The 144179-nt window shown below is 40.0% G+C and overlaps 1 protein-coding gene across 5 annotated transcripts; it reads right to left on the bottom strand.

Moving 5' to 3' along the window:
- Window positions 1-50593: 50593 nt before the first annotated feature.
- On the bottom strand, window positions 50594-130403 carry KIT (KIT proto-oncogene, receptor tyrosine kinase; the record flags this gene model as incomplete). Of its 5 annotated transcripts, none has more annotated exons than XM_081060557.1 (21): window positions 50594-52841; window positions 53974-54079; window positions 54424-54523; window positions 54638-54749; window positions 58518-58640; window positions 59711-59838; window positions 60372-60460; window positions 62321-62471; window positions 63688-63798; window positions 63888-63992; window positions 64264-64390; window positions 64489-64595; window positions 65947-66128; window positions 67793-67907; window positions 81247-81362; window positions 83436-83625; window positions 87494-87665; window positions 91739-91875; window positions 92982-93263; window positions 96122-96391; window positions 130214-130403. In XM_081060557.1, 21 exons carry the CDS (start codon window positions 130278-130280, stop codon window positions 52713-52715), a joined length of 2919 nt encoding a protein of 972 aa, XP_080916683.1. In that variant the 3' UTR covers window positions 50594-52712. The 5 variants fall into 5 exon arrangements, with proteins under 5 accessions (XP_080916683.1, XP_080916681.1, XP_080916682.1 ...); XM_081060556.1 differs by having other exon boundaries at window positions 50595-52841; window positions 65935-66128; window positions 130214-130402; XM_081060555.1 differs by lacking the exon at window positions 130214-130403 and having other exon boundaries at window positions 96122-96473.
- Between the last annotated feature and the right edge of the window lie 13776 nt (window positions 130404-144179).

Here is a 144179-nt window from a genome sequence, read left to right as displayed (position 1 = left end):
AGTTGTCAGAAACTGTCCCCTGCTAATGTTTGAGCTGCCATCCTCTCTAGATCAGCACAGACTAGAGTAAATTGGAGCTAAGGAGCTCTCCTTGGCTCTTCTGGCTACCTCAGAGGAAAATAAATACTCAGTGCCCAATTAAAAATTCCCCCACAGAGGACCCTTCCCTTGCCCTGTCCTCCCCGAAGCCCACACTTTCGCTCAGTGCTGGGGTTTACCAACCCCTTCACTGCCAATCCCTGTTCTGACAGCTCCCTAAACGAATGGACTAAGAGAAATATGGAAGGAATGGAAGAAGAGAAATATTTTTCTTAAGTCAGTACTTTGTAGAAAGCAAAGTACTCTTTGGAAGAAAAACAGATTATTCCAGGTATTGTTATTTTTTATATAACAGTCTAACATGGGGTTACCTGATTGTCGCATTATCATTATAGAAATCAGATGGGATTACAGCCTGTTTACGGTCATCTGTGGAAACAGCAGAAACCCGAGGCTGCAGGACTGGAAAGGATGTTAAACATCATCCTCAATGCTGCTTAAACCCCTTTAACATTTTCCCAACCATCTGATGATCCAGCCTGTTTAAATATCTTCATTAATGGCCAACTCGTTATGTTCCAATGTGATCCGGGTCTAGACAACTGTGAGTGCCAGAAAATCCCTCCTTCCCTGTGCTTCCAAATCTGGGTTAGGAGCCCTTGTGTAGGTTCTTATGTCACCTGTGTGACCGTATCCTGATATTTACAACCCTTTGCCTTGTAAATGTTCATTAGCTCCTCGGGCTGTATCCCCTCCCTCTCCAGGCTGCAAACTCCTTGAGGACAAGCTCTGGGTCCCTCTTCAACATCACACCGTCCACATAGAGCAGAGAACACTCACTAGGCAACCAGGAACTATGCGAATAAACGCATGGTGTGCACAGGCTAGCATCGTTGTGCTGACCAGCTAAGGCTGGAGGACGGTATTAACGACAGCTGTTTAAACAATACGCAGCAAACGGGAGGAGCTATGTGCCTTCTACTTCTGGTGTCTCCGTTTTCCCATCGATACAAAAGAGGATTTAATTCCACTGTGCCCCACCAGGGCACTACTAGTCCTCCCCAGCGGGTGTCTGGAAATATGTGAGAGACTTTTTGGTGGTCACAAGGTTTTCACCTGAATGCTACTGGCCGGGGCCAGAGAAGCAAAATGTTCTACAATATCCACGACGGTCTAGCACAATGAAGAATTGCTCACCTCCACGAAACATCAATAGTGCCTGTGGTTCTCCAATGAGAACCACTGTGGATTGATTACAGACTGTGAATCAGGGGACTAGGAGTCTAGTCCTGACTCGGCCACCAACCAACTGTGTGATCTTGAGCATGGATTGACCTCTCTGTCAAAAAAAAAAAAAAGATCGACAGATCGATTTCCTCATCTGTCATACGGGGATAAAAAAATTGCCTGATGTTTTTACCTCTCAGGATAAAATCAAATAATCATGGTGAACGCCTGCCAAAAAATGTAGGATTTTTACGCACATGAAGCCTCTCTGTTGTTCCACAAGGTGGTCTAGCAATTGAGTTACATTTCTAGAAGTAGAAAGGGTTATTTACAAAGTGCTGCCAAGGAGTGGCACCTGTTAGGCCCCGGAGTGTGTACGCTGACCTTGACCTCATGACTGTCTCAATGGCACTGTGATGATGGGAAGGAAAGGTGAGAAGGGCAACAGGGACCAGAGGAGGCACACATGTGGAAGGAGGTGTGCTCCACCTCTGGCTGGAATTGCCTTCTTCTGGATTCTGCTCACAGCTCCTGCTGCCATCATAAAAGCCGGAAGTCAGATCACAACCCTCTCCTGCTTTAAGCCCCCAGTAGCTTCCCATTGTCCTGAGGACACTGTTTGTCATGGCTCAGCAGGCAAAGCTACCTTCCTCTGTGACCTCATCTGCAACCATCCCCTCCCTCTCTCTGTGCTCTCCAGCCACACTGGCTTCTGGCTGGGTTTTTTAAACTTTGGTATGTCTACAATTAGACCCAGCTAGCTCTTACCTTAGAGCCTTTACTCACTTGCTCTGCTAGTATTCTAACTCTGGATCTTTGCATGATTTGTCTCCATCCCATTATTCTAATCTTGACTCAATGTTTTCTCCTTCGGGAAACTTATCTAAAATAGCCTCCTCCAAAAATGGATGGACCTTGAGGGTACTAGGCTAAGTGAAATAAGTTAGAGGGAAAAAGACAAATACTGTATGATTTACTCATATGTGGAATATAAAACAAAAGCAAAACACACAAACTTATAGAGGCAGAAAACAGATTGGTAGTTACCAGAGAAGAAGGGGGTGGGAGGGAGGGCAAAATGGGTAAAGGGGGTCAATTGCATGGTGATGGATGGAAACTAGGCTTTTCGTGGTGAGTGTGATTCAGTGTATACAGATAACCAATTATAACACTGCATACCTGAAACTTATTTGTAAACCAATGTTACCTCAATAAAAAATAAATTTAAAAATATGATTAAGGAAAAAAATGAGTATATAAGAAAAATATTAAGACTTCTTTTGGAAAATTGATAAAATGCAAGTCATAAAGAGGAAGTTCAGGTGGGTAATAAAATTCAAAATGTTAACTCTAAATAATCTAATGAATTAAAAATGTTTAAAACAAAAAAAGAAATTAAAATATCTTCTCTAGCTCATGCCCCACACCTATCACTCTTTTCTTCTCAGCATTTGCTTGCTGCCTGAAGCTATTTATATATTTACTTATTTTCTCTCCCTTTAGCAGAATGTAGCTTCCAAAAGAGCAGAGACTTTATCTCCTTGTTCACCACTCTGATAACAATGTTTACAAGCAATGTTTGGCACATAGAAAAAAACCATATATTTGCTAAGTAAAGGGATGGGTGTATGGAAATATGGATGGCTGGCTGGATGGCTGGCTGGCTGGCTGGCTGGCTGGATGGATGGATGATGAATGGATGGATGGAGGGATGGATGGACAGACAGACAGATGGATTCTTCCAAATTTAGCACAGGCATCACCTCATTGTTTCTAGCTCCTCCAGGCCCTTAATTCTCCATGTTCACACACTAATCAGAGTTGTTCAACTCACACAAAATTCTCTATTTATCTATCTGTCTCCCACCCAGGCTGTGAGCCCTTCAAGAGCAGAGATCATGTCTCCTCCATATTTGTATCTTTATTGCCTTGTCCACAATCATTGAACCGAACTGAATTGCACTAAACAGTGACCATGGGCAACCCACATTTTCTTCTTTGCCATATGCAATGAGGTGAAAGGGATCATCTGCTTACCTCATAGTGAGCAAAGCCCACAGTCCCAGAAGTCTTTGGCAGGAAGTAGCAGACGTGGCCAGTGGACTCAAAGTTATTACAGTGGCAACCACCGAAAATTGACATTAGGAGATCTGTTATTTCTGGTGTTTGTTATAGGCTTTCTGGATTTCCTTTTTTATTTTGATTGACAGATATGTTCCTAAAGAAATGCATATAAATTAAGATTTTGCCCTTTTAGATGGAAAATTATTAAAAAATTCAAGTTCAGAATTAACTCTGAACGATTTAATCTTGCAGATTAAAAGATTGAAAAATAGTTTCAGTATTTATCTTGTGCCAGACACTATACTAGGTCTTTTGAAATGTGTTGCCTCACAACAGCCTCAAACATAAGTATTGAGTATGCCCAGAGGATAAGACTGGGTTTCAGAGTGGTTAAGTAACTTGTCCAAGGTCTCACAGCTGATATGTAGGAGGAACTAGGTTAGAATCCGTAACTGCTACAGGTAAGGTCTGTGTATCTTCTACAACATTGCCGGAACACAGCAGGAAATCGCTCCTAATTTACCTGCTTTGTTGGTTAGAATTCTTGTATATCAGGCTTTCTTAAAGAGAAGCTGTCCAGAATTCCACTGAAGCTCTCCATCTTCACAACTCAGCTCCTTTAACTGCTGTCAGAACAAGAACCAAGCCGACTAGGTCTGACATATGGGCATTTCTACTTGAGTGACAGATCGTTTGTGCAGCAAGTCCCTTTATCATAAAAATGAGGTACTTGGGAAGATCGAAAGCAATTTGGGTTGAAATCATTGTTGGCTTTGTGGGCCACGGTGAATCAGTGAATAGAAGAACATCTGCCCTCCTTAAAAATTGTACAAAGATGTCATCACTGAGCAAAAATCAAACTTCCACAAAATGGAATATTTTGACTACAAATCCCCATACAATGATTACATTGTCTGCAAGTTCTGGCCATACATTATTAATGCATTTTCAGAGAAAGGGTTTTAGTGAATGCAGGTTTTACGGATTTGACTTCAAGTGCAAATCCTTTCCAGATGTTTCAGGTTGAGTTTCTTCATTGGATGTGTTTTGGCAAGCGAGAGGTGGTGTGGCCGGCGGGACTTGAGAGATTAGCTCGAGTTTATTTTGTAATTCAGTTTTTGGTTTTGTTTTTGAATTCTTGTATTGATAAAATAAAGTGGACTTTAAATATAATATAAATGCCATATTCTCTTTAAGCTAACTCTGGACCCTTTGGTTATTCCTCGTTGGCTGCCCCTGTTTAGAATTCCCATGGTATTCAGAGTAACTAGTAAAACAGTAGGTGCCAAGAGATAAGCGTGGCTCACCTAGTTTATCACCCAGGCACACCTCATTGTAAAGAACATGTTTGTCCAGATCTTGGCTCTACCTCTTCTTTGTTGTGAGATGGAGGGCAAGTTGCTTAATCCCTCAGAGCCTCAGTTTTCTTAACTGTACAATGGGGATAATAGTGCCTACTTCAGAATGTCGTTACAAGGATAAATGAGATAATTTATGTGAAGGTGCCTGAAATGGCTCTGAGACCTTGGGGCCACCCCTTGCTTTGCCAATTATGAGATAGAAAGTAATGAGACATTACTTGTATTTGTCAAACTTTTTGACAAATTAGGTACGTGGGTTTCTGTTGGACTCATCCCATACCAATCACTGGAATGTGTATTTGTGTGTATGTCTACATCTGTGTGCTCCCAGGAGACAAAGATATTAAATTGTGATACCTGGAGCCCAGCTGCATACCGGTTAAGAGCATAAGTTCTGTAGACAGACTATTTTGGCTTATGTCCTTGCTCTGCCTTGTACTTGCTGTGTGGCCATGGGCAAGTTTCCTAATCTCTCTGTGCTACAGTTTCCTTGTCTATAGAAGGGGAGCGATAAGTTAGGGTTGTTGTGAAGATTAACTGAGCTAGTATATATTTAATACTTAGTATTAGCTATTATTATTTAACTCTGTATTCGCTATTGAGTTGGAAACAGAGTTCTCTTTGGCTTTTAAGCCCCCACGTCAATAGTTATGTTCTCCATTTCTAGGACCCAGAGGACGTGGCATTGGAGAAAACTGTGGCAATGAAAGTAACAAAGATTCCAGGGAGGTCTGTGCTCGGGCAGTGACCCGTGCTGAGCACATGCCCTGGGATGATAGAAGCCAAGAGCTTAGGCAGGGACAAGAGCAGGGAAGTAGCAGTGTTTAGAGCATCATCCAGGGCCCAGTGGCCTGTGGACATAGCGACATTGTCTGCCTCCTGCTGATGACATTCGTGTTGAAGGTAGGATTTGAGACTTGCAGTTTGGGAATGTTGTTGGCTTTCAGGGTCACCCCATATGGAAATGCAGTTTGGGCGGTGTGGAAGAACCCTGTAGCTTTTGTTTGGCCTAGTGGTTAGGCCCCTTCCTACAACATTGTATTGACTGTGCCAGCCAGTGTAGAGGGCCGAGTGTTCAAGGGGACACATTTCCCTGACAGCTGGAGGAGCAAAGCAACCAGACCCTTTGTGGTGATATGAGGCAAAGGCTTCCAGTACAATTAGCAAGTAACAACTAGGGCTTAAGACCAGAGAGAAGAGTAATTACATAAAGCTACCTCCCTCCCCGCCCCCCAAGGCTCTAATCTATACTTATAGATTTAGTGTAATTTAGACCATTAAATATGCAGAGTTCTGGGAACTGGGGGATTATTGTCAGGTTAAATGTATTATAGATGAAATGGAAAGAAGCATACTGCCAAGTTTGATTGCATGGACTTGAGTACAAGTCTTCTTTGGTTTGAAACCCATCTCTACTACTTCCTGACTGTGTGGTTTGGGGAAAGTTATTTAACCTCTCTTTGACTCAGTATCCTCATTGCTATGGGCAGAATTGTGTTTCCCCAAATTCATATGTTGACTCGAACCCCAAGTACCTCAGAATATGACTACATTTAGAGATAGGACCTTTCAAAAAGATGATTCAGTTAAAATGAATCCGTTACCATGGGCCATAATCGAATCTCACTGGTGTCCTTATATGAAGAAGAAACTGAGACACAAAAAGAGACAGTAGGGATATGTGGGCACAGAGGAAAGACCATGTGAAGAGGTAGCAAGAGAGTAGCTATGTGCAAGCCACTGAGAGACGCCTCAGAGGAAACCAAAACTAGTCTTGGGTTGCACACGCCAGAATTACGAGAAAATGTTGTTCAAGCCATCCAGTCTGTGGTATTTTGTTATGGCAATCCTAAAAAATCAATACACTCATCTATAATCTGAAAGTTGAAAATAGTACCCTACTGCACTGGGTTGTTGTGAAGGTTAAGTGAGATGTTCCATGTAAGGCACTTGTTACTTTGCCTGGACCACAGTTAACTCAATGAAGATTAGAATTATAGAAGGTGAACCTGCAACTTCTGCTATATCGTGCAGAAGCTGGGTGGGATGGGTTGGGGAGAGCTTTCCCAAAATACATAGGTGATGGCTCAAATAAAAGTGATTATTATGTGCGGCTCCTGTTTAGGATTAAATTTGGCTGCAAGCAATAGGAAAAGAACTCAAGAATACTTCAATAAGATAAAATGTATTTCTCTCTCCCCTGCCAATATCTGGAAGCAAAAAGTCCAGGGAAGTTATGGTACTCCATTATGTTAGGGACTTGAGCTCTTTCTATTTTGTTCAGTTGTCATGTGTGGATTTCATTCCCTAAGTCTCATTGTCCAAGATGGCTGCAGAAGCTCTCATTATTGTATCTCAATTCTACCCAGGGCAAAAGACAAAAGGATAAAGAAGTGCAAACCTTATTTTAAAGACACTTCCAGAAAAATATGCACACTTCTTCCACTTATATTTCTTTGGCCAGAACATAGTCCAATGGCCATAGCTGCCAAGGAAACTGAGAAATATAATCTTTATTCTAGACACCCAAGACCCAGCTAAAATCCAAGATTCTATTATCGAGGATAAAAGGGAGAAGAGATATTTGGTAATAACAATTGATCTGTGTCAAATGTGCAATGTGTGTACTTATAAAACAGTCACCATTATTATATAATTTTTTTCAGATGGGGAAACTGGGCCTCGGTTTCTTCTTCGAGGGCCCTTCAGCTAGGAAGTGGCTAGGGTTTGAGCTAACCTGCAGTCTTTCTCGTACACTGCAATCTCTCCTCTTAACAAGTAAATTGGACTGCTTCTCACACAATCAAAGATCCTCAAGGTGATGATGACAAGCTCCCCAAATCCCCACTGCCATCTGGCAGAAGACTATCAAGTTAGATTGCAGTTGCTTAAGCCAGACATGAAGACCATTTTCAATCTTGCCACAGTGACACGTGGAAATGGTTTTTGAAGAAAAGTATAAAGTGATCTTGTCATTCCCAGGAGATGCTTAGGGATAGGCAAGAGAAAACTGCCTGGGATGTTTTTGGGGGGACTCCTCCCCATGAAAAGCCCTCTGGTGGGTCCGATTTGAAATAAAGGGGTTTATGTACATAAAGAGAAAGAAACAATAATTGCTGTATCTGGTTAGCTTAAAGGAATCTAGGGAGAAAAGCAGTTGAAGGAGTAAATGTTCGACTGAAATAGGAAAAAAAAAAGAGCTTTCACCAAAATGTCAGTGGGGGGGGGGGGGAGTGCTGGGAAGTCAAGTCATTAAAAATTGAGCACTGGATAAAGCTGGCAGTAATTCTTAAAGGGGGGAACTACTGAGCTACTTTAAAAAAAAATTTCATTTCTTTTTTTATTCAGCTCATATTTAGGTGTCCACTACAAAAATTCTAATCTTACAGGCAACTAGGCTAAAGAGAAAACATTAAAGAAATCTCACTCCGATGAATTAGGCCAAGTATGAAGCTCAAGAAAGCCCAGGAGGCTGTGTGGGGTGTTGGGAGACAGTCTCAGAAAAAGAAACCTTTCTCAACCAAAAAGCGATCAATTCCCAAACCTATAGTGATGCGTTGGACTAAGGGAGGAAGGGTGGGGGTGGACAGCAACTGAATCCAGACACCATCAAGGTAGATGGAGAAGAAGGAACAACCTAAATCTTACCTGAACACTAAGATCTTTGCCAGATTTTTGTTTTAAGGGGTGCTTTAAAATGACCCTCACTTGAGTTTTCTTTTCTTGGTCCAGAAAAGAGAATGCTAGGATTCATGGAATGATGTTCCTTGAATGTCATGAGTCCTTCAAAAGGCCGCATGTGGGGGGTGAAGTAAGCACCTCTGATGTGGTCTGAAGGATGCAGAGCAGTCAATCCCCCACAGATCTGTCCCTGGCACTGTCCCAGTATTTGAATACCTACCTGTGCTAGACCTTCAGTGGGTTAACGTGTTGTTCACCCAAACATCTGTTGAAAGATAAATATTCCCTGGTAGGTAACCAACTAGCACAAGTCTATTTCTTTTTTTTTTTTTAATTGAGCTAACATTGGTTTATAACATTATATAAGTTCCAGGTGTGCAACGTTATAATTTGACATCTGAATATACTGAATTGTGCTCACCACCAAAAGTCTAGTTTCCATCTGTCACCATACATTTGGCTCTCTTTACCTATTTCACCCTCTCTTTACCCTGCTTCCTCCCTGGTAGCCACCAATCTGTTGTCTGCCTCTAAGTTTGTTTTAGCTTTGGGTTTGTATGTTTTGTTTTTATTTTTCCTTAGAGAAGACTAGAAAGACCTGAAGTTGGGTGAGTTGGCTTGATTGGAACATTACAAAGGAGTATGGGAAAAGGAGGGGAAGAAGAGAGGGTGGTTAAAGGAAGAAGCCCTGGGCACTTGCGATGGGAGGGATGGGGTGAGGATGGGATCAGAGGTATAAATGGGAAGATGTGGGGGCTCCTGAAGGTTTTCTGCTTCTCCCTCACAAGTGCTACCAGGGCTAGACCTGTTCTTATCTAAGGGCTCTTATTCTTCTTCAAGCCCACTGGTGAATTCACCTTGGAGTAGATTCCTGGAGACGAGACACCTCACTTTTTTTTAATTATTAAAATAATAAAATAACAGCACAATCATGAAGCATTGGTTCTTTACTTAGGAGAGAAGTTATAATCAAACTCCTCTGAGAAAATAATGAAAAGTATGCTTCCACTTCTCAAACAAATGCATTTTATGTACAGCCACACAAAGTATTATATTTTCCCACTTGATTTATGGACAACGTAAGAGCACATCCTTGGATCTCATACAAAACATGGTCTCCTGGTTTAAATGTTCTGATTTATTTTGTAATAACCTTAACACAAAGATTTTATTTTTGTACATTTCATCTGTTTTCCAAATGCATGAAAAATTATAACTGTGCAATTACAATATACATACAATTTATATGTTCTATTTTATAAAATCTAACATAATCTTGCAAACATTTTCCTATGTTACTATATAGTCATTAAATGTGAATGGATGCATAATGTTATATTGAACTGTTGCAGCATAACTTTCTCAACTGTTCCTCAATAATTAGGTGTTTAAAATGGCTTCTAATCTTATAGTACAGATAATGCTGCATTTGATATCTTTATACATTTATCTTGCTTCTGTTGAATGTTTCCTTTACACTGATTCCCAGGAGTGGTTTTACTGAATCAAAGAGTTAGAACACCTTTTATAACACTTGAAACATAATTTTTGCTACTGCCAACAATATATAAGTACCCCAATTTCACTACACCTTTGCATGTAATGGATATTATTATTGAGAAAACATTTTTATTATGTGGAATCCAGTCAAGATGGCAGACTAGGTAAATGTTGTGCTTACTTCCTCTCATGACCATATAAAAATTACAACTAAATCACAGAAAAACCATCACTGAGAATCTGAACTCTAGCTGAACAGAAGTTTCATAGATAAAAATACAAAGAAGAAACCATGTCGAGACTACTAGGAGGGGCAGAGATATGGAATGGGCCCCCAAACCTGTGTGTGGCGGTTGAGAACCAAGAGGGATATCTTGGCTGTGGAGGTTCTCCCGGGAGGAGCAAGAGACCCCAGCTCCACACACTAGGCCTACAGAAGAGCCCCTTTTATGAGGCCACTAGTGGCCATCTTTGAACCAAGCTGGAGAATCACTCAGCCACCTCTAGGGATGATACACCCAAAGGGCAGACTGGGCAGGCACCAGAGCTCTGCTAAAGTGAACCTGCTTTGTAGCCTCAGCCCCTGCACAACAGCTCCTCCACTGTAGTCATAGCCAGTCCTCACAACCAATCAGCCCAAGGATCTATCCCTCCCATTGATGTTCAAACAGCAACCAAAGCTCAAATACAACAGGACAGCACACAAACCACAGAAGGGGCACACCTGGAGTACCCAGCTCAGGTGAGCAAGGAGACTGCACCACTGAGCTCCACAGCACACCTACTACATAAGGCCTCTCTACTAAGACCAGGAGACATAGCAGCCCTACCTAATATATAGAAACAAACTCAGGGAGGCAGCCAAAATGGGGAGACAAAGAAACATGTCCCAAATAAAAAAAATAGAAGAAAGCTCCAGAAAAAGTACTAAACAAAGTAATTAGTCATCTACCAGACACAGATTTAAAATCCTGGTTATAAGGATGCTTAATGATCTCAGAGAGAACTTCAACAAAGAGAGAGGGAACATAAAAATGGAGATAGAAAACATAAAGAACAAGTCAGGGATAAAGAATAGATCTGGCAAGATGGCGGAGTAGATAAACACGGTGCCTGCGTCCTTCTGTGAACACACTAAAATTATAACTAAATTATAGAACAATCATCCTGGAGAACCATCTGAAGTCTAGCCGAACAGAAGTCCTATAACTAAAAATATAAATAAGCCATGTCAAGACTGATAGGAGGGGCAGAGACGCAAAATGAGCTCCAAACCTCCGTGTGGTAGTTGAGAATCAGGTGGGATATCTCAGCCATGGAGTTTCCCCTCCAGAAGAGCAAGAGACCCCAAAGCCCCCCACACCAGGCTCACCAGCCCAGAGTACTAGTGTCGGGAAGAGGAGCACCCACAACATCTGGCTGTGGAAAACAGTGCTGATTACAAGCATTTGGGTGGGACAGAGGCTGTGGGGAAACCCAGACACCCTCTTAAAAGATCCATCAAACACAGACTCACTCGCTCGCAGGCACTCACCTTGGGCTCCAGCAGAGGGACAGTGACTTGGGAGGCCTCAGAGACTTACGGGGCTGCAGACTGAAGTGTGTGGCTTTGCAGGTAGGACTGGAGGACAGTCTGCATTTTCCTGGTAAGGGGTTCTTCTTCCCTGCAGCCAGCAGGTGGATGCCATCTTGCTGGTATTGAGCCCGCCCCCCACAGGTCAAATCTGAATCTCATTGGCCTGGTGAGTTCCACAGCTCTGCCCAGATGACTCAGCACTTTCTCATGAGCAGCCAGCCCCAACCCACCTGCACTCTTTCTTAGCAAACTACAGTGATTCCCCGAAAATAACACCTAGCCAGACCATCAGCTCTAATGCATCTTTTGGAGCAAAAATTAATATGAGACCCAGTATTATGTTATATTATATTATATTATATTATATTATATTATATTATATTATATTATATTATATTATATTATATTATATTATATTATATATTATATGACCTGTCTTATATTATAGTAAAATAACACTGGGTCTTATATTATTTTTTGCTCCAAAAGACGCATTAGAGCTGTTGTCTAGCTAGGTCTTATTTTCAGAGAAACATGGTATCAGAGTCTGCAGAACCCAGTGGTGGTACCTGGCCTCGGTGTGCTCTGAGACTTTTGCTGAGTCGCTCCAGGCTCAGCACTGGCAGCAAACCAGAATTTACATTAACCTGATGACCACAATTCTTCCCACTCTAGTGACTTCCTGAAACTCACCCAACTTGTGTATGCATGAGGCTTTATCTGTGGCTGAACCTCAAGGGAGCTGGCAGGTAGCAGTAGACCTCCAGGTGTCCCAGATTTTTGAGAACTTACCCCAGGCTTCGTGCTGGTGGCAGTTGACCTCGGTTCACAATGAGGCCTCATCCAGGTGCCTGCAGGTTTAGCATAGGCAACAAATAACTACAGATTGTTTTATAGCTCCTACCAGGTAGTTTCCAGCCAGTCACGGGCAGTGGGTGACCTGGGCCTGCACCAGAGCCCCTCCCAAGAGGACCAACAACCAACATACTTGGAAGTTTGCTTTAGACCACAGCACATCACAACCCAATTATCCCCACAAGCAGCACACACAAAGGGTTGTCTCAACAGGCACCAGAGCCTGCTGGGGTGAATCTTGCTCCTGCACAACAGCCCTGAAGCTGTGGCCATGGCCAAACCTCACAGACAATCAGCCTGAGGGTCAATCCCACCCACTGATGTACCATAGCAATCAAGGCTCAAACTATAATGGGAGGGCACACACAATTGACACAAGGGACACTCCTGTAGCACCTGGCTCAGGTTACCAGTAAGACTGTGCCACTGAGCCCCACAGCACACCTACTACATAAGCCCACCAAGCCAAGACTGGGAGACATAGCAGATCTAATGCATATGAGACCTGACAGTTAAGTTCAAGAACTCACCCTAGAAAAAGCTACATACCTTATTGCTGAATATCACCACAGTTACCTTTGAAGAACTCCCCTTGGGGAGCTATGCACTGACGCCAATGCCTAGTTCACCCTTCAAAGCAATTCTGGAACTCTTTTTCTGGAATGGCCATCAGAGCTGTCATCCTATTACACTTAATGTCCTGAATGTCATCAAAATGTCTTCCTTTCAATATTTCCTTTATCTTTGGGTAAAGAAAGAAGTCATTGGGGGCCAGATCATGTGAGTAGAGAGGGTGTTCTAATACATTTATTTGTTTACTGGCTAAAAACTCCCTCATAGACAGTGCCATGTGAGTTGGTGCACTCTCATGATGCAAGAGCCATGAATTGTTGGCAAAAAGTTCAGGTCATTTTCATCCAAATTTTTCAAGCAGACTTTTCAGCACTTCCAAATGGTAAACTGGGTTAACTGTTTGTCCAGTAGGTTTGTCCAAATTCATAATGAATAATCCCTCTGATATCAAAACATGTTAGCAACATCATTTTGACTGTTGATTTGGACTGACAGAAGTTTTTTGGTCTTGGACAATTGGTTGACTTCCATTGTGCACTTTGATGCTTTGCTTCAGGGTCTAATTTCATCACCAGTGAAAACAGGGCCCAAAACATCATTTTGCCTCTCCAGAAGGTCTTGGCAACTTTGACTCTCCTTTGCTTTTGTTCATCAGTGAGTTCCTTTGGGACCATTTTTTGCACAAACGTTTCTCAAGCCAAGCTTTTTAGTTAAGATTTTCCTCTTTCTCTATCAATGTTTACTTGGTCTGGTATGCTTCTCACAGTCAGCAAATGATTTTGATGCACAATTTGATGAATTTTTGCAACGTTTTCATCAGTTCTGCTCATTAATTGCTGCCCTGATTTCTCTTCATCAGTGATGTGTTCTCTCCCCTCACAAAAACATTTAATCCATTTGCACACTGCCATTTTCTTCATGGCATTATCCCATAAACTTGGACTAACATATCCCTGATTTCACTTCCACTCTTGCCAAGTTTAACAAGAAATTTAATGTTTGTTCATTGCTCTAATTCAAGCTCAGACATTCTCGTGACAGCACACAAAATCACTCAACAACAATAATGAATGCCACTCAGCAAGACACTGCCACATCTTGACATGAACACAACTGAGAGACACTGATATACCAAAGTTATGAAACCTTACCGAGCTGTTTGTACAGTGCTGCCAATGTAAGCACATGGTAGGAAGTTCACAAACTTAATTGTCAGACCTCATAGATACAAACACAGACAGGCAGCCAAAATGAGGAAACAACGAAAAGCCTCCCAAATAAAAGAACAGGAGAAAAATCCAGAAAAAGAACTAAAAGAAATGGAGGAAAGCAACCTACCAGATACAGAGTTCAAAACAATGGTTATAAGGATGCTCAAGGAAGTTAATGACAACTTCAACAAAGAGATAGCAAGTATAAGAAGGGACATAGAAACTATTTTAAAAGAAAAGTCAGAAGCGAAGAACAATAACTGAAATGAGGAATATACTAGAAGGAATCACCAGCAGACTAGATGAATCAGAGGATCGAATCAGCAATTTGGAAGGCAAGGTAGTATAAAACATCCAATCAGAACAGCAAAAAGAAAAAAGAATCCAAAAAAAACACAAAAGATGCTAGTTTAGGGGCCTGTGGGATAACATAAAGCGTAACAATATTCACATCATAGGAACACTAGAAGGAGAAGAGAGAACGAGGCATTGAAAAACCTATATGAAGAAATAATGACTGAAAAATTCCCTAACCTGGTGAAGGAAATAAATATACAAGCCCAGGAAGTGCAGAGAGTCCCAAACAAGAGGAGGCCTACACCAAGATACATCACAATTAAAAAGCCAAAGTTTAAAGACCTAGAGAGAATCTTAAAAGCAGCAAGAAAAACAGCAGATACCTATAAGGGAGCTCCCATAATACTGTCAGCTGACTTCTCAATAGAAACTTTGCAAGCAAGAAGGGAGTGCAGGAAATATTCAACATGATGAGAAGCAAGGACCTACAACCAGATTTACTGTGCCCAGCAAAGCTATTATTTAGAATCAAAGGACAGCTTCCCAGATAAGGAAAAGGTGAAGAAGTTCATCACCACCATACCAGTATTACAGGAATATTAGAGGGACTTCTAGAAGAAGAAGAAGAAAGGAGGACGAGGAGGAGGAGGAGAAAAAAAAGACCAAAAATATAAATAATAAAATGGCAATAACTATGCTTCTATCAAGAATCACTTTAAATGTAAATGAATTAAAGACTCTAATCAAAAAATAGAGTGGCTGAATGGATAAGAAAATATATGCTGCCTATTAGACTCACTTCAGATCAAAAGATACACACAGACTAAAAGTAAAGGGATGCAAAAAGATATTTCATGGAAAAAAAAAATGGGGCAACAATACTTATACCAGATGAAATAGACTTTAAAACAAAGAGACAAAGAAGGACCCAGTAATTTTTCTGGATATTTATCTGAAGAATCCCAAAATACTACTTGGAAGGGATGTGTGCATCTATATGGTCAGTGTAGTATTGTTACAATGGCCAAGATGTGGAGGCAGCTTGGGTATCCATTGATGAAAGAATGGATAAGAGGAGGTGATGCATATATACAATGGAATATTGCTCAGCCATGGAAGGGAATGGGTTCTTGCCATCTGCTGCAGCATGGATGGATCTGCAGGGTATTTTGCTGAGTGGAGTATGTCAGACAGAGAAAGACAGATGCAATGTGATTTTGCTTATATGTGGAATCTAAAGAACAAAATAAACAAACTAAACAGAAACAAACTGATATAGAGAACATTTTGATGGTTGCCAGACAGGTGGGGCTTTGGAGTGGGTGAAAAATGGGAAGGGAATAAGAAGTACAAACTGATAGCTACCAAATAGTCATGGGGAAGTAAGGCAAAGTACGGGAAATATAGTCAGTAACATGTTGCTAACTATGTATAGTACCAGGTGGGTACTAGATTAGTCAGCGGGATCACTTCATAAATTATATATACCTTAAATTAATACAAAATACAAATTAATACAAAATAACATTGAATGTCAACTGTAACTGAAAAATATAAAAAGGAGGGAAAAAGGGGAATAAGAGGTTCAAATTCTAGGTATAAAACAAATAAGTCATGGGGATGTAAAGTACAGCATAGGGAATATAGTCAATAATATTGTTAGCATGGTATGGTGTCAGCTGGTTACTGGACTTATTATGGTGATCACATCTTTAAATATACAAATGTTGAATAACTACTGTGTACACATCAACCTAATATAATATTGTATGTTAGTTATATTTTAATAAAAATCTTTTAAAAATTTATATAGAAGGAATGTAAAAAATATAAAATATAAAATATAAAAAATATATGGTTATAAATGGTAAAAAAAAATTGTCATGGGGATATAAAGTATAGCATACGGAGTATAGTCAATAATATTGCAACAACTCTATGGTGTCAGATGGGTACTAGATATATTGGGGTGATCACTTCATAAGTTACATAAATATCTAACCACTATGTTGTACACTCGAAACTAATATAATATAGTATGTCAACTGTAATTGAAAAATTAAAAAAATATTTTAAAAAGACATTAAAGAAAGAAAAAACATTTTTTTCTAAGTTAATAGTTGTTATAGCATCAAGGGTGCAGCCTGATGTTGCATTACCAAGGGGTGAAGTAGAGAATGAGAAGAGTGTGTTGGGAGAGTGAGAAAGTCTGAGTCTATAATGGGACTGGTAACACTTCTCTACTTTTAAACAGCAGCTGGAACCAGGCAGGAGATGTGCACTAAGGAGGATGCACTGACTTAGGAAATAGTACTTTCCCATTGTCTGTCCAATCCTTTCTTAAACTTTCACTTTTAAATTCTACCCGTCAAAATGGAAACTGGGGTCTGGGGTTTGGACAGGACCAGTGAGGTAATACTGGGTAATACTGGGACAGGACCAGTGAGGTAATACTGGGTCAGGCTATTGTTTCATCATCTATTGGTGGTTTACCCCATGGGCATGTCGTTCTCTCAAAATAATTGCCTCGTGCTCTATAGCCATGCCATCCAACAGAAGCATAATGCAAGCCACACGTGTAACTTTCAATTTTCTAGTAGCCACATTTTTTAAAAAGTAAAAGGAAATAGGTAAAATCAATTTTAGGAATATATTTTCTTTAATCCATCATATCCAAAATACTATTACTTCAACATGTTATCAATACAAAAATGATTAATTAGGTATTTTACATTTCTTTTTTCATACTAAATCTTTGAAATCCAATGTATATCTTATGCTTACAGCACATCTCAATTCCAACCAGCCACATTTTAAGTGCTCACTTGCCCCATGGGTCCCCGCTACTGGATTGCACAGTGTACGAATAGTTCTATAGTCTCAGCCTATCAAAGGTGCCTAAGGGATGTACCTGTCAGTGTCTGAGCTACTGGGAAATCAGAACCACATTCTTTATCCGGAAAGAGCATTTCATTAAAAACATAAAATGCCTGGGTCACATGGCTGACGGCAGTTGGAGGGGAGACACTGGGAAACACTGGCCCTGTGCTATGATACATCAGAATAGACTCTCAGGCCCCACTTCAGACACACTGAAACAGGATCATTGGGTCGGGGGGTATGGAAATCTGTATTTCTGAAACAGATGTTTAATTACAGGTTTTATTTTAATAAGGAAATTGTGTCACATAGAGAATGAGTGACTCACTCATGTTCTCATAGCCAGGGTTCCGCAGCCCTGGAATGCTGATCTGACCCACCAGGCACCTTTCCACACCACCACGATCACTGCCAACTGTTCTTCCAGCACAGTTGCTGCCAACAAAAGAATTGTTGGTGAGTGACAGGTGCCCATATGCTTTAGGAACAGTCAAAATAATTTTCTGAGAAGATAAAACATATTTACCCAATGAACCCAAATCAGAGGAGGAAGAATGAATTTCTTCCTCTAATCTGCCTTTGTCTCAGGTTGAAATTGCTCTCTCGTCTAAACAGTTAAAGCTAATCATGTGATAAGATTAGGAGGCCAAAAATGACGCTGGTGGCCTACCTTTAAGAAAATATATAGCCCTAGTCCTTCTTGTTATCACTGTAGACATATACAGGTGAATACTTAGATGGGAAGGTTTGAAACAAATCTCTCTGACAAGTTTCAGTAACAGAAAGCAGCTAGTCAAATTGCCTCCTTTGGGCCAGGGCCATGTGGCAAAATGCTCTTCAGGCCCAAGTGTGATAATGAAACAAGAACAGCAAGAACAACAGGCCTGTAAACATCCTGACGACAATAGGGAACAAACAGCTGGACTGAGACTAAATCAGTTCAGGCAAATGTGCTCACACAAGTGCAAGATGAACGGACGCAGAGGAGGCCCCAGCTGCAGCACAGCTGCACTTGGGAGGCATGTGATAATGTGACTTGTAAATCATGCTTGAAAAATTCGTTCTACTGCGCTTGGACGTGAAGACAGTCACATGGCCCCCCAATCAGCTCACACACACGCTGCAGCCAAGAGGGAGGCAGAAATGCAACTGGGCTAATGAGAAGCATTAGCCCCACTTCTGGCTGGACATGGCTGTCTTTCAGGAAAGGAACTGCACAGGAAATGCACTATATTTGGAAATGACCCTAAATTTAGAGCTATTTGAATGATGGACTGGTTTGAGCAGACAGAGAGCTCGACTGAGAGATGCTTGAATGTCTTCTATAAGCATGTAAAGCATTTGTTGGGGTCTCTACCTTAGGGTGTAAAATGAAAGGTCACTCTGATCCCTTCTTTTGGTCTAACACTTTGGGTTTGCAAAGAGCCTTACGTTAACTTTCACTTCACAAATGAGTAAATGAGGCTCAGAGAAATTAAGTAAATATTGGATATGTGTGTATGCACACTGCATTTTATATGTATTTATATGATATTACATATATTTGTACATCTTATAATACTGTATATACATACTGACATATATGTCTGTGTATATATGGTAGTATAATCATTCAACAAATATTTATTGATCAGCTAATAGGTACTAAAAACTGTAGTTTTTTCATCAACAAGGGTCAGGGATACAGCGTGGCCCCAGCTCTTACGGCACTTACATTCAAATTAGGAAGAAAATATTAAATAAATAACCACCACATAAATATGTAGCTAGAGTCTCAAATAGTGCTACGAACAAAAAGCACAGGGGTCATGAGGATGTACAAGAGGGGTGTAGCCTGGCCCGAGGTGTCAGAACACTTCCCTGAGATGAGCAGATGTTAACTACAGTCTGTATGCTGTGTCTGCTGAGAATCTAGAAAAGATAAAAAACAAAAATACAAATAAAACACCAGTATTGGGGGTTTAACCAGGCACAGGTGAGGCAGGAGGTTCCCCTTGCAAAGTACCAATTTCAGAAAGTGAAATCATAACTCTCAGCCTAGATCAAAAGGTTAGAACTTCATGGAAGCCAAGGCTGAAGTCCAACCAATTTAATAAACACCAGAACGTGACAGGCTACAGAAAAGGAAATCTGAGCGCCGATGAGATCTCCAACTTGTTTTCCTGCCCTTGAAGGTAGCATAAAGTTAATAAACAAGAAGTGTAAGACTTACTTCTGTCTCTCAGAGCTCTCCCAGCTTTCATGTTTTCTTCTCTCTCTTCTCTCCTTCCCTTCATTTCTCTCCTCTGTCTGTTTCTCTCCTCTTTCCTCTATTCCCTTTATTTTTCACTTTTATAGATGAATATCAAGTATTCTATTAATCTTAACTATAAACACCCATTTTTCATGTTAAATGTTCTCACTTGTTTCTAGGTTCCAAAATTTTAAAATATATAGTACATGGCATGGCAAAACTATTACTATGTCACAAAAGCAAGCTTTTATTTATATTTATTCAAACCCACAATAAATGCAAAGGGTTGTTGGTGTCAGCTAGAATCAAATAGTTTTCTAGTATTCTACATTTCACGTCACACCAATTCTCATGTTTATCTATGGCTATATAAATTAGCCTTCAGTCTTTTTAAGCAATGGTAAAATCAACATAGCATTACAGCTACTTTCTCAACAACAAAGAGTTTAAAATTTTGCTGTACAGTACACATTCCTAAGTAAAGGAGAGACTCCTTGCCTTTGGTTGCTCAAATTCAGCAGTTTCCAAGAGGCAAGTCCATCAGCAATTTGGCAGAGGCAGGGGAAAAAAAAAACAACAACAGCCAGTGGAACCCAAGTGAAGTTTCAACACAGCGGTTGCCTTGGAACCGGTTTGGAGGTTAACTGACTCTTGTTTCTCCAGCATTTTCGTACGTAAGGAGATTTGTACTCCAATTCCAGTGGCATTCCAACTCCAATAAAACAGTGACAAGATGCCCTGGAGGGCTGAAGACAAGCCTGTGGGTGCAAGAAGGGTCAAAGCACATCATGGGAACAAGATGGGATTTCACATAGTTGGAGTGTTGACAGTTTTCCATTTGCCAACAGTGGGACAATTGTTCTTGTTGTTAAATAATTAAATAGGCAGTTTGTATTTATTTAACATACAGACTCTAGCCAATTCCTGCTGACAGCTACCAAAATAACTCCACATTTTCTAGCTCCCAATCACTCAGAAGACTGTTGCCTAACTGCTGGAGCATTGCAGCCACAGAGCGAAACTCTCCTCCAAGTCTCCCAACACTTTTCTTCATCACTTCAAACAATAAATCAATTCACAGCATGTGATCCCCAAACAACAGCCCGGTTATATTGGATGAGTCTCTGTTCTCTGAGGCACTTCCCACTACCAACGCTGAGCTGTCTCAAAGCTATGGTGTTTGGCTGTGGGTGGAAGAAAAACAGCACAGGTTTTCCTCATCTGCACTTGTCCAGTAAAGAACGTGAATGTTGACCTAATGATTTAAAAAAGGGAAAAGGGAGAAGCAGGTCAATAGGGGAGTCAGGGGCGTTGGGCGTCTGTGGAACTTTGGAACCCTCTGTGATAACGTGAAAGCCATGGCGGGTCCCCCGAAGTGGTCAACAGGGAGAGGGACAAAAAACTGATCTGCCAAAGACAGTATTCTCTTAATCTGTGGAGGGTGGAGCTAAGAGAGATACTGGGAATAGTTATATATTATTAAGGCTTCTACCCTATCACACGTACAAAACATGTTATCAGAGGACATATAGGCCAGACCCCTCTTGAGGTTTCCCGTACCTCACAGTGTTTGGGGGTAAGCAGTATGTGCTTGGAAGGGATCTTTAGTGGGAGCCTATGTGGGAGAAGGAAGCCCTGTGCCCTGTCCTGTTTGGTAGCCCATCAGCCAACAGCATAACAATGTATGGGTACCACCACACTTTATCATCTGCTTTCTGATGCTCCCAGTAAAATGAGCACTAATGGACCACCCTGGGGGAAGAAGCAACCAAAGGGATGAAGCAGGAGGGAAGACCCAGAGGGAAGAAAGACTCCTTCTCACCAATTTACCCTTGAGAAGTCTCTCTACTGTGCAACTTACCTTTTGAGTGATTCTATTGATGGTGAACACTCTGAAGGCCTTTTTGTTGTCAATATTAAAACTAAGCATCAGTGAGTCAAAATGGCTCCACTTTGAACTGTGCAACTTTAGCAGCACCCCAGAGGTGGGAATTAAGGTTAAGAAAACCGTTCTTACAAGTAAGAAAGAGGCAGCCTCTTAGGGTGACATAAACATTTCATCTGGAACATAATGTCGGAAGCAGGATGTCTCTCTCCCTATTATCTAGGTATTTTTAAACAGTTTAGACTCAGTTTCCTCATCTGTGAAATGGGTCTGCTCCACTTGTCTTTGTCACCATATTGTTCTGAGGATTGAAAAGGATCATGGAAATGGAAGTGCTCTGAGCTCTGCTATTTGTTGTTAGTCCTTCTCTGTCAATCAACCTCGAGGCACCAAAATGTTCATTTCTATCTCTTCTGCAGATAGGAAAATATGGATCCAGCCTCAGAAGCAGTTTGGTTTTTTTTTTATGTTTTTTTTTGAAGTTGTCACTCTGCACTTCATTTTCTCATTTGTAAAAGAAGGGAGTTTTCGTGTAAGGTTTCCAAGGTTTCTTCCCACCTTAAAAAAAAAAAAAAAAAAAGGCAAGCAGTCTATTCAAGACTGTCAGTTGTGGAATCTTGACCTACTTTGGAAAGAGAGGCAATGTTTCAGTAAACCTCAGCTTCATCTCTATTAGCTCAGCCTCCAAAGCAGATATTCTGGGCTTGGATGTCTCAGGAGCTGGGGCAGAGTCCTTGGCATGTTTCTAAAGCATAATCAAATGGGTGTGGATAACAGAGAAGTGTATCATATCTGCTCATTATCTGGGGCTATATTCCTAGGGGGCCAATTCAACTATTGACAGCCAAGAAACCTTTTGGTCCCAATCCCAAGTATACCATCAGAAACCTGCTCCTGGCATATCGCCTATGCCCCTGTAATCCTTTTAGTTCCCTGGACCGTGACTCAGGTAACTATTGCCAGGTGACAAGTTGCTCACTGTGGATTTTTTTAAAAAGAGTCCCTCACCTCTCTCTGCCCCATATTTCTTCCTTGCTCCCCTTCTTGCCCCACGCACTAGCACCCTCTACATTCTTCTCCGTCATCCCTTTTCTCTTCTATTCTTTTCTCTCCCTACCATGTTTCCTTCCTCAGCACCTCAGCTGATAATGGGTAGCTATTTTCCCTATTTCTAAGCTTCCATCAGGATCAACACAGCCAGCTTCACTTACATTTCCTTTCCCCTCTTCCTTCCCTTAATCCAAAGACAACTCAGAAGTTCCTATTCCAGTCCAATTCCAGTTCTTCCCCACAGAAGACAAGGGGATATGTCCAAACTGGGACTGAATGCAAGCAACAAGGAACGCCATGCCCGCAGTACACTGTATTCCAGTACAACACTCGGCAGATCATAAGACCAAATATAAGCCCTTAATAGATGGAATATTTTTTGTTTCCGGTGCAGACTTAGCCTCTGTCAGTTGAATCCCTTGACATCCATAATATAGAACTGGATAATGGGTAAAGGGGAACAAAAAGATCACAAGTTGGAGGTTATGGAAAAGAAGTCAGAGGGAAATCGAGTTAATCTAACTACTGAGAGACAAAAAGATAAATGAGATAAAGAAGCATTTTGTGGGGAGGGTGAACGTTAGTGAATGAGAACTGGAGGGCGATACGGGGTGAAGAGAACTGGGGAGAGAAAAAAGGAGATATGAAAAGTGTTACTGGCTTTTACATTGGATCCTCATAACGTTTTTTTAAAGAGATGAAACATAGAGGCTGGAGTCCATCTTGATTACTTTTGGCTGTTTGATTACAAATCTTTGAATATAAGTCTCTGTGGAAACAGAGCCACGTGGATCAAGGAGGCATACAGGTTACACACTGGAGTTAGGTAAGTATGAGAACTTCTGAGTTGTCTTTGGATTAAGCTCAGACCACTGAGGTTTGGAAAGGGTAGTAATCACAGGAATTTCCCCTACAGTACTCTCTCATCAGACAGATTTTTTAAAGGGCAATCTTTTCGGAAGAATTGGAAAGAGATAAATGGCAGTCCCGTGTATTTGATATTCGATGCGCCCTTCCTCCACTGAGAAGCTCATGCTTTAGTTCCAGGCTTACCTGAAGCCATTAGGAGACTATCAAAGATGTATAACTCTTGTGCTAGGCTGAAAGTAAGTAGATTTTAGGACTAGAAGAATTGTCTTTCTGTATAGTTGAAATGGCATTCAGAAATCCAATTAAAGTTTGGTTTTTAAAACAGAATCTTTAATTGTGTTTAATATTGCCAACTGTTCAGTTTGATAATGAAACAGGCTACTCTGAAGATGGCTTGTTGTCATTCGGGAAAGTCTAGTTCTGTAGGATAAACTTTCTTTTTGGAATAATAATATTTTATGGTTCTATAATTTCTTTCATCCAAGAATTTCAAAGCATTTTAAAATACTTTAAGGTGATGGGAAATGTAACGTTTCATAAGTTAAGCTACATATGTCAATATTTTGCCTAGGGACAGAAATTAATTACATCACGAAACTGATGTTGGTATCTAATTTTATTCCATTTACACTGGACAAGTGTCATTATTAATGATCGTGAGTTATTTAATGGAAGCAACATGCTTTTTCTGATAGGCATTATGTTACGTGCTCCCTATATATTATCTCATTTAATCTTCATACGAATCTAGTTCTACGTCAAATGTCATTCTGGTGTGATTCTTTGATAAAAGTACTACTTTTATCCTTTTTTCACAGATGGTGTAAGTTAGTTTAAGAGAGGTTAAGTAACCTGTCCATTGTCACATTGTTAGTAAAAATGATAGAGTAGTCCTTATTGGGGAAAGACCAGTTAGTGAAAGTTCTGGTGGTCAGTTTCCTTTTCAAACGTCATTTATATGACAGTTTATGCAGCCTCTTAGATCATGAAGAGATGGTCTTCTTAATCCTGGAACTGTGCAGCTGAAATCTTTGCCAATTCTTAAATGTGCCAAGGGAGCCATTGTCCCTTGACACCTAGTAAGTAGAAAAACCGCAAGGGTGATTTTAAAAATATAGCAAATGACAACCCTTCTCAACTGTCAGCTAGTTCTCTAGAATGACAACTATGGCACATTGTGTAGCCAAAAATTCCAGGATTTGAAAACACAGGGCTGTCATCTTTTCTTTGGATTGTTGCAGTATTCTCCTAACTGGTCTCCCTGCTTCTACTCTTGTCCCATGCAATCTAATATTGATTGAGCATTTAGAATGATCATCTTCATATGTAAAACCCAGATAACTTCCCTGCTTAAAATCCCCCAGTGGTTTCTCCACATTTAGAATAAAACCTGCGGCTAAATGCTCCACATGACCTGGCCAGCCTACAAGTCATGTAACCTCATCTTATGCCCCTCTCTTCCTGCCCCCTTCATTCTAGCCCTACTCACTCAGCCTTTTTCAGATCTTCAAACCCACCAAGTTTGTCCTGCCTAATGGTCTTATACATGCTGTCACCTCTTGCTGAAACCCCTGCTTCCCCTACTCTTCTCTCAATTCCTTCCCCTTATTTCTTAGGTCTCAAATGTTATAATTGGTCTTCAGTGATATACTCTCACACACACACACACACACACACACACACACACACATACACACACCCCACACACACACACAGAAAACACACACCACATCAAAATGATGTCCTTGCCACATTTTCTTCTAGCACCCTGTATTTTTCCTTCATAGCTCTTATCCATATTTATTATTTTTTATGCTTTTTTTAGTATGTCTTTGTCCAATGAGTGTCTCTCCAATTGGACCGTCAGCTCCACAGGGGAAAATTCCTTATGTCTTTGATCACCATCGTATTCCCAGTGCCTGAGACATTGCCTATGTTAGAACCAGTGAAGTATTTGAAAAGTCGAATGACTCTACATCAACCACCCAATTGCTATATGACCTTTGGAAATATATTCAACTTCTCTAAGTTCAGTGTTTTCCTCTGTTAAATGGAGTTCATGATAACTGTGTCACACAGTCTATATGGAGAAGATGTATGATAATGTACATAAAGTGCTTCATAAACCATTAATCCTTGTATTATAAGATTTCAAACTTTCAAAGCAAACCTTTCTGAAGCAAAGGGCACTTCTAGTCTACTAGACCAAGCTTGCAGAAGGAGCTGGCTTTGGACAACACATGGGCTATTTTCACAAGGCTTGTAACTGGGCTCCAGGGCATTCAGACGCTCAGAAAGGAGTGAAATAAGCTCAGCTTGTCCCCTTAGGAATGCAACGGTCCCTTGACTGAACCTACATGCTCATATTGCTTATTTAGGCTTCATAAACAGCCACCTCCTGTTGGTCTTTCGTCCTCTTTCCTAATTGACTTCTCCCCCAAAGCACAAAGCCAAAGGGAAACCCACGAGGGTATGCGTATCAACAGAGCACATACCCTTGGAGGATCAGAGTGGCTTGTGATTATTTTAAGGGATAAAAAAATGGAAAAGCTCTGCAGGCACCTAACACATACGGTTCTCGTTTATACTCAAGGAGACACCACTTTTTTAACTGTTTATAGATGTTTGGAAGGAAGGGCTGTGCCAGATGCAGACTAAAACTTTTCCCAGAGGTTATACTTAAAGCCTTCTTTGTTCTTATTGATCGGGATTGGAAAAAGCAGTAGTATCAGCAAGAATGTTAGGGGAAAACATAGAATGACTAAAGGGCATCTGCCAGAGGAAGGATCAGAGTAGATACAGGTCACTCTGGAGAACAAGGTCTAGGGTCTCTGTTTGCCTTTGACTTTTCTCACCAATGAGCAGGCTGACGATCTGGGTATCAGCATCTCCGGAACCTCCTGGATGTTCTCTAATCCCTCTCAGTACTTTGAGCTTTACAGGGTGCTTCAGAGCAGACTAGATCCATAGCTCTCCATTTTCCAGAGTTGACTCTGAAACAGAGACAATAATTCACATTGCAAGTGGCATTCCAAACACAATAGATTTGGGGTTTTTTTATCTGGTATTAAAGAGGTAGAGTGTAGTTTTCCAAGCTTGCAGAAGAGCCCCTGGGTCTACTGGACATTGGGAATCCACCACCGTGACCACTCCTGACACAAACCCCCATTGTTTCTTTCCTGGGTCACTACAACTGACTTCTAAGTAGACTCCCTGCCTCTAGTCTGGCCCCTGCTCCACCCGACCTCCAATCCACTGTCCACACTTCACCCAGTGACCTTTCTGAAACAAATCCAATCACATAACTCCTCTGCTGAAAGCACCTCTATTGTTGCCCGTTGCTCTTGAGATAAAGTCCACACCATAACATGGCCTATGAGGCCTGCCTCCCTTGCCAGCATCATCTCTTATATTCTTCCCTCCTCTCACCATGCACCTCTGTCCACCTCTAATTCTACCAGCAGGTCCCAAATGGACCAGGCTCTCTTGGGGACTCTGGGTCTTCACACATGCTATTTGTCCATGAACTATAAAGGCCACCCTCTCACTACTCTTTATTCAAAATATTTCCCTCCTACACTGTGCTAACAATGTGCTTGGTAATGAATAAGGCAAAAGTCATTCCAGTAGGGCAAACAGATGTGTAAACAAATAATTACAATGCAAATGTTGTAGAGGACAATAGGTACAAAATGATAGGAGCTCCAAGGAAGGGGACATTGAGTTGGCCAGGAAGGAGTCAAGGAAAACTTCATAAGGAAATAACAAAAGACGAACACCAATGATAATAGCATGTATTTATCGAACATTTACTTAGCTCCGGGCTAAGTACTTTGTGAACATTAACTTATCAAATTCACAAAAACATCCTATTAGATGGATGCTCTCAGGAGAAAGGAGAACATGATGGTTGAGCACATGAGCCAGTCCTGGATTCAAACCCTGTCTCTGTCACTTTTTACAGCTGTGGCCTTGGCCAAGTTATTTAACTACCAAGACATTTCTATCATCTTTAAAATAGAGATGATAATTTTTAAATAACTACATGTTTTTGGTGTATATTGAGAGAAAATTGTACAGAAGTAGCATGGTGCCTAGCACATAGCAAGTGTGCATTGAAAGTTGGCTATTACTAATATTCTTCTTTTTGGTTTACAGAGAGTTTAAGTTCCTTTCCCAAGGTCACACAGCTAGTAAATGCCAGAGCCAGGATTCAACCCAGAACTGTGAGACTCTAGAGCCCACATTCTCATCCAGGATATTTATCCTGACTCTGAAGGATGCAAACTTTCAGATGAGTAGTTGAAAATACTTCTCAAAGTAGGAATCATAAAAAACAAAGAAAAGGTGATGTTGATTTGGCACCAGCTCGGGAACAGATACTTGAAAGGAACTGAAATCTGAACAATGGTGCTCCCTGCCTAATAAAGAATGTGCTGAGGTTGATCCAGGTCAAGCGGGTGGTGCAGACCTGGTGAGAAAGCAGCAACAATTTACACTGTGCCCTGAGCAGGCTGAGGTAGCTGGGCGGCCTCCAGGAGTGTAGGACCAATTCTCTCCCTTCATCCCTCCACCCAGGCTGAGGCTGCTGGGGTCCTACCACCACTTTGGGCCTCTCCCAGCTATTCTGACTAGCTGTAATAAGAAATGGAGTGATGTATCAAACAGACAGCAGAGCTGCGGATCCATTCAGCAAACTTTAATTGCTCCAAAGGAGCAGTTATGCTGTGTCTACATAAAAGACCCTAATTATCTGTTATCCCAATAAAACACATTTCAAAGGGCCCACAAAGACCTATTAACCAAATGTATAATATGTAATTACATACCATCCACTGGGCAATCAATAAACGCTTTAAACCATTACTTGAAAGTGTATGCACTTCTATGGGAGATGGTTTTCCTGAGGCCTTTTATTTGTTTTTAAACTGAAATATACATAGAGAGTTGATCATGGGTATAAGCTACTCACTGCTATGGAACTCGCACATCAAGGTGGACTATCTCAACTTTGATGAGTTTACTGATACAGACAGTGATGCTGAGAACAGTCCCTAAATTGTACTAAAGGCAAAGGAATTGGGTTTTGAAAACTGAAATGAGCCTCCACTAATAACATGTTGGTCTTAATTCAAGAACTCGCAGCTTTCAGCGTGTGTCAACCACGTAACCAGAGCATGCAGTCGAGGCTAACTGATCCTGGCTCTTGGGCTGAGTGAGACCCCTGTAAGCTGGTTTCATTCATGTATTCATTCATTCAGCCAACAAATACTTGTATTGCGCTCTCGCCCTATGCCAGACACTTTACTCGTTGAGGAGGATTAGGTTGATAAGATCCCACTCCCATGGAGCTTATATTTGGAAGACGGCAAGAAATAAGTAAATGGATAAGGTAATTTCTGAGAATGGTAGGTAAGATAATTTCAGAGAATGGTGGTTGTTACTGAGAAACTAAAAAGGGATGATGGAATGGTGACTAACCAGTAGGAGGCTGGAGAGAGATGATTTAGATTGAATAGGAGGCCTCTGTGAAAATGTGATTTTTTTAAAGCTAAAATCTAATTGATGAGAAGGATCCAGTGACATAAAGATCAGCAGCGAGATTGCCATGCGTGAGAAACAAACAGAAGGTGCCAACGTGGCTGAAGCATAGTGACAAAGCAGTACAAGACAGTGCCGTACAGACAGGCAGGGATGAGCTCATCCGGGGACTTGGCATGGTAAAGACTTTGTATTTCACTCTAAGTGCAGTGGAAAACTGCGGGAGTGAGTATTCAGATAGCGGAATGACATGAAAACATATACATTTACATGGATAAAGGATTGTAGGAAAGCAAGAATAGACAGAGAGACAGGAGACTATTGCAATAATCCAGATGAGAACAAAATGTAAGTCAGAATACAGTGATAATAGTGGAGGTGGTGAGAAGTGGCTGGATTTGGAATCTATTTTGGCATCAGAGCCAACATGACTTATTTCTTATGAAAAATGAAGGGAAGTGGCATAATGGAGGCTAACTCCTGAGATTTTGACCTGAGCAAGTGGGTGGATGAGGGAGACAGTCACTGAACTGGGGGAAGATAGATGAGGACGTTTCAGGGGATGAAACTGTAGGAATCAACAGTTCTGTTTGGAAAACGAGTTGCACCTTCCTGTTGGATATCTAAATGAATATGCCAAATTGTGCTGCATGACTTAGAGCCCAAAGGAGAGGTTAGAGTTGGAGCTTTCACATATTGAAAATTACCCCCATTTTTAAAAAACAACTGAGACTTAGGAAGGTTAAAGGATTTACCTAAGGTTCTGTAGCTCTTAAATGTAATCTACAAAGGCCCCCAGGATGTGGTCCATTTCTGTCCCATCAGCCACATCCATGACTTCCTTGCCTGTGTTGTCAAACCTCCAGCCACACTTTCACTCCATTTCTCAAAGGTGCGGAGTTCTTACCTGCCTCAGGGCCTTATACACAGTCTATATTCTGCCCAGATGTTCTTCTCATTTTCCATCTAATTCACATCTAGCACAGTGTCACTTCTCAGGAAAACTTGCTCTGACCTCTTGTAATAGATCATGTGTCCCTGCAATGTGGATTCGTGGCTCCTTTTATGTTATATACCATGATAAAATCTGACTGTGTGAGATTATTTGATGAAATTCTGCTCATCCAGTAGAATATAAGCTTCATGAATGGTCTCTTACTGTTGTATACCAGGACACGGGTAATCAGAAAATATACATCGAAATTTGTCATTGATGAATAGTGGTAATCAATAAATATATGTTGAAATAAGGGACAAATTTTTAAAAATTAATTAATAACCAGATAGAGAGGATGGTTTTGTTACCTGGATAACGTTGGGAGAGTTATTTAGCTTTTCTTCATCTTCTACCAGATGTATACAATGAAAACATCTTCTTTACCTTTGGGGATATTAAAAGGCTAAGGATAAGGCTCATTTAAAAATAAGACTTATGTAAAGTACACGGTATTTTTAAATCCAGAAAAAATACCAAAACATCATTTAGGTAATAGTTAAAAACATCACTTTACAAAACTTTTTCTTAGAGTTGCCAACAAAGTCATTTCAACAAATTCCCAATTCTTTTCCCCTCTCATCCTTTGTTAACTCACTTTTAGGAAGTGAAAATACTTTTAGAAAATGCCCCAAGTGAGACAGGCCAGGAATGTCTCCAGTGATCTTCCAATAACTGCAGAATTAATCTCCAAGAAGAAGTTAGAAAAGCTGACTGCATTTTTCTCTCTTGTTGCCTTTTTCATTGATGGCCAAGAGACCTGGGACCCTATAAAGCCCTCAAAGGGCATCCTCGGGCCATGAGGAATAAAGGGCCATTTGCACAAGCCAGATGCGAGAAGTCCAATCACCCTGATGGAAAGACCATGTGCAAAGGGAGAGATCCTGGGACTAAATGGAGAGTGAGAGAAACCCAGCAATTCCAGCATCTCGGTGGAGCCTAATCTTCCTGCCATCCCCACCAAAGTACCAAAAATGTGAGCAAACCAAATCTAGAGATTTCAGTACATCACCCCCTGCCCCACAACTATAGGCATAGCACACACTGTATGTGAAGGAGAAAAACTGTCCAGTTCGCCCACAGAGTCACGAGAAACAATAAATTGCTATTGTTTTAACCCTCTGTAATGATTTGTTAGGCAGCAAGAGATAATAGAAATAGAAATTGCTACAGGAAATGGGATGCTTCCCTAACAAAAATCTAATACATGTGACACTGAAACCAAATAAGGCTGAATGGGCACTAAGAACATTTCTATTGTAGCTTGGAGAAAAGGGGATCTGTGTTGTATAGTTACAGAAAGTTTGGCAAAATGTTACCTGCTGTCATCGGGAAGACAAAAAGGGTAAATTCATTAGTAGTTGGCTAAGGAAATTTTGAGGCAGAACGCTAAAAGTGTCAACTTGTTTCATCTAGCTGTTTATGATAACATAAGAGCATTTAATTAAAGAAAGAACTGTTCAGTTTTCATGCATAATTTAGAGGAAATATAGAGACCTCAAAACAGTTTTTCCAGCCTGAAAAGGGTTCTGAGAAGTTAAGAAATGTTCTTAAGCAATGAATGATAAAACCCAGGTCATTTCCAGTTTAAAATGGCCTCGGGGTAAATTCAGATCAAGCACGTAGTAAGATTTTTTGCTAAGACTTTGGGGAAGATACAAGGTAGTGCATCATGGAGCCTTCCAGCTAGACAGACAGACTTGTATTCTTCAGGCACTCGGAAACAAAGGAAACAAAGGTATGTTTCCGAGTATGTCAGTGATAAGAAGAAGGAGATGTTTTAGAGAAATTCATCTGGTGGTAGAATGTAGGATGGAAATCCTAAGAAATGAGGAGACCAAATAAGAAATATCTACCTTAGTGTTAGGGATTCCTTCTCACAGAGAGCTGAATTTCATTTATAACCCGTGGAAGAACACAGAAGATTCAGCACCTATTATAGTGCCTAGTACCTAGTAGACATGCAAGAAACGTTTGTTAAATGGATTAATGTATGAGCAATTTAAAAATATTTCACAGTTTTAACTGTGAAGGATAAATGGAAATCAGCCAGATCTCATAAAGACAGCGTCAAATCAACTCATTGGGTTAAGGTAATACAATCCTATTCTAACTGCCTGCAGAAGCAAAAGCAAATCTCCAACATTTATAAAGCAAAATTGACATATCTAAAAGAGAAAACAGAAAAATCCAGCAATACATTGGGAGATTTTAACACATTCCTCTGTTATTGAAAAAATAAACAAACACAATTATTAATACAGATATAAAAGATTTGAACAACATTACTAATAAAACTGACCTAATTTATAAACATAGGTATAAATTGTCACGTCCCAATGATGAGAGTTGTGAGGAGCGAGGAGGGCGGCACAGGGTTAAGAAAAGATAATAGTCATGAATAGAGTTCAAGTGCAGAGGCCAAGGGACCAGCAGCCTCAAGGTCTGGGCTGTAGCACCTAATCTGGCCTGCGCTATAACTTTTATTAGTTCGGTGGGGAAGTAAAGGAGATAAAGCTTGTCAATCTCAAGATCTGTGAATCCTATACATCATAATAGGAAACCGATTTCAGTCAATCACCCTTGCCTGCAGACAGCTGGACCATAAGTCTCAACTTCCCCAAGGGACAAAACCTACATGCATATGAATAGACGGAGAGCACCTCATTGAATCACTTCCCTTGCAGGTTCTGGGAAGGAATGCAGCCACAGAGGCTGAGGCTTTCCTTAGCCTGAGGAAGGTGGGGGGCTGTGCCCACCTCTGTGAAACCCGTGGATTCTCCTGTTGGTCCCCACGCAACTGCGTCTGGCTTCAGTTGTTCCCTCCGTGAGGAATCTTACTCTCCATTGACTGTCCAGTCATCTTTCTGGGACCAAACAGGGAGGCATAAGGTGCAAACACAAATGTTTAACAAAGTCCCTGAAAGGATCCGTCTTACAGACTCTCCTTTCTTAGGGGGCAGGTAGAAATGGTTAAGCTGCTGCGTAGCAACAATAAATATATAAAAGAATAATGAATATAAATTGGCTTTATATATTTTTACATGCATATATATGTACATACATAAATATATGTACACTACACTGAATAACTGTAGGTTACATGTACTTTTCAAATGCACGTGGAATACTTATTTGAAATATCCAAATGCTGGACTACAAAGCAAATTTCAAAAATTTCTAAGATTGAAATCATATAGAGTATATTCTCTGACTACTGTAGAATTAAGCTAGCAATCAATAACAAAAATGTCCCCAAATGTTTGAAAATTAAATAAAGACTTGATTAGAAAAAGAAGAGCAAATTGAAACTCAAGAAGTTAGAAGGAAAGGAATAATAAAGACCAGAGCAAAAACTAATGAAATAATTAAAAGTGGAATCTTTGTAAAGACTGAAAAATTTGTAAACATCTTGATTATGAGATCAAGAAAAAACAAGAGTGTTCAAATAACCAATATCAAGAAAGAAAAAATGATTATCACTCTATATCTTACAGACATTGAAAATAGAATAATAGATATGATCAATGTTTTGTCACTAAATTAAAAAAAAATTTAGATGAACTAGACAAACAGCTAGAAAAAAACCTTTATCAAAACTGATTCTGGAGTGAACAGAAAATCTAAACAATCCTACATTTATCTTTTGAAATAATTGAATTCATAGTAAAAACATTTCTGCAAAGAAAACTCCGACCCAGATGGCTTCATCAGTGAATTCTTCCAAATATTTAAGTTATTTAAGGAAGAAACAACATCAATCTTATACAAACTCTTCCTGAAAATAGAAAAAGAGGAAACACTTCCGAATTTGTTTTATTAGACAAACAAAACTTTGATGGTAAATGCTAACAAGCACATGACAATGCAGACTAGCCTGTGTCATAAACATAGATGCAAAATACCAAGAAGATTATTAGCAAATTGAATATATGACAGATAATACATCAAGACCAAGCTGTGTTTATGACAAAAAGACAAAGTCGATTTAATGTTTGAAAATCAATAGATGAGATTCACCGCTTTAATAGAACAAAGGAAGAAATAATATAAATCATCTGAATAGAAACAGAGAAAGCATTTCACAAAATTTAACACCCATGAATAATAAAAACTCTTGCAAACTAGAAATAGAAGTACACTCCCTTAATCTGATGAGAGATATCTACAAAATCCTACAGAAAACTGTAGCTTGAGATCAGGAGCAAGATAAGAATGCACCTGTTATTACTTCTATTCAACATTATATTGGTGGTCCTGGCCAATATATTGGAATAAATGCAATAATGTAGTAAAAAGGAATAAAAGATAAAAGGATTGGAAGTCAAGAAATAAAACCAAACCATCAATATTTATAGATGATGTGATTTGTATCGATACTCAAGAAATCCATATATAAATTATTATAAATAAGTTAATTTAGTAAGATTGCTGAATATAAGATCAGCATAAAACATTATTTGTACTTTCACATACCAGCCACAATGAGCAAGTAAAATCTTTTTCAATTGTCATTTACAATAGCATCAAAACAATCAAATACCTGGGACTAGATCTAATAAAAGCTGTTCAAGGTATACATTTTGAAAACTATCAAATGTTACTGAGAGAAATTAAAGAAATCATAAATAAATTAAAGGACATGCCAATTTTCACGAACCAAAAGATCAATATTGTAAAGATATCAATCTCTTAAACTGATCTATATTTAATACAATGCCAATCAAAATCCCAGCAGATGATTCTGTTAAAAATTGACAAGGCAATTCTAAATTTCATGTAAAAATACAAAGGGTCAAGAACAGTCTTTTCCCTGCAAAAAAAAAATTATGAAGAAGTTAATACTTAGAGAACTTACATTACCAGATATCCAGACTTATTATAAAGCCCTGGAAAAAAAAAAAAAAGATGGTGTGATGTTTGTACAAAGATACAAAAATAAACCAAATAAACAACTGAGGACACAGAAATCAATCTACACACACGGCTATTTTATTGGCAACAAAAGTGGCAAAGTAGAGCGGTGGGGAAGGCGTGCTCTCTTCAATAAATGGAACCATGTCAACTGCATATCCATGTGGAAAAAAATGTTACTTGACTCTTACTTCCCATCACATACAAAAATCTGTTTCAGGTGGATTATAGCTTTAATGTGAATGGTAAAAGAGTAAAGATTCTAAAAGATAAAATATGAAAATATCTTCATGGTCATGAAAGAGGAAGCTATTTCTTAAACAGAAAACAAAGAGTAGCAATCATAAAGAAAACGATATATTCGCCTATATCGAAATCTCCATCGAGCAGCCAGGGAAACCTTCTAAAAATATAAATAATATCACATCACTTTCTGTATAAAAGTCCTCCAATGACTTCCCATTGCACTTAAATAAAAAACTAACTCTTGCCATGATAGAGTGGACATCTGTCATTTCTTCGGTTATCCAAAATCCTAACCCACGTTCTGTATTTGGGAAATTCCATGACTTTCGAGTTTTGATGAATTGTAGACTCTACTTTCCACTCAAGAATACATTGAATACTAACCTTCAGGCTTTTTTGTCCCTAAGAATTGGACAAGTGAACACTTAGCCAATTGGCTGTACATGTCCACTGTGATGGTTAATTTTATGTGTCAACTTGACTGGGTCACAGAGTGCCCAGATATTTGGTTAACCCTTATTCTGGTGTGTCTCAGAGTGTTTCTGAATGGGCTTAGCATTTGAATCTGTAGACTGAGTAAAGCTCTATTTGACTGTCTTCGAGCTGGGACATTGGTCTTCTCCTGACTTCAGACTTGGACTCAGACTGGAACTTACACCTTCGGCTCTCCTGGGTCTCCAGCTTGCCAACTGCAGATCTTGGGACTTCTCAGCCTCCACGATCATGTGACCCAATTCCTTATAGTGGAATATATATTGTAACTACACATATGCATACCTCCTACATCACATTGGTTCCGCTTCTCTGGAGACCCCTAATAAACTCATATACCCACAATTTGAGTCAAGCATTGGTGACTACAGGAAGTGTGTCCAGGGCGCGGGTCATAGCAGCACTGTTTGCTATCCAGGGGAAGTGTCCAGTGGGCAGTGCCAGCGTGGGTGGTAACACAAGCAGGTCCAGCTTCTGCCTCTTGCTCTAGTTGCTTCTCCACATCTGTCCTTGGCACTCCAGAGGGCTGCCTAAACTCCTTCCAATAATTTTTTTTTCTGATACAATCATCTAATCAGTCTCTGTGATGTACAAAGGGATTTGTACACGTGGCGTATAGGCCTTGCAAGTCCTGGTCACTGCCTTCTCCTCCAGTTTCATCATATCCCACCCTTCCCACTTGGTCCCTACACTCCACCCCTCAGGGCCTTTTCCTCCAAGCTCTTCTGCCTGGGGTCTTTGGCACCTGCCCTTCCCCAGGTCTTAACATGGCCCTCTCCGTCTTGTTACTGAAGATTTGGCCCAAAAGGCCCTTCTCAGGGAGAACTTTCCCAGCAGTGTGATGTAAAACAATCCCTTCCCCACCAAGATACTTTAATGAATTACCCTATTTTCTTTTCTTCATAACACTTGTAACTATCTAAAAGTATCTTGCTCGTGTTTTTTACTCATTTATGGTCTATCTCTCCCATTAGACGTTATCCCAGGAGGGCAGGGACTTATTCTGCCTTGTCAATGCTGCAAACCCAGAAGAACCCTGAAGGTGTCAGGCACACGGTGATGTACAGGAATTATTTGCAGAATAAGAAAAATGAGGGAGGTGCCCAAGCCAGACTTCTCCGAGGCCTCTGCCCCAGCTCCACTGCGTTAATCTCTGAGTGTAATAAATTCATGAATTCTCTCTTCCTGAGGATCCAGGCTTTAGCCCCCTCAGGGTTTCAGCAGGGTTGGTTCTGTCCATGTCACTTACTGCCATTTAAACCCTGAACACTACCAGGGTGTTGGGCAGTGAAAAGTTAGGCCAAAAGCCATGATCACCCCAAGCTATAAGTGTCATCCGGAGAGGCCTGGCTGTGTTGTCAGCCAACGGGACCCACTGGTGCTTTGCACTGAGAAGGAACAATAACAATAAAAAGATCTATTTCTTCATTCTGGTCTGTTTCTCAATCCTATGAATATGCTTCTTGCTGCAGGAAGGGGACACAAAGAAGAGGAAAGTCTGGTTTTTCAGGCTTTGGAGAAATATTTATAGGGCCAACTTGGTTGGGGTAAGAAGGGGGAGCAAGGATAGGGACACTGGGAAATAAGGAGGGATGGGAAAGAGCAGATCTCAGAGGGCTGATGAGAGACAGAGGGAAGGAAAGGGAGAGCAGAGAAGAGGAGAAAGAAGAGGAAAGGGAAAAGAGGACTGAGGGAGGGAAAGGAGAATGACCAGAAAGAGAAGGACAGAAAGGCAAGGAAAAGGAAGGATGGAGAAGAGAGTTTGAGACCAAGGAGAGGAAGGCAAGACAAGTGCATGGAACTGTGGCTTATGCACCACTTTCTTTTTTTCTTTTTAAATCCAATAAAAGCAAGTTCTCTCAGTGAGTTACTAAAAGGAACGCCAGTATGTTTAATCCGGATCCCACGCACTGCCTTTCCCTCTTTTCTCTACCCTGCAAACTCCTGTTCAATACCCAAGCTAATCAGCCAGCCCACTCAGTGCATTTACCACATCCCACACACTGTTTTAAGGGCCTTACCTGCATTACTTCTTCATCCTCACAGCAACTCTATGAAGTGAGGTCGGTACTATTAGCCCCATTCTTCAGATGAGGAAACTGAGACACAGAGAGCTTAAGTAACTTGCCAAAAGTCACACATTTCATAAAGGGATGGAGCTGGGGTTCAGTTCCAAGAAATTAGCTCTACAGTCCATCTTCTCAAATATGCCCTCATTCGATAAATACTTATGGGGAGCGGCTAGATTCCAGGCCTCACAAAGTCTCTTCCAACTCCTCAGGCAAAGCTACTTTTTCCCTCCTTTGCGCTCCCATGGCATTATGTACACTTCTGAGCCCAATGTAATAAATTGTGCAAATATGATCTCCCCCTCCCAGGAGTCCATAACTTCTTGAGAGCATTGTTTATGTCTTATTTGCCGCTGTATGCCTCACACTTGGTCCTGTGCCTCCTACAGAGCAGGTTCTCAGAAAATGTTCACTGGATAAAAGGAATTAAATGATTGATTGATTAATTAGTTAATATTATCTGCTGTGACTTTGGAGATAGTACCTCCGATTCTAGAATTGTAGGCTTCACTTGGCTAGTATGGAAAATGCCAAAGCAACAGTTTAGGCAGCCAAAACAGAAAGTGTATGATTGTCTGAAAGTGTATGATTGTCTGTTTGTGTTTTGATTCACCAAAAACAAGTTTAATTCATCAAACTTGTGCAGCCCATGGCAAGATTGGGGGTGGGCGGGGAGACAGCCATCACCAAAGCCAGTGTTAGAGGCACTGTACCAGCAACTCGTATTTCCCAGGATGCTGTGCACATCCCAGAAGGGTTCAGTCCTGATACTGCATCTCTGGGTTCGGAGCCCAGGGCTGGGACTGCAGCTATCCTTTGCTCACATCAAAGAGAGGGCCTAGTTAGGACAACATGCAACAGAAAGGTCATTGCCTTTTCTCAGCAGATTCAGCTGTGTTCACAGAATCATCAACCCTAGAGATCAACCAATCCAGTGGTTTTTAAGACTTTTTTTTTCTTGCTTTGAGTAGCAGAACTCTTTCCTTTAACAAGATATACAAACCAGATAAATGTCAAGTAGCTCGGGTTAAAGCGAGGGTGAGGACTCAAAGTTCCACCCACTCCCATTCTCGTGCTCACTATTTTAAAAGCCACTGATATATCATGACCATCTCATTTCAAAGGTGGTGAACCCAGCCCCACAGAGCTGAAATGACCTACGAGGTCACCAAGCTGCTGAGCAGCCTATAGGTGGGAACTGACAGATCTGAAGATGTTCCTCCACTCTATCCCTCTGCTTCTTTTCTAATAAATACATGTCCACCACAAACAATGAAGAAAATAGTATTTTTTAGTGTGTAGTTTTGGGGGCACTCTCGGAAGCCTACCGCTGAAATGCTGCTGCGTGTGAGGATCAGCCTACAGCCCGATTAGACAAATTGTGAAGCCTTGATTTACATTCTGTGTACTTGTATAACACTTGACAGGTTGAAAACTCTTTCAGATATGGCAGTATAATCTGTTGAGAGATTAATTCATGTGCCAGGCAAAAGTTGCCAGAAGACAGCGTCGCCTACTTTTTGTAGCCTTCATTTTCTAAAGGCTGGGTTCATGGAAAGCATTAGGCTACGTTTTCCCAGAGCCAGTGAGGACGCAAGTGGGGACGTATAGGGGAGGCTAGGGGGATATTTGGGGAGGCTCTCTGAGAGAATTATGGGTTTTGCATCTGTCCCTTGAATGATACATAAAATAACTTAAACCTTAAATATACCAGGGGTGCCAAAAAAATGTCTACAAGTGAACACTTTGGTCAGCGTTGCTCAAGCAGTAGTTGGCCGTAATCAGAAGCATTTGGAGGCTGATGGTAACCACTTTGAGCACCGCTTGTAATTGCAGAAGTCAAATGTGACTTGTATTCATCTTTTGTTATCGGTATACATTAAGTATTACAATTTTAATACAGTTTTCCTTTCTTAAAATGTGTATACATTTTTTGGCACCCTCTCTGTCTATAAGGCAAAATAAATAAGGGGGAAACAACAAGGCGGGCATGAGATTAGAACAAAGTGCATATCATCAAATTATCTTCATTTGCAAAGGGTAGACCACTAACTTGGTCCTAACCTTTCTAGGAGTGACTGCAAAGACGAAAAACAATTATTTGATTCACAAAATCCATTTAATTAAAACATGTCATGCAAAAGCACCACTCGTTCTGGGATCAGAAAGAGATTTCTCTTATGGGTCTTAAAAATGCTGTTAATGATAATAACACAGTAAAAGTGATCTGGGCGCAGTAACTCACTGGTTGATTTAAAAACAAAAAACAACACTGGTTAAAGTGGGGGGAATTATTTACAAAAACATCACGATACAGACATACCTTACACCTTTTATTTAAATTAATCCTATGAATAAACCTTCATTCCTCAATCTGTTAGTGTAGGGCCATGCCCTGTCTTTGATTCCAAATCCTCTGATCTGAGTAATGGTGCCATCTTTCTTCTAAAAATCACGTCTGCAATACATCATCTATGATTTGGAGTTAAATTGGAGTGTGACATGAAATAGTTTGTGAAGCATTTTGAGTGTGGACTTCTAGGATTTTTATAGCCATTCCCCCATTTTTCAAAATAGTTGTTATAGTCACATCTACTCTGACAGCAACTTTCTTGGCCACTCACTTTTATGAAGTCTTTCCACATATGTCCCTTGATTTTTATTGAAATAATTCCAGCCATACTTTTTGGAATATTTTAATATAAATACCAACATTTAAGATTATGATAACAAATTCAAGTGACATAAATATGTTTGGGAACAGTTGACTTTGGTAAGCCCACAACTTGGCTGGTATGAGCACAAGTGGGTGGGCAAAGTAGAGAATAACCTACTGGCCCAGACCATTCAGTGGGTCTGGACATCAGCCTTTATGACTCACAGAGAGCCTAGAGGGCTCTGGTTAAAATAAGAGCTGCTCCAGGAAGACCATGAATTGAGTACTGTGTTTCCAGAACTTAACATGGGCTATCTCATTTCATTCTACAAAACAGCCTATGAGCTAGAAGCTATTCTTTTTTCCCTTAGGGATATAGATTAGATATAGAGACAGAGATAGAGATAGAGATGATAGAGATAGAGATACGGAGAGACAGAGATAGAGATAGATAAGAACAATTAAGTTCGTGAACTTATCCTAGAAAAAGTGCTCCCCTTGGGAAGCTATGCACCGAACCCAGCACCTAGTCTACCCTTGAAAGCAATTTTGGAACTCTTTTTCTGTAATGGCCATCAGAGCTGTCATCATATTACCCTTAATGTCCTGAATGTCATTAAAATGTCTTCCTTTCAATATTTCCTTTATCTTTGGGTAAAAAACAGTCACTGGGGCCAAGGTGAGTAGGGAGGGTGTTCCAATACAATGATTTGTTTACTGGCTAAAAACTCCCTCACAGACAGTGCCGTGTAAGCTGGTGCATTGTCATGATGCAAGATCCATGAATTGCTGGCCAAAAGTTCAGGTCGTCTAACTTTTTCACACAGCCTTTTCAGCACTTCCAAATAGTAAACTTGGCTAACTGTTTGTCCATTTGATACAAATTCATAGTGAATAATCCCTCCAATATAAAAAAAAGTTAGCAACATCATTGCAACAAGTTTGCAAACTTAATTGTCAGACCTCATAGATACTGAAATATATATGTACATATACACACATACACACATATATGTATATGTGTAGACATATATTTACACATAGTTGGTACACAATATATTATATTAGCTCAGAGAGAAATTACATGACTCACCTAAAGCCTTATAGTTAATAGATGGCAGGATTGGAATTAAAACTCAAGTCTTCTCAACTCCAAACAAACACCAAACTTTAACCACAATATATATATTTTTTTTACAATTAATCGAAGGTGAAAGCTGATGGAATAGCCCAAAGTATAATTCAGCAAAAGCATTTCTGGGGTTATGGTACAATATAACCTGGTCTGTTCTGTGTACACAGCCTTCTTATGTTCCTGGATAGAACTTGGGTATCAAAGGGAAGAGAAGATGAACTGATTATTCTTTGGACAACTGTGCATAAGCATTGTTTCCATTAATTAGACTTTTGATGGATTCTGAATGTCTGGGAGCTGGAGGTTATACTGTCTGACAAGTAAACTGAGTGCAGCTATTTTCTTTGTCAGTTAAAAGCAAACTAATGCTTTACTAATCAGCCCAAACACGGGTAAGGACTGACATCCTCAGGGTTAGGGGACTTGTAATTATTGACAGCAGTTCAGGAAGAAAGTAATAATCTATTGTTATCTTCACAGTGAATATCTAACATAACCCTAGTGTAGTTTGGCTTTATTTTAATCATAGGCAACTGAACTGCAGAAATATGTGTGTGATTGGAAAATAACTCCTTTTCTTCCAATTTCCTTTAGACACCTAAGAAAAGCTAATAATCATTTTTAAAATACATTGCATAAAAATCAATTCCTTCTACCTTTGCAGGCTTATATTTACCAAAGAATATTATACTTTCAGATCTAACTAACCTATAATGAGCACATGTATGTTGCCTGAAACTGCTCTAAACCTTCTTAAATGCACCTTTATTTAATAAACTGACCAAAATCTATTATCACATACTTCCCCAACTTAACTTTTAACCCAAAGAAATACGTGCTTGTCACCCTCTATATTTGTTAGAAATGAACTGAAAATATAAGAGCTTAGACTTCCAATAGCCAACGTGACAGTGCTTATCTGAAAACATGAGGCTTTTTGTATGTCCATACTATGGGAAATCCTAAGTTTAATTTATGTGTGGTGATCTAGAGTGATAATGATGATAAAAAGCCTGAAAGTTAAAAATGTAAGTTTCAGAATATATAATGATCTCATTTCTTTAAATAGCAGTAATATATATATATATATATATATATATATATATATATATGTATGTATGTATACCGTGTTTCCCAAAAATAAGACTTAACTAGAAAATAAGCCCTAGCATGATTTTTCAGGATGACATCACCTGAACATAAGCCCTAATGCATCTTTCGGAACAAAAATTAATATAAGACCCGGTCTTATATTGGGGAAACAAAGTATATACATATATTTATATATATGTATGTATGTATGTATATATATATATATATATATGTATGTATATATGTATATATATATGGAACCATATCAAAGTCAACATTGATCTCCTAAGGGGGAGTAACAGTTGAACAAATCTTTTAAAAATAGTAGTATCTTACACACAAATTAAAAAGAAATTTGAAAACAAATTGGTGCTGGAGAAGTCTGGCAAACTTGCAGACAAGGAAGATGTACTTCCTTCCATATCTTCCTGTTGAGTCAAAACGGGAGTCTGTGTTTCAGTGGCTGGCTGGGGAATGCCCCTGAAGTGGACAAGCACAGGAAATCTTCCAGCTTGAGGAGATACCAGTCAAATACACCAAACCAACACAGGATGAATTTTAAGCTGCTAAACTGCAGGGCACTTTCAGTGGTTTCCCAAATGTGGTCTGTGAAGGACTAGAGAGTCTGGGGGTAGCTGTGGGAAACAGGGGTAATTGGAATTTCCATTTAACTTGGGATTCAGCATCAACACCACCAAAAAAAGATGAAAATTTCTGATTCCATTCAGAATGACTTTGGAGTCAAACACAATTTACCTTATCTCCCTGAATCTTAATTTCCTCATCCGCATAATGCAGATAAAGTCCTACCTCCTAGGGCTGTTGTGAGGATAAGACAAAAGAATGCAGTTAAGTGCTTAGCACTTAATAAGTGGTCACTTAAAAGAAAAAAGGGTCACCTAGGTGGTACATAAGTAGAGGCACAGATAGAGCAAGTGATGGGCTTGGAATGCCTTCCACTACACTGTGTCTTCAACTTTCCCAATCACCTTCAGACATTATTCAACTCAGAGACCTGAGTTGAATTGTCACCCACATATGCTCTGAGCCCGTATTCATCCTTGAAACTTCCTCTTTCTTGGTTTGAAAAAAAAAAAAGTATCTAATTTTGCAAGGTCAGGAATCTAAATCCTTATCAGTCTGGGAGGAAAGAAGGGAAATAGAGACCCACAAAGCTCATGTCTAGTAAACATCAGGGTGGAGAAGATCGCTTCTTGTTTCCTAGGCCAGGAAAAATATGAGGCCTTTAGTGAACCAGGCTGACTCAGGTAGTTTATCTTGATCACAACGAGATGACAAATACACGGAGAGAGTTTGACACAGTGGTTCAGACCCAAACTCTGAAACTAGATTCCCTAGATTTAAATCCTGCCTCAGCCCCTTACCTTGGCCAAGTTACTTGACCTCTCTAGGCCTTAAAATTATAACTATTTTTCATTCTTATGCCATAAAATAATAACTATTGCATATGGTTGTTTAGAGGATCAGATTAGTTAATGTATATAAAGCATTTAGAACATAATAAAAGCTATATAAGTTGCTATATGAGTTAGCTCATGTGCTGTACTCCCCATGCCCATGGCCAGGCAGACATAACTAATCAATGACAGCATTCTTTTTAACTGACTCGGTTTGAGATTTCTGTATCCTTCTCAACAAAGCCACTCCATTAATTGCTTATTGATTAACTCACCAAATGAAAATTATTTTCACACCATATTACTGTATAATGTTAACTGGAATATTTGGACATAAGCAGTAGAGAAAGTCAGTTCACCCAAACCAATTTTCTATACCAAACACCCCATAAGACTAAAATGTATCCTGATTAGAAGTAAATGATACAAATAAGAACTCCTAGACACAGACAATAGTTTAGCGGTTACCAGAGGGTAAGGGAGTGGGGGGAGGGAGATGAGGGTAAGGGGGAATCAAATATATGGTGATGGAAGGAGAACTGACTCTGGGTGGCGAACACACAATGGGATTTATAGATGATGTAATACAGAATTGTACACCTGAAATCTATGTAATTTCACTAAGAATTGTCACCCCAATCAATTTTTTAAAAAAAGAAGTAAATGATACCATATAAGGGAGATTTGGCACTCCGGCCAAGAGGCTTATTGTGTGACACAAATGTTTTCACCTGCCCTAGAATGCCTATTCACATCCTGAGATGAGCAGCCATAAAAACGTCCTTTTGCCTGTCCTCATTCTGCATTTGTTATAGAACAAGAGTGGCTGCTAAGCCACAGACCACAAAGAAAAAGGTCAGTCTCATAAAATACATAGTGGTCCTGCTGATGTGCTTGAAACAGCACGCACACTTCAAAGCCAACCATGGACGGAGACACATAGGTGAGCCACTAGAGAACATTAATTTCAACTAGGGGCGCTTACCCTGAGGACCCAGTCCTTGTGAAGTAGAACCCCTCATAGAAGAATTCATATCATACAAGCACAAGCTGCATTTAACCAATGAAAGTGGAATCAACAGTGAAGGAGACATATGGTTAACAGCTTGTTAACTTCTAACCAACAATAACAAGTGTTGAAGCAAAGGAAAAGTGGTATTTTCACCCACACTCTCACTGATCTGAAATTCTTGATTTGCCCCATCCCCCCCAATGCTTCTCTCTATACTTCAGACCCCAGCCTCTTCTGCAAACACATTTTGTTTTTCTCATGAGGCTCAAATGAACAAGACTGTTCTTTGAAACATAAAGGGAAACATGTTCTTGGAGGATATGGGGAAGTTCACAGGGTGCATAAGGGAGTGGGCAGATCATGAACCTGTGATATCACCAGATAATTCTGGAGGAGCCTCACATTAACTTTTCAATCACCACTCTCTCCGACATTTAGAGGAGTTGGTAATGAGCAGCTAAGTGGTTGATTTTTTTTACATTTTCTCGTACTTTTGAAGGTGAAATAAAATAGTTTAAAGATCATCCAAAGCCCAGAAAAGATAATAAAGGGCTTGCCTATATATTATACCAACTAGATTGGCGATGTTGTTATTTAAAGCACTAGCATTCAGGGGTTCAGCAAACGAGAGCTTGCCTCTCAAGTCTGCTGAACATAGCCATGAGGTTTAGGGCAAGACAGTGGGCCCCTCAAAATCTTTTCACCTTTAAATGGAGATAAATAATACCTACCTCCTAGTGTTATTATGAAGTAAAATAAGGTAATATGTGTAAAACAATCACTATAGATCCAGATATATAATAGACATTCAATAAATGGTGGCTATCATTATTGTATCACCATCGTCATCGTTATCAATGATAATCATCCAAACAAGGCAACCTATCAATTATCAGTTATTTATAATAGTTGCCCAAAACATCTAGAAAGAACGTAGAGACAATAACTGACTCAGTGAGTGCATATTATAAGAGAGAATCAAATATGTGGTGTCAACTTACAAGGCAAGAATAAATGGAAATCGATTCATTAATATTTGAATACCTATTAACTGTAAACAGGCATGAGAGAAACTTTGGGGAGGATAGCAGTGCTCTAAAACTGCATCATGGTTGCCAATTCTACAAATTTAATAAAATCACTGAATTATATATACTTAGAATGAGTAGATTTTACGGTATGTTAATTATACCTCAATAAAGGTGCTAAAATTCTCCATAGACAGGAGCTGAAGGGGGATTCAGATAACAGAAGAATAAAAATTACCTTATACGGTATGCAGCGTAGAAAAACAAAAAGAAGGGAAATATGAAAGGTAAATTAAGAGGCATGGAGGATAGAGTAAGAGGCTCTAAGATTGAACTGGAATCCCAGAAGAGAAACAGGATGGGCAGGGACAACTTAAAAAAGAGGGGAGAATTCCCCAGTATTGAAGAAAGACACGCATTCATAGATTCAAGAAGCACGAAGAATCACAAGTAAGATAAATAGAAACTCAAGCTTAGACATATCATAGTGAAACTACAAAGACCAATCAAAAGAGAAAATGTTAGACACAATAAAGAAAATAAAGATAAACTGTCTTCAAAAGAGTAGACTGGTTCTTTTCAATGCCACCAATGAAAAACCAGAAGAGTGGAAATAAATGTACTGAAAAATATAATTGACATCCTTGAGTTCTATATCCTGTGCAAGTATTTTTTCAAGAATGAAGGTAAAATAACAGCAAAAACTAAGATTTGCCACCTATAGACTTTCACTAAAATAAAGTTTCTCCTCCATTTTTTACAATCACTGAAACTCTGCATTTCTTCCACATGCTAGAGCATGAATATTCAATGATTAGTTAGGAACAGTCCCTAACTTCAAGAGGCCCAAAATCTAGATAAAGATTATCACAGGACACCCATTTAAATTTGAATTTCAGATAAACAATAAATATTTTTAGTATCCGTATATCCCAGATACTGCACAGGACATTTACCTGGGTGTCCTCTATTTTATCTGGCAACCCTAGTCTATACAAGGGAAAAAATGTCAGAGACAGCTGGAAATTGTCAGTTGGTGCTGTGTTTCCCTGAAAATAAGACCTAACCGGACCATCAGCTCTAATACGTCTTTTGGAGCAAACATTAATATAAGATCGGGTCTTATATTGTAAGTAGGTGACAGCCACATCCCAGGGATTAGAGGAGATAAACCAGAGCTTGGTGGGAGCATGCTCAGATGAAAGTAGATTATAATAAAGGACCCGACACCGGAATTCTGACCTTTAAAGGGGTAACGGAGGAACACTGAGAGAAGAGTAAGGAGGGCAGGCAAGGAGGGAAGTTGCAAGAAAGAGTGGTCCCACACTGCATAACGTTTCATTCTTTCAGCAAGTATTGAGTGTCTTCTACAGACCAGGTGGTGTTCTAGACAGTTTTAGATAATAGAATAATTGAAAAGAGTGCTCTAAAATTGGCACTTTGGAATTTTTGTGTTTATTTTGTTTGTTTTTCAGTTTTTTGGAGTTTTTAGAGAGCAAATTTCAGTACTCTAGTAAGGACCAGCTCACCTGCTACAATATAGGGCTTTTGAGACTCTTCTATTATAGATTAAGTTGTGTCCCACTAAATTCATCTGTTGAAGTCATAACTGTAAGCCCCAGGAATGTGAGCTTATTTGGACATAAGGTCATTGCAGATGTAAGATGAGGTCATACTAGAATAGGGTGACCAGAAAACCACCAGAGATGATCAGAAAACACCAGAAGCTAGGAGAGAAGCAAGGAAGATTCTGTCACAACCCTTAAAAGGAACCCACCCTGCCAACACCCTGATCTTGGACTTCTAGCTTCCAGAGCTCTGAGACAATAAATCTGTTTTTTAAGCCACTCATTTTGTGGTCCTTTGTTATGGCAGCCATAGCACATTTTGCTTTACAAATTCATTCAAAGGCTGCCTTTCTTCCCGAAAGCGCAGCTGGTCCAAAGACCCCTCCTGGGGCCGGGTGGGGGCATTTCCTCATGCAGTCCCTGGCCCTCAAGACCCTCTCCCGGGACCATGCATGGGGTAGGGGAGGTCTCCTCCGTCTTCTGTGTCTGTACTTCCAGCCTAGCTAGGGTCTTCTTGTAACTTGAGCGTCTCCCCCGCCTTCTGAATAAAGAAAGTAGTTTCTGCCACTTTCCCTTCCTCTCCACCCAAGTCCTTTTTCTCGACTTCTTGTTCCCACAAAGCAACTGTGCAGGCCTCGATAACCTGCCTAAAGGAAGGTTCCTAGTTCCCCTTTCTTTTCTCCCCAGAGCCTCACCCCTAGTGTGAAATGAAGCTGCTTCCTAGGTCTCATTCCGAGTGTTTTCTTCTATTTCCTGTCTTTTCTGGACCCATTTCCTCCCAGATGGCTTCCCCTTACTCCATGCTGATGGAATATTTAATTATTCATTCAAAGGGTATTAATTAACCATGCATGAAGCACTGTGCTGGCAGCCTCAGGAGCATCTGAGATGGAGAACACCTGGGCCTCAAGAAAATTGAAACTTGGTGATCACTTAAAGGCGATAGCTAAGTTTGTCCTGAGACTAACTCCAGTTGATTGCTCTGGGCTTCCTGCAGGTATAATCTTCTAAGTCATCTTGGCTCCATGGGACAGAGTGCTATGAAATGAGTGATGTCTGCATGGATGTGGAACTGGAGATGCCAGCATGGGAAGACCAGATCTTTGCCATCACTGAGGTACAGAGACTCAGCTCTGGGTTCAGCCTCTGGCTCCACGTCTCACTAGGTGAACTTAGGTGAGTCTTAACCTCTTGCAACCTCAGAGTGATTTAACCGCCGAGTGTCTAGATCATTAAATATTTTGACAAGTAAATGATAACTAATGAAAACAATGACCCTAGCACATTGATTTTAAGTCTGGGTATAATTGGGGTGAGGCAGAGATAAGATCAGAACCAAAATAATTACAGCACAAGGCAGACTAGATTGTAAGGGCAGTAAGAAGTATGCAGTGCCATGGAAATTCTGAGGCTGCTTCCAACTGAGGTTATTTCCCTGGTTTTGAAAGGTGGGAGCTTGTTGGGAGAGAACAGACATCTGAAGTTTGAAGACGGAATCAGAAGAGAGTGGGGCACATTCATGGGCCTGAAAGAGAAGCCCAGAAGGAAGGCTGGAATGAGAACAGAGAACCTTGAATTCCTAGCTAAGAAGTTGGCATCTTAATAAAGCACAGACATCTCAAGTCAAGTTTCACAGCAAACTAGTACAGTATATTTGCATTTAAGAGAAAGACAACAACTAGAAGCAAATTTTTGACTGTATAAATTCTATATGGGGTAAATTAAGTTATGCTGGTACAGGAAGCTCTTTCTTCCTAATAAGACTAATTAGCCATGACAAAAGTTACCATTTTTGAGCACCATTGATGTATTATGCATTCTAATAAGGTGGTCTTGACAGCTTCCTATTAGTGCATCAAACACTGTTATGGGGAACAGATTTCAAAAGCTTATCTGCCCATCGACAAACAGCAGCAAGTGGTAGACTCTCTGGCACCAATCTAGGGCTGGCACCAAGATCTAAACCCAGTTTGAGTCTGGACACCCATCACCCAATACTACACTTTGCTATTAAAAGCTGGGCCAGTGAGGGATATAGCTACAGACGAATAAGTTAGACTGCTTCTAACTTAAGATTTTACACCCATGGAAAAGTCCAAATGACATTGAAAACATTCAGAAAAGACTTTGCCTTGTGGTCAATTAGCATTCCTTCCTTCCTGTAATAAACTAATGGAAATGGCCTGACTGATATGTGGTTCTCTTTTTCAATGATGATCGATGCGTTCCTGGCCACACAATTCCCTCCTGTTTTTAAAAGGATTCCTCTTCATTACAAGTCACCTTTCACCCTTCCCTCTCCTTTCACGAGATACTTCTGTAGGTGTAGATGCCACATCAATAAAGGAAATCAAGACTGATGGTGTTCTGTGTGCCTAACGTATTCTTAACAAGATTACGTGGTTCAGAATGGTTCTTTGTTTCAACCAACAGAACTGTCAGACGCTGCAGGATCGTTTGGTCTAGACAGTACCTCCTGATCACAAAGGATGTTCCCGCCATAAGACAGTCCTGAACTAACAGGCGCAGGTCTCCTCTCCCCAAGCAAGCGATAGAACCTAACTCTGTTCCAGAAGCAAGTGACTAGAAGGATTGACAGGTGGAGCATGAGCATCTCACAATGAAATAACCACTCTTCAAAACCCAAGCCAACAAGAATACAAGGCACTTTCTTGGGACTCCTCATGTCAACCTTGAGAACTACTTTACTGTTTTTGTTCATTTTTTAGACAGTCTCTTTTAAGGAGAAAATATGCCAGTGACATTAGATCGAAGAACATGAACCTGCTGCTATTTGGCCATTATTTTGCCCATAAAAATGGTCATTTCGCACGAGTCAACCAAATAACAATCAAAGCAATATGTAGAATTCTCAAAATGTCTTCTATATTTATTTTTCAATTTAAATGAGGACCTCAAAGTTTAAGAATAAAATAAGAAAATACTGCACATACTAAGTTCTTAATCAATGTCTGTTGAACGTTCAAGTATATAAATCCTAGTAATCTGTGAGTCTTGCATGGGAGCTCTGCATACTAGGTACAAAACTTTCTAACATAAAGGTGAATGCACTTTAACACTTTAAAGTTTAATTTCACTAAAGTTGAAATAAACAAGAAATCCATTTGATTTATATATTTACATTTTTATTAGAATTCCTCAGAACTGTCAACAATTGGACAACATATCAGGAAAAAAAACACATGGAACACCAACATTCTTTAAACTTGAAACGCTTACATATTTACACATAAAGTTACTGTATATATAAAAAATATTTTCAAGGACTCATGGGCTTGGGGATATTCAAAAGACATTATTGCTACATTTCAATATTTACAAAAAAAGCCAAAAAATAATTTCAAACATTAAGCCACTGCAAAGAAACATCTGATATAAAAAAAAACTATAAAAATATAAACTTTCAAGAATATCCAAGACGAAACTCTCAGTGAAGTGCCCCCGAAGTACCTAGACACCTACAGTTAATAAGCACTTTCCTTACTATAACCGAAGTCAATGGAAACGCAAAGGAAATTTTCAGACAAAGTATGGCAAACAGCAACAATCTCTTACATTAACAACAAAACCTCAAAACAATTACCTTTGGAAAGGTGCGAGAGCTTAGAACTCCAGTGCAAATGGTTACTTCCAGATAAATGGCCACAGTTCTCTAAATATCATCTAAGGGACCTAGGAGGGGAAAACCGTGAAGGCAGCAAACCTGAATCTTGCAAGACAACACACAAACCTTGCCATGTACACATGGGCCTCATATTAATACTTGGGCAGTGATGGAGGAAAAAAATAGGTAAACTCTTAAAAATAATATCCAGGCTATAACCTAAAGGGTAAAATTTAAATATGTTTCAGTGGGGGAGTAGCATTAATCAGGTCTAAGGAACAGGTACAGTATGTTGAGTATAAATAAGAGAGTGCCGTAAGTGCAAGTGGATTGCAAATAAACAGATACTTAGGCACTCTGTTTCCTACATGCCTCTATGTAAGCTTTTGGGAAGCTTCTCAGGACAGCTATGTGAAGGGACATAGGCGCAATCTGATGATGAAAGCCAAGCTACTCCTTGGGCTCAGGACAAGAATACCCCCAAAATATTTGTCTACAAGCATACACACGCGCGTACACATACACACTTACATGGATACTGGCCCGGCGTCCAGGACATGCCTGCAAAGGGGGCTGAGTCTAAAATGTATTTCCTGCTACAGAAGAATCCAAACTAAGACAGCAAGGTTTACTCACACCTGCCAGAGTCATGCAGTAAATCTTTGTCAAATGGCATCAAATCCATTCAGCACAATGCCATTCTGAAGCTAGGAGGCTTGTTCTAGACAATCTATAGAGCAAGTTCATTGGCTACAAAAGGAGGTTTTGGTGAACATTGTGCTTCACAATTACGTTTTCTTCTTTTTAAAAAAAAAAAAAAAGAAAGAAAAGCAGTAACTGTGTCCTTTACATTTGTCTGGCTCTTCATCTATTCCTACACACAGCAGACATGAGCCAGAGTTGTATCCATAAACGACAACTCAGCTACTTGGACATGTACAATTAATAGATGAGTATATACAAATGCTGGCTGGGGAGGCCCTCTCTCAGTTCGGCTCCCTAACAGCAAACGCTGGTTAGAAAGCAGGTCAGTAGCACAAAGGCTCACGCACTGCAGCGGGTCTTCCTTCATGCTCGGAGAGCATTTCTTCATGGCCTACATCTCATTCCCAGCATGAAACACTAGATTGCTTAGGCCCAGATATTCACAGGCATCTGACCTTTGTCCTAATAATGTTCTCTTTTCCACATCAAGGGCTTAGGTGGCAGCTTCTAATCGTTTTGCACTGTCATATCATTATGGGCGGTTACGAGGGCCAAAGGGGATGGCTGCCATTTATTCAAATAAACTATCAACCGTACTTTGCAAACAGAAATTGGAGAAGCCTCAGAAAGAACTCAGGGCATCTAAGTTCATCCCTTTCTCCAAGTCAGACTTTTTCTTCCCCCCGTTAATGGGAGCTACTCTGCTATTGGGAATATATGCAGCTTGAACTCTGGCAAGCGGGTGGGGGCTGATGACAACTAACATTGGCTACTAAAGTGTGCTCATATGGAGAAATACAGACGGAGTTCACTACCCTGGAGTGGGATACAAGTCAAAACAGACAAAATAACCATAGAAACCAAAAGTATGGGGATCATTCTGTTGGGGAGACCCCCTCAGACACACGTTTTGCTTCAGACATCTTCGTGTACAAGCAGGGGCTGGGTGGACGAAGCACTGCTACCCACGGAATTGATCCGCACCGAATGGTCCACCACGGCGCTGTCCTGGTTGGGGCTCCAGTTTGCTAAATTGGAATAAATCTGAGGGAAACAAGTCCACAGTCAATACACCAGCACCCGCAATGAACAAACACAGTGACAAAGGGGCACAGCTGCAGCTTCAGAACCACAAGTCATTTGAGGAAGACTTTTAAAGAGAGAAGTTTTAAAGACCTTGGCAGCCCCAAACCAAATCATATTGAAAAAAAAAAAAATGCAAGTTTTGTTTTACCCCTCATTTTTCCCAAGGTCTGATGATGTAAGAAGTGATGGCAAAAAAAAAAAAGTTTTTCTGCTGGGATACTTCTAGGAACATACATTTATCTAGTCTATTAAAAAGGGTCACAAATCTCAGTAGCCAAAAACAACCCAAAAGCCAATGTAATCTGCTGAGACATCGGTGGCCCTTCCACAGCTCTTCCATTGAGAATCAACACTTGGGTGGAAAATGCTATTTAATTTGAAACACGCTTTAACACCCAGAAGAGCAAGCTTTAACTCAAAAGTATCAGTGGTATGTATACACTTAGAAGAGAAAGCTCCAAGCACGCAATCCAGGAAAAAAGCAGCTTAAAAAAATCTAAGTCAAAGTAAGGATCACGACCGTCCTTAAAAGCAGAAGAAATAACAGATTCGGGTTTTGAATTTCCCCCCTCCCCAAATCACTGGGAGGGCATCTCCCAACTTCAAACATTTCTTCCTTCTCTGTGGCTTGTGGGCATGACAGCTGTCTGCCATTTTCCGGCTATGCTTGTTTGAGCAGAAGGCTTATTTCACTGTAGTAACAAGCTTTCTTTTCTATGCTTTTTTTCTAGTTCACATCATCCCAACCCTCCAAAGGCTGAATGGCCCTGACATGTGAGAGAGAGCCCTGCCGACCCCAGGACCAGCATCTGGGGTGGGGGAGGAAACGTGGCAAATCCTTATGGAAACTTCTAAGTCCACACTTCTGAGTGTGAAGTCCTCCACTCTTTCCCCTTCTCGTCTCACATACTTCTCTGGCTCAAAACAGGGAGGTTGGACAAAAAGAACTTTCCTTTCCCACTCAAAGCCCAATTTGCAGCCTAAGCCAAGGAGAGAAAAGGTGGTGAGATCAGTCCTCACACCCAGACCTGAGGAGAAGACACATCTGGAACCAAGAGACGGGACCCTATGCCTGGCAGACTGTACTCACATGATTGGTGCTGTCTGAAATCTGCTTCTCAATAAGTTGCACGATCTGCTTAAATGTCGGTCTTTTTGGGGGATCAGCATCCCAGCAAGCCATCATTATATCATACCTGCAAAACAAGGGCCGTGTTCCATTACTCCTTAATGGCCTTCACCTGTCTTCAGATGTGTGCCACACAATCATTTCCAAAATAATTCCAGGGGTGGGCAACCGGACGTACTGAATGGCATGTGCATTAAATACTCTGAAATGCTGCTGAAATTAGATGGGTATTTGGTGACAAACGATTATAAAAATAAGCTACAAAAATGACATTTGACCAGGATTTCCCAGAAAGAAACCAAGTGACATTTCAAGTTGTGCTGTTTGAAAATCCTCAACATCTGGGTTTGTCTTTAAAAATAAAAATTAAAAGGGAATCATCATCTGAAGGAAAAATGTCTTAGCCCTTACATGTCAGCAGGTGCGTGCTCAGGGCTCAACATTCGGAAACCTTCCTTGATCATCTTGTAGAACTTAGAATCGACCGGCATTCCAGGGTAAGGGCTGCTTCCTGAGGCAAAAACAGTGTGCAAATCAGTTTTAATCGTAAGCAAACAGGGCACTGATAAAACCTTAAGAAGATGCCCTGAGTCTATTCAGGTGTCTTTAGCAAAGGTCGTTTTACCTAAAGAGAACAGCTCCCATAGGAAAATCCCATAGGACCAGACATCACTTTCAAATGTGTACACACAGTTGAAAATGCTTTCAGGGGCCATCCACTTCACAGGTAGCCGAGCCTGTAATGGAAGCACAACAGATTCAGTGATGTTAATTAAGAAGATCCACACGACTGAATAGGAAATATTACTAGAGACGTTACTCCTGCTGAGAGGTGGCGGTGAGGACTTGACTGCCATCTCACAAAGCCTTTAACAGTGGTACCTCGGTTTTCGAACATAATCTGTTCCAGAAGACCGTTTGAGTTCTGAAATGTTCGAAAACCGAGGCACGGTTTCCCCATAAAAAATAATGCAAAATGAATTAATCTGTTCCAGACCTTTAAAATCAACCCCTTAAACTGCTAATTTAGCATGAATTTTACTATCGAATGATAAAATATACAGCGTTCATAAACAGGTTTGTCAACGGAGACGTTTGAAAACCGAGGTACCATGGTATGTATTGTGACCGCAGATGACCCCAGCTACCTCTGAAATGGGTGGCTCACAAGTGTACTGTTTCCATTTTCAAGACAACAACATTGGATCAGTACAACATGGTGGTTAAAAGCACAGACATCAGAGACAGACAGACATGGGTTCTAATCCTGGCTCTACCACTGGCCTTGTTAGTTACCAGTGAGTATGTTTTCCCCTAATAGAAACGTGGCTCCCTACAATAAAGACAACATTTCCCAGCTCCTTTGCAGGTAGGTTTAGTCATGTGACTGAGTTTTGGACACTAAGCTGCACGTGTTGTATGACAGCTTTAGCAAAATCTTAAAATATAGCTGGCATGTGCCCTTTTCCCTTTTCCTTCTTGTCCTTTCCTCCATACTGCCTTGTGGATGTAGTGTCTGGCTACCTAGTGGCCATCCTGGACCATGAAGATGAGGGCTACACCCAGGGATGGTGAAAAATGGAAAGATGGAAATGTTTGTACTCACAATAAGTACTCACAAAGCCTCTATACCAGGGGTGTCAAAACTGCGGCCCGCGGGCCAACTGCAGTCCACAATCCATTGTTAGTTGGCCCGCAGCAAATTCTAAAAATATATTTAGTTCACTTAAAAAAACCAGGTGAGGCAATCCATACTTCACCTCGAGTGAGTGGCCCGGCTGTTTGTGTATTTTACCGCATATGGCCCTTGGTGAAAACCGTTGAAAAAAGTTTGGACACTCCTGCTCTATACCAACCTTGGCCTGCTACTCCTGTACTTCTATTTCTTTTATTTTGGGTTTTCTGTCAGATGCAGCCCAAAGTATCCCTTATTAATACATTGGGAAAATCACTTAAATGTGTGTAATTAAGTCTCTATATCTTCTTCTGTAAAACAAAAATAATACTTCAAATTTCACGTCTTCTTTTGTGGGTTAAATGAGGTAATGTGGGTAAAAGTGCTTACCCCAGCACTCTCTGACTCACTAACATCTGGAAATAAGCACTCAATAAATGGCAGTGCCTTATGATTATGACCATTCCAAGGAGGTAAGTGGTAGATTCAGGGCTTACATTCTACCGCTGAACTTCATATCCTGAACTGTTTCTTCTAAAATCAAGCCAAACTTTCCGTGCCTTTTCCTCCTAGAAATGGCCTGGATTCCTGGATCTTAATATACCATAGAAAACTAAATCAATCCTTCTCTTAATCCAGTTAGTATTGAAAACTGGGAAGACAATTTTTTATCGTCTTAAAGCTATTTTAGTCCTTGGGGGGGAAAGGGCTTCCATTATACCCACTGCCCCCGAGATTTGTGCTAACGCTCCTATACGGGCTCTTAACCTGAGATCTACAGGTGTTTTGAATTCAGGTGCCTATGAATTTGGAAGGGAAAAAATTACTATTCTTGTTTTCACTAACTTCTAAGTGAAGTTCAGTATTTCCTGACATTATGAATGAAGGCAGTGAAGCAGAATAGTGTGAGCAGTACCTGTGACTGCCCCAATAGTAATCACTGATGTCCTCATCATATTAGTGTTTACGTTCATCACCACTTTGAAATTTTAGTAGTTTTTAGACCCATAGCTAGAACATGTTATTCTGTGTAACAATGCGCATGTATGACATGTCACTAATTTATTTTTTAATATTTTGAAATCTGCATTTCAATTTAACTGCTTTTCTTGATTACCCTACGTATTTTATTTTGTGCATTTAAAATAGTGTTCTGACAAGAGATTCATACGCTTTGCCAGACTATAAAAGGGACCAGGGCACAAAAAATGACTAAGAACCCCTGTAAAATGGAAGAACTTTCAGAGAAACTGACACAACAAGATCTCAAATGACTATGACGTAAATTTGGGGGTGGTAACATGCTGTGTTCGTTTTCCTTGCTTTTAACTTGTCCCATAAATTCTCCTTACTCAGTAGCCTGGTCAAAATGACATCTGCGATTGGGTAGGTCAACAGACATGAGCTGGAGTTCACAATCTGGAAGCCTGGTAGGAACTGACCCATCCTTGTTAAGTCCAACTAAGGTCACTAACCAATAACAAGCTATTAAGGAACAGCAGCATAACCACTGTCATGATTATTTATATTTCAAATAAGACAATCTATAAGGAATTGTCAGAATATTAAGTGCTATATAAGTATTAGCCATAATGTGCCTGGCACTCTCCTAAGCATTTTATATAATGGATTTAATCCTCATAACAACTTTGTAAGGCAGCTGACAGTGTTATTCCCAAGAGGAGAAACATCAAGGTTCAGAGGTGTTGGGTAATACTTGCTAAATATTACATAGCCACTAAATGACGGAGCTAGATTTGAACTCGGTGAAACTGGGTCCAGAAGACACTAGCTTCCTTTTGTCACTAATAGAGGCATGGATAAAGAACCATCTTACATTCTTCTGTCCAATAGTGCACCAGAATGGACAGAATGTGGTTTTATGAATACTCCTAATGACAAAATCTAGCTTCAGAGGAGATTTATTAGAATTGCATACTTTCATCGGGAGGTAAACCCTGCAACATTTCTACAAACCCAAGTCAACTACAGCCTAACAAGAGATGCCATAATGATGAAGAAAATGTTACATCACAGGGGACACAGATACCTCCAGGAGCAAATCTGGACTGTAGAAATGGGTCTGGGAGAAATAAATGGAGAAAAAATATATATACACAGGACTACATGGGCTTCCCATATTAATGAGACAGTGCTCTGGAAATCATGGACTCTGGTTTCAGCCTCTACTGACCTATGTCATCTGAGACAAACATCACTGAAATACACTGAGCCTTAGTTTCTCCAACTCTTAAAATGTGAAGACACTGCATTCTAATGTCAAGGGTTTGTTCTGACGACACAGTGAAAATTGGCAATGAAATAAAGCGCTTTGAAATAAAATCACAGTTCTGTAAACCAACTATTACTTATGAACCTATTTAATAAGCTGTCTATTGATTATAAGATCCAATGTTCTACATACCTAATTCTAACACTATCTTAGATTTTAATCTTTTTCACATGGCATATCAATGTCGAAATAAAAGTCTCCTGTTGTGACCTTCAGGTCCACATTTGTTTCATTGGAGCAAAATCGAGTTCATTGCTATTTTCAAGCTATAATGAAAATCAAGGCTATTTCTGTTCCTTTCACATGCCCCGTAATTACACAATTAGAATTAGGAATTCTATTATCGGAATGTTAGTTGTAGTAATGTTCAGCGTACCACACAAATTTTGCTGAAGTACACTTAATTTGACTGCTGAAACGCATATCTCAAAGGTAGGATTTGCATTATGAAAATCATTAAAAAAAAAAAAACAATTCTTATAAAAACTTGAAAATAAAATCCTTCACTGGACCATCAAGCAAAGAGTGGGTACTCACGTTTCCTTTGACCACATAATTAGAATCATTCTTGATGTCTCTGGCTAGACCAAAATCACAAATCTTCGTGATTCGACCATGAGTAAGGAGGATATTTCTGGCTGCCAAGTCTCTGTGAATACACTATTACGAGAGAGGGGGAGAAAATAAGGCCATTTAAATTTATTTTAAACTTTCAAAGGGGGGAAACTATGTTTAATACTAGAGTGCTGCTTATGTTACACAAACCCAATACTTTTGCTTTACATTTAAACTATTCGGTGCACCAAAAATAAATATCTAAATTATGCCTTGAATGATGCTCAAATTTTTGTTTCACATCGTTAGGACCATAATTACTATAATCACTTTCAAAAACAACTTGAATAAATGCTTTTTATCACTTCTTAGGACCGCTTTCATTCATAGGAAAATACATTATAAATAGTCGTATCGTATTTTTTTTTTTTACAGCAAAAACTCATTTTGCATGCTTCTCTGTGAATGTCCTTTTATAGAGTTTCTAAAATGTCTTTGCAACTTCAATTTGCCATCGCCAAGAACAAAGGGAAGAGGCTCCTTTACTTCAGCCATTCTGTATCCTCTCTTAGTGTGGTAATTGTTTGGAAATGTCACCAATGACACTTACGGGTTGGATCTGTAACCTTATCCCTATTCTGTTTGTCCCATTTCCTAGGGAATGCCTCTCACTCTTCCAGAGACCATGCTCCTTGTTTTGGCTTCTTCATTCTCTTCCCATCCCTACCCTTTCCCCAAATGTTTATTATTCTCTCTGATCCTTTATTCCGCCAACACTTCATAAACCCTACATGCAATGATTAGTAGTCTAACTTCAATCAAACCCAAATACATGTTTCACCAAGCACTGAAACTATATGAGCCACCCTCTCCTTTGGCTGATAAATTATCTGTTTTCTAAGAGCAGTTCCTATATATCCTGAAAGCCAAAGGTTTAAATGAATTCATTCCATGTAAAAAAAATTCACAGAAAAAATTCATAGAGAGACGTGCACTTTAAAGCTTATAAACGAGAATAGGAATTCCAAAGAGACAGCAGTTGGAACATGAAGAAACTCTATTTCCTCTGCTTTTGGTTACCACACTTCAAAATGACATTCTGCATTCTGTCTATGGTTCTACATTGCTCCATTCAGAAGGGGAAAAAGACTCTTCTGAGACTCCCTCCCACTTACATTCTTTGAGGCGAGGAAGGCCATGCCCTTTGCCACCTGGTAAGAAAAGCTTAACAAGTCTTCCAGGTCTAGAGCCAACTCGTCATCTTCCATGATGGCAGGAGTCACATCCCTTTCTATGTATGAGCCTATTAGGAGGAGAAAGATTTTCTTAGCAATGAAACCCTTAAAGATGAGGAAAATAAACGACCGTGACAACAATAACACCAAAGGCTGGTAAGGATGAATGAACTGATGTGAACTTGCAGGCACAGGACTTCCCCAAATGAATGTTGGCCACAGGCAGGTGTTGAACCACAAAGTTAATATTCTCCATCCTGGGCTAGATGACAAAATCTCTAAGGGAGAATGATGGTGGATTAATACAAAACTCTCCTCTTTTTGGATATGCAAAATATGTAATTAATATAGTTTGACAGGCAAAATACATATTTGATATGCATGTGTTTTCATAGAGGCAGGAAGAAGCTAAGCTACAATTACACATGCTGTAACCCCAACTACCCTCTTGCAACTCTTAACTGCCATTAACCACTACCGGCAGTTATTGGACCCTTTTGTAAAGGACAACCCGTCACTACCAGGAATGGTATCATCTTCCATAGTGGTATGAGAAATCCTCTGTAAATAAAGTTGGTTTCATTACTTGAGAGGTACCCACCTATTCTCGCAGATCTCCTTTTGTCTGCCTTAGTTGGTACAACATAAGAAACTCCGGGTTTCATGTCCATGTACTCATTAGTACTGTCACTGTTGGGAGAGAAGAAACATCCATCAAATCACGATTGACTAAAATGGGAATTGGGGCGAGTACCCACGGGGGTAGGTTCTATCTTCCCATCCCTTTTTTACATAATAGGCTGATTTTATTCGAAGAAAGTATTGCCAAGTTTGAATGAAGAAAACCTTTTCCAGTAAGAGCTGAGTTTCTAACATTCAATATCAGGGTCCAATCCCTAGGAATTAGATGGCCTTTTTGGTGTTCCCATAGACAGAACTCAGGTTAAAAATTTCCCATTTCTTGACACCAGAGGTTTAATTGGAAACAGCCAAAAGGTATTATCCCATACTACTTCAAACGCTCTAAATTATCCCCAAGAGACAAGATGAAAGAGACAAAGAACGAGAGCTTCTAAAACGTGTCAGGGGGGAGAAGACAGAGATCGTTAACATATAGCGACTGATGGAAGAAGGTTTAAAAAAAACACACAAGTTTGGTTCAGATAAACACCAATAATTTGGATGATTTTCTGAACCATCTGGACCTCTTGAATCTGCAACATTTGGCTGGAGAGTCTTCAAGATTTCTAGTACTTCCTGCTTCTGATTAGCATAGAAACACCATGACAACAATCTCCTTCAGAGTGTGCGGATGGTTCCAATCCCATATGGGATTCCAAAGCACAAAGAACACCACACAGGACCGAACAATTTAGGCCATTATTTCAGAAAGTTAAAAAATATATGTGGGGCCAAAAGCAAAGTGGCTCATTTATTCATATAAAGAGCATACGCTCTGGAGAAACTAACAAACGATGGTCGGTACTGTGTTTTACCACCGCTTGACACTACTCAAGTTTACAGGATTAAGAAAAATTTTAAAAGCTCCCCCTGGGGATTAAAACTTTAGCCAGAGGTACAGACAAGGGCTTTAAGAGGTAACTGCCCATCAGCAATATTTACTGAGATCCCCTTGAAGGCCTGGAGTTAAGAGATTAGAAGCCTGGCCATCTCAAAATGTAGGGGATGTAGTGAATAAAAAGAAAAGGAAAACCTCACCACACACCTGCAGAAATATCAAGTATAAGGGACTGGGCGCGAGGAACATGATTTCTGTTGAACTGGGTGAATCTAGGAACTCTTCTTTAGTGGTAGATCTTAATAGCATTTGGAAACAACAAGCAAGGCCATGGCAGAGAAAAATTCTACTCTGGTTGCAAACTATACTGATTCTCCTCAAAGGAACTTGAAACTCTTTACACATCATTTAAATCCTGAATGATTATCAACGATGAAGGAGATGAAAATAAGGGGCAGAATTTCCTTAAATGTGCTACAGTAATTGTGCCTTTTTATAGCATAATGAGTTTTTTAAAGGGTAAGGTATATAGAAATAATTCAGAGGTAGATGGTGAGAAACCTACAAGAAGAGTTGTGTTAAGGCTTTCTACCATTCTCTTAAAGGTTTTAAAGGAATTTACTGTGACCACTTGACAGGCTTTTGCATTTTCCCTATAAACAGTGTCTCACTGTAAAGACGCATATAGTACTAAGCTTCACAGTATAAATGGAATGACACGCAAGAGCAGAACCATGACAACACAGGTATAGAGTTCATTCAGTTGAACAGAACAAAAGCTTAGGGGGGAAATAAAATCAAAGATGCATTTAAAAATTCAACCAAAAATCTAAGTTTAACACTACCTGAGTCTTTAAAAATACTCTTTGAACTTTCTAAACTGTTAATCACATTTAAATGATTTAATAATTCTGATTTTGCACCTCAAAATACCTCAGTTCATTTTTTTGAAAGAATCAGCCTTGATTGCAAAGCCTTAGGACCCCAGAACTGCCTGTCAACAGCTGACTATTTATGTAAATCAGTCTTACCATGAAGTCTCCTTTGAATGAAGAAGGTTCTTATAAAGGGCCGCTTCTGCGTGATCTTCCTGCTTTGAGCAAATAAATGAGTCACGTTTTCTCCTCAAAAAATTCAAAAGATCACCATAGCAACAATATTCTGTAATGACCAGGGTGGGCCCTACAAGCATATAAGAAAAGGTTAGAAAAAAGGTGAGATTTATAGACAATTCCTGTCTCCCATAAAAATACCCAAGGGTGATCCCAGCTGTTAACATTCAGTTTCAAAGGATAAGCCTACTGAGTACCAATACAATCCTATCTATTAGCATTGCTTATCAAAAAGCAGCATTACATGGATAAAACTAAATAAGCAAGCCCTTTTACCTCAATTTTTGAGTGATTAGGGGCCAGGCACGACTGCTGGTTATACTATTATCAAACTTCCTACATGAATAATTTGATTCACTTCTGCTTACATACTACCCTCTAGGTAACGTTATTGTACAAATGATGGCACACCCTACGGGATAATAGGAAAACCAACCACACGGAACCACCAGCTGAGACAAGACTAGAGAGTGAGTGAAAACCCGAAATGATGGAACATCACCTGTGTTTATGAAAAGGTGTCACCAGTGTTCTGAGTACTACTACTCAAAAATGGTCGTGGTGTTGTAGATGCCTACAACTGCAGCTCCGAAGTTAACAGGCAGCTAATTAACTTGGGCAGAAATTTCTCATGAACAATTCATGATGTGGTGAAGCGACATTCATGGGGACTGTTTTAAGAAATTATATAAAGTTGTCAACTTGACTGTGGAGCTCTCCAGATCTCAAGTTAACAGCTCCTTTCACACAGCTTTGTTCCTTCAGACCAAAACGCTTTGTGGAAACAGCACAGAAATCGTTGATGGGGAGGCGCGATTGCTCCTTCAAAAACTGGAGATTTATTTTTAACAAACATGAAGTGTTTGCCTCATGTGGTGTATATTTGAGAGCTAGTTTTAATGGTGGTATACAAGTGATCATTAACCCTTTAGTGACTAAATATGATCCAGCAAAATATAAAGCTTGCAAGATAAAAAAAAAAAAGTTTTCTAGATGAGCTGAGACATTCTCGAGATATTCCAGAAGTCAATGTTGTTGTTGTGACATATGGGACAATCACCAAGGTCTGTCCTAGGCTGTCCCATCCCATGATGAGAAAACTAAAACATACACTCCTAAGAACAATAGTTTGAGGTGGGGGTCGGGGGGGGGCCTCTAGCAAGAGGTCACGATAACCTGGGTAAAAATCTTGCAAGCAGTCTGTAATCAAGCATCGTCAAGATCATATCAAAATCTCCCCTCTTGATAATTTGACCTAATAAAAGGCAAGCTGGTCGTGGCTTTACCTCCAACGGTGCAAGCTCCGAGAAGATTCACAATATTCATATGATTACCAAGGTAGCTCAAGACTTTGAGTTCAGACATTAGGGCTTCTCGTTCCGTTAAATGAGCACTTGCTAAAATGAAAAACATCTTATTTTAGACAAGACAAACCAACCAGCCTGGCAACCCGATGTGAGCACAGGCAGTAGTGGCGGAAACTTACGTTTGAGCATCTTCACAGCCACAGTCATGGCTGCATCCGACTTAATTAGGCCGTAAGCAGTGGCCTCCACAACTTTCCCGAAGGCACCGGCACCCAAAGTTTTCCCTTTAGAAAGGAAGACAACGAAGTGGTCAGTGAGGGGACCAAAGGACCATCTGTGTAATTTCAGAATCAACAAAGGAATTAAGGACAAATCTGTGCAGGTTCATTTCCCTATAATGGGCTTTATGCCGAGTCTATCAAAGGGGGCGACACTTCACAGAACACACTTAATTGCTACAGGTGGAACGAAACAAAGGAAGCTATTCGAGTTCTCTAAAATCATTGCTATGTGTACACCAAAAGGTTCTTTGGAAAGCCCCGGTTTCATACTGACCAAAACTCAGCCTGTTTCTGGGAAACTCCCATTTGTGATCATAAGGAAGTTGCGTTGGGTCTATGTAAACATAATTGTTTCCATTTATCTCTTCAACAACTTTCCATTGTACTTCATACATGGGTTTCTGGTGGAGGTAGAAAGGGAACGATATATCATCTTTTAATGATCAATATTTCAACCATTAGAGCAAGCACTCAGGGTAGAGAGCAAATAAATGGTTACCTGTAAATATTTGTAAGTGAGAATCATCACGATGATGCACATCATACCGGCTGCAATCACAAAACCAATCAGCAAAGGCGTGAACAGGGTGTGGGCATGGATTTTTTCTAAAATGGAAGAGGAACGTGGAATTATAACCTGTCAGCAGGGTCAGCTCCTCACCACAATCACCTAAGCCCAACTCGCCCGCCGCCCATCGTACAGCCCACAGCAGGATTCAAAGCTATGTCCATCTCAGTTCCTTGCCTTGGTTATTATCTTACTCGTATTATTCAAAGAAATCTTTTTAAATAACTTTAAACCAGACTCCTATGGGAGAGAAGTTGAGATTTCTATAGCACAAGAATCATTTTATGCTGTTTGTCAATGAAAAGCAACATCTGAATGAACTTTGTACTTCAACCAAATTCCTGACTTGGGACAACTTTAAGAAGTTTCCTTTATGGATGGTTTCTATTTTTGTCTTTATGCTCTCCTGTATTTTCCAAATTTTCTACATTGAGCATGAATTTCTTCCACGACCGAGAAAAACATTTTTAAAGTGCTCTTTTTATTGCCCTGTCTGAAGAAAAAAAAAATCTATGATGAACAATGTAAGAGTCTTCCCCTCATTACTCAAAAACTGAAAATATACCACTTTTTAGCACTCATCTGTGCCAACTCAGGAAAACAAAAACTGAGCCTTAAGAATGTAGGTGCCCAGTTTCTTTGTCTTCTGACTTTATACCAATTCATCAATGTGTCCACAGGATCATTTAACATAGGAGAACTAGTCACTCATGAATCAAATTTTAAAGATGTTAAAGAAATAGCTCACTAACATGACTTCATAAAAAGCAGTGTTAACTTTCTGATATAATGTCTGGCTGTGTGTTAAAATAACTCATTTTAAATAACTGAAATTTTAAATGCAATTTAAATTTTTAAATTGTCCTAATTCTGTTTGTTTGGATATAAAGTAATATAGTCCCTTCCCCCCTCCCCATTTTCCTTCTCTACTTACTTACTTATTTATTTATCTATCTATTTTAAGGAGGGCGCAGCTCACAGTGTCCCAAGCAGGGAACAAACCGGCAACCCTGGTGCTACCAGCACCACGCTCCAACCAACTGAGCTAACCAGCCACCCCATCTACCCCTTTTTTAATAGAAACAATTGGAAATACACAATTCATTTTATATATAAATATATATACACACACACACACGCATGCACATATACATACATACATGCACATATACATGCAAAATATATAGAGTACATGGTCAAAATTACTGCATACATTTTATTAACAAACTAGTACAGAATTAAATTTAGTGAGTTTCAATGACAGTGCAGTGCAATTACCAGAAATGATATGGCCAATGATGGAATGGACTTAAAATCATGATTGATATGGTAGCAGAGCCTAAACATCCCCTTAAATTGGATTAAAAAGAAATATACCTTTGCTGTTACCTTTAATTGCAAAGTTAAAAAAGGCAGAACTGTTGCCCACATCGTTGTAAGCCCTACACTCAACCGTGCCATTGAACTTGAAAGAATCGTAATCGATGGAACTTTGAACCACTAGTTTTCCAAATGGCGACACAGATGACTTTTGTATCTGCCTATCCACCGGCCCAACAGGAACGGAACATCTAGGGGGAAAAGAACAACAGTCCAGACTTACTCCAGGAAAACCCCTCAAACAACCTGGGTTTAGCAAACTTCTCAAACTAAGTTAGGGGTTCATAATTGGAAATTTCATTTTACAACCCAGAGTGTCTGATGACAAATGAGCACTTCTATGGCATAGTGAACAGGGAGAGCATTGTGGAAGAGAAGAAAGAGGGAGATGAGGTTTTCAAGTGAGATATGGATTTGTTCCTGACTCATACAACTATTCCGTTGACTTGTGACAAGCTACTTAAACTGTCCAAGGCTCAGTTGCTACAGCTATAAAATTGGGATGGTAATACCCATCTTGGAGAGTTATTTATTACCTAGAAATTACTTAAGTATCCTGACACACAGTAGACCTGATAAACTAATTGTGAAAGGGTGTATGAAGGGTTGAAAAGGAAAAGCATAGAAGAGGAAAGCATTAAAGTCTCAACAAAGATGACCACAGGCAAAGATAACCCCCAAAACCAGAGCAGGGAGGACCCTGTGACTCAGGTTCTATGGAAGGAGGGACAGATTGCCCCACCAGGTTGCACTCCAGGTGGCAAAGACCATGAGAGCCAGATCCTGATGACCCCATTTTAAATGAGCCTTGCCCCCCCACACACATATGGCTAGCAGTTTTCTATTCCTTATTGCTTTGTTTTCCTCCTTAACACTCAATACCTGTCTACGCTAGTTGTTTATTTCATCTTTTCTCCATCTCCACCCATTGAAATATAAACTCACAAAGCTGGGACTCAGGTGTGTTTTGTTCACTAGACCAGTGTCCGGCATACAGTTGGCACTCCATAAACATTTGTTAAATGGTTGACTGTAAGTACTGGAGTTGCTTCCACTGTGGGCATACATTCCAGGGGTCTCGTCCCTCCCTACTATTCCCAAAAGAAAACATTCCACTAAAACTCAGCTGAAAACAACCATCCTATGTAATCTCTTCCAACTTGTTGTGATAAAAAGGTCTATTCAATGAAAAATAAAATTTCTACTATTATCCTGACGTGTCCGTTGTGATGTTACACAGGGCTTTTAAAGCTTGAGCATAAAATACCATTTGATGGATAAAAAGAGCAACGTTGACCCCATTTTCGTCTTCAGGTAATATAAAAGGACAATTTAAAGCTTAAGTGTGGATTCTGAGGGAGAGGAAGCACAATGCCACGGGCTGGGCACCTAATCAAAACCATTTTAAAACACATAGCTTACAGATGCCATATATATATTGTAACTGCACCATCATTACTTTTTGGTAACTTGGCAATTAACTCCTGAGGTAATTTTTTTCATGATAACTACAGCCACGTTTCCTACACACATTGCCTCCTGTGTATAGAATGGAAATCTAATTACTCTGTCCTGGAAAATTGCTTTATCTACCTGCGGGCTAGAAATTGCATGATAAATCCAAAAAGATAACCACCAAAATAGAGAAGTCATTCAGTAATCATTTTTCAGCAAACAAAATTAATGTCTACCAAGAAAAATATAGCAATTATGCCCTCTAAAAAGCCGATTGGATAGAAAAAAAAATAATAATCAAAACAGAGCTTTAAAAAAAATCTGAAAACATATTTGAATTCAACTGAGTTGCTTTCCTTCCCTTCTGCATGTTAAGTGGTCCCGAGAATAATCATCTCACCTCTGCTCAATTCCTGGACAAAAATACCAATCTATTGTGGGCTCTGGGAATGCTGCAGCCACACATTGGAGCATGCCATTCATGAGCCTCTCACGAATCAGGATTTCTGGTTTTGCTGCAGGAAAAGAGAAGTGGCCACATGTGAGACTGCTGGAAAACCTCACCAAGATTCACTCGACTCTTTTAGAAGCCTCAGAAGGGCTGAAGACGACCCTAAGGGAATATGTTAGTCATGGGGAGAATCTGAACCAGTGAGTGGAAGGTACAGGGAGGGGAAAGAGAGGGACAGGCCAGGAAAGGCTTTCATAGTCAGAGCTGCCCCACCCCGGTGCAAACCGTCCACCCTGCAAATGGGGGGGTCTCTGAGAACTCCCTGTTCCAGGGATGGCAGAAGCAGAGGTTGCAGGACCACCTGGAAGGGTTTCTGTTTCCAGTGAGCAGGAATCTGAAAGACCACTTCTAACGAAGGCACTAGCATTCCAAACTGTTTTAAAGGTGGAAATTCTGTTGAAGGGATTCCTGACATCAGGATCTCAAGTTATTGTACGGACTGGAATGGATGAAGTTAGGAGTAGTTCCAGGAGAGGAGAAGTTAGGAGTAGTTACAGGAGAGGAGAAGCCCCTCGCTCTCAGGAATTCCCTTTTGTTTGGAGCGGGGTGTGAAGGAGTGGTACAAATAAATAGCTGACCTACTCTATTTACAGAAAAGCCAAAACGTAAGAGTAAAATACAACGTGGGGTTTTAACTCCAAATTTTTATTTCAAATGCAAAATACAGACAGCAAATTCGAAGAGAAAACCAGCCTGAGAGTTTTATTCATACATATATCTAAACCTGAGTACAATCACTGAAAAATCCTATCAGCAGGAATGCTCTAATTTGACATTTCTGTGTAACTACAATAATCAATGGATATTCAATCAAGTGCACCCGAAAGCACAGCAAATTCTTGAGATTATCTCTAAAGTGGAAGGAAGATGAACTTATGCTCAGTTGTTCTATTCATAACAGATTTGAAGGATTTGAATCCTTTGAGAACGAGTAAGCTAAACTAAATATCTGATGGCAAGGACAAGTAACGTCCCCCTGTATCCTTGACCTAGCATGGAGTGCCGTGCCTGACTACAGAACTCGGGAAGCCCCGTGTGTGCAGACAGACCTGCACACCGGCTCAGACACTCCAGTTTTCTGCCCTCCATCAAGTTTCCTCATGTAACAGGGAATAACAATAGTACCCATTTCATAGGGATGTTGTGACAATTAAATGAGATGGGGTACAAGAATGAGTCACAGAAATGAATGATAAACTAAGAACGATGAACACAAATGAAACAATAAATGTAATAATTATTGTTAATGATTCAGTTATTCTTTTCTAGTCAGAGTACCCACCCTCCTTGGTTAATCAAGTTTGCTGCCAATTAAGTTTACTGCATTTGCCACTCTAAATATTCTCTTCCATGATCTCAAAATTGCTTCACTAAGATAGTGTGAAATTGTGTATGTGTTTTAATCTGATACATTGGGAATTTGACATTAATCATGTTGCAACTGATGGGAAAACTATATGGGGTGAGGAGGAAAGACTGACAGATCAAAAGCTTATATCCTCAAAGGAAGGTAAGTAACACAGATCAAAATGACATCTTTGTAGAACAACCTCTCAGCACCTCACCTCCTTGCAGGCAAAATGGCTTGGCAGGGATCAGAGTGCCCACATGCATGGCACACCCACCTGTCACTCAACCTGGCCCTGCTGATGGGCTGGCCATTTGGCTACGACACACAAAAGAGTGACACTCCAAAGCAATCTCAAGGTAGGGGTATCCTTGAGAGTTTGGATCCAATGCCAACTTTCACAAATAGAGCAAGAAAACGAGCCATCATCTTGCGAAAGCATCCATCTGGCAAGTTTCATTTAATTATCACGGGCAACTGTGTGATCGGACTGGAAAGTAGGACATAACACAAAAAAACAGTGGAACTTTAGGAGAGTGCTATTGGCTGGCAACTGCAGGCGCCATAAGGCAGGTCTCTTGACTCAATTCAAGGGTCACCTTCTTTTCCAAGCCATCCTCAACTCTCCAAGCCAAGGTGGTTGACCTCTCCTCCCTATTCCCGAAGCGCTCACACAATGACCTGGTCCGCCTCCTCCATCTGACTGTATTTTCTCAAGGCAGGAACCACACCTCACTGGTTGTACCTCTGACCCCTAACAGAATCTGACCTGTGGTGGACACACAACTGTTGAATGATTAAATCCTCCCCAACCCCCAAGGAACAAGTCCCCCAGATTCCAAAGGAATGTGATTAGAATCACAAAAAGGAAGCTGGAAGAACAGCCCAATAGTGACCTTCCTGTGTTGGGGCACGGTTGGCACTATTTCGCGATAGTGGGCCATAAGATAAACCCACACATAAACCTGGCCGTGTGAATTTTTTTTCAAATACTGAGAACAATGGTGATGGGAAGATCTACACGTACACAGCACAGGACTCAAATGAGAATTGAGTTCATGAAACAGATTTCCTCACACCAACATTCCTTTTGTCACTCATTTTCCCAATGGCACATAAATTTTAGTGGAATCGACTCTATAGCAAAAACAGGGCTTAAAGGATACCTTCACATGGTAATGATGGTTTTCTCTGGGTAACCGGGTTATGGATAGTTTCTATTTCATTCTCAAAAGAAAGTCAAAACTTTTAAAAAAACAATTTTGTTCACGTTGAACATACAGTTAATAATGAACCTATAAAACATATTTTAATTTAAAAAATTGGAACAGCTCAAAATTACATAATCAGTCACATTTAGCTTTGGTTACAAGTGCTCCACGATCCAAGCCTTCCAGCGTGACACCTGGTAGCAGTTATACAAGGGCCTGGACTGGCAAGGGGTGCGATCTGGCTGGCCTATTTGCTCCCACGTGCTGGTTAATTAGGCAGATTTTTCAGTTACTATCCCAGTCACAACGTGAGGTTAATGGAGCAGTTTTTGTCCTATTGGGCCAACCAAGCTCAGAGTCCTCAAACTTGGGTGTATTCGAAGCACTAAGAGGTCAAAATGCAGATTCCTGGGCCCCAGCCCCAGAGATTTAGCAAACTGAGGATCTGACCCAGCAATGCATTTTTTAAAAATACCTTCAAGGGATGCTGGCCAGGCTGAGACTAGGGTGAGACAAGAAAAGCACTTAGAGTGCAGAATTTAAGAAGGCATTCACCCTCAAGGTCTTGCAAATACAGGGTTGGCACCGTAAGTGAGCACCTCCTTAAATTTTACTCTCTGAGCGTCTCTCTTTGCTTACCCTAATCCCAGCCCTGTCCCTCATGTTGGTGATGAGAGATCTCATTCTGAAAAGGCTGTTACACGAGTACAGTTTGGGCTGTATATGGCGAGTTGCACTACAAAAATGTTTAATGCATAAAGAATGAGCTACGTATAAATCTGATTCCTAAAAATGAAAATCTGAGCTTCTCTGCATTTTGTTAAGTGCCTCACAGCACTGTGTGAGGCATTAAATAAATCTACATTTTGCTTTTAAAGATACATAACCCTCCGCAATTCTTCAGGTTAAAACTGAGCTATGGTTTCTTTGCTATTCCACAATCATGAGAATACCAAATGAAACATTCCCTAATTCCTCACAAGTTGGAGGTTTAGATAAGCCTGAGAGGTGTATAAGTTACATATTTCCTGAGAAGATAAAAATAGTCCCTTTCTCCTTTCAAAGCATTATGGATCGGAGTCATTCTGGGGTCTCCAACAACATTGATTAGCTTGTAGGCAGATTTCAGAGCGCTTATAATTCTACTGAAACTGTATTGCTCGGGCAATTAAAAGTCCAAACCATTTGCTAATTTACCCCCCAGATATGTGATCTTGAAAAATATTCATTTTCACCACCATCAGGTCCACACAGAAGGCAAAAACAAAATGAATTTTAAAGAACACAATACAGATAACAAAGAGCTGGAGGGTAGGGGTTGGGGCAGGACAGTTATGCAAGTAACGGGGTGGGGGGGGAGCAGTTTTTAGTATAGCTCCTTTCACCCCTAACCACCTCCCCCAATTCCTGCTATAAACATATGCACATTGGCCCACACTCTGTAATCAGCAAAGAACAGACTTAAGTCTCCAAATAATAAAAGACTAAACAAAGAGGAATCATAACGATGAATTTTTTTTTTATTGAGGTATAATTGACATATAACATTATACTAGTTTCTGGTGTACAGCATAATGATTTGATATTCGTATATATTGTGAAACGATCGCCACAGTAAGTCTAGTGAACATCTATCACCACACATAGTTACAAACCTTTTGTCCTGTGATGACAACTTTTAAGATCTACTTTCTTAGCAACTTTCAAATATGCAGTACAGTATTAACTATAGTCACTATGCTGTAGATTACATCCCCATGACTTATTTATTTTAGATCTGGAAGTGTATCTTTTGTCCCCCTTCACCCATCTGGCCCACCCTTCATCCCCCACCTCTGGCAACCACCAGTCTGTTCTCTGTACCTGTGAGTTCAATTTTCATTTTCAGATTCCATACGTAAGCGAAAGCATATGGGATTTGTCTTTCTCTGTCTGACTTATTTCACTTAGCACAATACCCTCTAGGTCCATCCATGTTGTAGCAAATGGTAAGATTTCATCCTTTTTTATGGCCGAGTAATAGTCCATTGTATACAATGGAATGGACCACATTTTCTTTGTCCATTCATTCAGCAATGGACACGTAGGTTGTCTTGGAGATGAATTTGTTTTTCTGATGGTAGGTCTGGGGTTTAATGGCAATACAGCAATGCTTTGTGGCAATTTGTCACTATCCTGGTTTGGGTCTAAGTCAAATGTATATTCCTGCCAAAATACTGTTACAATAAAGGAAGTTAAATCCGTTAAAATAGGAGCGTAAAAGAATTCAGATTAATTTTTAGTTATAAAAGAAATATGCTTTTTAAAAATCCCAAGAATAAATATTTTGAAAATATATTTTATTTTATACATTCTTAAAGGTAGCCAGAAACTGGTATATGGACACTTTAATAGGAGTTTGTTTATCAAGCAAAACAAAACTTCAACTATAGTCTCCTGTATCTAGCTATCGTTTACAGAGTGTCTATCATTTAAAAAAAAAATCATTCTCCTAAGGAAATGATGTTCTAAACTAGGGGTAAGCAAACTTTTAATATAAAGGGGGAGACAGTAAATATTTTAGACTTTGTAGGCCACTGTACCACAAATGTAGCTACATACATGTGAAAACATGCATGTCTGCATTCCAATAAAATTTTACTATGGACACTCAAATTTGAATTTTATTTTCATGTCTCACAAAATCTTCTGAGTTTTTTTTTTCCAACTACTCCCCCAAAAATGATTCTTAGCTTATGAGCCATTCAAAAACAGGCTGCAGGCCGAATCTGGCCCCAGGGCTATAGTTTGACAACCTCTCTTCTAAACAGCCATCAAAAAGGTCTCCCAATTCCGAGACCAAGTTATAACAAACAAACAAACAAAATGATGAAACTACTTGAAGAGAGCATTCTTCAGCCAGAATCACCATGCTCAGTTTGCAGGAGAACCATGGCCGAGTGGCTCAGGCACAGGGAGGCGGGTATATACACACATCACAGTGCAATCCTGCTGGCTGCCAAGGAGTGCAGGCATGTGATAAAATACTTTTCACTCTGTACAAGTAGTAAATTCATTTTGCCACATAATTCTGAAGTGGTGGAGAAGGGTTACTGACATAGTGCCCATGGAAAAATTATGTACCTATTCTTAGTTTTATTTAAATTTCCACTAAATTATAGGTGACCCTGTATACACGTGTAAGTGAAAGGGCTAGTTTGATGTAAAAACACATGTGGCTCAACTATAAAGACAATTTCCAGAGTACAAGTTCCACTAATATAAAAGGGACTACTCATGCTGTTTTTAGAAAAGTAGGTCCCAAGTTCAGGGTCAATTTTAGCAGAAGTTTATATAGTTACATACCTACACCTGTTTCTCCTGCTTTTCCACCATAAACATGAAAAAAAAAGGCCAGACTACACCAACAATGGACCTAGTGATCTCAACAAGTTACCTTGTTCTCTGACGGGCAGCACAGAAATAGATCCCCCAAATTAGCAACACACCCCACCAGACAAACTTTCTTATAAGACATGAAGGGAAAATAATACCAACACTTGGGGTGGGGTGGGGGTGCGAGGGAACGCATCTCTTTCGTTCAGTGTCACATTTCCTGAATTTTTCCAGAATAGATGAAAAGCAAATTCTACTCTAAAAATAGGTTGCCATGATATCCCTTTTTCTCCCAATTTAAATGTCTATAGCAATTCTTGCATCTACAGAGAAGAGATATTAAAGTGTCACTTCAAAAACAACACTCATAACTCCCACGCAATCTAAGAACAAAAACTCATTTCAAGTCAGGAAGAGAAAATAAAAACAGAGTTCAGACACTGTCAGATATCGCAAATGAGCACGCATTACCTATAAAAACATTAATGTAAAAAGACAGGCAGCTATGTTTACAGAGATTAGGTACCACAATAAGAAGATCTGAAAATTATCCTTAATTTAGAACTGTCCTGAAAATCAGTACAGTGTAGCTTCCATGACATATGTTTAAGACATAGCAGCATGACAGATCTGACAGATGATAACCTTATTGACTTCCAGGCACTTAGATAAGGTCATTCACTTACGATTAAACAAGATAATTATAAACTTTAAATAATTGTCTGATGGATTTCTTTTAAAACTCAGTCACATTATTTCAGAACCCTGCCTCACACTCCACAATGTCTCAAAATTGCATCAGCCATGGGTTAAAGAAATCATGAACTATCCATGCAGTGATAACAAAATGACGTAGAGGAGTATTTTATGACATGGAAAGATGCTCACAATGCATTTGTTGCTCAGCATCAGAACAGAAGGTTATGAAGTAACAGAATCTCATTTTTGTAAAAAAAAAAAATGTTTTAAAAAATGGTCTGGAAGAATGTATAGCAAAGGATATATTAGCAACAGAATCTCATTTTTGTAAAAAAATAAGTTTTAAAAAATGGTCTGGAAGAATGTATAGCAAAGGATATATTAGCAATGGCAATCTATAAAATATAAATAAACTTAAAAGGTACAATTAAAACTGGCTTGATTCTTATTTTACTTATTTATATTTTCTGGTTTTTCTATCCTTAACATAACATTTTTATAACAAGAAAAATTATTTTAATTTTAAAACACAAGTATACAAATGTTTGCACAAACCACATTACATTTCAGTTACTGTGGTGGTCTTACCAAATTCTCAAAAGCAAGTAAATAAATCAGAAAGGAGTTCTATTTAGCATTAACTTTATTTAATGTTTAAGAATTCCAACAATTTAATATAGGGGTGGGTCTAATAGAATCTACCTAATAGGGGAAAAAAAAAAAAAACACTAAAAAGCAAAGCCCCTCAAGCAAAACTCAATAGATAAGTGTGCTAGCAATAAGTCTCTAACACAAGTGTGGTTTAGACACCCCAATGTTTGCATCTTTAAAAAATGGAGGTTAGGAAAACATTTATTTGCATCTTCCCAAAAGGTGAAGTTCTAGTAACTTTGCTCTCGTTTCATGAAAATCTCGAAAGGCACAGACCCAAAGCCTCAAAACTAAGCAGTCCTTGAAGGCAATCCCACCATTATTATTTTACCCTGGGAAAAGGTCCTGGAGACCTCCAGCCAGGTGGGTAACCCAGATGGCTGGCTGGCAGGCAGTCTGAAGCCATCTATCTACATGGCCAGCTAGAAAGGTCTGCCTTCACCTTTAGCAGATAGACTGGACATGCACTTTATTTGCAGGGTGTTGCACTTAGAGTGGCTTCTCTCTAGAAGAAGGACAGTTTAGCCACCCATAACTGGAATTAACTATGACCAAAAATACATAAAAGGCAGGCCAGGTTTTGCAAATGAGGTCAAAGGGAAACTTTCTCATCAACAGGCCTCATTCTGGGTGATTTATTACTTGGACTGATTTGGCTATACTGTATGATCTATAAATAATCGCTCATACCAGACAGGATGTTAATTATATAAGGCAGTGATTTAGAAATAATACATTATTTAGCATTTCCTTAAATTGTTTCAACCCCCCGTTAACACTCTGCCATAAATGGGGTGAAACTGGTGACTTTTGAGAGGTCCTTTGGTACAGTGCTGCAGTTATTTGAACATCCAATGTAGCTTAACATTACGTGTGTTCCGTGTAAGACCAACAATAAAGGCGAGCCCTTTAGTTCTCTGTACCTTACCTGTCCTGCCCACCTTCCTGTTACCACCACCTGAGTACCACAGCACTCTCACTGGACTGGTAGGTTTATCATTAAAGGGCAGATCTTTTAAGATTGGCAAGAGATCTATTTCTGGGCCCTAGATATAATTTGCCAAAAATTTTAAATTCAGAATATTGATCAGAAAATGCTACCAGATAATATTTTGAAGTGTCATTTTAGGTTACTGGCAAATCAAAACTACAATAAGATACCATCTCATACCTGTCAGAATGTCAATTATAAATCAACTAACAAGTGCTAGAGAGAATGTGGAGAAAAAGGGAGCCCCGTGTATTGTTGTTGAGAATGTAAACTGGTGCAGCCGCTATAAACCACAGTATGGAGGTTCCTCAAAGAAATTAAAAATAGCATTACCATATGACCCACTTCTGGGTATATATCCCAAGGAAACAAAACCATTACCTTGAAGAAGTATCTTCACTACTATGTTCAATGTAGCATTATTCACAATAGCCACGGTACGGAAATAACGTAAGCGTCCATCAACGGATAAATGGATCAAGAAAATGTGATGTGTACACAATGGAATACACAATGGAATATTGTTCAGCCTTAAGAGTAGAAACTCCTGTCATTTGTGACAACATGGATGAACCTGGAGGGCATTATGCTAAGTAAAATATGCCAGGCGGAAAAAAAGACACATCACATATTAGATGGTATCACTCATATGTGTAATCTTAAAAAAAAAAAAAGTTGAACTCATAGACACAGAGTAGAAAAGTGGTTACCAGGGCTGGGGGGGTGGAAGTGGTGGGTAGGGAGAAGTTGAAAAAGGGGTACAAACTTTCAGTTATAAGATAAATAAGGTCTGAGGATCTAATGTATAATATAGTACTTATAGTTGCTAAGTGAGTGCATCTTAAATGTTCTCACCAAAAGACAACACAACAAAACAAAGCTAAACAAAAATGGCTAAGTATGTGAGGTGATGAATGTGTAAACTCTATGGGGGGAATCCTTTCACAATGTAGTATATATATCAAATCATCAATCTTACATTTTGTCAATTATACCTTAAGAAAGCTGAAAAATAGTTACTAGATCTTCTTGAAATTATTCCAGAGGTTTGAAAAACAAATGATTTTTTATTATATCAATCGTAATTTCTTTCCAAAATTATGTAAATTATTTCAGGATTCACATGGGATATTTTAAATTATAAGCCAAAATAAAACTATAAAATATTTACATTACTAACTTATGTTTAGATTCACTATAAAGTCTAAAATGTATTCAAGAAACATTGAGTGGGAAGGAAACAGAGTCAAGTGGATAAATTACGGTTAAAACATACGTTTGGCCATTTATTTGTACCTGGATGTGGTAAAAACCTTGTGGTAAAAAACCTATTGTGTGACATTTATTGTAACCAAAGAGACTATAGGTTTCTAAACAAGTATCACAAGCTACCTATAGAATCTTGGTGATGTCGCTTTTCTAACACCTCCAGGAATTTTGGAAAGAGTAGTGCCTATTAAGAAAGTACTTTGACCGTCTTAATTCTGCTTCCGGTCTGACAAAAGCGCCTTTGCTGAAGGTCCCATTGAGCTGGGAGCTGCTTCAGGGGCGTGTTTTAGGAGTCAGCAACGTGGCAGAAGACATCAAGACCAAGATCAAGAATTACCAGCCTGCCCCTTTTGACAGTCGCTTTGCCAACCAGAACCAGACCAGGAACTGTTGGCAGAACTACCAGGGCTTCCACTGCTGTGAAAAGACAAATGACTGCTAAATGTCTGTGTGTGCAAATGGTACCGGCATGTGTACAAGTCCCTCTGCCCTGGGTGTCAGCCTGGGAGGACTGCCGGGCAGAAGGCATGTTTCCTGGGAAGATCGAAACTGGCTCCACCCCACGTCTCCTCTGTCTTCCATCTTTCTCCCAGGGAGGTGAAGGGGAACCTGGGTGCATCCCACGCTGGGATCCTGAATTGCACCTTAACTAACAATGAGTACTTGTTGGAAAAGTTTAAAAAAAAAGTACTTAAGATATAGTTTCTTAAGTTTTTAGAACTTTATTTCTACCAATTTTGATCTGCAAGGGAAACAAATGGCCATTTTCACCAAAGGGTATCAAACTTTTTTAGAACATGATTTCTGTATACATCTTTGATAAGCAATGCAAGAGTAATTACAGTAATGCCAAGTTCAGTGCAAAGAATCATTGATTCTTTTTTTTTTTTAATAGAAACTCCCATCGGTTTCCACTGGAAGTTTTGCTCAAAAATGGCAAATGTTACAACTCGTGGCCATTATACACCACCTTTAATGTCACTGAACCAACTTAACAGACCCCTGTAAATTTTGGCTTGGTTAGAGAGGTTAAAAACAGTATTAAAATATTTTGAAACTTTACATGTTGCAATTTGTCCCTTAACACAGCCAGAACATAGTTTTTTTAAAAACCTATAAGTGATTAAAACTAATTCTCTCTCTCAACCTCTCTCTTTCTATCTCTTACTCTACTCAAATCTACATGTAGAATTTTCAAAACAAATTGATTTTTCAGCCACCAAACATTTAACAATTCAAAAATCAAAGATTTTCATGAGCATTTCTAAAGGTGAATCTATTAAGCAATTATGTGTCAATGTCACTGAGTAAAAGTTGCCTGAATTTCTGCACTAACACTATGCAATTATTCTGATTTTTATTAACTTTAATTTTTGCAGAGTGCAATTTCTTTCATCCTTGGGGGCTAAGCTTCTTTACAGAATGAACCTCACAGATCTACATAAGCATTTGGCTCAGCTAAAATGTTATGTCAAAATGGACACAACTGCTCCAATTTTAAATTTTAAAACTATTTTTAGCTTTTGATTTTAAATTTTAACATAAAAAAATATTCTTGCCCCATCAAAGTGCTAACTAGAACTCTTTTTCAATTTCCCCCACCCCCCAAAAAAAAATGAACACAGAAATTAGTTAAGTATATCTGTGAAGAGCAATTGGGACATAATCCACCAGAGGCAAAAATGTTTTAAGTGTCACATAAAAATGCTTACCTCTATCAAAGCATTTGGAGATCAAGAAATCCCATGTGTTAGGTGAGTGAAATAAATGCCTGTAGTCAGTTTAGTGTTTGTAACAAATTGACATCAATAAAAAGACTTCCTGAAGAGCTTAATCTTAAAAGGGCAGAGACTACACTACCCTCATCTGTTCGCCCAGTGGCACGAATCAGGAGCTCAGTAAATGCTGGGTGCATGTCTGCGACCCAGGCTCCAGAATATAGAGAAGGCTCCAGGATTAACACAAAATCTAGAAAGGATCATTTGGGAAAGATAATGCTATTTCCTACCTAGTTTCAAACAGGCATGAGTTCACCAGCAGAGGTACTTAATACTGATCTTGTCAGATTGGCAAATTGACTTTGTAAGTAAAATGGTAGCAATTTTGTCACCCAGATAAAAGTAAGGGTGATTTCAGAGATGTCTTTCTAAGGTCAGTGACTCATCACTAACTAGCACACCACACATTAGCAAATGGAAGCATGAAAAATGGAAAAAGGCAAATCTTAATGCCTACTTGGCCTTGAAGCCAGAGAAAGATATATAAAAGGTGCTAATTATATAAAATTCCCGACTACTGAGCTTCTCAAAGTTAGGTCTGTGGTGTAGGTCACTTCCGTGATCTGCTGTCACTAGGAGGTTAAGTCCAGAAACTGAGAATAAGCATTTAGATGGAACAATCTGTTAGTAACTTTTATATCTGTTGAGTCTAAAAAATAAAAAAATAAAAAAATACCATCTTATAGTTTGTGTGTCTTTGTTCTTTTTCACTTCACTTTCTAGTATGTATAATATGCTTGCAAGGATGTTGATTTACCTGCAACTGTCTCTTAAGTTACTTGAGTATTAAAATTTTTCAGAAGCGGGTAATTGTGCTCATGTGCAATACACTAAGCTCCTCTGATTAACACCTGAATTAATCTAGAGATACCTGAATTGCAGGCTAATGAAATACAGTATAATCAAAACTGTCTCAAGGAACTAAGATATTAATTAATGTGATTCCTTGGAAAAAGAAGAGTTTTGTGGTCAAACAAGTTTGGGATATACCCTCCATCCCACAGCCCCCTCCTGGGAAGGCACAACACACATCAGCATACTAAGGATCCTGAGAAGGCCTGTAGTTAAGGAAAGTGTTTAACTGCACAGACGTGACCCTCTTTTATCTAAATACTGATCTTGTTCAAGAAACACAATTTTGAAAACACTGGTATAGTCAAAAGGCTCCAGATCAGCAATCAAAAATATGCCAAGTATCACTTAGTAGCTGGGTTTTGTCTTCATTTGTACATGGATCAATGGTACCCATCCCTCATATCATTGTGCAGCAGCACCAGTGAGATAGTAATACAAAATCACTTCATACAGCAAGTTAACCTCCTTGTGAGCAAAGAGTTGGCTCCCATCTTACCACCCGACACACACCCAGTGCTCAGCAGTTACTAAGTTGTTCTCTAGGAACTATTCCAGGTGGTCTCCTCATCACCCCACAAACCCAGAATGGCTCATTCTGATGGCCACTTTGTGGGCCACGGCCTTGGAATTCTGTCTTTGGAAGCCTCTCATCCTTGGGTCCTGGGGCCGATGTGGTGTGGCAGGCACCTGCCACCCTTCCTGGGAAATGCAGATAAGGCCCAGAGCAGAGCCAGGAGGAAGCCCTGCACTTGGCAAAAGCCCCAGCTGGTAAGCATCATAACAAAGAAATCATGTCAGGGCTTGATAGAATCTCTTTCCCACCTAATACCACAATCCAGTGCGTCTGCAACCTCTGGCTCCCCATTTTGACAATCAATAATAATGCATTTTCCCTCAAAGAGCTATATTATTTTTAACTTCAAAGGCAGCACACAGAATTTGAGGAACATCTACAAGGTCCCGTGGTCAGTGAAATGTAGGACAAGGAATTGGTTTTTGTACACATTGTTCCAACCGCCAAACCACGGGATCTTGTAGGTCAAAATTATCATGAAATATTATTTACATAGTACACAATGAGCTCAGGTCTGCAGCTGTTACAAACATAAACCAAAACTTAAAATAATAAAAAAATTAAAAGATAAGGAGTCATTTATTTTACTCACTGTTCACGTAAACATTAAATGTCACGGAAGAATTGACATCAGAATTGGACACTAGAAATGTGTAAATGCCTCCTTCAGTCCCTTTTAATCTGGTTAGATGAAGTTCAGTTACATATCTACAAAGAAATGACAATAAATCAATCACCTGTGGATGGCCTACCTCTAGCTCATGTCTTTTTCAGTTTCTATCTGGAAATATATGCCTATTTAGGGAAAACACAGCTCACTTAACTCAGTATGAACAAGATCCACCTTAACAAACGCAAACGTACACATACATATTTAATTTGGGACACGTGCCTGTCATGTGAGAATACAGAGTGGGAAAAGTCTTTCTTCGTACAAAGGCCACCTCACGGAGACTACAGCCTCTCCTTCCTCTTGTGCTGTCCTCAGAGCCACCTTCTCACCAGTGCCGTGAACTCGCTTGCCCTGCTTTGCTTTAACAACACTGGCCTGGAAAAACCCCAGACTGGCAGACTGTCCCCAGGCAGACACCACAGGGCTCTCACAGCAAGGTCAATATGGTTGCCCTCACCTTCCTTCTTCTTGCAACACCACAATCTCCTGGTTTTCCTCTTAACCCCTCTACTTCTTGAGTGTTCTTTGCAGTATTTGCTAATCGAGCTTCTGTTTCACTGCAGGGCCGCCAGATATGTCTATGCAGACTAAGTACATGTTACTAACCTGGCCTCCGGTGTGGCCAGCGTGCCCTCGACCCACAGGAGGTACACAGCCAACTAGATGTACGCAGTGGGGTGTTCAGGCCCCTGTCACAGGCTCTGCACAGGCTCTCCACTCTTGCACTGAACTACCTGCTATTTGTTTACACGTTCACGTTTTTACCTCTAGTCCACACTTCTCTGGCCATGCCTCCTCTTCTGAGCTATTTTCATGCCGCCATTCCCCCTGCAGTGGATGCAGCTAATAATGGCTCCCACCTTGCGTACTTAGACCCACTTGGAAGCTGTCTGCCAGGTTTACAGCGAATGAGTGACTGAGCATGGGGAGGGACAAAAGCTCAGCTCCAGAGCACCCTTGGGATCAGACTGTACCTCAGCTTCCCCTCACCCACATCCTTTCTTTCCTCATTTCTCCTCCCCACCTGGGTCCTCCTCCACTCCCTGGCAGGTCTCTTTCTCCCTTAATGAACCCCTTGCCAGAGAGCCTCTGCCCCAAGCTCTGCTTCTAGGGAACCTGACCTAGGATACCTCCTACCTGAATGTCTCTCAAGATGCCATGGTCAACCGCAAATTCAACAAACCTCAAATTCAACAAACCCCAAGTCCACTCCTCTCCTCAAATGGTATCACCTCTCACCTCTCACCGTGACTGAAAGATCCAAACTCCTAAAGGGCATCTTCAGCTCTTCCCTCTCTCTACTACCCCCTTAATCACAAAGTCTTGTTAAGGGGGTAGTCTGGACACCTCCCAAATCCGTCCTCTTCCCTCCAACCCTTAGACCTTGGCCCAGGACGGCATCGGCTCTCACCCACATTCTCACAATAGCCAAAAGCTCCTGGCTGTAAAAATAGAAATTCTATCTAGGCACTTACCTCTTATTGGCCATTTGATTTGGGTCAAATTATTGAACTCTTCTACAGAAATGAGGGAAATAAGAGTGCCTACTCATAGAGTTTGTGAGGACTAAAATTGAATTAATACACAAAGGGTACTTAAGAACAGCACAAGGCAGGAAAAAAATGCACACAGCTTATACATAGTATTATTATTGCTACTATTTTTTGTTGTAAATGTTTTGAAGATCAAATGAGAGGTCTAATGTAAAAGAGCTCAGGTTCACTGTCTGGCCCAAAGCTACTTAATGATTCTCAGTTTTCTTACAATTAAAAAAAAATGATTCAGTACACTACCTTTCCTCTTTCTCTGAAGAGAATTATTTAATGTGTCTCTAGTATATGCCAGTGATTGCTTTTGAAGCACCCTCAGAACTCTGGAAAGAACTATCCTCCATCTTACAAATGAGAAAACTGAGGCACTGACTTTTTTGGGGTGCCTGAAACACACAGCAAAAGGAAATATTGAGAAGAAGACTCAGGAAGCGACCCCAAACTTCCTTCTATGCCAGGTATCCTCTCAGACATTTATAGGTCACAGAAATAGGACCTGGTAAGCCAGGTGTAAGATGAGGAAAAGGTGTAATCCTTAGAGCAAGACTTGTCTCTTACCTGATATTACTTTCATTCTCAGACTTGGGATAATTTTCCCATTTATCAGTGAAGGTTTTGTTCATATATATCCACTGTTGGTGATCAGGTTTCGGATATGCCTCGTATTCAACGATCAACTCTACATTTTCTCCATCATTTACAAATATTGTAGTATTCGCCATAGGGAAGATATTAATGAATCCTTTATCTAATCACAACAGAATTAAACAGAAAGAAACTATTGTCCACAGCTACCCAGCAAAAAACACAACTTCATCTTTGGATTACAAAGGTGATTGATTGATTTCCAGTATGACTTGGCAATAACAAGAGAATTTAAACTCGCCATTTGACATTTTATTTTTCTCTTCTAGAATCACTGTCATAATATGAGAAAGGACACACACATGAAATGTTTATTCTCCCATCTCTGTTTCTTAAAAAAGTCTCTTAAAGATCTATCACCATCTTGTAAGACTTCTATAAGTACTAGTCTTGATGTTTATTAGGTTAAAAACTATTTGGACTAATTAGTTAGCACATACCCAGACTCAACATAAGTGTATATGTGATAAGAAGGTGTCATAAATCACAAAGGGAAAGAAAGCCTTTGACGTTCAATAAAAATGTTGAATGTTTTTTAGTATTTTAAGTAAATTTGGGTCTTCTCATATTATATTAATATATCAGAGGTAAATGAAGGACAGTATTTTAACAATCAAACAATATCTTTAACTAAACAAGGAACCAACTCCTATAAACCTTCTATAAAGGGGGCAGAGTTTTAGTCTTTTTTAGAAGCAACAGAAGAAAATAAATCATAAAATACAAATCTGAATGCATAAACATTTTAAAATGACTGTATAGTAAAATTAATTAAGGTAACAGGAAAAGAGGACATAAAAATATAGAAGGAAAGTATTTAAACTAGTAATTAAAATAAGGGAACACTTTTCACTATTTAAAAATATAAATACTTCAATAAAGCTGTTTCAAAAATAAAGTATACTATCCTTTGGAAAAATAGCAAAACTAATTTGAAATAAATCCAATAATTTTGCAAGTGTAGCAAAGTGTCACACTGAATGACACATTGTAAATTGGCACAACTCTTAGAAAGCATCTAATAATGTAGATTTTTAAAAATTGTTCTTCAATTTAAATCCTGTAATTTCCATTTGAGTGAGGTGGAGAGCTACATACGAAAGTGCTATTTACACTAGTTATAATATTTAAAAAATGAGAAACTGGTTAAATAAAGAAGCCCTTAGAAATGATTATATAATAATAATAATATTAAAATATCTTGAAAAAGAACATAAGTGCCAACATTATTTTTAGAGCCACCATTTATGGAATACTTACTAAGTGGCAAGAAGTGCCCTAAGTACTTTAGCATACATTTTATTTAATAATTATGACAAATATTTAATCTTATAACAATTCTGAAATAGAAAGCTTATAACTCCAAATTTATAAATGAAAAAAGAAAAGTCCTAGAAAGCCATACACATGGCTACCCCATGGCAGAGCCTAGATTTTAATACAGGTGTATGAGAAGCCAAGGCTGACCTGTTCTTACTATAGTATACCCTAGAGTCTCTACATACTTTCAGAGAGAGAGACAGAGAGAGAAGGAAATTGTATGTATAATTAAAACCCTGTTGCATTCAAAACTATAAATAATATACAAAATCTTTAAAATGGTTATGTCATGTTAGTGGGATTATGAAAGAGTTTTAATTTTATTTTTCTAGTTTTTCAAATAAAAAAAAATTTTTGAAATTTAAAATTATTATTTCTAGTGCTATTTGGTTAAATATACTGAAGTCCCACATGATGTTGTCATGACAGTATTTACTGCCCTTTAAGTTTCCTATAGATTCAGAACAAAAAATGGAGTCCAACTCCCTTTGTACCAATTGAAAAAGGATTTTTCAAATGAGACTGGAAAACCACGCAAATGAAAATTAGAAAAACCACCACCTTATTCTAATACCTGAATCATAAATGATAACCCCTGCCATTATTTAAGCTAATTTAGGTTAATTTTGAGGAAATAAATGTTTCACCTGAATGCTACATTAAATTTTCAGGTTTTCAAGGTTATAAATTCAAACCACACAATCGAAAATATTGCATGGAATTACTTCTCTCACAATCACTATTATATAAAATATTTGTCTTAAGTTCCCTCTGAGTTTGCTATAGTCCAGTTTGCTCAATATAGTTTTATGTCCTATAGTGGAATGGAGCTTCAAATTCATGAAGTATAAAAACTACCAGAATCAAAGAACTCCATCTGGGTTGTTATAATATAAAGTATGATTTTTTTTCAAGTACTTCTGCATTAAGAAATTGGTTATGCACTAATATTTAATCAAGTACAAACACTATGCCAGGCACTTATATAAAATTTACTGCCTTTTCTCCTTCCCACAGCCTTGGGAGTTATAGACTGTGTTGCTCAGAAGAGAAAATGCAGGCAGAGTTAAAGCAGGGTACATTAGAAAGCCAGGTGGCACAGCCCCAACTCAAAACCAGGTCGGGCCATCCTAAAGCCTTGTTCTCTCTATTACTCCACACTTTATCCAGATCTTACTCCCAGCCCCTAGAGAAAACCTTTCTCTTTGTCCCTTCCTGTTGTTGTCCCATCACAACACACTCTCAAAACAATCCAAAACCAGATTCAGGTTTCTTGGCCACAAGTCTTTCCAGTTATACTGTTATATTCTTGGAAATAGATGAGTGGATTTTTAAAATCTGATTACATACAACAATATGCTCAAAACATCCTTACTAATTGATTTCCGGAGCTGAAGCTGATATATCAACATGCTCCCTAATCAACTTAGCAAATTAGCACTTATGGAGTTTAATATTTTAAAAGCATAGCCATCTATTCAAATTAATAAACGGTTCACAATCACGTTTAGGGACAGAGTTGTACTCTTTCTCTGTGTTGACTCTATAATTGCAAATAAGGTGTCTTTTTCATGTTCAGTCTGGTGAGATACTTTCCATTACAACATGGGCAGAAATACCAAAATTATATGAAATTATTGTGGGATAAATCAGACCTCTAACATTGCTACAAAAATTACTGAAGAGATATGGGGGAAAAGAGAGCAATGAAAACAAATATGGCATTTTATTACTGCTCATGATGAAGAATTTCTCCACCCTACATGTACTTAATCAAAGTCAAACATTAAGAATATGGTTGCTTTAAAAAGACAAGAAAACAGATTAAATTCACACAATACTCAAAAGACAAAAAAAGAAAATGTATAAATGAAGTAATTTAAAATTATTGTTTTCTGTAAGTCAACAACATCAGGTACTTCACAACACTTTTCTCTTTAAGTAGATGCTTGGAAAATAAATATTTAGGGAAATTTCTAGAGTAGGGAAGAAAAGGCTAAACCCATGTATTGTGTATACTACATATGATGGGGTTAAGGGCACAAGGACCATGTTCCAGTTTATGCTCTGTAGAACCAGTGACCCAGTCCCTGTAGACCCCCTTCCTGAAGGTTCCTGCTATAGCCAGTAAGGATGGACGATAAGGTGCAATGGGGTGGGGAGGAGAAGCCCAATTCATCCCTTCCTGCTACACAGCAAGAACCATGAGAGCTACAACAACACATCAAAAGACTGAGGAGCCCCACCTAAAGATTCAGAGAATTACTTTAAGCTCTAAGCATTTGCGCTCCTCAATAGAGAAATTCTACATCCATTTTCAAACTCACGTCACTTAGTCAGAACTAGAATTTTTTAAAAAGCTCAACTTACATCTTATTTGTTTGGTGGGGAGGGGAGGGTGAGTAGCACAGAGAACGAAAGGTTTGAACAACTTCAATTACAGCTTTCCACTTCCCTCTATTAAATTGGTAGAATTTGCTTTTGTGCTATAACTGGAAAAGGCTACAATGATAATTTTCATTCATTCATTCAGTGATAATAAAAATTTCTAAAATTCTGTTCAACATTCCATTTACATAAAAAGGAAACTATCTAGTAATTTCTTCTTTCACTACTGCCAGTAATTTACACATTCCCATAGAGAGATTTACCTACTACTTCCAAGGTTGTTGTGACATTTGCTGATCCAAAAGTATTATTGGCATAACACGTGAACACTCCAGAATCATTAACTCTTGCTGAGCTGATAGTCAACCTTTCCTGACGTACAAAACTGAAGTCACCTTGATGCCGGCTATTACTCATTACCTGTGCGTTAGTCGGCTGGTTTCAGGAAGGAGAGAAAAAAACCAAAGATTACCATAAAATTTATATTCAGGATCTTTCCTGGATAAATTAAAAATAGCAGCAATTAACTTCTCCATATTAGCATTCATTATACACTACTTAAGAATAATAAAGCATCATGACAAGTCTGTCATTGGAACACTTCATAGTATTACAGGATTATATTGAAAGATAGTCATTATTAATGATTAGAAAAAACATGAAAATTCATTTCTTAATAACTACAGCATACATAATTCCAAATTCTCTGCAGTGCTAATATTTTTAAGTACCAAATTTTAAAAGTCACTATATAAGAAATATTACAGAATACTGATATTTTATAATGAGTCAGCATACTTATGTCATATCTTATTTTGTTATATATTTTTTCTATTCTATATCCCAGTGATTGAAAGAAACACATTGCTAATAATAATGTTCTATTTTATTAACATGTATATTATTTTATGAATAAAAAGAGAATCACAAGTTATTCTAAAACTAACTTGGAAATTCATCCTAAAGTTTTTATCCAGCAGAAGTTTGGCAACTATTAAAGGGAGTTCCAAGATATATAATACATATAAAAACAAGCCCAAATTATTTAAGCAGGAGCTAAAGAGAAAAGATTGTGAATCTACTCTTGTGATATCACCATCTCACTTATTTGTCTGCAGAAAGACATGGAGAGGTTTCTTGTATGGAAAATGTCATGGGAAAAAAAAACACATAATATAAACTATAGCCACTCTCTGAAAAAATTAAAAGGAGTAGCATATAGGTTTCTACATCTTCCAAATCTTCTGAAATGTGACAAATTTATATTACAATGAAGGGCAAAGTAACTTAAAAAGGAAAGTAAACAGGATCTTATGTTGACATGGGCCAAGATCAAGGATGATTCGTCGGCCAGGCCACGGTGCACTTATTAGCGTGAGACCATTCTGACAGTTTCGTAAATCACAACAACCCTTCTGGAAAGCAACTTGGCAGTATGTTCATACCCCTGATCAACTCCAGCAAATTTACATCAAGGAAATAACTCAACAAAAAACAAAAGCTCTAGGATGTTTACTGCAGTGAAAGCTTGGAGATGACTGAAATGTATATCAGGTATCAAAATAAGAAATATGTGAAAACAGAAAATGTTCAAACTATTTAAAAAGGATAAATTGCGTATAACTTAAAACTGCAGCATGGGGACAAAGGATAAAATATATGAAAAAAAATGCAGGCAATATAGCATTTATAAGGACTAAGCCACATATGACTACTGAGCACTTGAAATGCAATACTCCCAATTGAATTGTGTCAAAAATATAAAATACGTCCCAAATTTTAAGACTTAATATGAAAAAAAATAATGTAAAATATCCCATTAATAATTTTATGCCAGCTACATGATAAAATAATATTTTTGATATATTGGGTCAACTAAAATATACTATTAAAATAAATTTTCCTTTTTTTACTCTTTGTCATGTGCCTCTTAGAAAATTTAAAATTAAAACAGGAGGCTCGTATTTTATTTCCATTGCACAGTACTGCTATATACAATGGTGGGATTATATCTATTTCTTTTTTCTCATGTTGTTATATTTTTGGAAAATTTTTACATTAAAAATAAAAGCTAACTGCCAAAGTTAAACGTTTCAAAATAAAAAGAAGAGAAACCTGCTCTCTGTTAACTGTGAGATCTTGGGCAAGTCAAGAGTACCCCTAATCTTTTGCTTCTAAAAGGCAATGAGAGAACAAAGACCTTCAAAGGCCTCTCCAGTTTGGAGCACTATGTAGATTTAAAGATACCCTTCTAAAAGATTCTTCTAATAATTGATAGACATCTGCTATTTCACTGCCTAAGATCAATTGTTAAGAAAATGCAATAGCGAGGTGAAATGACAGTTTCTATAGCTTTTCCCAGGCCATCATGGCACAGACTTTTCCTCTGCAAAGGCAGGCTGACAGTGGACAGATAACATACCATAGTCTATATCTAAGGTATCTCTCTTCTAGTTCTTGCAAAAGCCCAAGAGTCTACAATAGGGAGCTAAACAGGCACACTGAAATGTCAGTGGAAGGAATAGCTTGGTCATTAATGATGCAATATCAACACCTAAACCCAAAGACAATAATTTAGAATAGTGTCAAAGGTCATAATCAAAAGCAAGTAAAATGTGAAGGTTTAAAAGCATTAGAAACACTAACCAAGATTCACAAGTATTGAATAAACTCCAAGACTCCCTTATGTTTTAAAACTAGCAATTGCAAACTCTAAAACAGTCAGTTTATCCTAAATTTCATTGTGAGTTAAACTTATTCTAAATGGTCAGAATCAACTATGGATTTTTAAGATAATTTGATAATGGAATAGTGCTAAGTATTCCAAATTAAGCCAAAGGATAGCAATAAAAGATTCATGGATGAACCTTGGCACAGAGCCATAAGCCCCATCTGGAAGTCACACATTACATATTGTTTGCACGTGATTTGGTTTTCCTTAACCCTTGGAGGTGCACATGGGGATTTCCCCAAAGAGCTCCCCACACTGAAGGCTTATCTACCAGTGCCAGTGGATTAATTGGGAATGGCATGCAGGGCCTCCTGGGGGAAATGGTTCAGAACAAAACTGCCTGGGGCAATTTAATTTCTCATCTCAAAAAGGCTAATTTTCAAGTTATATAGAGGCTCAAATACACAAACCGTCTAAACTGTTCTCTCATCTGAAATTAAGGATTACAGAAAGTCAGTTAGTATGGGATTGTGTCCTGTAAGGTTAGTCAAAAATCCATATATAAGCTTTTGTTTACTATTAAATTATATGATATGGAAACTAAAACTTATTTCTCTGAGCCATTGGTTTGCAAAAACAAGTCTACAGGACAATCCATTCTCCCAACCAAAGGCAGGCTTCATTTAGCAAGGTATCATCCATCACAGGATTATATGAATACCATCATAATGCTTTGCATTATGCTAATCACCATGGTTACTTGTTTAGCAAAGAATTCTTTAAACAAGCATGAAGTTGCCATTGTTGAATATAGGGCATGAGGAGGAAAAAGAGGAGAGAAAAATATAGCATTTCTTTGTTCCAATGTAATGCACACATGTGTACTGAAGAAAAATCACCATTTGATAGCTTATTAACTAGATGGCCTAGATTATTCATACAAAAATTATTGAAAATTCAGTCAATGGAAATTTTAAAGCAACATATTAGGGAAATTGGACATTTTAAAGACCTTGGCTATTATTAAGAGTAAAGAGAAAAAAACCCTTCAACTATAACTGGCTAAAAATTTATTTTTTAAGATACGCCTAACATAGTAATCTGACGTATAGTAGACATTCAATATGCCTTTGTTAAACGAATGAGAACCTAAACGTGTCCAAATGTTTTGGATTAAAGATAACCATTTTATTAACGGCCACTAAAACAAATAGAAAACCATTAGCAACTTGATCTCAGGTAACCAGTCTCCAAGGAGGAAATCAGATCCATACAAAAAGAAAACCCCTTTTCAAATGGAAAGGCCACTTTGTGGGGGAGGGAAGAAATTGCTGGTTAATATCTAAGACCATTTATTCTTTTTAAATATGGAAGGAAAAAATTGGCAACTCTTCCCAACTCTTCCCAACTCTTAACCTGGCCTGAAGAGTACTGATAATAGCTTAAAAAAAAACCAAGATATTTATGAAGTTAACCGTTACTTGTTTTTTGTATGTGTTTTTTTTAATTTTCCTACTAAAGTCATTCAAAACTAACAGCATGAAGTGATGACTTGAGTCCAGAGTTCTCTCTTCGATTTTCTCAAAATAAATTTACAAAATGACATTTGCTTGTTACCAATAGTGAGTGTACCCGTGTACATATGGTGCTATGAAAGGGGAAAATATGCATCTCGACACACTCCCAGACAGTTCCACCTCAGACAGACACACCAGCTGAGCCATCCCCCCAGGACAATTAATAGACTTAAAAAAAAAAAAAAAAAAAAAAAAACCTGCAAATCTCTCACATAGAGAGAACAATACATGGAGAAAAATGAAAGAAACAATTCACTTACCTGGCTGTTTTCCTTTATCCACATTGAGTACACGGAACTAGATACATCTTTTATCAAGCATGTCACTGTAAATTCCTCCCCTTCTCTAAGAAGATAGTTTGCTTTGGACACAGACACAACTGGTACAGCTCTGATGGCTAGAATAAAAAGAAAGGTGGCCCTCAAATAATTTGTTCTATTATAGCACAACATTTTAACTTACCATTTTTTCCTCAAATGTGCACACAGCTTATTTTGTCATCTTTGAAGTAAAATATAAAGTATGACACTAACTGATCTGTATTACATATCTGAAGACATCAGCAATTAAATCATGCATTCTTCAAGTAAATTCATTAATACTGAGTGAAAAACACAGGAATGTCCTCTTTAGATTACAGTGCTCCCAGACAATGCTGCTTCAAAAACAGGCAGAAGCCCTGGCATACGTAGTGAAGTGGCATTAATCTTTACCTCTCATAACCTTGGTTTCATGAGGATGTGATCTACAACTAACTATATTCTTTTTACCAAACAATCATCTTGTCCAGGCGCTGTAAAAATAGTATCTTCCTTGTTTCTCAAAATCCCAGGCCTTCAGTAATCAAATTTTCCTTAATTGCAATGAGCATACTTTTCAAAAGCCTTAATAAAAGCTCTTCACTAGCTGAATGCCAACTGGGATGGAATGAGATGATCTCTGAGCTACAAAATCTACATATCTTCCTGCTACCAAAATAGAATGCCACAATAATAAGGTCCACAGTCAGTTGGTACTTTCCTCCTCAGATTGTGACTAGTTGGAGAATGTGCTAAAATAGCTTGAGGAGAACACCGACTCATAGATCAATAGTACATCAAGAAGTGAATAATCTGTATGCTAATCTTTTCAAACAGTGTAACTACAGCTTCTCAACGGGTTTCTCCTGGAAGGAACACTTAGTGCAATTTTTATGAAACTTCGGGGTGTCCTAGAGTCAGTAGGTTTAATCACTGTCCCCAGTCCAGTCTAAATGATAATCTATGGCAGACACACCCAGCTGGAGGTAGTCATGGGCTGGTCCCATGGGGTTGAGACTGTGAAATAAAGAATTCACAAGCAACCGACATTGTTTTGAAGCTGGGAGAGGTGGGGGTGTGGGGGGTGTCCTGAGGAGCCTGCTGCCTGATTGACTATCTTAAGGTGGACCAGTGAGAAGACAGAAGTTGTCGTTAGATCAATAGATGCTCCAACTCCCAGAAGAAAGTAAGAAAGGGCCCATACCTGCCCTCACTTTCAGGGTGAATTTCTTTGACAGCACTGACTTGCCCTTCTTGTATGCAGAGCAGTGCAAACAGAGGCGATGATACTCCCGCTTCACATTTCTGATCGTGATGCCGGCCTTGGGATCCGCCACAAAGGTCAAGTCCTTGGGAAGAGGTTTCCCCTCGCACCCCGTGAGGGAGTAATCAGTCACGTCTGGGTCGGTCAGTGGGCAGCGGACCAGCGTATCATTGCCTTCTTTCCCATACAAGGGAAGGTCAATAAGAAAAAGCTTTGCAGGATCTAGAGCATATTAAAAATCAGCAGTTTGAATGGTTGGTCACAGGCACTGAAAACAGTTTTAAAAGATCGAAAATGTTACCTTTCATGACAATTCCCAGTTGAATCACTGGATGTTGACTTTTTTTCTTTGCAAGCAAAGGTAGAATTTATCCAAATAATATTAACATGTAAGAGTTAACATTTATTAAACATGTTCCACGTGTCAGGCACTCAGCTTGATTCATTATACCCTTTATTTCATTTGCCCCTCAAAACACCCCTATGTGATGGCCACTATCATTATCCCCATTTTATAGATGAAGAAACTAAAGTCTCAGCTAAGTGACTCTCCTAAAGTGGCGTGGCCCAGATATGGCTGGGCAGAACTCAAACCCTGGTCTGACTGACACCATAATTGAGCTCTTAAAACTGAGAATATTTTATTACAACCACGACTCATTTTCTGCAATAGGTAATATTTCAAGGAGCCAAGGGCCAAGAATAAGCCATCTGATGATATCTATTAGGGTCAGGGGAAGGTGTTCTTCCGCTTACCCCTCTGGGTGGGACGTTTCCAGAGTTCCCAGTCTCCAGGATCTTTCAGCTTCTGAATTGAATCTAGAACACTATCAGCAGGGCACTCAGTACAAATAACGTGTGGGCCTTACTCTACTCGAATTCTTTGAAAGTTATGTTTAAATATAAGTCAAACAATTTCAAATGCACAAGAAGAGCTTATGAGTTTCAGGAATGCTGTGGCAAATACTTTCTCATCTACACCAGGACCCTTGTGAGTGAAAGGGGGTGCTATTAATAATTATGCCAGGATGCCAGGGGCCTACTGGGAAAGCCTCAGGCAGACTGGGACCCCATATAAGCAAAGACAAACCTCATTCTGTATACACAATATGCTGCTACCCTCTGCTGTGTAAAGATAACACAGATACATAGTTGGGCAAACAGGTTACATCTGAAAAAAAATTTTAATTTTCCTTTCCATCTGGAAATTAGGTGTTCCACAAAAATCAATTTAATATAATCGACATATACTTCTTACCACTTAATTTTGACCAATTTTGAAAAACAGTTTTCCAAAATGAATCATGCACCTGCCAGCCTTGTATTCATTCTGTGAATAAATTACTTCATGATGGCTGAACTATGGTCCAAGGCCAGAGTTGGTTATTTTTCCATCTACTCTTTCTCAGTTGCTTAAGTCTGTCTCCTACAACAATGTACCAATTTCCTTCATTGCTGTAACATAGATTATGTAAGTATCCACCATCTTAAATCAATAATAATGAAGTATAGTTCTAAGTTACTGAGGATGACTTCCCTATAAAGAAAATGAGTGAGTTCTATGAGACTGATTTGACTCATTGAGCAGTTTTCCTCATTTAATCAGTCTTCTACCCATCCTATCAATAAACCCACTGATACTATTACCACCTGGAAATTACAGAGTACCTTTGAATGTCAAAGAACCACCCACAGGTTGGTTCAACAATTATGGAACCATGCCCAGAAGCTAAGCTGTGGCCTAGCAATGTTTATCTCTTTCTACTACCACACTAGGAAAGGACCACGGACAAACTAAGGAGAGGCAGAGTCAATTTCATGGCAACCATTATAGAGAACATGTGAGTCAACTTTATTAACCCTTACAGTGCTGGGATTTGCACAATTCTGTCTTCCTAATAACAATTACGTAGAGAAGACAAAGCAGATGATCTTATCCAAATGTTGCATTAAGGAACCGAGACTCTTGAGGTTGCTCAGATCTACAAGTTGGGATAAATTTCTTCATTATTCTTCCACAATACCATGGATGAGGCCCCTGTGTCAGGCCTGTTTCAATGATAGCCCCAGTCAAGGTATAAACACAGGACTAGAACTGGGCCTCTACTTCTCGTACCGTGTTTCTCTGAAAACAAGACCTAGCCGGACCATCAGTTCTAATGCATCTTTTGTAGCAAAAATTAATATAAGATCCAGTATTATATGTTATGTTGTGTTGTGTTGTGTTGTGATGTGATGTGACGTTATATAAGACCAGATCTTATATAAGACCGGGTAAAATAAGACCAGGTCTTATATTAATTTTTGCTCCAAAAGATGCATTAGATCTGATGGTCCGGCGAGGTCTTATTTTCAGGGAAACATGGTATAACCTGGCAATGTCTCTCTTAAGCATCAAGTACTTCAGTTTTTACATCAACAAAAAGGTACACCTCCCCAACCCCACCCAACCCTGGCCCAGCAAACCTCCTCTTGACAAAGACAGATGAATCACTGAATTTATCATAGGAAATGAGGTCTAGCAATTCAAGTATCATATTTTCCTAAGAAGTCACATGTTTCTAAGAGGTCACAATTTTTTAAATGAACCAACTGACATCTATCAAGAACCTAGGAAGGACACAGGACACTTTGCTGACTGAGTCATTTTTCTGAGTTTACTCCCTAAAAGTGGGTCAATTCTTTTGAAGTGTTGGTCTGTCTGGGTCTTTAGAGACCGCCAGCTCCCTGAAGCATTTTTACTGAGTGGGAGTATCTGAGATCTCAAGGCATTAAAATGCAACCTTCCCGAAGGACCTAATTTATTCTCAGGGTTTACTCAGCACCAGGACAAATGGACAAACGATATTGTAATCTCATTAGGAACCATGTCACAGCCTTGCAGACCTTCAGCTAGAATCATACCCAAAGCCACTATGTATCAAAAGATGGAGAAACTAACAAAGAAAATTTTGTTTTAGGCTTTCTAGACCCAGCCAGTAATATTTTATCTATGGCTTAGTCATCTATACATCACCCATAAATAAGAACACGATATTAAGTTCTCTAATGCACAGCATCAAAGAAAGTGAACATTTTACCTCTAACAAACACGTAAATGGAACTGCTTAAGCCGCCCTTATTGGTGCACGTGTAATTGCCTGTATTGGTGGCCTCTGCTTTCTCTAGGATCCATTCATTGTGCGTTTTCTCACTCAATTGACCCAGGGTCTCAAAAGTCCATTTGACAAATCCTGGATCGGTGCATAACAGCCTAATCTCGTCGCCAACACTGACTATTAACTCTGATTTTGCTGGCTCGATGGACGGTGGAGACAGTTCCCCTGGACTCACAGATGGTTGAGAAGAGCCTGCCAAGAAAAATGAGAATCGTGTTGAGTATGATCTTTTTCCTTGGCGAAATAAAGCCTCTATTCCAATATTGATTTCCATCGTCTGTGTACTCTACAATAAAAATAGGACAAAGCCGCCTGCTATTTATAGTTAGAAAGAGTTCTGTTTAAAGTTTCTTACGTTCATCTACAAAATTAAGTTATTTTCTGCAACCCTCAATTAATCCTGAGGGTCAAACTTGGTGTGCAAGCCAATTCTGCTGGATGCCATGGTCTTCTCTGGGTTAAACATACAGCTGGGTCAAGTTTCCTTTCTGAACATGGGACATTGCAACAGTACTTATATGCTGACACCTGGCTTACAAACAACAAAAGCAAAATTTTACACACACGCACAAAAAAACAACCACCAAAACAAAGAACAACTCTTGGACTGTCACTCTTTTGGCAACATGTACATGACCATGACATAGCTTGGCTTTTTCTTAAAGCTTTGTGAATTCAGTTATTTCTATGCAGTTCTCTTTATATAGTGATATTCATCAAAAGGAGAAGTATTTATGAGTTTCAAACAATGAGACAGAAAATGAAAATTGCATTTTAAAGATCAGACCACAAGATATTTCATGGCATATGTTGGGTTGCAGCCTGAGCAGCGTAATGCAGACAGGTTTCCTAGGCAGGAAACCAGTTTAAAGACGCAAACTTCAGGCTCTGAATATGAAACTTGAACCTCAGAAAATCCACAGCACCCAATTCGCTCATTCACTCAGGTATCTACTGCATGAACGCAAACGTCTGTTTGTTAATTAGGACCTTCCTTATGACCTGTGAAAGCATCATTGAAGGTGCTAGGGGAGTGTCCATGTATGACACACGGTACTCACACATGAGCCTTACTCCAGAGCTTCAAAACCACACTGCCGAAGTGTTGGAATCAGTGGAAAATAACTACAAGATCTAGGTTTAAGCCGAAGAAAAAGTTAGAGATGGGCTGGATCTGGACAATATCAGAAGAGGCAGAAGAGAAGAGAGAATGAGAACAGAGGTGGTACTCAAGGCGTTGAAAGCTTTGAAGAAACCATCCTGGATGGAAATAAGGTTCCCTTGTGGAGACCGTGAGAGGTAAGACTAAGGAGGCAAAGCAGGATGAAACCAGATCATCCAGAGCCCTGCACATCTGGTATAATTACATGGAATGTACCACAGAGACCATGTAGAGTCAGTAGGAAAGTGACATGCCACAATGACATACCAATCATCAGCTAGATTCAAGGAGCTCGGTGAAAAGCTTCCGTCCTCAGGGAAGCAAAAGCAATAAGAACTAGAATAAGGATTTGAGATTAAAGAGGACGATGCAATATAATGTCAGAGGAAAAACACAGTAATGTGAGAGGTTAGTGTAATAAAAAAATATAAAAGGTTGACTCATGAATGATCTAGGTAAAGAACAGAGAAGAAAAGGACCCAGGCAGAGGTGGGCTGGGGCAAGAGGAAAATAGAATTCCCTGGGGGACTTTCAATCACTTTTGCAGGTTCCTGGAAGAAATGGCTCATGTGCATTGCATGTGTGCCCCCTCCACACACAAGCAAGGTTGGAGACAAGAACCGACTTGAGCTGAAGGAGGAGTAAAAGCCATCAAACCAGGTAGAGAAAGGGGCCGGTGGGAGGCAAAAGCAGTAAGAGGAAATCATACCAGGAAACTGCATGTTCAGGATGGTTGGGGGCGGGGAGGAATGAACACATGTTCAGAAAAAAACTGGGACCTGAGAGGCAGTAGATGGACTTCTCACCTTGCCACCTGAAATTCAGATGGCGGAGGCAGAGCCATAATGTGTTAAGTTAAAAAGACTGGGGTCAGATAATCAAGGGGAAGGGTTTGTGGAAAAAAGAACACACTGACTACCGATCTTGGAGAGCTCTTCAGTTAAGAAGGCGTAGAATAGAGTCAGGGGAGACTTTAAAAAAAACAAGACCACCACCAGAAAGGAAAGGAGAGGCTAAAGATGCAAGGAGGACAACAGATCAGGTTACAAAGAGAAGGTGAGTGGGTCCTAGGCAGGTGCTGAGTAAGATCCAAGGGAATGAACAAAAGTCCCCAAATTTGGTTACAGAGAGACCACAGGAAATCCAAGAGTGCAATTTCAGTTGAGTGGGAATTTCTGTTTGCTCCAAAGTTAAAGGCTTGCAAGTACAGACCTCTCTCCTTGGAGAGCTATGGCAGGAGAAGGCAGAGAAATAGATCTGTAGTCAAACAAGGTGAGAAGTTAAAGAAAATAGGAAACCTCCTGACATTTGAAGAGAGTCTGTGGAAACGGACAAACGAATATGCTCTAAAGAAGGGCTGCAAGTGTCCCCTGCGGGTGTATATAGATGACCAGTCTCAATTCTAGTTTGTTATCTAGACAAATATTTATTTCATCTGGACACCTTTCAACCACGGCATCAATTGTCTCTTCATGTCACGCAAAGTAAACCTCAGATCAGAAGATATGCGGCAGCCTTCATTGATAGAAGATAACAATAAGGTCAATTATAATTATGAAAAGTTATTAAGCACCAACTACATGAGAAGTGCTATAGACGAGACTATTTGTGCCCAGTAGGCTCAGCATCTAAATGCAGCAGCCAGAATATGGAAATGAGGTGACTGGGATTATTTTGAAAGGTATACAGAATGTTAAATAATGAAAATGGGCACAGCAATAGATAAGACACTATTATTTCAATTATTTAATCCCCTGGAAAAATGGGAGAACTTCCCAAGGAATATGAGTGATACTGACAGTAAATTCAATCCAAAAATTCGTAAAGAATTTATACTACAATATTTCAATCAATTCATTTTTCTCAAGAGTGGATCTTAATGCAGCATATAGATATTGCAATCTAGGAGAAGAAATATTGCTGACTTCCAGAGACCTACCATGCCAATGTAGGCAAGGCCTAGCTGTGTGACTCAAGGGAGGCCACTCGACCTCTCTGTGTCCAACTTTGCACATCTGGAAAATGATGATAAAAATACGTTCATCTCATAGGGTTCTTATGGGAATCCAATGCAGTAAATACATGCAAGGAACTTAACATAGAACTGGGCAGTTTGAAGTAAATGCTATATCAGAGAAGCAGTAACGCATAGTAGGTAGGAACTTGGCTCTTGGATTAAGACTATCTAGATTTGTATCCTGGCTCTGCCACTTAGTAAGTGTGTAATCTACAGGCAAGTTACTAGTCAACTCAGCCTCAGTTTCCTCATCTGTAAAATAGGGATGGTTAACATCACCTATTTCAGAAGGTTGTTATGTAAAGCACTCAGAACTGTGGTTGGGCGTATAGAAAACACATAATAATTATTAGACACAGTTATTCCACAAACAGAACCTCTTAAAAATTTTAAAAATCATTACCACCAGAAACATTCAGGGTTTTTATTTTATTTATAAATTCAACCCTCAAACTCATACTATAAAGTGAAAATAGAGTTTATATTAGAGAGGAACTGTGTGTATTATTCTCTTTATTCCAAACTATGTTGAATATTGTTTTAATGTTCTCACAATAAAAAAAAGACTAGAGATTCATGTTAAAAGGTATGTGTACACATATGCATATATTTATTATATTTAAAATTCAATACCAGTAAGGTATTCCAACTGACCTTTGAAACTGCTCTGAAATTACACATTTTCAAATGTGTCTGATACATAGCAGATTCTCAACAAATGTTGATTGAATTGGATTTTATTTACATCAGGACTCTTTGCATTAGAAAATGTACTTCCCTAACTGTTTGGTAAGGCTAATATTAAGAGTTGTTTTCTGTTTCCTGAACACGTGTTAATTAATGTTCCAAATATATATATATATATATAATATATACATATAATATATATTTTATATATATATAATATGCATATATATATGACAAAACCCACCATTTTGGGGACCAAATAGTTTAGTCAATGATGGTTCTTGGCTATGAACTCCAGGAACTATTCAGCAAATACAGGGGGTACCAAAAAAAAATGTATACACATTTTAAGAAAAAAAACTGTATTAAAATTGTAATACTCAATATATACTGATAACAAAAGATGAATACAAGTCACATTTGACTTCTGCAATTACGAGAGGTGCTCAAAATGGTTACCATCAGTGTCCAGACACTTCTGATTACAGCGAACTACTGCTTGAGCAAAGTGTCCACCTGTATACATTTTTTTTGGTACCCCTGGCATTTATCCCAGGTACCTTGCTAAGTGTTGAACAGAAGACAGTCCTTGCATTCAAAGAGCATAAATAAGGGAAGAAAGCGTCGCTTATGAACCATCAATAATGCAAGACTTTTAATAAGAGTTCAAGATAAATGCCAACATACCCTCCATAACCTCTTTCAGAAGTATAAAATTCCACCTTACCCAAAGAGAATTGAAAGCAGCAACACAAACATGTATTTTGTATACCCATGTTCATATTTATAGCAGCTTTATGCACCAATAGTGGAAACAATAGCCAAAAGGTGGAAACAATGCAAGTGTCCATTGACGAATGGATAAACTATACGGGGTATATACATATACCAGAATATTATTCAGCCATAAAAAGGAACGAAATTCCAACATAAGCTACACGTGAATGAACTTTGCAAACATTATGCTAAGTGAAATAAACCAGACACAAAAGGATAAATATTGTTTGATTCCACTTATATAAGGTACCTAGTATACGTAAATTCATAAAGTGGAAATTACCGAGGGCTAGGGCAAAGAAGAACTAAAGAGTTATTGCTTAATGGGTACAGAGTTTCTGTTTGGGATGACTAAAGAAGTTCTAGAAATGAACTTCTTTTTGATGGTTGCAGAACATTGTGAATGTACTTAATGGCACTGAATAGGACACTTAAAATGGTACTTTTTATATTATGTGTATTTCCTCATAATAAAAAAACTAAAATTAAAAAAAAATAAATCAACAATTCTTTGAGGCCCAAGGCTCAAACTTTCTCAGCCAACCTGGCTCTTTCTCACCTGACCACTCTAATTCCCAGGATTAGCTTCTGTGAGCCCCATAACTTTTTTTTAAAATCACGTCATTTAAAAAAATTGTCATTATTTTGACAACGCCACACAGTTGTAACTGGAGGCATGTCTAGCATCTTCATTCCCATATCTCTAGCACCTTATACAAAGTAGGCATTCCTATCAGAAGCTTTTTTTTTTTTTTTTAAGGAGAGCACAGCTCACAGTGGCCCATGTGGGGATCGAACTGGCAATCTTGGTATTATTATGTAGCACCATGCTCTAACCAATTGAGCTAACTAGGCACCCCCATCCCCAGCAGAAGCTCTTTCAACCCTCTAGGCTGAATAACCTAGAAGTTTTAAACTCTACTGGCTCCTACAACCCAGGAGACTGAGTGCTCAAGGCTTGTAGGTTCTTCTCTCATAGATCTTTGCTTTTCTACTCACATCATCTGAGTCATTATGTTTGATTCTCAAATCGGTTTACAGAAGCTGGATTTGATACTGTATTATATATAAAATCCATGTTATGAAAATTGATGAAATATGAGTGTGTGTATTAGGGGAAATCTATTGATTCTCTGATAACTTAGAAATACATGAAAGGGGTGGCTCAACGAAAAAAAAGAAGACTACCATTAATTAAAGGTTGATAAAACATTACAGGATTGGGGGAGGGCCTCCAGTTCACAAACACAAGGGGAGATTCTGCATTCCCACTGTTTTTTTTCATAAGCACTTCATTTAAGGAACCTGAAATTAGAAATTGCAGACCTTGCATTTGGGGTGTGGTGTAGGGTGAGGTCGGCAGCTCAGAACTCCCCTGAGAACTCCCATCAGTCAAACCAAGCAAGTTCAAAGTCAACCAGAACTCAAAGAAAAGGTTCTGATTCTCCATCAAAAAGAATGCGACTGTCCATCTCTCTTTTTCGTGAGCAAAAATGTTTGAGGTATCCCTGTGTTTGTTGTGATCTGTCCATTAAAAGACTAACTAAGAGTCCAGACTGCACTTCTACTGTAGAAGGGTCTTAAAGACCTGTGTACATGGGAGAGACCTGCTTGAGCACGAGATGCTCCCCAATTACCTGCAGTGGTGGTTGCACCACGTCAAGCGTTACTACAATCTAGAATCTCAACGGCCCCACAGTCTTCACGCCCTTCACAAATGTCTACAGAGGCAAAAACTGGATTTACAGCTTTGGTTTAAAGTAAGGAAGTCATTTCAAAACTTTTTCTTCTTTGGAGACAAACACAAGGAACCAGGCAAAATACTGGCCGGTAAGAAAACCCACATAGAAAACCCAGTAGGAAGAAAACTTACTATAGTTATGGGGAAGTAGGGCAAGAAGAACTTTGAGTAAGACAAAGCTAAAAACTCCATTGTAGTTCGAGTCCTCTTGGGTTCATATACTGTTTAACCACAATTTGTAATAAAAAAGCTAATGATTTGTATATCCTACTGTTTCTGACATACTTTTATATCCCCACAGGAATAAACTAGATGAAAAGCAAGATGGAAGTATCCTGGTAATTGCCCACAACACTCATGAGGCTTTAAAAGCAAGTACATGATACTGGAAATAGAATAAAGCTGGGGAGAGGGGGGTGTATGATCTCAGTGAAAGCCACTCAAAATGCTCCTGCCCAGTGGCAGGGAGACTGCAAATCTACTCTGGATTACCCACAAAATGAAGTCAGCCATGCAATGGAGGATCCCAGGACGGCTCCTGCCCCCATTCTACTGCAATGAGGCCATGCCACCATAACCATTAAAAAGTCTTCTGTTTCAACTGGCATCTATTGCATCGTTATCACTATGGTAGTGCACTAGATACTGATGGAGGACTCAGCCTTATATAAGAGACAAATCCAATGCAAATGAAATAAAAATACTGAAAGGTGAAAAATAGGTCCCAGGACTCAAAGGAAGTAGCTATTATTCTGCCTGAAAGGACCATAAAGAGCTCCAGGGGGAGGGGCCGTGAGAGCTGAGCCAGAAAGACTTTGTGTGTTTGCTTGTACTGTGTTCGTATGTGTAATCAAAGAAGGGAGAGGCAAAGGCAAAGTTCTCCGAGCGTGAAGGTGTACAGAGATTCAGGGAAAGCTCATCCTGGGAGGACCACACCCCACCACAACTCCAAACTGTAAGCTCTCAGAATCCAAAGCAAGGTCTGTATCCATCCATCTTGAGCCTCAAAGCCTCACAGCACCCCAGGAACACAGAACATGCTTACTAAGTGTACTGTGGAGGAATGACTACATATATGAAATGTGGGATTCAGGAAAGGGGAAGATAATTTGGGACATCATGCCTCTGTGATCTAGTTAGGTGTTTCCTAACTAGTCTTCTCAAAGGTCAGTTTTACTCAGTGACAAATCGTTTTAAATATTCTTTTATGGAATGTGAAATAGAGAGTAAATGCATTTTTCAGGAGGAAAAAAAACCATGAGCTTTCAAAGAAATTGAACTACCTTACAACTACGTACCACCCAAATCCCTACTACCTCCAACCTTTAAAAGCACCTCCATGGACAAGTTTCAGAGCAGTCTTAAATGGATCACATGAACTCGGATTCATAATTCTGCTATGTCCAGAGGATTCTGAGTAAGACAGAGTTGAGGTATATCTTTAACCTTGCAATACAAAGATTCAAGTACTTATCTGGGTAGAATTCATTGTTAAAATCTACTCAAATTTAGATATAAGGTAAATAATAAGTGATTAACATGATTTCCTCATTGTCTTTTAATGTTACGTCTTCCACTGCAATGCTTCTGTGTCTGGGGCCTGAAAAAACAATTCCTTGGTACAATGCAAATTTGTATTTAGCGTTTAAAAAGGAAAGACATTTTTTATCTGTATTCCAGGTCCTGGAACTACTTTAGGTCCAGGATATTTAGTGATTATACAAAATCTGTTTCACTTTTGAGGCAGTTCACAGCTTTAAGCAATTGCAATGTACCATTGTAGGATGGTCAGCTATTTGAAAGTCGGTTTAAAGACCACAACATACCAAAGACTTCACTGCAGCATAGTTTTTTTTAAAAAGCAGCTCCTTAAACATCTTTCAATGTTGGTCTAAAGATTATGAACTAATTGACAGAAGGGACCCAAAAGACAGAGAAATAAAAACTGGAGTGTTAGTCATTAGTGGCAAAGAAATGGCTCAGTAACAAAGCAGGCACTTTTGAAACATGTCTTCATTGATGGAATGGTAACTGAGCTCCTACTATTTGGCCCGGGTAGAGCTGGGGATCAGGAATACAGAGCAGGGCCTCCCAGCCCAGTGGGGAAGAAAGTCACACAGATAATTATCACGCAATGAAGCAAGCGTAGGCAAAAAGGGAAACAGACGTGGCGTACAAGAGGGGACAGAAAAAGAACTCTAGAGCTTACATTAAAGAATGTGTGTGACCTGGCGAAGCTGCAGGGTGGGGGTGGGGAAGGTCTAGTAGATGGGCAAGAGCAAATATCACAGAACTGGTGAGGTGCGCGCTGAGGAGTCACAGTATCATTCAGCATTGCTACAGCATCCAGGTGTGACGCCAAAGAGGGACTGAGGACCATCGAAGCACTTCCTCTGCCGTGGTTAAAAGGGTGAGGCGACCCCGATGGGGAGCTATGGATGTGCGTTTTGGGGGACCCCTTTGGGAACAGTGAAGGAGAGTACTGACAGAACAGAACTAGAGACAAGAGAGTTGGGACAACTAGATCCAGACAGGAGCTGATGACAGCATAAGCCAGATGTGGTGGGGACCGAGGGAAGAGATAAGTGTTTCCTGGGTGAGTAAGGGGCCCCGGATAAGCTGGATCTGGACAGTGAAGAAGTAAGAGAAAGGAGAGAAGACATCCCTATTTTGTGATGGGGAGGTGGGATGCCAATAGGCTGAAGGAGGAAGAATTAATGTAGAGGCATTTGGACTAGTGACAGCAGCTGGAAAGTCCTGAACATTGGGGGAGGGAGGGAGATGTGTGTGTCGGGGAGGTCGGGGCCACAGGCAGACTCACCAGCACACAGCGCGTGGCTGGAGACGATGACAAGGGGTGTCCATGAAGGCCCCAGGGAGGGAATAGGGAGTACAAAGAATAAAGGAGCAGAGAAGGAGATGACAAGGTCCAAGGGGCTGGAGCAGGGTAGAGACGGCAAGGACTTGATCGGTAAAGAAGAACCAGGAAATCCCAGACTAGATGGTGCCAAGGGCCTTCCAGATGGTCGATACGATCTCTGCAGATGCGGCAGCAGGTAGGGACCCAGAAATGCACAGAGAACCAGCCCCAACGTCTTCAGCACATGAGACTGGCCGCTGACAAAGTGAGGAGGGAGTGACTCGTGTACCTGACATCACCCATTTGCAACCCTGGTTGCAAATCACCAACCTCCCAGCCCCACTCCATGCCAAACAGAGCAGAAACTGATGGCATTGCGGCCGTGAGATGTGGGAAAAGAGGAGCTTGTGCTCTTGGGGGACAGCAAGCTCGGGGCCAGTCAGAGGGAGGAGGAGGACTCTTGGAGTCAGTGAGCAGGGGAGGCAGTGGCTCATGGCAGAATGGAAGACACGGGTGCTCACACGGGCTCAGATCAAGAGTTGGGCAGAGGTAGGCAGCCTGGGAGAACAATAAGAAAGGAAAGAATAGGAGGCAGGGACAGAGAGAAGTGACCAGCAGACAACGCTGCTAAGCAGACCTGGCAGAGGCTCCTAGGCTACTGCAGCCTGACTTTGGGGGCTAATGAATGTGGCTATGAGGTGTATGAACCCATTCGGGCTCAAAGGGACCAAAGGCAGGGCAAAAACAGCATTTGTAAGCTCCTCTTTCTTCGGACCTTCTCTTTTCAGGAAGTGACCAGTGGCACAAAAGAGGAGCCCACATTTCCCACGAATATCCAAGGAAGAGTGGTTCACAGGTGCTCTGGTGCTAGAAAGGAATGTCTCACCATAAATGGAAGTGCCCTTCTCGGGTGGAGGCAGGGTCAGGCTGTGTCACACCCACTCCAACCTTCTTGCCCGCTCACCTTTCTGGGGTTTTCAGCCTGGGTGGATTCACCTGTGGTTTGGGCCCTTCCTGCCTCTGCTACTGAGTGGTTTCCTCCTGGGGGCCAACTCTGCCCCTCTCCCTTCTGCAGTAACCACATTGACAAACCCAGTGCTAATAAATCACCTGTGAGGATCAGACCTTTCCTGTGACATTTGCATTTTCCACTTTTAGGGCTGTTACTGTGATCCCTGGATGAGTCACACAGACCTTGCTCCTGCTCTAAAGCATTTCCCCAGTCAGATCCCTCCACACTGCCCAAACTTGGGAGCTTCACTATAGCTACTCGCTCAGCTCTTCCTCGCACTGGTGCCCGATTCACAAGCATGCCATCTGGTGGTAAGAGAAGACACCCTCGGGAGGCTTTGCCTTTAGAAAAGGACACCCAAGATCAAGAAGATGTTAAAAGTTCTAAGGAAACTTACTAAGAGGACTTGGCAAGTTCAAGCTTCCAATAAATGCCTTTTAAAGATATGACATCTGTCAAAGCTTTACTCAGGGTGGAGGAGATAAACAAAATTAGGGATTGTTTGGTGTCTGCTAAGATATTTAATAGGTGCACGTTTTAGATAAAATGTATAACTGCATGTTTTTGCTCTTAAGCAGCGAGCGAAGGATGTTGGGGGGAAAAATGTAACAATGGGGACATAGAGAAGTTCTGGATTCTAAATCGTGGGCAAGTCCCTTAGGTTCCCTAGGCCTGCGTTTCTCTTTCTCTAAAACTAAAGAGGCTATCAAAAGCTATCAAAAGATCTAAGATCCTAGGATCTCTAATCAAATATTTAGGCCACAAAAGGGTCAGGATAAAAAAGGCCCCTTATAGAGTTCCAGGGATTGGACATAAGAGGTACTCAGCTATTTATGGCAAGAATGAATTTATTTCTCTTATGAAATAAATATAACTAATCACCTATTTGGTTTTAAACTACTATTTGAACATAGAATTATAATAGGGCCTAGACAGGGAATTTGATCCCTGGCTCTTACTGAAAGGAGGACCCTTCTCAGCTTGTTTTGCAAAATTTCTTCTAGATATGCACACATCACAAGCAGCAAAGGCTTTCATGGGGCTACTTAATATTTTCCTGCTCATTCATCCTAAAAAAAAAAAATACAACCCAATATTTGAGGAAGCGGGACTTCCCCCTTTTGATCTCTGCCAAAGATACGTACAAACTGGAAACCTTTCTCCGCCATTATGAAGTCGGTCTTTGGGGAGTCAGATAAGGTCTGGATTTGACAAGCACAATATATCAGGATCCATCCCTGCAGCAGAAAAGAGGAACTTTCTCACTTCCAGTGGGTTTTCCCCAATAACCCAGTACAACTCCTGTTGTAAATATGTAGGTTTCTGTGTTTTGAGTTCTGGAAAGCACTTACTGAAATCTGAACCAGAGAAGAAGCACTAAGGATTTGAATTCAAATAAACAATAAACACCAAAAGACCCTCACCGTCTGTGAAGTGTGGGGTAGCGGGGGGAAGCTCTTGACTTCTTTCACATTAATTTCCTTAATGTACAGAAGGACCGAAGAACAAAGTAAAAAGGAATGGGGCAAGAAGAGCAAGGCCATCCATGCTAGTCAAAGGCCAGCTTTACCCTGAGACCCACCTACCTTACCTACCAAGCCCTGAGGAAGGCCCTGCATGTGCATGTCTCCCCACCTCTCCAAGCAGACCCTCCTGGCTGCATGCTCAAAGACAAGAGCTATATAGCCAGACCCTCACAGGGCGTTGCAGAAGGACCTGTCAGGCGTAAACTGCCTTCACGCTAACTTTGTCCTGGACACTCCAATAGTAATCACCCTACCATTGCCTCCTACCAGGATACGGAGAATTCCTCAAAATGCCCATTCCCAGGCTCGGGAGGGGAAATGAGGTTGTACTAGTAGCAAATGAAAACTTTAAGAAGTAAAAACAAGTGAAGCCATAAGCTCTAGTTCTAATTCTACAGCATCTCATTCTAATGACCTCAGATGAAACACCAATAAAGTTAGGGACTGACTGGTCAACATTTACACACACATACATGCAAATATATATGCCACTGGGCATTAATTTTTTTTCAGGTGGTAAAATATACATAACATAAAGTCTGGCATTTTAACCAGTATTCATTGTACAGTTTGGTGGCATTAAGTACATTCATAAATGGTGTGTAACCATCACCACTATCCATTTCCAGAACTTTCTTATCATCCCAACGTGTAACTCTATGCCTATTCAACAATAACTCCCTATTCTATCACCACCGCTGCCACCACCCCCAACCCCTGGCAACCACCATTCTACTTTCTGTCTCTGAATTTGATTACTTTAGCTATCTTGTATAAGTGGAACCATACAATATTTGTCCTTTTGTGTCTCCCTTAGTTTATTCAGAATAAGATTTCCAAGAATCATCTATGCTGTGGCATGTGTCAGCATTTCCTCTTTAAAGTTGAATAATATTCCGTTGTATGTATATATACCACATTTTTGTTTATCCATTCATCCTGACATTTGGATTGTTTGCCTGAGGCATTTTTTTAAACCCTGTCTTCAAATGTGATCTACACTTCTGAAAGGCCTCTCTGATTTTCTAGCTCTGAAAAATGCTAGGAATTATACTTGGCTTAAACAGATAGTTAAGCTAATTCTCACCATAATGGGTAAATCAATACATTTTACTAGAGAATATACTCTAAATCCTGGTTTTAATGGACCTGTCAGATAAGGGAAATTGCACCTTCCCCTCCATTCCATATACAGAGCAGACAGGCCATTTTTTTTCCCCTTGTTTCCACTTTCAAAATGTCATTTTATAGCTATAGGGTGGTTCAGACCAAAGGAAGTAAAATCAAAAGTATTAATAATAATACAAAAAGGGATTTTATCTGAGGCAGTTGCCAGAGAAAATGTTACCAGTATTGACAACTGTCTTGCAGACAGACTTGAATTCGCAGGGACAAAGCAGTGTAACTGCAGCCGTGGATAACAAACTAAGGCAAATCTCCTTTCTCCCCTCTTTTCAAATAGGTAGAAACATACAGGGCAACCCTTTTTATTTGCCTTTGTGTTTCCTTGGCCCAGAAGAGGTTCCACACAATTTCCAGGAAGGCAATGAATGAGTTTTAGGGTCTGAGTTGAATTTAAAGGACTGGGCCTAAGACTGAGAAAAAAAGAAAGAAGCTCAGTGTCCCTCCCCGGAGGGAGAGCCCATCCCTAGAGGAAGGGGGAACACCATACTTGGGTAGAGGGCAAAAGAAAGAAATCACCCCAGTTGGCCTCAATGTTCTCTTAAAATACAAGGTGAGTCTCCTTGGGATGGGTCTTCAGGGGGGACATGTTAGCAATTTACTTTCAAAATGGCTCAGAAAAAATAATATGTATATACATAGACAAAGTAAATGTGGCAAAATGTTAACAATAGGGGAGTCTAGGTGAAGGGTATCCTGGAGTTCTTTGTGCTAATCTTGCAACTTTAGTAACTTTATTCAACAATATTTTAAAGTCTAGAAGCAAGTTCAAAGAACTGGTAATGATGGTGCTTCCCAAGCAATAGGAATATAATGAAAACAGGTGTGGAGTTTGGAGCCAGAAAACCATGGTTCCAATCCAAGCTATGTGAGACTTTGGGGAAATCTCTTAACCTCTCTAAACCTCAGTTTTGACATCTATAAATTGGGAGTAAAATACTTCAGGATTCTTACACCATCTTTAAATCCTTTATGTACCTTCCAGTCAATTAATGGTCCTCTTCTACTATGCTTGTCAGCAATAAGATGAGATACCAGAGTAACAGAGAAAAGTATTGGAGCCACTCTGAGAGCCAGGAATGGGCAGGAAGGGAGGAGGAGGAAAGAGGGGATGTGGGATGAATTGCAGGTATGAAAGAAAATGGTGTCTGATAAAGATAAATAAAATAAAGGACATAAGCACCAAAACACAAAATTATAGCCATTCATACTATCAACACTCCTGGGACAACTCAGCAGATTACAGCTATTCTGACAATGAGTGAGAAATTGTGTGTATGTCTTTTGTTCCAAAACTCACTGTGTTTATTACACCTACTTAATCTAACAGGAGTTTACAATACGTATAAGAGTATGTTGAACCTCCAATATTAAAAAAAGAGAGAGAAACAATAAGCAACTAATTTACAAATTAATCAACAGATTATCAATTCCTCTATCAAAAGAAAGATTCTCATAAATATGTCAGCATCTTTACCCTTTAGGCCTTGAAATCCTATCTTGAAAAAAAAAATCTGAGCCCTCACTTGCAATATATGTAGTCTTATAAATTATGCACGTGTGCTATTGGAAATTCTTCTATTAAATATCAGGAAGGTTTACTTACCGTGTTGCCCTGAAAATAAGATATTATATTATATTAATTATATTATATTGTATTATATATTATAAAGACTTGGTCTTATATTATAGTAAAATAAGACCGGGTCTTATATTAATTTGTGCTCTAAAAGACGCATTAGAGCTGATGGTCTGGCTAGGTCTTATTCTCGGGGAAACACAGTAGTGTCTTGAGACAACCTCCCCCCAACTCCCCAACTAGAAGCTGTTGCCTCCTGGAGGCTAATTCCATCTAGAATAGGAATGAAAAACCCTAGCTTTCTCCAGGCCAAAACAAACTGACTAAAATAAAGCAAAAGAATGCATCTCTGTTTTTCTATTAAATAGATTTGGAAGTGGGTGGGAAGAAATATGGTGCCCCAACATCAACTTTGTGAGCAAAGCAGGCAACTCTTCTTGGAAGCCCTGAGGGGGGAGGGGACAACTGCCCAGGTGCCACCTTGATGACCCTGGCCGCTGGCTTTTGGCCCATGTATTATGAACATCTCCAAGATCAGAGGATTTTTCTCCTTTCCCCTATCCTTGGAATAGTAATACTCACAAACGTCTGTGGGTTGTCCCAGAGGCCAGGCCCCCAAATAGAGCCACGTTATGCGGTTTTACTGCCACTGTGCAAGGGACTCACCTTCAGCGGTGGCAACTGCTTACGTAAAGAAAACTCATCAGGTGATACCTGCATCAAAATTGCATTCATTAACCAGCCCCAAGACTAAGGACAAAGATGGAACTTCCCCTCACCATTCATTCATTCATTCATTCACCTAGAAGTATTTCCTGAATGCTTGCTATGCTCTGGGCCCTTGGGCAGCAGTGAACAAGGCAAGGTCTCTCCCCCACAGGGAATTTATATTTAGCTCCACCATTGAGCAATAGACTAATAATCATACAATTATATAATTACAATGTGATGAGTATAAAGAAGTACACTGTAAAATGAGAGGTGACCTGACCTACCCTGGGGGTCAAAAGGGATTGCAAAGGAAACATGTGAGCTGGGTTCAGCAGTGCATTCAGAGACCGGGAGGAAACTGGTGCCCCTGGCAGTGCTGGAAGGAGCAGAAACACCTTGAAAGAGTAAGAAAGCACTCAGGGCAGAGGCTGAGGCAGGTACTGTCTGCAAAACAGAGATCAAAAGGAGACGCTGGAGGCCACGAATGCACAAACTTTCAAAGCACTGAAGCCTCTGAGAGGTTTTCATCAGAGAGAGGCGATCATATTTGTCCTTCCCTTCCCCTCCCCTCTCCCATGCATATGCACGTTTTCTGAAGTCCCCTTGCAGCCTCTACTGAAGCACTGTCCCACGGTACTGCAATTGTCTTCCTGTCTGGACTAACTGAAACTCCTATCTATCTTTTTAGTGCAACAGAAGGAGAACTGAAAATTGCACCCTCGTCTGACACTCAAGAGACCACAGGAGCTTTAAGTTTTTAACTATCACAGCCCAATGCTGTGACAAAGCCCTGAACTTTTTACACTCTAGATCAGTGGTTCTCAAACTTTAGTCTGTACCAGAATCACCTGGAGCGCTTGTTAAAATGGATCACTGGGCCTAGAGTTTCCGATTTCAGTAGGTCTGGGATGGGGTGGAACAATGCATTTCTGACAAGTCCTGGGGGTGCTGCTGCTGCTGCTGGTCCAGGCCCCTACTAGCAGAACCAGTTACTGCCCTCTCTCACAAGACAGGCAGCTACCAGAAGAAACCCAGGCCATTAGTGCAACAACAACAACAACAGCAAAATGTTACCAGGATCTGTATCTTAGAACTCAAAACCTGCAAAACAGATTTTCTTGAGTGAGCGAATCTGCCTGGCTTTTACACCTAGAAATCGGCCTCACACTGGGTCCTCCTGACAAGCTTTGGCAGCCACTCGGGCACAGATTTCTCGAATCCCCAAGCTTAAAAAGTGGGAAATGTTGCAGGATTCACCAGTCACAGCGACAGGACTCCAGAATGATGACACTGGGTGGCAAAGACAACTTCTGCAACACACCAGATCTCAATCTGGTGCACTACATCTAAGGGCCCAGAGCCCACATCCACAGCCCATGCTAATCCAGTGAGCGGCTCGGAAGCTCCCACTTGCAGTAGGTGAGATACAGAGAGAAAAGCACAGGCAGGCTTCTGCTAGATTGTGTTTGTGCACATAGCCCTACCACACACCAGACATTTCTTAGTGAGTAGTCCGGTACCATTCACCAATTTCCTAAATTGCTAATCAGATCATTGCAGCAACAGTTAATTCTATAGCCATTCCACATTTGAATAAACAAAATAAAAAAATAATTAGACCAAAACAATCACACTGGTCTAAAAGCACACTAATGGACAAAATTAGTTTATTCAAATTTGTTGCAACATTCATCAGAACACTTACTGGTCAATTTGCTTAATGAGTGTTCACTTTTCCCTTAATTTTTCTTGGGCGACATTCACTTAGAAATACATTAAGCCTGCTTCCCTTTTAGTAAAGAATTCTTAATGACCAGCCCCATGTTTGAAATGATTTCTTCTCAATCTCTTTGTAGAAAACAAGAGGAAATGTCTGAAACGATCTTGCTCTATTTTCCAGAATTTACAAAAAAAGTTTCCAATATGTCCTCTGAGAAAGTTTTATGTCTTCCTTACATGGCTTTAGAATAATGGCTATCTCTAAAAGCAGAGGAGAAAGGGGCCAATTTTAAAATTGTAATCTCTTAGTATGTAATTTAAAGTAACGGCCAATTGGAGGAAACTCAAGTTGAAGGAAGGAAATTTAGCATTTTTGAAAATCTAAATTAATATTATGTCAAGCCCTGGCAGCTTTTTTTTTTTCCAAATCACTATAATTAGAGATATGCAAATTTTTCGGGGGGGGGAGTTGAAAGAGAAAAAATGCACTTAATTAAGTAATGATTCTTGTCTTTATTAGATGGTATTCAAAGTATTAAGTGAAGTTTAAAGCTTTTGCACTACAAAATAGCATTCTATCTTTCACAACGGAAAGAATATCACACCGAACAATAGCAAACGTCTGTCATGTCACTTTTATACATTTTCCTCAGAAAGTTCAGATACTTTCCTCAGAAGTTCAGATATGAACTTCCTGGTATTCAGATGATTTTAACCATTAAATTTTGTCACAAATAATCAGCTTAAAAAAGCTAATACTAGGTAGGCCATCAGGTGTTCTCTTCCAGTTTTCATAGTCTGCAATCACTAACTTTTCTCTCTACACACATTTTCAGTAACTTATTTTGGCAGAAAAATATTTTTAAAGGTAGCTACCAATGATTTAACATTTCAAGATTGCTACTTTGGTCCCAAGAAACTCAAAGGTTACCAGATTTTACGTTAAAAAGTCCATATAGATTCTGGCAAGATAGTGGTAGCTGCGATGGTGACAGAACAATTATTGTGTCTTCCCAGCCTGCCCCTAGACAAATAGGAGCAGAACCAAAAAGGAGAACGTCTACACCAAAACCAAGTGATAAGGTACCCCCCATTAACCCTATATGTGAGGAGATGGGGACAAGCTACCACCAGCTTCAAGAATTGCCTCCATTCGGGACTCCCTGGAGCACTCAGAGGGCATTCTGAGAACACCCACAGAAACTGGCAGAGGACTCTAGTTTCACTAGTGAGTGCAGAGGGGATTGTGACCCATGTACGTCTAATGTGTTGGAATGTTCTGGGGTTTGGGAGGTCTGATCCATATAAACTAACAAACTAGGACAAAACCCCGTACTGTGGAGAAACTGCTGAGCATGAATCCAAGATGAGCAAAATAGGGACAAAGGAAAGGGAAGGTTCAGAGGGGTGAAGGGTGGGAATGGAGACCAAAAAAAGTAAGATCTTAGGATGTAGAAAAGTAGAGTCCATATTTTTCACCACTTCATGAAAATAATGTGAGTGGGTACTCTAGGACTGTGAAGCTAGAGACGCTATATTGGCCCTACTGAAATACAGGAAAACTCACAGTAAGCAACAGAAAAGAGTCACAGTTAAATTCCAAACAGTTATTTAAAGAGAAAAAAAGGAACAGAATGACATCCCTGTCATTCAGAAAGACACAAAACAAATGAAAATTATAACCTAATTATTTTTAAATGAGCTAAAAGACAATAAATAAAAGAAGCTATGTAAGAACAGCATAAATCAGAATTTTAAAAACTCAGAAGCGAGTGGATTGGAGAAAATGAAGATTTGAAAATGGAGGTAAAGAATGAAGAATTAGAAAAAACCATTTTATAAATGAAGCGTAAATTAAAAAGAAAACAAGAGCACATAAAATGAATAGTATCTTAAAAGAACTCGAAGATGGAAAATTTTTAAATTCAAACAAAATATGAAGGTATTAGAAGGATTTGAGAGAAAGTAATCACTATAAAAGATGGCAAAGAAGCTCTAATACACATGTAATGGGAGCTCCTAAAGCCAACAAAGGCATAGAATAGCAAAAGCTATATACTACAAGAAAACTTTACTAGAAAAAAAAATTGAAAACTACATATTAAAGGCAGATCGTGTCCCTAGAAAATTCAACCCAGAGCAGCCAACAATATAAAACTACCGGACTTCAAAAAACAAAGGTTAAAAAAAACCCAACAAACATTCCTTTGGGTATCTGGGCAAATATACCAACTTAAATGTGAGGGAAAATAGATTGTCAGCAGACTTCGACCACACTTTATGGCAAAGACAATACAGGTAAATATTAAAGATACTAGAGCAAAGAAAAGATGGGCCAGTGATTCACATATCAGCCAACGTGAGCTCCAACTACAGAGGCTACAGACAAGCTGCTGTGAACATACAATTCAGGAAATACTTCCCATGAGTGCTTTCTGTGCAACTAGTAGAGGATGAGTTTCAGAACACCAACATGTCAGGAGAGACAGGACATAAGGATTAGTGGCAAGCATTAAATACACATGTACTTGTTAGAAATACAGTGTTTCCCCCAAAATAAGACCTAGCTGGACAATCAGCTCTAATGCGTCTTTTGGAGCAAAAATTAACATAAGACCTTGTCTTATTTTACTATAATATAAGACCTGAGTCTTATATAAACCCGGTCTATGATATAACATAATATATAATATAATATAATATAATATAATATAATATAATATAATATAATATAATATATATAACTAATATAACTAATACAATATAAATATAATATAATACCAGGTCTTATATTAATTTTTGCTCCAAAAGGCGCATTAGAGCTGATTGTCTGGCTAGGTCTTATTTTCAGGGAAACACGGTAAGACTAAATGGTGGCAACAAAGGAGATAGTAGAGTATGTGATTGCCACATATTCTGACAAAGTAATTTTAGTACAGCTATCAGAAAAAATTAGGGGAGCGTGGAGTATGTATCTGAAAAGTAGAATATGCTCTCTGATTGCCTTATAGATAGTAATTAGGAGTAAAAGGATATTACTCCAAATCCCAAGCTAGGGGGATAAAAGGGAGAGGAAAGAACAGGCTACCAGCTAATTTCAATGCTACTCATAGTAGGAAACCAACAGAAAATAGTCCCCCCAGAAAGAGCAAACCAATGGTGTTATATAAAGGTACCAGTATAAAGGCAACCACTAAAACAAAAACTGCAAATCTTTGTACGTACACAAGGGTATATCAAAAAAGGAGAAAGAAAATGGAACAGAATAACATACCATCTATTAAGTAGTCTTGTTTAAAAAAAAGAATCATGTATGGGAAATCTAAAAACAAAAACAATTGAATAAACAGAAAAAGACCCATAGATATAGAGAACAAGCTGATGGTTGCCAAAGTGGAGGGGCCTGAGAGACGGGTAAATTTTTTTTTAATGTTTAATTGTATGTTATATAAATACAAAATATTTTTTAATTAAAAACCAAACCTAAATATGATTAAACCTCTAAATCACCAATTTATAGGAAAGACAGAGAACAGAGGAATATAATCAGCAGAATTCAGACTGCGAAAAATTGCATAGAACAAATATTCAGTTTCTGCAACAAAAATAGGGGAATAGGACCTATAAATAATAAATGACTTAAAGGCCATACAACTAATTGCAATATGTGGATCTTGTTTGGATTTGACCAAACATTTATATATTTGTATATTTATTTTTAATACAGGAAATGTGAATACTGAATAGTCAAAGACACTGTGGAGTTATATTGATTTGGAAGGGTGTAGCACTGGCATTATACTTATTTTAGGGATGGGAGTCTTTGTATTTTACAGCTACATACTGAAAATATTTACAGACAAAATTTTATGATGCTTGGGATATGCTTCAAAATAATAGGAGGATGAAGTGGACAGAGGTAAAGCAGAAAGACTGGTTGGTGATCCAACTGGTAAAGCTGGATAATGGGTATATATGTGTAATGGTTCATTATACTATTCTTTCTATGTAAAATGTTCCCATAATAAATATACATACAGAGGGTGCCAAAAAAAAGTATATACATTTTTAAAAAGGAAAAAACTATTAAAATTGTAGTAATATATACCGATAACAAAAGATGAATACAAGTCACGTTTGACTTCTGAAATTACAAGAGGTGCTCAAAGTGGTTCCCATCAGCATCCAGACACTTCTAATTATGGCGAACTACTGTTTGAGCAACGCTGACCAACGTCTCTACTTATATACATTTTTTTGGCACCCCGGTATATAATTTTTTTGAGTGAATGTGAGGTTCAATTCCTCCATCTTGAAATAAAATGGCTGTGAAAAGGTTTTCATACAACCCAGGGAATAGCCTAGAAGTCATAGGCTCCATACTTTTTTTTACCCTTCCCTAGTCTCAGCTGATAGCAAACTTAAACAGGGCCTATTTAAATTTAGGCTCTGAAATTCTCACTCAAATCAGTAGGTGCTCACTAATAATGATATTACACTAGATAAAAAGAAATCCCTGGCTTAGAAATACTAGTCTTTCCTCAAACCTAGAGCAAGTACTTTAAAGCGACTGATGTCAATTAGTTAAGTACCCCTACTTGTGTACCTAAAATTGACAGTTACATCAAAATTGTTAACTGACATCCTACCAAGCAGCTGATGAATCCTCCTTAATGCCTTCAACCAAAGCTGTGGTCAATGGAGACACCCTCTTGCCCACAACTCCAGAGGATACCACTTTCTGTCCCTAGAAGGTCTTTATTTTGGATTCCTTTCCAAGGATCAACACTAACCATACCAAAGGTGGCAAGAGTCCTGTTCCCTGCCCAAGTTTTGACAGAGAAGGAACTTTCCAGTCCTGAGTAATTCAACAGTGTCAATTCTCTCTTGGGGGAGTCAGTCTTTGGTTCGAAACTGAAGAGCTTATCACTTCACGAGCCTCTGAAAAGCCACCCAAAGGCTAAAACGCAGGAAGCCAACCTGATGTCACCTCCCCCAGGATAGCTACAGTGACAGGAGACTTGAAATGCAAGTCCCAACGCAGAATGACTGATGGTGGCTAAATGGCGCTTTGTCAGACACCAAGTGCTACCAATGGAACACAGTAATTATTAAACCCAGAGACAGTCAAGCATTTAACCAGAAAAAAGATGAAAGAATTTAAAAAGGAGGTACAAACTTCAGTCCTTGGAGATATGCTGAAGAGCATTCAGCCTGGACCCCTGATGTGTCTCTCTCAGCTGTGAAAAAGCATTCTGGTACGTTCTGAGAAAAACGGTTCCAAACCTACGGGCGGACAGAGCACTTTGCCATGTTAAAGGCTCCACAAGGCCTGACCATGAAGACACCTGTCTGTGTCCCCTGGTGTTGTACACACTTATTCTACGCCCTTCAGTAAGTCCGGCATTGGAACACATGCTCAAGACGCTTACAATGAAGTGACAAACATCAAAAAGCTCCTACTGAGTCCCTGTGCCTCTCGCTCATTTCCTGTTCTTCTGGTTTGCCTTATCAGGCCCCTGCTTCTCCGTCTTGAACCCAGGCCCTCCTGACCCTCTGAGAAACCTTGCCTTTCTCTGCGTCCTTCCTTAATTGGCCATAATACAGAACTGAAATAAATCTAAATTAAGCTGCTTTCTATGAGACCCTCGATTATTTTGTTTCTTTCTTTCTGGGCTCTTTGTGGGCCTGGGCTCATGAGATAAAAAGAATTCTCACCAGAACATAAGTCCCAAGAGGACAAGAATTTTTGCCTGGTGGACTCCCTGCTGTACCCCACACACTTCAATAATTATTTGGGAACCTATGAATTCCTGTTATAGGGTCAGCTTAAAAGATACTAGAAGGTACCAGCAGAATGAAGCTGCACATCTTAAGCACTACAGTTGTACAGCCAGAGCTGCTACGTCAGGTCCCCCATATGGAGAAAGAAGCGGAGGGTACCTGCCTTAGATTTGCCTCCCCTGATGGCAGGCCACAGGCCAGCCTCTCCTTAGAAGGCAGTCATTCTGAGACTAAGGTGATCAGTTTAAATAACATCCCTTGAAAAGGCTGGAATGTAAATTAGGCTACACAGTCGTGTCTACTAAAAAATGCATAAACCCTTCTATATATGCTAGTTTATTTTAAAAAGCCAGAGGGGGGTTCGTTTTTACAAACCTCATGCATTTTAGTTGAGCTAAAAACTTGTCTACTATTTCCTGCAGTAAATATACGGACTATACTAAAGTAAGTACAAAAACATTTAAACATCCCAATTAACCATTTTCAAGTGGTTATTCTAAAGACATGTTTTGGGTTAAGAATCCCATTTTAATTTAATGACAAAAAGCCTGAAGAGCAGTCCATGTGGTTTTATCAGGCCACATGAAAATGAAAAATCTTCCCAAAGCACCTTCATTCAAGGTCATCATTAAAAAACACATCTACATTGGGAAAATTAGAATGGAAATGCATTTAAAACACTTTACAAACTAAAAAGAATCGTTATCACTTTAAAAGTACGCATGGTCTTTCCAAGTAGAATAATTCTCAATTTTTTAAAAACATTAAGTCTTGTTGTCTTATGAATGTGCTCTAGCCAAATAACAGATAAGCAAATGCCACCAACCACCTATCATTTTTAAAATCTCCAGTAAATGTGTTTTCCTCAGAAGCCAAATCTACCTTAGATCCCTATCTATAAATACTTCTTTTCTCCAATAAAAAAGAGACACCAAATAATTTCCAAACTTCTTTGTGATAACTCCATTGTTCTAACCTGCTAAGCATCCTCCACTTAAGAGTCTACTTAAGCCATTATATGTAAATTACTGGCAGCCCAGGGTTGTTTTAACACCCTCTAAAATAACCTGAATCACTTGGGGTAAAACCAAATACAGCTGGATGGTTTGCCTCACTAAAAAATATTAAGAGATACCAGAGGGGCCGGCCCGGTGGCTCAGGTGGTTAGAGCTCCATATTCCTAACTCCGAAGGCTGCCGGTTTGATTCCCACATGGGCCAGTGGGCTCTCAACCACAAGGTTGCCGGTTCGACTCCCACAAGGGATGGTGGGCTGCGCCCCCTGCAGCTAGAAAACGGCAACTGGACCTGGAGCTGAGCTGCGCCCTCCACAACTAAGACTGAAAGGACAACAACTTGACTTGGAAAAACGGCCTGGAAGTACACACTGTTCCCCAATAAAGTCCTGTTCCCCTTCCCCAATAAAATCTTTAAAAAAAAAAAGATACAAGAAAACAAGTAACGGTTTTTCCTCTTCTCACTTTCCTTATTATTTATCGCCTTCAATTCGATCAAGAACAAGGCACTCCTTGGCAAGTGCCATCACTCACACCTTTTCCTCAAATGATAGACTTGTGCCTCCCACAAACAGCCATCTTCTCCCCAAAGCAATGAGCAGTAACCAGTGCCCTTAGTTATCTTTTAATGCAAGCCTGGGGAACCCAGGGCAGAATCTCCAGATGTCCTAAGCCACATGGGACCCTTATCAAGGCTTGGGGGTTTTGCTTGTTGCTGGTTTGGTTGGGTTGGGTTGTTTGTTTTTCCGTTTGTTTTAATTAGTTAATGTATGCAGACTACTAAATACCCGGCTTATCACTTATCACTTTACTGAATATTTAAAATCTGTTAATAAGCAAAGAATCAAAAGATCATTTATTGTCACTATCAGATGTTCAGTCTACAAAACCTGTGCTCTTGACTGGAGAAGAGGAGGTGGGACTGTAATTAGCCCTAGAATTAAAAGCAACACAAGTACATATTCTGAAACCTACTCTAGATTTGCATTGTACGGATAACATTTGTAACACATGAAAAAGAGAGATCTGTACTTTTCCGTTTTTGAAAGTTATTTCTGAGTAAGCAACTAATTGACCAGATTACACTTTCACAAATCTCATCACACATAACATTAAATACTGCAATTACTAAAGAATATAAATGCAAGTACCCTAAAAGCTATCCTATCTCATCTTCCACTAATCTCCACAGAGATTCTTTCTGCAGGAGTCTTTTGGCTAACTGTAACCCTTTGCTTTTGCTGTGGACGCTTTGGCAAATTCCTGTCCGACTCTTCAAGACTTAACTCGGGTCCCAGATCTTTCTTTGAATCAGCCATTATACCACAGAAGTGATGCCCATTCCTCCAACCCAATGGTAATGATCCAAGCTCGTATGTATCCAACCTCCTGGCGCAGGATGTTACTTAAATCTTATTACAAATCTTACTATGTTCGCATCTGCCAAGCGCGTTTCTTCCCACAGTTCCTAGGCTCCTTACACGCAGGGATCACATCTCAGACATCTGCCTACATTTTGACAGGGCAGGTGAAGTGTAAACAACTAAAAACTGTTGAATTGCCATTTCATTTCTACCACCTTCCCCTACTAGACGGCTAACTCATCTCATATGTGCCAATAAGCCCCGACCATGACATGACCAAAGGGAAAGAACAGGAGGGAAGGGAAGTCAGGATGGTGGGTAAGCCACAGAGTGAACAATCCATCCCTGAGTCATCAAGGAAAAAGAACTTCCTCCGTGCGTACAGGTCATTCGGCCTACATGTAGCATGGCTGGCTCCAACTCAAAGTAATCAGTCAGTTGGGTGATCACAGAGCACAATCATTTTTAGGTTAGGGCTCATTATAATAGGTCTCCAGACCTCAAAGTTCCCTTTGTTTTTCTCATTTTGGCACTCAGCTTAGGTGATCACACTGCACAATTCATTCTACACACACACACCCCAATAGATCAATAACCCATGTTTAGGCCGTGGGTTCTTTATTGGCTATTTTCAATATAACCAAAAATTATGAAAAGAGTAGTGAATCATGTTAGAGTCCACCCAGAATTTATGAGAAACACTAACCCACAGCCTAAAAAAGGAAGTGAAGAAAAAGAGCTGCTTATTTTATTTAGAAAAGATTTCAGACAGGCCCTTAAGGGGTCATCGATCCAATTGGGGTGGGCAGGACCTAACCATTTCAAAGTGACAATTATTTGGCTTTCCTTGTACCTGTAGCAAAGACCCTATAACTTGCTCTGGTAAGGCAATAAAGTCTTTTCCAACCCTTCAAATCAAAGAATTTTCTTAAAAAAAAAAAAAATCTCTATTGGGCAATTTAAACTCCTCTCATTTTGTCCCATTCTTCACTCACATACTACAAATACTTGAAGACTGTCGTTCACTAAAACTTCCTTCACGGTATCTTCTCCAGGCTTAATAAATCCAATTTCTTTCAGTTGCCTTCAAAGGGCCTACTTCCCAAAGCTTTAATCAACTCTATATCCTCTTCTAGATCTAAAATGTCCATTTTTGTTCTCTGAGAAAACCAATAAACACACCTTTAAGACAGCCTACTGCAGAGAATAAATGCAGGATTATCTTCCTACTATATATTTCTTTTCATAAAAATTAACTTTTCATTATATGACTGGTACACAACACACAATTCTGTATAATCTCCAAATTCTTCCAATATTATACAGCCATGTTCCCTAACTTTTGGGGCTTACTTTTTTTTCTTACCTGGACCTGACCCTAAGAATTTCTTTTATGTCTACTATCATGTCTGTGGAATTGAATTTCAAGTAAATGTAGCCTGTAAATAATCAATGAACAAGCACAGCAGAGTCCAACATCATACCCCTCTGCCCCCAAACAAGCTGCTGCTCCTTTTGGCTTTACTTCTGTTAATTCCATCATACCCACCATTTCTCCCAGTTACCCACACCTGCAATTAACTCCTGTTCCCCTTCCCCTCAATCTCATCTGTGCCTTACACATCCAAAGTAAATCTCCAAGTGAATTACGTCTGCCACCTTTATCTTCCTCCTGTCTCTCTTCTTTCCAGAGCATGCACCCTAACACCCAGGCCCTCAGCCCTTCATCCAGAGGCCATCTAAAGAGTCTGATTGTCCCTAGCTCCCCATCAACACATAGCTCTCAGCCATGAGATTAACCACCCGAAGAGTCCCCTCAGGAATCTCCCTTAGATATTGGTACACCCATATTCATAGCAGCATTATTCATAATAACCAAAAGGGGGAAGCAACCCAAGCGTTCACTGATGGATAAAGGGATAATAAGTGATTTCTACATGTGTATTTCCTGAGAAAGGAAATTCTGACACATGTTACTACATGGATGAACCTTGAGGACGTGATGCTAATTGAAATAAGCCAGTCACAAAGACAAAATGATTCCACTTATATGAGGTCCTTAGAGTAGTCAAATTCATAGAGATAGAAAGTAGAAGATAGCTACCAGGGGCTGTGGGGGGTGGGGGCGGAGGGGGAAAGGAGGGGAATGGAGAGTTTAGTGTTTAATGAGTATAAAACTTCAGTTTTGCAAGATGAAGTGTTCTGGAGATGGGCTGCACAACAATGTGAATGCATTTAACACCACTTTACTATATACCTCAAAATAGTTAAGATAGTCAACTTTATGTTATGTGTATTTTACTAAAATTTAAACACACACCCGCCCCTCCCTTAGTCTCTGCTGCCAACATAAAGGGAGTGTCCAAGTTTTCTGACAGGGCTGGGGAGTGGGCTTAACCTTGAGGAATGGTGGAGCGAGCAGGCCTGGACCAGTAAGCAATACCCAGAGGCCCACTACTGGGTCACCTCCACCTTAGCCTTGACTTCAAAGTTTTTTGCAGAATCTGGACCAAACTCAACGCTCAATATACCCTTTCTCCAATGCTTCTCGAGGCTGGTCACAGAGTCCACCTTTCCAGCCTCTTCCCCTACCACAGCCATCATACCAACTGAAAAACTGGACAAGCCTCAAATAAGATCTTAATGTTTTGCTCCGTTTCTGTAACTTTTTCCAAGTGAAGCCTCAACCACAGATGCTCTACTCTCTTTTAAAGTCTAGAAATTAGTCTCAAATATTATCTCCCACATGGATACTTTTCCTGACTCCTAATCTCTATCACCTGCCCATCAAGACAAAAACACCTCTCCTCTGAAATTCTGCCCAAGCACTTTGCTCTTCTTAACGAACCAATTCTACTTTGAATCAGTGGCAATATTCTTACTCCGCCCCTCCCCACCGCTAGCCAGTACCTGGAGTCCCTGGCAAGGATCAAGGCATAGAGACTGACAGATTAACGTTTGTTAAACTAAATCCGAAATGTTTACTGAGCATTTATTGTGTTCAAAGTGCTGTGCAAGTGCTGGAGAAGAGGAGAGATGGTAAACCAATATTTACTGAGCACCACTGAATGTCCAGCCAGAGGCAATAGGACAAGTTCAGCTTGGTCCCTCACTCCTGGTCAAGGCAGTCATGGAGAAGCTCCTGACTCTCAAGGAGTTTTCAATGCCACTTTATAAGGTAATACTGTGTTTCCCTGAAAATAAGACCTAGCCGGACAATCAGCTCTAATGCATCTTTTGGAGCAAAAATTAATATAATATCATATCATATTTTACTATAAGACCTGGTCTTATATTAATTTTTGCTCTAAAACATTCATTAGAGTTGATGTCCGGCTAGGTCTTATTTTCAAGGAAACACGGTAGGGTTCGGAGACCCCATGTAAGCTACACTTCCTTATTCACCTTGAGAAAATGGCCATTCACAGACCCTTGGCCTTCTAAACTCTTATCCAGAAATCTGTATCCTCTTTGGTGGAAAGCAGGCTAAGAATAAGGTTAAATAAAGAGCCAGGGAAGAAAGTATACATTACCACTAACTGTGGGCTTAAAAAAGAAAAGAAAAAAAACACTAGACATTAAATGTATACACTTCATCTCAACACCAAAAAATACGTCTACATAATCTGGTTTTAAACCATTTCCAATTTTTTCCCCCTAAGCAACAAAGCTGAAAAGGGGGGAAAAATAAAAACAAAAAATCCACCTGACAGCAGTGAGTGCTTTCCCTGTGAGGGACACACTGTGCTAGGCATGTGATATGCATAATCTCATTTACTCCTTTCAGTAGCCCTGTGCCATCAGACCATTTTACTGATGAGGAAAGAAAGCATAAAAGGTCTTACCCACATCAAACAGCTGGTGAGTGGCCGAAGTGGATAAAAACCCAGGTTGTCAATTTCAGAGCCCAAGTTCTTAACTCTGACGCCACAGGTCCTGAATAACAATTTAGCTTAAACTTTAAAGTTTGCAAAAGTGTTAAAACTGAATAACGATTTAGCTTAAACTTTAAAGTTTGCAAAAGTGTTGAAAACCTAGCTGCCAGAAAGGTATGGATTGGAAGAAATCTAACAAAAATGTGTCATAACCAAAATGTAAGCATGAAGGCTAACACATAAGATGAATGGAAAAATTAGCAGGTATGAATGTTTTCACTGAAGTCTCCTGGGTTTACACACACACACACACACACACACACACACACACCCTCAGGATCTATTCACTCTCTAAGACTAGTGATTCCCAACTGTTAAGTCAAGTTATACAAAACTCAAGACAAAAATTAAAGTTTATTTCATTTTAAAACCTGTCAACTTAGTACTTTTTGGTACCTGCATGCAAGGGTTATAATAGTCAAATTCTATATACGTAGGTGCCTGTTCTTAACCCAGACCTTGTGCCAAGCATCTTTATAAGAATCTTTCTAACCTTTAGGGCAATCATATTAGAGTAGGCATTATTCCCACTTTTGGGGATAACAATAATTCCTATTTCACAGATAATAATTATGGTTAATATGTATTGAGCATAGTTATTGAGCTTGTAACTACTAATTGTATTAGTACTAATTGTATTAGTACTAATACTACTAATAGTATTGAGCTTTTAACTACTAAAGCTCAAGTTATTGAGCTTGCCAGGCAGCACCATTCTAAAAACTTTATATATAGCAACACATTTCTGGCACAGAAAGGTTAAGCAATTTTCCCAAACTCACACAGCTAAAAACTAGGATGAAAAAGTGAAGTTCAGCAAGGTTAAGCAACTTGCTCCAAGGCCACAAGGCTGTCAGCAGACTAATGAGAAGCTATCTTCACTCCTTAGGCCTGTGTTCCTGCCTCTAGGTACCTGGGTGGTGCCACCTGTGCTTACCAGGGCCCAAGGCTAAATGCCTTAATGCCTAAGGGCTGGCAGTAGAAAGAGGTATTGCCTAAAGCAACCGGAAGAGCATAGGTCCTATCTAAAGGGGTAGAGTTTTCAATTCAAGAGATCTCTTGATATAAATGCTCCCTATTTTTAAATATTCCCTCAATGTTTTCTAAAAAAGCATCACGTGGGCCAAAAAAAACATGTCCCTGCGCTATCAGCTTGCAACTTCTCTTTATTTATTAAGAGTCTAAAGTCGAAAGACTGGCTGTCTCCTGCTAGAAATCAGAGCTGCTAGACAAGGCTTACTCACAAGTTTCCTCTGCTTTCAACAAAGATTTACCCTAGATTTGGTGTAGATTCAAACTTTTACCTCTTGTAGGCCCCTCCTCACTCTGGATTTGCAGACATGAAAATATGTATTCAAGTTATGAAATTTTGCATATTTAACTTTCCTTCAAATGTCTTTCAACCCCTTTTTGTAAGTTACCACACAGGAATGCAACAAAATAAAGCCCTTCCCACGCCCTAGCCTGTCGCTTGTTAAAACCAAATTCATTCTAGACAAAATGCTTCTGCAGCCACTGCCTTTGAGGGGTCCCCACACTGCTATCCAGCTTTAAGAATTCCGCTCAGGACACCATAGCTCATTTCCTGGTGTCCTTCTTTAATCAGCTGGGGGAGACTTGAGGAAATGAGTCAAAATCCTATGGGCAACTTTTAGCAGCTGTCAACAACAGCAGCAAAATACATCACCACAATAACATCTGTACGTAAATGCACTCCAAAGGAAGCCCACAAAAAACCTGGCACGTTTCTGACAGAGAATTTGTTTTGGGAGAAGAAAGGTTACATGAGTGGCAAGCTGCCCTTACATCTATCCCATCGTGCTCACCCATGGTAAATGGCCCATGGTATTACCCATTCCTGGGGGTTTTCTCTTTCATAAGTATGCCAGAAGTATACAATGCTAAGACCATTTTTATTTTTTGGAGTGGGGGTGGAAAACTTTTTCAACTGACTTACACGATCATTTTAGAGACAGCTTATCCTCATTTCTGAGGGACTAACTGGAATGGCACAGCCAACACCTAAAAAGCCCTCATACCCAGGGTCAAATGCCTACATTCCCACGAGGGAACGCCTGGCATATTATAGGTATTCATTAAATAGTTTCAAATGAATCTCACTTTACAACTGATTCTGGTAAGTCGTGTCAATAGACATACAGTTGGGCACATGGGACCAACCTCAGGCTTCACCGCTGATTATTCTGGGAACTGACTTGTTCTCAGCCAGTTCTTCCAGCTATAAAAATGATAGGGATGGTGACAGCACTGCTCCGATGCTTGTTGAGAGAACTGGAAATGTCAGGTAATGGTCCCAGCACAGGGCCATGCACACAGTTTCCAATTAAAGAGCAACAACTATGTACAACACACATATAATGTGAAATTTCAGGTGCCATAGAAAAACATATTGCAAGGGCACAGCATACATGATTTATAAAGCCGTAAGAACAAACATGTGGATGAGTGGGAAAGGCCAGAATGGGGATAAATGGCTTATCTGGGATCCCTTTATAAGACCATCATATTATTTCCAGCAGGATAATAATCCAGAATGTGTCCAGCTGCTGGGAATGACTCTAGTCTCACACCTGCAGGAACAAGGGGAAGGTTATGATTCACTGCTCCCTGCAGGTTCATCCAGCTGAGCACACGCATTGTAAATACTGGAGGGGGAGTTACTGCAGAGATGGTACCTCCTAGCCCTCAAAGTGAAACTGTAGGTGAGCACATGTGGACTGAGGACAGGGAGGCAAAAGCCACACATCCCTGCTGTAGCCAGGGGTATCAGTAGGATATGACCAAGTGGTTGGACCCTGTGACTAGGAGAGGCAGAGGAATTTCAAGGAGGTAGAAAGGAATCAGGTAAAGAGTTCAAAAGAAGTGTAGAGCCTACACTCAGAACACTGGAACAGGAGAATTTTGGACCCAAAGGATCATTCACAAGGAAGATGCCTCACTGTCCTCTTGAGGATACTGGGCCCCCCAGAATTTAAGCGACCTCCCAAGGGCACACAGCCAATAAATCGTTGAGAAAAGAAAAACCAGAGGGCAGCACAGAGGCTTTCTCACTACACCATACTGCGCCTCCCTCCCCCAGAAGCCAGACGGTAAAATTCCCTTTGCCAAAAAATCTATTGGATGGAGCAGGCTAATTATGAGGAAGAAGGAAGCAACTGATTCATTTAATTTTTACAAAGAGAACCATTCTGTGTGGTTTGTCTTTCTAGTGCCCTACTGCGGCCGGTTCACTACCTTAACTGAAATTAAAAATGCCAAAGCACAAAGACATAAGGTCCAAACCTATCATTTGAAGCTTAGGCGATCAAATCCATCACAGAATCCACTCACTGGTGATCCTTCCTACCACACAGGGGTCCAGATGCAAGGCCTCTCTTCCCCCACAGGAAAGCCCTCACAATGCCTTACAAGACCTGAAAGACGGAGGCTGCATCTTGAGACTTCATGGAAAAAATGAACGGTAGTCCAGAGTCCCAGTATGGTTCACTGCGATGCTGCCTTTGGAGGCCTTGAATTCCAGTTCAAACTCACTTTCTAGCCATCATCAGGGTAGCCTTAAAGGTTTCGTGTGTTTGTTTGTTTGTTTGTTTTTGGGTGTGTGTTTTTTTTTTAGTGACCTGAGAGAGAGCAAGCAGTGCAGGGGCTGGATGGGCCACCTGCAATGGCTCACGCACCAGCCCCAGAAAACAAGGGAATAAGGGGCAGGAATCTGACTGAGGGCTTCCAGAAATCCTCCTCCTCAACCTTCACACTAAGTTCCCGCCCAGATATAACTGGATTTTCACAACAGCTTTAAGATCCAAGTAAGATTTGCAGAAAGTTCCACTCCATCTCCCACCTACCCCATCCCCACCTCCATCTCAGGCGGCCCTTAACTATAGCTATCACGTGGAAGGGGGTGTTGTGAATCTCAAAATTCCCAAAGAAAACAGGGACCTGCGACTACAGGTCGCAGACCCCGATTCGAGGGGCTTGCAGAACCCCGCCAGCCTGGCCGGGCTCTCCCGCTGAGCGCGGCAGAGGGCCGGGGTCAGGGACGTCGGACACTGCCCCGTCCCCGTCTCTCCCAAGAACAGGCTGCAAACGCAGCCTCCGGCAGCACCGAGGCGCGTGGCAGGAAAGAAACGGCACCGCGGCAGAAAAGGATTAGCGTCCAGCATGAGATTTACAAAAGCAAAAAGTCTGCAACCTAGCGGCTGCTTTCCACACGCCCTGGCGCCCAAGTTACCTCTGCAGCCGCCACACCAGAATCGCACTCCGCGGACTCCCGGTGCAAAAGCATAACCTGTGGGCTGGGGGACGCCGCAGCCTTCGACTTGTGTCCACGGGTGGCGCCACGAGCAGAGGCGGCAGTGGGTCGGTCCCCAGTTCTGGGGCACAAAGAGCGCCCCAGAGGTTGGAAAGCAGCAGCCGCAGAGCAAAGAAAAGGCTCTCCAACTTTGCCCTCGGCGTGGCTGAGAACCTGAGGGCCAGCCCTCCGGTGCGCCGGTCACACAAGCGCAACTTTTAACAAAAGGAAGAAGCGGCCGCGCCACGCACGGCGGAGACAACGCTCGGGGTGCAAACCCCGGACTCGCCCGCCTCTGCCCCTGCGAACCCTTCGCACAAAAGCAACCCCAAACTTGCAAGCCGCCCGCGCCTCCAGCCTGCACCTCGCTCACGCCTAACCCCACTAGCTGCCCTCTTGCCCGGGAGACCCCAGCGCAGCGCCCCTCCCACCAGCGGCTGGGGGCTCCTCCCGCAGGTGAGCGAGGCTGGGCGCAGGAGAGTCCCCGGGACGCCTCGAATTTGCCAGGAGGCTGAAACGCGGGGGCACTGTGGGCCGGCGGCCACCTCTCCGGACACACCCCAAGGAGCTGGAGCCCTCAGGGGCACAGGCAGCCGCAGGGGGCGCGAACCCAGTGCCCGCCGTGCTCTCCCACCTGTCTGGAGGCCGAGCAGGAGAAGCAGGACGCAGAGAAAATCCCAGGCGCCGCGAGCGCCTCTCATCGCGGTGGCTGCGCTGGGATCGGAGCTCCGGTCCAGGTTCCAGCTCTCGCCCAAGTGCACCGAGCGCGGTAAAGCCGAGCCCCCAGAGCCGCGAGCGCCGAGCAGCAGCCCCTCCTCCCAGCGCCCTCCCTCGGAGCGCCGGCCACGCCCCTTCTCGGCGCCCCTCCTCGCCTCCCCTCCCTCCCTCCCTCCCTCCCGCCTGGGTCTCGCTCTCTCCCTGCAGCGTGTGGCCCTTGCTCTTTCGACCTGGTAATCCCGTGGGGGGTTAAGCCCACGGGGAGAAGGAGGGCGTGCCAGCCTTTGCTGCCCGCTTTCAAAACTGGGGCCCCTCTCCACCTCTCCTCCCCTGGGATGTGATCGGACCACCAGAAGCGGTTCCCGGACGAGGGTGGTGCTGCCCGCGCGCTTTGTGAAGCTGGGCTCCACGCGCACATTGGGACACGGGCCCGCCACCTGGCAGGAGCTCCCCAGATAATAAAGGTCCGCCGCTCGCTCCTCCAGCCCGCCCGCGAGGGAAGAGGCTGGACGCCGCAGGTGGTGGACGTGGTGCGGGGACAGGAATTGGGGTGCAGTGGAAAGGGGGTTAGGATTTAGACCCCGATATGCTTTTCCATTCCTGTTAGTCGAGGGAGACCAAGCGCGGCGCCTGGCACAGCGGTAAAAGGCTGAGCCAGGGCATAGGTAATTCTTTATGCTCGATTTCTCCACCTGCTCCCTAACCTGTAACAGCACAGTTGGTTTCTATTCGTCGGAGAGGCCTCAACCCAACAAGCTCCTGCTGAGACTTCTAGAGACTGGGGCTTTGGAGTGGGGAGGGGCGCCTTGCGAAGTTTGCTCTGGGATCCACAGTCGTGCTAAACCCTTTGGGCGCCTTTTTTTTTTTTTTTTTTCTTTCCCTGTATGGTTTCTCTGCCTCTCTATCAGACGACAGTTACAGGGGTGGGGATCCGAGGGTTCCTCTTAGCTGCCTTAGGCTGTACCGAGAGCAAAATAATAGTGAAATGATTCTCTTAAGCCAGGTGCCACTGCCTAGGAAGTGCTTTACCCAAGGTAACAGCACTATCTGTATAGAGTTTTATAGTTCCTTCTTACACTGAATATTATTTTATGCTCACAATAACAGTTTTGTGAGCTAGGTAGAGCAGATACGTTTATTATTTTAGTTCTAAAAGTGGTTCGATCACACAGCTAACGGGAGACCCAGTCATTTTAAGAATAATTCGAGGTATGATGAACCTTCCCTATGCATTCTAATAACACAGTAAAACACCCCTCCAGAGAGCTTAAGGATGGAAACTAAATGGGAAGAGAGGGGTTGCCCATCAGAAAGTGATGGAATAATTTAGATATACCAAGACTCTTTTATACAGTAGCATCCAAAATTTGTAACTACCCCCCCACACACACACACACACACTTTATTTAATATTGAAATCTCTCCTGTTTCATGTTGATATAGGACCTAAGCTGGTTTAAGAAAAATGATTTTCAAAGCTAAACAAACAACTTAAAAAATTGTCACTACTCGATCAATGTGTATGATTGCTTGTCTTTAAATTTGTTTATTCTTTCAACAAGCATTTAGGTGTCTACTGGGAACAAGGAGGCACTATTGTTAATAGAGAGGTGTGGGCCATACCACAATCTTTACAGTCAAGTGGGGGAACCACACCCCAGTGTCCTAGCAAATGGTTCAAGTCCTACAGCTGTGGGAGAAATGAAATTCAAAGTTCTCTGTTTGTGTTTTGGGCCATTGGACCGTATCTTTTTCTTAGGATGAGAGAGGTAAAAGCTACCACTCAAAGCAATCATAAGTTTCTGGGATCTTGATTTATTTCTAAAATCCATTTTGTAGTGAGAAAAAAATCACTATGGGTTAAAATACCAACAATATGCCTTAGAGAAAATTTATGATTTTCTCCTTCAATCAACTGAGATTGGAAAGGATAACAAGTCTTCAGAAGAGTGGGTGAAAAGAGACCATATTGCAATTTAATTCTAAGCAGGAAAAATCTATTAGGAAAAATACCAGAATAGGGAATTTTACAATGCTGGACTGTCATTCATATTCATCATTCAACAAACATCTATTGAGCACCTAGGTAGGCACAAGACCTACAAAAAAATCAATTAAGACAAAGTCCCTGCCTAGAGGGATTCATAGTTCTGGGGGGGAAACATACCCAAATAAGAAACTATAATATCTGCTACCAGGGCTCATGTGCAGCCAGTACACACCAAGTTGGCCATATTGATTGGTAGAATGTTGAAATCCTTCTGCACTCATTGGGGGAAAAAGCCACTCCCCTAAACATCTAAATGCTGCCTCAATCCAACCCCTTTCTTGAGATACCCCAAATCTCATCAGATCCAGCAATTAAAGGTTTAATACTGAGCAGAGCAGAGATCTCCAGTCTCTGCGCCTTTAGGGTTTATACCCCCTGCCAGCTAATGTACTATAAGGAGGCATCTAGAAGAGACTAGGAATGAACTGCTTTCAGAATGAAATATCTTAGATCATATCCAACAGAAACACTTACAATGATGGAAATGTTTTATATCTCAGATAGGATGTATGGGACCAGTTCTGTACTCTATTTTGTGATAGCCCTGGACCCTTTCATGAATTATACTTTATATTTTTTATTGTTTTTATAATTGTATTTTTGACTGCAAGTTGTAGAAACCCAGCTTAAATTGACTTAAGCAAACAAAGAAACCTAAAATTTATTGGCTCTTATAACTGAAAAGTCCAGGGAGGATAATGTTCCAGACTTTCCCAGATCCAAGAACTGAAAGTGATAAGGACTCAAAAGTGGTGGTGGTGGTTGTGTGTGTGGTGGTTGTGATGGTGGTGGTAGTGTGTGTGTGTGTATGTGTGTGTGTGTGCATTTTTGTCTATCTCCATCTGTCAGCAGTACTTTTCTGTGTTGCTTCCCTGTATTTGTGTACACTCAGGCAGCTCTAGGCTTACAGCTCATTGAGCTATTCTGCCCTCCTGAACATCTATAAAAGTACTGACTTAGTTTAAGTCACATGACCATCCGGAACCAGTTACTGAAGCCAGATGGCATATGAAGATTGGCCTCTTCTGGGTCACATGCCCACCCCTGGAGCCAGGGTCGGGGTCCACTTCACCCACATCATGAGGCCATTCTTAATGAGGAGGGGTGTGTCCTCACCAAAAATTTAGGTACTCTCACTGTAAGAAGGAGGAATGATGCTGAACAAATAGAACAAAAGATACTCACTCTGGTCTCATGTAGCCCAAACCTCTAACTTGAAAATTTTTTATATTTCTGATTATAAAAGTAAAGCTGCTTATGGTAAAAACTTTAGAAAATACACAAAATGATAAAGAATGAACCAAAACAAAATTATCCAAGATATAATTAACTGAAAAGTTCATTTTGGTGTGTTTCTTTCAAATTTTTTTCCTACGTATTCTAAGGTTTTTTTTTTCCTTTATATAATTTCAGATTTTATAATATTTGCTAGTTTTCTATCCAGCTTTTTCATTAATCATAACATACGAGTAAGCAGTCATTAAAAATTTTCTGGGAAAATAACATATAATGGCAGTATAATGTTCAGTTGTACATATGTACCATAATTCTGGATGTTTAATCATTTCTCTATTTTTTTCGTTTTCTTTTTTCCTACACAAATTACTTGGTGATGAATATCTTGGTGAATAAAAATCTCTTTCTCCTGATTATTTACTTAGGCTAGATTCCTAGAGGTAAAATTACTACATCAAGGGTATAATCCTTTTCTAGTTTACTACTTAATAGTTTCTGTTTTTCCAATAACCATTAGAACTGGCTAGGTGTTGTCACTTGTCCATAAAGTGGGATAAACGAATATATGATCCTTATTGCTAGACTCAATATAACAATAACCACCTCACAGTTTGTGAGCCTGAAAGAAGATGAAGTATGCTCTTAGTTCAAGCTTTCATTCAGTATTTATTGAACATTACCTATGTGCCAGAGGTGCTACAATAATTGCTGGCAATGCAAAGTTCTACAAAATACAGATGCTGCACTCATGAGATTTGCAGAGAAAGAAGAGAGACGCATACGGGGGTCAAAGATTACATTATTATATGTACTTAAGAGAGCTCTATGCACACAGTGATGTTTAAACACAGAGCAGCACCTAAATCATATTGTGCAGTGATCTCATGAGGCTCGCTCAAAGAGGTGACAACTAGACTGGAGGGATCAAGAGGAGAGGAAGGCAAAGCAGGGAGGAGAATGCAAGGGTAGGAAGCACACATGCAAAGGGCGAGAGGCGTGAAACAGCACTGACACATAGGAAGAACCACAAGGAGTACGGCGCAGTTAGGGAAACAGGGCCTGTCGGGGAGGGGGAGAGTGGAGACCCAGATAAACAAGGGCCATTCATGCCAAGAATCATGAACTTCACCCTCTGAGCTATGGAGAGTCACTAGAGTTCTTTACACTGAGGCCAGATATGATAAGATTTACATTTTGGAAAGATAGTGGAGAAGCTCAGTGAAGGATGAGTTGAAAGGGGCCAAACCTTGAGGCAAAAAGAAACTAGTGAGGAGGCTAATGAGGCGAATCAAGGGTGAATGTGAACTGCATTAAGTCCGTGGAGGTGAGATTGGTGAGAGGGGCTGAACAAGAGAGAACCAGGCCTTGATCACTAACAGTATTGGGGAAGGTGAGTGAGAAGAGGGACTCAAGGATGGCGCCCTGATTTCTGGTATAAGCTACAATGTGTGTGTCTTCAGCAAGACATGGAAGTAGGTTTGTAGTGGAGGGTGACGGATTTGGAGTTGAGCCTGTTGGGTTTGAGGTGCTCATGAACTTCTCCAAAGCGAGCCATGCAGGCCTGGAGCTCAGCAGAGGGCCAGGTGCTAGGGAGGTGGCTGTATTCAAGGATTTGGATGAGGTCACCCCAGAGAGAGAGTAAACACCACGAGGAAAGCAGAGGGCTGATAACACCTAGGAAAACTACTTAAGGGACAAGTATGGAAAAAAAGATCCCACAAAGGACCCTGATAAAACAAGGTCAGAAAGGTAAAATCCAAGAGGGCTGTGGCAAAAGGAAATTTTTCAGGAAAGTAGGAGTGTTCCCTTGTGTCCTATCTCTTGGGGGGGGGGGGGTCAAACAAGATAAGGACAGATATGCACTGATTGGAGTTTGTAATCATAATAAGAACTGACACACCTAGCAAATTCTAAATTTTTTATGTACGCTAACTCATTTAATCCTCACTATAACTCTACCTAATAGGTACTCTTAGACTCCCGATTTTACAGTTGAGGAAACAGAGGCACAAGGTAGTTAGGTAACTTGTACAAAATTTGCATCGGGATGCAAATACTTGGCAGTCTGGTGTATAGTCCCTGTGCTTAATTACTGTAATAACTCACTGCCCTAATTAACCTAGAGGTCTTTGGTGCCTAAATGCATACTTTCACACCCAGACAGACACCCACCACAGAGTTTGTGGGGCCAGAATTCAAGCTGCAGTGGGTTGAGCAATACATTTAAAGTGAAGAAGTGTATCCAAGAATTTCTTGCTTGATAAGTTTTCAAGAAATCTAATGGTATACGAAAGGAGGGGATGGCGCAAGAGATCCAGGGGAGATTGGGGAGCCTTGAGCAGTTTTTGGCTGAGGTCAGAGCCAAAATAGGGAGATTTGGAAGATCCAGTTGGTGGGGGAGGATGATTGAAAAGGGCAGATGGAGAGAAAGCCAAGATGGAGGAATGAAGATTAGAAAACAGAAGGGACAAATCCAGTGAGAAATGGGGGAAGGGTGTCAATTAAATGGAATGGTGTCAAGGAATGGGGTGAATTAAAAAACCTAGAGTCATATATACATATTAATATGACACTAAAAGATTACTTTGTCATAATGAACAACCATTGCTGAGAACTTCCCATGCCTGGACACTGTACAAAAATAAGTAAATAACATCTTGGTAGAGCCTCTTATCTAAATCCATGCTACTTCCCAGAATTAGAATTTCTAAACTTCAGTGTCACATTCGTGTTCCATAAATCTCCATAGTACAGGGTTTAGACATCTCTTAAGTCATATATCTTTCATTGCTTTATGTTAAAATTATTTGTCACCTTGTCATAGCCTCTCCACTAAATAATTTATTCTTTGAAGAAACTGCTATAATTCAACTGTGAATCTCACTGAAGAGCTTGCCCCAAACAGAGCCATACACACAGTAGGCACTGCATGTTTGCAGAATGGAATTACCAATTATGCATCCGAGTGCTTTTTCCTATTATTTTTATTTTATCAGGATTTGTTTTGGCTCCAAGAAATCCAACGTCTTTTCTTACAAATTATTATTGTTGTCATAAATTTGTATAATCCAAATCTGTCTTAATCTCATACTGAATGCCATGACCTTTTCATCTTTTTACATTTTCCTTAGATCTGATAAAGAAGTCACATTGCAGGAGTAGGAAAAACTTGCTTTAAGAGTATTAAATGTTGAGCAAATACAAGGAGTAAAAATGTATTTAACATACAAAAAAAGAGAACAAATAAATCAGGTCTCCTGATTAGTGGAGGAGGGAAAGAGTGGAATTGTTTAATCTATGGGCTTTTCTTAAAATTTGCAACTAAATGATCTCAGATTAGAGACCTGCCCCTCATGCTTGATTGACAGAAACTATATCCACAATGGAAAGGATGACAATATGAGCAAAGCCCTTGTTACACCAGAGATATAGCAATCCCAGCAACAGAAGTAGATCTGCTCATAGCTTGTCCACAGGCCTCCAACAGTGACAGTGACTGGAGAGGAGAGTATATACAGGGCAGGGCTGGGGTAAGAGGTGGAATGGGGGGCGTGGGGGAGGCAGGAGATAAATGGAGGAAGGTTGACTCCTTCCCCCATGTTTTGAGTTGGATATAGGTAGAGTGATTATATAATTTATCATCCAAACTGGGACACTTTGGGGAGTGAAAGGGGACAGCAGACATAAACCAGGCAATCCAGGATGAATGGTTATCCTGAGCATGGAGATTATAGCAACCTCTCTGCTGCTACCCCATTTCAATTATGAATCAGATCTCGTTTATACCTTAGGCCCTTTAGGAAAGAAATGCCTTGGAAATGTGGCTGCTGGGATTGAGCCCTTCTGATCTCAGTTTAAAAGAGAGTGTGAACACGGAGAGAGAGACAGAGAGACAGAGGGAGAGGGACAGAGTGTGTCTGCAACAACACTTGTACATTAACTGTAATTGACAAAGTCAATTAATTTTAATTGACTTGCACATTAAAAAATAAATCCTGGCCAAAATCATCATCATCATCATCATCATCATCATCATCATTATCGTCATTTATTATTATTATTATTATTATTATTGGTGTAATAACCAGAACTACCCACCTTTCTACTATTAAGTGACTTTAAGTCTTATTAATGGGTCATAACCATGTCAAAGTATCATAATAAAGGCTAATGTTTATTGAGTAAGTGTGATATTTCATGTGCTGATCTCAATGTTTGCCTGTATTATCACATTTCTTGTCCAAGCAACCATTTGAGGTCAGTCTATTATTAGCTCCATCTTTCAGATAAGGAGAGGCAGACCCTGAGAGGTCAAATGACTTACTTAAGGTCACCTGGGTAGTTAGTGCTGGACATGGGCTTAGAACCCAGGCAGCAAACCTCTCCACTGGACGGCTTCCCTCTTCACTATCAGTGCATGTTTGTTCCACTTTACTAGTAGCTTTTCAACTTCAGACCTTACTGTTCAGAACCAAAAGGTAGGGGTTGTTTTTTAACCATCCCTGGGTTGTCCACAGTGTCTTGCACTCATTGAAAGTTTAAAACTTGCTTGGCCCAGACCAACTAAAACAAAAAAAAAAGTGTATGTCAAATGGGGCAATTTGAATCCTGACAGGCTATTTGATGATATTAAGCAATATTGTTATTTTTAAGATATGGTAATAGTATTGTGCTAACATTAAAAAATAGAATCCTTGTCATTTGGAAATATACACATTGTTTATGATGACATGTATGATGCCTGAGATTCCCTTCAAAATTATGCAGTGGCGATTGGGAGGCAGGGAATGGGTGGGAATATAAATGATGCCAGAGTGGCTAAGTGGTTGATGATTGTTGAAACTAGGTAGTGGGACATGGCATTCCATTATACTACTGTAGAAGTTTAACTTTGTCCACCATAAATAGTTTATAGAAATTGTTTATGATATTTAATCAAATGGGAATGCCTAAGGGCAGTGGGTAGCAAAATCTATGCCCCTACACGCTCATCTCATCGGCAAACTTGAACCTTGCCCAAGTCCCTTAAATGCTCTCAGCCCATTGTCTTTCTATCTTGAAACAAGAGGTTTGCCCTTGACAATCTCTGAGGTTCCATCCAGCTCTAAATGTTTATGATTTTCTGATTTGGGGACAATAGTTGAAGTTAAAAATTAAAAAATAACCAAGTCTTTGCCCTAGTAGCCAAGAAGAGATGCTAAAACCATTCATACTTCTTTAAACTTCTCCAAACATTACACCTCTTGTTTTCATTCCTCTCACTCCCTAACGATGTGACCTTAGGCAAGTTATTTAACTTCTGCACCTCAGTTTCCCCATCTGTAAAATGGGGTGAGAATAGGGTCACAACCACCTCATGGGACTGTGATGATGATTACATGAGTTAATATATGTAAAGTGCTAAAAGCAGTGCCTAGTGTATAGTAGTAAGCACCCAATCAATGATGGATATTTTTTACTATCTTACTTTCATAGCTATTACAACTAATTGTGGTTCAGTGAGGAGAAGTGATTTAGCCAAAGTCTATCAGTTTTAATAAACAATGTGGCAGACATTTAAAGGCAAGTTTTCTGACCATAAATCCAGTGCCACTTCCATTCAAATTGCCCTCTTAAGGGCATTATTATGAAAAATAGCAATTATGAAAAATTATACTAGACAACAATCTAGAAGGATTAGGTACTATCCTAAGACTCTGACAGTCAGCAGAAACTAAGTTAACATTTGTTGTTAACACAAAAACTTAGTCTGCGTTGCAGACTATGGCCTTTGGGCCTTGGAGCCAGCCAGCCTCTCTCCCAGACAGCCTGGAGCCCAGCACAGTGGAGTCTGAGATCGCTGGGTGGCTGAAAGGTAAATTACAGGAGGCAGCAAGAACCAGCCCCGCACAGTGAAAAGGTTGGGGGTGTCCTTTTGTTTGCAAACTGAAAAGCTTCTTAACCATGCACCCTGGGTCTTCTGGCAGGCTGAACTCAAGACAAACTGTTTATTTTTCAAATGGTAACATGAATAATTTTTCCAGCAGTTCTACCATCATCAGCCTCTCCTCTTCTCTGTAGCATTAATCTATTGTCTCGAAATTATTCTTTAAATAATCCTTTTAGAGATGTTATGTGCCAAAGACATAAAATGGATGTGTTCACAGACTTTAAAGATAAGTTTTTAATGAAAAAGAGGAAGTCACAGAATAACATGTAGGATAACTCAAACCATGTTAAATAAATAGTAGGTAAAATTATACAGAGGTGCTGAGAATTTGACTATTTTTGACGACCAAAAACAGCAGTTTTACATGGTTCCACCTAATATATAATCTCTGAAAGGATACACGCCCAACTGTTCATCGTAGGCAAGAAGGGTGGGCTTAGGAAAGGGAAAGGTAGGTAGGGGTGTTCACATCTTCCTCTTTTTCTTTCTGCACTATTTGAACTTTTACTCAAGCATATTTGTGTATTGCTTTTATACTTTAAAAAATAAGTGGCTATTTGCCAAGTTTAGCTTCGTCAAATATTTTCCGGAATGCACTTAGAAATTAATAAATATCTATGTCCAATTAAACATTCCTATCCTCAAATACTTTTGCATTTGGTATATGCCAGGGCTACACACTTCCGATGTCACAAACTTCCAGGTGCCCCCTTGACTGAATTTTGTGTATTTCTCATCAATGTGACATTATGTATTTTAGGAAGGGAGGGAGAATAGTGGGGATAATTTTCTTTTGATTTGTTTTTAAGTGGAGGCAACATTTCTAACCCCTGAAGAATGTGGTAGGGACCCTATTGTGTATTTTAATTGGTGTGACTGCTGACACACCTTCTGTGTCGCAGCACTTCTCACTCTGTACATTCATGCCTCTATAACAACATTTCAATCCATGACAGACTGCAGATACGGCAGTGGTCCTATAAGATTATAAAAGAGCTGAAAAATTCCTACCACCTAGTGACATCATACTGCCACACAATATCCACGTGTTTGTGGTGTTGCTGGTGCGAACAAACCTACTGTGCTGCCAGTTGTGTAGAAGCATAGCACGTACAATTATGGACAGTATATGATACTTGATAACGATAATAAACGACTGCGTTACTGGTTATGTATTTACTGTGTTACACTTTTCATCAGTATTTAGCGTGTTCTCTATTTATAAAAAAACGTTTCTGTAAAACCGTGCGTAGTGTATATACGCCAGGAGCAGCCTCATACATCTCGTGTGTACCTTGTCTCTTAAGTACATCATTTTCTACTGCGCCTGATTTCATCTTGTGTTTTGTACAGTAACATGCTGTACAGGCTGGTAGCCTAGGAGCACTAGGCTACACCATACAGCCTAGGTGTGCAGTGGGCTATGTCATCTAGGTTTGTATAAGTACACTCTTTAATGTTCCCACAACGACAAAGTCACCTAATGACGTATTTCTCAGAATGCATCCCTGTCGTTAAGCAGCACATGGCTGTATTGTAGTCACCCATTTACCTGTCTGTGTTTCCCAGAGCACTCGCCCCCCCACCATACCTTCTCCCACCACAAGCAACTAAAAACCAACCACCAGGTCTGCTCTGTGAAGCATATCCCTAGCACAGCATGGTCAGCATACTAGGAATTCATCAACATTTGCCAAATGAATGAAAGCTCGCGTGCATGGGGGGGGGGGAACTCTTTTCATAAATTGTCCACTTTTATCTTAAAGAAAAGACATGCCACGGTTATAGCAATGGCAGAGAAGAGATTTAAAGAATTACTCATGCAATCGTTCAAGGGCAAAGAGCTAATTTCAAGAATTACTCATGTAATGGTTCAAAGGCATAGAGCTAAAAGCAAGTCAGAAACTTCTTCATGTTCTGTGCAAAGCCCAATAACACTTCAACATGTATTAAATGTTAATAAGCAGCTATCTGGGTCAGTGGGTTAAGTAATAGCGATGGTGGAAGGTGAGAGGTGAGGAAATACATGGAAATTACTTTCGGAGATGGTTTGGCTCACCAGAGCGCAACTTGTGTAATAGCATGCAAGAGATTCAGTCATGTTACCTTTCCCACTTTTCTCATACAGCAGGCTTAGTACAGTGATGACATTCTCTTTACTCAGGCATCTACAGAGCCTGGCAAAATCTGGAAAATATCAGGAAGGATCCAAGGGTTGGGTCACCTTCTCCTTGGAGACAGAAAAAAAAAAAAAAGAAAATCACTACATTTAACAAAAGTGTCAGGAGCTGATTATATAGTTTGTGGCTTACCCTTTCCTGCTCCTTGTATTTGACCATTTGTCTGCACATTCTCATAAAGAATTCTCATCAAGGAAAAAAACAAAGAGGTTTTTTTAAGGGCAATGTTTCGGCTCCTAAACGGCATTTCAAAATAAAAATAATAGCTAATGTATTTTGGGCACTTACTATTTGCAAAATATCTTACTAAGGTCATTGGTTAAAGCTAGGAGAGCAGTTCTGACCACCAGGGAACATTTGACAATTCCTGGAAATATTTTTAATTGTCACAACTTGCGGCGAGGTGAGCACGAAGAAGTGACACTGGCATTTAGTGGATGGAGGCCAGGGACGCTGCTAAACAATCTACAGTGCACAGGACAACCCTCCCATCATAAACAATTATGCAGCCCAAAATGTCAATAGTGCCAAGGTTGATAAGCGCTGGTTTAGGTGAATTATTTCATTTAACACCGAACACAACCGTAGGAGACATGTTACAGATGAGGAAACTGAGGCATAGAACTGTTAGGTAGCTTGCTCCAGCCACACGGCTAGTAAGCAGCAGAGGAGTGGTCCAGCCCCAGCCTGTCTTACTCTGGAAGTCTAAGCCTTGACTATCGTGTTGGTGAAAAAGAAACAGATAACCTTGGACTAGCTGTGGATTTTATGATTACATCACAGAATTGCTGCCATCAGACCCTAATGCCCATCACTGGCACTCTGCAGGAACTTGGAGACAGGTCACTTTAGCTCCACCTCTTTTCTTTGCTCAAAATGAGAACTCTATGAGTGGACTTACTGCTCTTTGTCATCTTAACTAAAACAGTCTGAGATTGCATTATTTTTAGTAAGACAATATTGAGTTATGATTAGTAAAAATAATATTTATTAACAATATTAATAAAGTAGTTTGTGAATGGTTCTCCAAAATAATAAAAGTATTAGCAAAATAATAAAACATTAAATTCAGCCTTTCCTCATTCCATGGAATGTTTCTTCAGCCATGTATGTCAGTGGGCAGAATATGTCCTGAGTTAAAGGAAATTCAAGAAAGCCTTATATTCCTTATCAGCTGTCATTTTCCATATTTTACAAGAATTGAACATTTAAGTATGTCTCTGCCAGTGCAGTGCAATAATACCAGACCCAGCAATAAGGTATTTCACATGGTTGTAATTGTATGTTATACTTAAAATCTCCCTTTTCCTTTTAAAATCCTCAAAGGCCTGTCATTGGTAGACTTTACTGAAAAGTATCTATTTTTCATGAGGCTGAAAGAGGTTCCATATATAATGGGCCAATGTAAAACATACTAGAACTATCAGTGTTACATTTTTTCCCATCTCCGTGATTATGCTTCTTTTTCATTCTTACTTCTTGTTATAATGATTCCTTGTTTATTGGCTTATTACTACATTTGATTTGATACTTTCCATCCTATATGTCTAAAGACACTCCCAGCTATCTAGCAAAAGAGAACAGGGTTATTGACAGTCGTTCAGACCCCCAAACTGTATCTGAAACATTGACATCCCAGTTTCAATGCCCAGACTTTGTAGCACCCCAAGGCTACTACAAAACTGCTTAGAATACAGTGAAAAAAGAAAAGAGAAGGAAGGGGAAAACCACAAAGAGGAGGGGGAAATCCTCAAATAATTGAACTGTGTTATTTTTTTATTTATACTACTTTTTAATGAAAAATTTTATTAGAATAAAATAACATATACACTTTAACAAAATAATTCAATTTATAAGAAAGGCTATTACTCAGATCTAACACTATATTAACATTAGACTACAAATTGAACAAAGAATAAATTAATAGATATTTTATCTTTTAGATTTAAGGCAGAAGGTAATAATAAACCCAAGCTGGAAACCTCAAAATAACTTTGACTCTTCCCCACACCCACCTCTCCAATCCATGCTGCACACCACAGGGAGAGTTATTTTTCTAAAATAAAAATATGAAAATCTCACTCCTATATCCAAAAGCTTCAATGGCTTTCACCATTACCTAAAAATAAAGTTCCAATGCCTTAGCGTGGCCTTCTCGATTTTGCTATAATTTAGATTCCTAGCTTCATTTCTTGCCAATTCTCATGGCTTTTTATTTCTCTCATCCCTCAAGAAGCTTCAACTCCAGTCAGAGCAGACCACTCTGGGTTCCCCAAACACGTGCTGCTATTGTCAGGCCGTTTGCCTAACAGATGCTCCTTCTCATCTCACCACCCAAATCAAACCAGACTTCTACGCTCAACCTAAATGACACCCTCTTCCCTTTCTCAAAGCACCTTGTTCATTTATCAACAATAGAATCCTTTAAAACATCCAACAGGTATTTTTGTGACTTGCATACATTTAACATACGCTAGTTTCTGGGCTC

This window comes from Rhinolophus hipposideros (assembly GCF_964194185.1).
Source record: "Rhinolophus hipposideros genome assembly, chromosome: 1".
In the NCBI taxonomy this organism is placed as follows: Eukaryota; Metazoa; Chordata; class Mammalia; order Chiroptera; family Rhinolophidae; genus Rhinolophus; species Rhinolophus hipposideros.
The sequence above is the reverse complement of the archived record's forward strand: the minus strand, read 5'-3'. Positions and strand labels throughout refer to the sequence as shown.